This window comes from Zosterops lateralis (genome assembly GCF_965231275.1).
Source record: "Zosterops lateralis genome assembly, chromosome: 14".
NCBI classification, from domain to species: Eukaryota; Metazoa; Chordata; class Aves; order Passeriformes; family Zosteropidae; genus Zosterops; species Zosterops lateralis.
Genome location: NC_139774.1, coordinates 8989231 through 9131955, shown reverse-complemented (window position 1 = coordinate 9131955; position 142725 = coordinate 8989231). Strand labels below are relative to the sequence as shown.

General features: G+C 42.8%; 7 protein-coding genes and 1 long non-coding RNA gene across 13 annotated transcripts; 1 reads left to right on the top strand and 7 right to left on the bottom strand.

Moving 5' to 3' along the window:
• Positions 1 to 24639: 24639 nt before the first annotated feature.
• On the bottom strand, positions 24640 to 49849 carry PCBD2 (pterin-4 alpha-carbinolamine dehydratase 2; the record flags this gene model as incomplete). 2 transcript variants are annotated; one of them, XM_083871700.1, is made up of 4 exons in its annotated part: positions 24640 to 26640; positions 28218 to 28298; positions 46759 to 46890; positions 49766 to 49849. In XM_083871700.1, 4 exons carry the CDS (start codon positions 49847 to 49849, stop codon positions 26545 to 26547), a joined length of 393 nt encoding a protein of 130 aa, XP_083727826.1. In that variant the 3' UTR covers positions 24640 to 26544. The 2 variants fall into 2 exon arrangements, with proteins under 2 accessions (XP_083727826.1, XP_083727827.1); XM_083871701.1 differs by lacking the exon at positions 49766 to 49849 and adding an exon at positions 49685 to 49696.
• Positions 43346 to 46712, bottom strand: LOC310915096. Its single transcript, XR_014591145.1, has 3 exons — positions 45564 to 46712; positions 44782 to 44877; positions 43346 to 44451 (listed from the first exon to the last, which is right to left on the bottom strand). It is a non-coding gene; the product is annotated as an uncharacterized lncRNA (long non-coding RNA).
• Positions 49850 to 51149: 1300 nt separating the features above from the next.
• On the bottom strand, positions 51150 to 54370 carry TXNDC15 (thioredoxin domain containing 15). The gene is made up of 5 exons (XM_083871743.1): positions 54270 to 54370; positions 53710 to 54041; positions 53025 to 53188; positions 52693 to 52823; positions 51150 to 52001 (listed from the first exon to the last, which is right to left on the bottom strand). Exons 1-5 carry the CDS (start codon positions 54319 to 54321, stop codon positions 51805 to 51807), a joined length of 876 nt encoding a protein of 291 aa, XP_083727869.1. The 5' UTR covers positions 54322 to 54370; the 3' UTR covers positions 51150 to 51804.
• Positions 54371 to 58752: 4382 nt separating this feature from the next.
• Positions 58753 to 69612, bottom strand: LOC310915117 (UPF0461 protein C5orf24 homolog). Of its 2 annotated transcripts, XM_083871745.1 has the most exons (3): positions 69487 to 69612; positions 61664 to 62093; positions 58753 to 59749 (listed from the first exon to the last, which is right to left on the bottom strand). In XM_083871745.1, the coding sequence occupies exons 2-3, from the start codon at positions 62088 to 62090 to the stop codon at positions 59709 to 59711; spliced, it is 468 nt and encodes a 155-aa protein (XP_083727871.1). In that variant the 5' UTR covers positions 62091 to 62093; positions 69487 to 69612; the 3' UTR covers positions 58753 to 59708. The 2 variants fall into 2 exon arrangements, with proteins under 2 accessions (XP_083727871.1, XP_083727870.1); XM_083871744.1 differs by having other exon boundaries at positions 58753 to 62093.
• A 4204-nt stretch (positions 69613 to 73816) lies between these two features.
• Positions 73817 to 93417, bottom strand: DDX46 (DEAD-box helicase 46). Of its 2 annotated transcripts, XM_083871958.1 has the most exons (24): positions 93367 to 93417; positions 90936 to 91112; positions 90534 to 90674; positions 89524 to 89641; positions 89192 to 89357; positions 88745 to 88896; positions 88304 to 88417; positions 87511 to 87676; positions 87066 to 87186; positions 86541 to 86716; positions 85998 to 86119; positions 85125 to 85203; positions 83250 to 83332; positions 82260 to 82424; positions 81748 to 81910; positions 80644 to 80837; positions 79985 to 80122; positions 79193 to 79342; positions 78383 to 78580; positions 77589 to 77807; positions 76930 to 77074; positions 76225 to 76298; positions 75693 to 75771; positions 73824 to 74767 (listed from the first exon to the last, which is right to left on the bottom strand). In XM_083871958.1, exons 1-23 carry the CDS (start codon positions 93381 to 93383, stop codon positions 75724 to 75726), a joined length of 3126 nt encoding a protein of 1041 aa, XP_083728084.1. In that variant the 5' UTR covers positions 93384 to 93417; the 3' UTR covers positions 73824 to 74767; positions 75693 to 75723. The 2 variants fall into 2 exon arrangements, with proteins under 2 accessions (XP_083728083.1, XP_083728084.1); XM_083871957.1 differs by having other exon boundaries at positions 73817 to 75771.
• A 140-nt stretch (positions 93418 to 93557) lies between these two features.
• CAMLG (calcium modulating ligand) lies at positions 93558 to 99980 on the bottom strand (the record flags this gene model as incomplete). The annotated part of the gene is made up of 4 exons (XM_083872077.1): positions 93558 to 95552; positions 97286 to 97351; positions 98260 to 98711; positions 99818 to 99980. 4 exons carry the CDS (start codon positions 99978 to 99980, stop codon positions 95361 to 95363), a joined length of 873 nt encoding a protein of 290 aa, XP_083728203.1. The 3' UTR covers positions 93558 to 95360.
• Positions 99981 to 103796: 3816 nt separating this feature from the next.
• On the bottom strand, positions 103797 to 125126 carry SEC24A (SEC24 homolog A, COPII coat complex component). The gene is made up of 23 exons (XM_083871625.1): positions 125050 to 125126; positions 119655 to 120176; positions 118120 to 118272; positions 115991 to 116068; positions 115506 to 115672; positions 114722 to 114894; positions 113639 to 113741; positions 112846 to 112972; positions 112393 to 112502; positions 111910 to 112022; positions 111138 to 111256; positions 110437 to 110492; positions 109915 to 110121; positions 109497 to 109617; positions 108795 to 108953; positions 108126 to 108299; positions 107931 to 108041; positions 107376 to 107551; positions 106267 to 106404; positions 105496 to 105600; positions 105265 to 105357; positions 104646 to 104749; positions 103797 to 104255 (listed from the first exon to the last, which is right to left on the bottom strand). Exons 1-23 carry the CDS (start codon positions 125096 to 125098, stop codon positions 104141 to 104143), a joined length of 3273 nt encoding a protein of 1090 aa, XP_083727751.1. The 5' UTR covers positions 125099 to 125126; the 3' UTR covers positions 103797 to 104140.
• Positions 125127 to 125329: 203 nt separating this feature from the next.
• On the top strand, positions 125330 to 139155 carry SAR1B (secretion associated Ras related GTPase 1B). 3 transcript variants are annotated; one of them, XM_083871870.1, is made up of 7 exons: positions 125330 to 125493; positions 129877 to 129947; positions 132769 to 132888; positions 133680 to 133745; positions 134292 to 134395; positions 134546 to 134677; positions 136217 to 139155. In XM_083871870.1, exons 2-7 carry the CDS (start codon positions 129893 to 129895, stop codon positions 136331 to 136333), a joined length of 594 nt encoding a protein of 197 aa, XP_083727996.1. In that variant the 5' UTR covers positions 125330 to 125493; positions 129877 to 129892; the 3' UTR covers positions 136334 to 139155. The 3 variants fall into 3 exon arrangements, with proteins under 3 accessions (XP_083727996.1, XP_083727995.1, XP_083727997.1); XM_083871869.1 differs by having other exon boundaries at positions 125454 to 125586; XM_083871871.1 differs by lacking the exon at positions 125330 to 125493 and adding an exon at positions 125568 to 125590.
• The last annotated feature ends 3570 nt before the right edge of the window (positions 139156 to 142725 follow it).

Here is a 142725-nt window from a genome sequence, read left to right as displayed (position 1 = left end):
CTGTCAAACTTCCTTCCTTCCTTCCTTCCTTCCTTCCTTCCTTCCTTCCTTCCTTCCTTCCTTCCTTCCTTCCTTCCTTCCTTCCTTCCTTCCTTCCTTCCTTCCTTCCTTCCTTCCCCCTTACCTAGCTCTACATTTAAAATATTTTTGTTTTTGTAGTGAACCCAGCCAGCCCCTCTTCTGTCCCCATATTCATCCCACAGGTTCACTATGCAGATGCAGCCCATTATGCCTCTCACTCCCAGCTCCACTGGTCAGCCTCCATCCAGCTGCTGGATAAATTTTCTGCTCACCCAGGCAAGACTTGCTCTAACACAACACATCCCACTTCTATTCCTGACATCAAGACCCTTACCCCTGGCTAGGCCACCTAGTCCATGTCACCTGCACAGGCTTTCCCTCCACCATCACACCTTCTCCATCAGTATCAAATTATCCACTCTCTGCAGAGACCCTGTATATCTAATTATGCCAATTATTCTAATTTATCCATCCCCCATGTACCTGTATATCTCTACCCATTTAATTATGTATGTTTATCTCAACTGTCCATCAGTTTACACCATAAAATCCAGCGAGCAGCACATGGGGCCATTTGATCTGGGTGCCCAGTGCACTCTCCCTCATTAGACAAGAGGTAATTCAGTTCCACATAATTTCAGTATTCTCAGTGACCCAGCCTTGTATCACACTGATGGGCACAGGGGTAGAGAAAGCAAGAATGGATATTGTCTGAGTAAATGTCATGTAATCCCACAAATCTCAGAGCAGAAATAACAATCAGTTGTGAACAAGTAGAAGTTTGTTTCTGACATGTTGGAGGGGTCAAGGCTATTATGCCAACAAAAGGAAGGAAATGAATGTTGGGAAGAGGCAGAATAATCCTCCCTTGGTGAAAAGTGTGATTTTCACGGTGTGGGATTTTGTCATCGTACTACCAGGGTAAGACAAGTCATATCAAAGGCTCCCACCTTAGCTCTCCACTCTTTCTTGTAAGTTTTGTTTCCTGCTTTCCTTTGGCACTCACAATCTTTCCCTGACCAGGTGAGTCTAAACCCGTCTGCAGCTCTTGTGAGGAAGTTTCTTTCCAGTAAAATTGGTGTCTTCTTCTTACTCTTAGACATCTTATTTTTTCCTGCTCAGATTCTGGACCCTGACCTTGGTTTAAAAAAAAAAAAAAAAAAAAAAAAAAAAGCCTCACAAGACCAATTTGCATGGCTGGATGGGGGAAAACCTCTGAAGCCCTGAGTTTGGAAGAGTTCAGACCCAGGAATTTGAATTATTACAGGATGCTGAGCCATAGGATTTATTTTTTAACATTTTGCTGTTATTTTATCTACTCTCAATTACTCTCCAAAACTAAACCAGCATAATTTGCTGCCAAAAATATTTGAGATCAGTGAACCATCAGGTGGCAACAACTGACAAAGCAGATTTGGAAGCACATGGAGTTATGCTTCCAAGTGCCATGGAGGGAGCTGAGGACTGGGATGCCCCAGGAGCCTTTCCTGAGTCCTTGCAAGCCACACACGTGGCAGGAACTGGGGGAGTGGAGGGCAGGAGTCGGGAAACTCTTGGGAAAGTGTCATAAATACCTCTCGGTATTCCCTGAGATAGCAGAGCCTGTACATGCACTGCTGGTTGCAATCACCAGCCTCTGTGAGAAATTGTTTGTCTTGGTCTTTGCATTAGGTAAATGCCCAACCCAAAATCACTGATAACAGCAGACACCAAAAAAAAAAAAAAAAAAAAAGGAAAAAAAGAAAGAAAGAAAAAACAACCCAGAGACAAGGTCTCCTTGGGCCCCCAATCAGCAACAAAAAAAGCAGCAACCAGACAGCCATTTAGTGAACATCTCAAAGCTATCTACCGTCTGCTGGAGGGGCTTTAAAGGCATCAGATTTGTGTGTTTGGCTCAAGCCAAGTGAATTGTAGTCTAAAGCTTTTCCTTGAATTCAAGGCTGTGTTTACTGCAGTCAGGGCGAGGGGAAGGAGGCAACCCCAAAGCCCTCCCTCCTCCTCTTCCCCCACCCTGCAAGCCCCAGGCTTGAAACTTGATTTAAAAAAAAAATACAAGATTGAATTTCAGTTTGCAGGATTAGGGAGATGACTTTTAGGGGCTGCTTGTTGGAAAAAAAGGAAAGCAAAGCAGCTGGGAGGGATTAGGCTGAGCTGGCGTCTGCACTTTCAACTGATTCAATTTTGCTCCACAAGACATTGTATCTGAGCCTTTCTGGAGACTATTCAAAGCAAATCATTTTCATTTTACCATTTGGTAAGTGATCAGAGTCTATTTTTAGTGTCTTGGAAGCATCGGGGGTTTTCTCTCTATCCTTTTCTTTTAATTTCTTTTCTTTTTTTTTTTTTTTTCTTTCTTTCTCCACTTTCTTCCACAATTGAGTATCTGCATTTGGGGCATCAAGAACAGGCATGTTTGGAGGGAATGTTTACCACAGCCAGCAGCTTAAATTTATTTTATGCCTCACTTACAGAAGAAAGGGCACCAGAGAGAGAGGTTGGGGCTGGCAGGGCAGTCTAACCACTCTCTCAAAAGAGAGCCCAGATTCTGCATAAGTTTGGGTGTTCTTTGGGTGATTCCTTATGATTTTGGCAGATCCCAGCAGGCTGTGGAGCTGTTAGCAGGGCTTGGGGTCCCTGTGCCCAGGAGCTGCTGAGGGCAGGGGGGGCAAGGGGGGGAAACCGGGATATATTCGAGGGTACAAGCTGATTTTGTCCAGGTAATCCCCACCTCCCACTCCCTCTCCAAGGTTAATTTGACAACTCAGAGGTGTTTTGCAACATCTTTGATACCTCGGTTGCATTTTTTATTGAAAAAGACAGAAATCAGAAAACCTTCTTGAAAATAAGAAAAGGAAGAAAAAGTCTTAGCACTCGGGAGTAAGGCTTTTCCTTTCAGTTTAAATGCATTTTTCCACATTTTGTGGGGTTTTTTTTGATATCACTTTACTGCAAACAAAAGAGTTTGAAGGGTGTTTCCTTCCTTCCTTCCTTCCTTCCTTCCTTCCTTCCTTCCTTCCTTCCTTCCTTCCTTCCTTCCTTCCTTCCTTCCTTCCTTCCTTCCTTCCTTCCTTCCTTCCTTCCTTCCTTCCTTCCTTCTTTTCCTTTTTTTCTCTCTCTCTCTCTGTCTCACTCCTAGAGATGTTTGGTCTGGTACATTGCTTCACGAACTGAAACCCTTCTACAAAAAGGGCACAGGCTGGGTGAGGGTCTCACAGCATCCTCTGCCCTTCCACAAACACAGCAGCTCCCTTAGACTTCGGGAAAGACAAAGGCTTTTGCAAGCAATGGTTAAAAGCCTTTCTCTTTCTGGCCTTGCCACAGATTAATTGTGTGCCTTTAGGGCAAGCTATTTATCATTTTTGCACCTTCTCTTACATAAAATGCTTGTAGCAGAGAACAGAAAATGATAAATGCTGGGGTGTTTTCCACCTCACACTGTATTGCAAAATATCACTTTGCTCCAGGAGCACGAGTGTCTTCTCTGCTCCCTGAAACAGAGATGGCAGATAAACAATGCCATATCAAACACTGCATTTCCAAATCAAAAAATCCAGCCTTTGGACAAGAGTCCTTCAGGATGAGTATTTTTCCTTTTTCTGTTACATTCTCCAGGAGGTTTTTCCTATTAGTGATGTGTGTAAAGCATTTGCTTTGTGTAACAGAGTGTAGACTGCACTCCAGATTAGGTGGGTGAGTTTATCCAGTTTAGTTTGTAAAACAGGGGAAGGCACTGTCCATCCCTGAAGGGCATCCCTGGGCAGTGTGGGGTGGTTTGGAGGGAGGGACAGGAGCCCTTTTGGGAGCACCAGCCCTTTGGGACACACAGGGCCACTCACAATGAGCACTTACACTGCAAGATGCAGCTCAAAAGGATGGAGCAAAACAGCAAGGAGGAATGTAATAAAACACCCCCTCTGTGCAGGGGGGAGAACAGTGTGTGAAGCCCTAAAAGCACCAGATCCAGAAAATAAACTCTGGGTGGAGGCAGGGAAACCATCCCCTGCCATGAGAAGGACCTTCAGGAAGGTTTGGTGAGATGTCTGGGATCAGCTATTCCTTAAAAATGAGGAAAAAGCCTCTCCTGCCTTGTTCTTGCTGTCCTGGGCTGAGCCTGCAGCCTGGCTGGGTGTTTTGGCCACAGCAATCCTCCACCCTGCAGCCAGGCAGTGAGAGCTGAGAGTCACTGTAATAGCAACAGCTCTTTATTCACAAGCTGGAGCAAAAAAGGGATCTGCAAGCAGGGGGAGAAGAGGGGGTGGGGGGCAAAACACAACTGATCTTGTAAAAGAGACCCTTAAAAAATACCATACATGAAGGCCCTTCCTCAAGCTTTTTATTTATCAGTCTGCAGTCAGAAGAGGAGAATGCAATAAGTTTGTGGCACACAGGGAACTGGGGGTAGGAGGGTCTCTTCCAATAAAAAAGAATGGACCTGAACAAAGAAAAAGGTTCTGCTAAACCGATGGTGGCAGATGGCATCAGCCCCACCATGTTCCCTTTCAATTGCGGGAAAATATAGTAAAGCAATTTAATGAAAACGCTTAAATAAGCAAACAGTGCAGTTAATTGAACCCATATGCATTAGGAAGGAAATCTAAAGTATACTGATTCATTAAGTTTTATATAACTGTAAACCCCCAGAACCTAAGACAGAGTAAGAAGCCATGATGAAGTGCCAGCTAGAAGGGGACCTTCTACCCAGCTTCACTTCAATCTGTTTTGTTATGACAAGAACAAGTGGTTTTAACAAGTACACCATAAATCAGGAGTGTGCACTCCAGCCTGGAGTCTTCCAGGTACCAAACTCTGCTGCAAACTCACATTCCTTTTCCTCTGGTAGACTTTTTTTTATTTTCCAAGACAGAAATAACTGGAACTTGGATGCTGCCATCTGCAAAGAAAATAAGCAGGGAAGAGCTGGTCCTTGAGGTCTCTATTATATTTTTTTATTCAAGAAAACTTGGTGTTGCATCTGGATGACACTTCCTGAGACACTTTTAACTGAGGGCTGCATGTCCCTCACACCTGGCTTTGGCAGGTAAAACAAACCCCTTTGTTTGGCAGTGAGTGTGGCTCCCCAGCTGTGACTTTTGGGAAACAGGATAGACAGAAAGCTGGGACTGGAAAGGCAACTGCTATACCCACAATTTAAAAACCCACAGTTTAAAAACCATCCATAAATAAAATCCTGGGGAGAAAGCAGCTCTGGCACCATTGAAGCAAGTTCAAAAGTTCCCTTTGATTACAAGAAGGGCAGAACTTCAGATCAGGAGATCAGGAAACCTCTGGGGATGTTTGGTTCAGGATTTGCCTTGTGTGATTTGGAACTGGAGGTATTGACTCTGTTAGCTGCTTTCACTGAGTTCTCCCTGGATCATGAAACAAGATCCATTCAGTTTTCAGAGAAATCTGGTTTACTGCAAATAAAATCCAGCAAGTGATGATGAATTGATCCCAAGGCACAACTGTGAGCTGAGTTTTGGATTTTTCAGTGATGCTGATTCAAAGTGTCATTGCAGTGAGCAAAGATCTTCATCCTCAGTGATTTGGGTCTGAAATGAAGGTGACCTACAGCCAAGAGAAGGGTGTCAATGTAATTGGAGGGGCATCCAGAGCATTCAGGCTGGTCCAGGAGGTCATCAGTTACCTGTGAAGACACTGAAGCCTTTTCCATCCATATTCACCTGCTGTTTACAACTCAGCAGATGGAGGATGTAACAGGAGAAAAGCTACAAAGGCAAAAACTTGCAAAAATTAACTTTTCATTCATAAAATTGACAATGGAGGCTAAATCATAGTACAGTGCAACTCTTGCTACTCAGGACTAAAAAAATCCCAAACCACTTGAGCACAAAGAAAGCAGATGTCTTTAACAAACACGCAGAACATTATAAAAAAGTTTATTGATTTAAAAAATAACAATTAAAAAGATGATGGATTTTGATGTTGGGTCTTCACAGGGTTATACATTATACAAATATAATGGGGTTTTGTCTCTCTACAGGTGGTGCAGTGGGGATCCCAAGGCATGGGGAGTGATGGGGGCACGGAGGTGCCTGGAGTGACCTCACCCTGACATCCAGAGCACTTTTGGCCACGAGGCAAAATAGATGCAGCCCCAGCCTGAGGGGAAAAGTTCTGCTGGTAGGTGACTACTGCAGCCCCTGTGTGAATTTCCTGGATGTCAGGCACAGTTAATGTCAGGGAGACAGAGGGAGAGCTGAATTGTTGGCCCCAATTCAACAAGGCACTTAAGCACAAGCTTAACTGTAAGTACGTACTTAAGTCCCTCCTTATATAGCAGAACATATGTTAACACCTCGCTGAAGCCTGGGCTAAGTGCATGCTCAAAGTTAAGCGTCTGCTTAAGAGCTTTGTTGAATCAGGACTGTTGTTTACTTCCAACAATTGATGTCTCCTGGAGTATCCACAGTTCTAGTTGCAAACCTCACGCATCTGTTTTCTCTTAAGATTTTTAATAGAGTCATTCTTTAAAAAACACACTTGACAATCTGCAATTGCTGCCTTCAGGAGAGCAGGGAACCAACAAGACAGGAGCATTTCCATAGAGATGCCTCATGCCCTTCATTTTTCCATTTTATTCTAGGGAGTTTAAGGGAAAGCAACAGTGTTACAAAACAATGTGGAGTCACCAACAATAGAAATGATCCGAATTTAACTTGATTACAAAAAAATGTGTTTCCAGTTTTATGAACCATAGAGATTGCTGGAATATAAACTTGTAAGTGACAAATTGCTCATGTAAATGTGTGTCAGGTTAGTATATGTACATGTAAATCGCATAAATATAAAATTGGTCTGATGAATCAAACAGCTTTGTCAGGAAATCTTGAGCTGTCGGACATGGCTTAACTCCACCATCGGGTAGCAGAAGGGAAATTAAGATAATTTTAGGGAAATTAAGACAATTCACAATTTGTGTTGTTTACAGTTATTCCCATTCCCAGGATGATGAGCCCCCAAAGAAATAGTGCTCCCTGTTAAAATGGACTGTAATGAGTCTGGGATGTCAGGATGCTCTCAGGACTCAGGTAAGGCACAGAGCAACGTTTTGTGTCTCTACTCAGCTTTTTTTAAGGTTTCTTTTCTTTTGCCTGGTTGTTGGGCATCCATCCTGTGCTCTGCTCCTCCTTGGGGACAAGGCTGCTCCCTCTGTTTCTCCAGGCAGATGTCCACGTCCCCATTCAGGTCCCAGGGCAGCTCTGGGGACCGGCCGAGGCTCTGCAGTGTCCCCAGAGGGGCGGGTGCCCATCCCGGCTGCAATTTCTCTGCCCGGGGCTGGGCTCTGTCACCAGCTGTCCTGGCCCTGCCAGGCGATTTCCCAGCAATGCTGGAGACTTAGACCACAATAGAAGGAAATCACTAAAGCTGAATTGCTCCAAGTAAGTCCTCAGCAGGGTTTGACTGGTAAATATTTAACAAGGAGAACTCCCTATCCTCTCCTGGTACGTATTAAACTAATACATTTATTTTAACAAGGGAAACGGTTTCCCCAAGCTCCCGCTCAATTTGAGCCCTTGACTTCTACAAAAGCCTCAGTAAGGTTGGCTTCCTGGGGCTCAGTAATTCACTGGGACTAAATGAGAGATGGCTCTGAGCCATGAGCTTGGAGTCTGGAGGCGACAGGACCTCCCCAGGGTTGGGGAGAGCTTGGTACTGGGGTTTCCATTCCCAGCTGCCTTCAGGCTGGTCCAACACCCAGCTCAGGACATCCCTGCCACCACCAGCTTCTGGCCACTTCAGCCATCCTGTGGAGCCAGGTTGGCTGTATCCCATCACAGCTGCCATGTGTTGGAAGCAGGTCTCATGCCAAGTTGTCCCCACAGAAGCTTTGCAAAGCTCCACCAGCACCCATCTCACACTTCCTGGATCCCCAGTCCTTTCTGCTGCCTCTCCCTGTGCTCAGATGGAGCCAGGTGTCATGGCCAAGGGCAGGATGCTGGGAGAGTGAGCAGCTCACATTCCTCGTCCCCCAGCTGGTGAGGCTGAGGGATTATTTCCCCTTGGCTCTGCTCTTCCCTCCATTCCATGGACCAGGGGGGGACTGGCAACCCCCTCAGCAGAAATGCTCTCACTACCAGTGATCCTCTGAGATGCTCAAAGCCATTTCTCCTCAGGAAACCCTGCTGAGCCACCTCCTTATGCTTTGTGACCTAAACAGGACACACTCACAAATGCAGCCCCACACATGGGAGCTTGGTTCTCCACAAGACCTTCCCACAGGACCTGGGGCTCTGTCCCACTGTGGGCTCTAAGTGTCCCTTTGTGCTCCAAGCAGTAAGGTGGTTGCCCAGTGATTGCTTCCTCTGCAAAACACGCCCTGAGCAGCTCACAGGACACATCACTGGTGCCACAGCCCACCCACAGGCACCCACAAACTGCATAGCTGCTTTTCCTGCCATGGCATTGCTGCTCCTGGGGCCCCCAGAGATGGTCCCGTCCCCTGCAGGCACTGGAGGCTCCTGGTGCTATTGCCTGCCATCCCAGCTGGCAGAGCCCAGTGCTGCCCTTGTGGGCTGCAGGCAGGCTCTGAGGCTGCTGGACTCTCTCTAGATCCCTCACTAAGATTTTTTCAGACCTTCCCTCAAAGAAATAAGAATCTCTGAAAGCAACTCCCAACTTTGCATCTTTGCTCCGAGCCATCCCATGATGACTCCAGCACTTCCACTCTGACTCACGGGTAGAGGGCAGGTTTGAACAACTGTGGGTGTCTCTGCCAAGGCAATTATGACTCCTGGCATCACAGCCCAAAACTCTCTGGGAAACTTTCCCTGCTCAGCTTACCCTGGTTGCAGTGTGTGAGATGATGTGTGACATTCCCAGGAGAGATGCAGGCACTTGAGGGGGCAGACTGAAGATGTGAGACCTTGCTGCATAGGGAAGAGCTCTCTGGTTCCATAAACCATCCGCTGCACACTTTGGCATCTCTTCCCATGCCTGATGGGTAAGTAGTGCTGGGAGATCCTTTCAGGTGATGCTGTGAGCATGAAAACATCCAACAAAGCTTGCTGTGGCCTGAGCATCTGACTTCTTTTCTCCTGCCACTATGATCTGACACATTTATCCTTTGTCACCATTAAAATGTGTCTCTAAGTATCCCTTCATCAAATACTCCAGTCTGCCTTCATTTCTTCCCATTATTTAATAAATGCCCCTCTTGAAAAGGGCTGAGGGGAGACAAGGAATGTTTGCAATGTTTACCTTACCCTCACAAGCAAACAGAAAGTCTGTCCCTGATCCTATCCCCACCTGTCCCAGCCCACAGCAGGCAACGAGGTCTCTCCCACTGCCAACAACATCAGTAGGAAAATCCTTTCCACTCTGCTTTTCTGGGACTGTGATTCCAGCAAGCCTTACAGCAGCTTGGCAGTACAGTAAATAAGAAACAGATTTCCAAATGTTTTGATTTACCATCTTTTTCTTTGTAGCATCTAAGCCTGGGGGCTGAGGACCTGACTCCAGAAAGTCTCCATCCAGATCACCAACCTGCACCCAGAGGCAGTGACCCCACAGTGAGGCAGGACCTGGCATGAGCTCATCCTGGCTGGGGAGTATCCCAGAGGAGAGCGTGCCACGCAGAGCAGCAGCTCATCAGGCCAGCAGAAATCCACATGTGTCTGTTCAGAAGTGCCCAGTTCCAGTGCAAAATGGAAAATTGGACAGAAAAGAAGCCTCTGGAGCACATCCCATGCTGAGGGTGGTAAGCCATGAAACATTCACTGCAGTTGCTTCTGTGCTGGTCAGAGATGTTGTGCTGTTCCTCTCACCGTTATCCCCAGCTGCCTTTTCCCCACATGCTCTTTGACACCCGTGGGTATTCTAATGACAGGTCTCAAAGTGCTGGGACTGATCCTCTTCCCATGTCAGCACCAGTCCAAGATAACTTCATTAGCTGGAACAAGCCCTGGTGCTTGGGTGTGCAAGAGGATTCAGGTACTGATCCCTTTTATAACAGAAACCCCATTTTCAGGACTTTTCCTAATCTGCTTTAAACTGGACTCTCCACTTGTTGAGCCAAGGAAGTTCCCACTGAGTTGAAACCCTTCCCTACAATATCCCTTGAGAAGGCTCCAGGTAACATGACTTTATGTATCAGAGTATGATGCTGCCTATGAGTGTCATATCAAATACAGTATCCATCTGAAGATTATCTTTGTGCAGAGTGAGGATAGACTCCACTCATTAGAACAATTTTGGAACAAACTTTGAGCCCTTTCTCAAGTAAAATCTCTGTGGGATGTGGTTATGTTGCAGAATAAAGACAGTTTTCCCTGTCTGATTCACCCAGGTTGTGACTAAGCCCATGAAGCATTCCTCAGCCCATGTGTTATTCACAGATCTTTCATCCAACACCTTCCGCCAGCACAGGAAAAATCCATACTGCAACCTAATGATGGCAGAGGGAAACCTCCTCTCTGCCCTTGTCTCATTCTCACGTAACTACATTGCTCAGGCTCTACAGCCTTGGGGAAATAAGCCATGACACCTCAAGAAAGTCCTCTGGAGAAGACCAGTCACTGGGCTGCATATAAAGCCTCCAAATTTTATCCTCATAAATTAATTTTTCTCTTTTGAATGCAGTATTTCACACATTGCAGATTTGGGTTTTGACTACATCAGAGTCAGTTAATGGGCTCAGATTAGTCCTGCCCTGGTTTCAGCCAAAGCCAAAGTGGCAGCAGTAAGTGATGCAGCCTCCAACACCAACATGTCTTTGAGCAGAGTCCTGTTGTCTGCTCTGCAAGGATGACTTGCAAAGTAGGCAGATAAAGTGCTTATGAATTTCATAGTGCTGGCACTCAGATGCCACGGTGCAGGGTAATCCCAGGGATCATGGAGGGAGTATTTTGACGGCAGAGCTTCAAAGCAGTGTCTGGATGCTGCAGGAACTGATGCTGCCGTGGATTTATTTCCCAACCATCATTTTCTCTACTATTTTCCTAGCTACTACAGCCCTTGTTTTAATCTCAGGTGTCAAAGCAGGGCAAAGTGGATCAGAGGCAGTCAGTGCTGTGGCTAGAAGAGACAATCCCTGCTTCCTATGCATGTGTGAGCTCAATGCACTGGGAGGGAGGAGCTGGAATTTGTCACCCTCCAAACCAGGCTCACAGGTGCTTCTCATGCTGTTAGCCCTTGTGCAGGCACTTATGAACCTGCCAGAGCCCCAGAGCAGCACCACAGCTCTGTGTGTGGAGGTGCTGCACTGTGGTAGGCACAGGTTGGAAAGCAAAACCAGCGTGGGCAGCTTCTGTGAGCCATCCAAAATCCAGCTATGTGCACATGGAGTATGATCACACACCAATAAATAAAACAACAGAGTTATGGTGGGCAGTGCTCTATACTAAATAGGCAAAGTCCTATTGGGTTATAGGACAGAATCAACATCACCCTGGTGAGTAACTTGGGAAGTAATTAAGAACAGTTTTATAGGTGCCAGATCCTGCTGAGCAATAGACCAGTAAAACTGTGTCTGAGTCTTCTGAGGGATGGATGTGAAGATGGAACACACAGGCCAGGCTCACACTCCAGGTGTGACAGTGCCTGCCCATGCCCACCTCCTCTGACAGCTGGAGAGCTCAGGGCACTTCACATGGGAGCCAGTCACTCTTTCACTCCCATGCTGCACCTTCAGGGCTGGCTCCACCTGCTTTGGAGCCATTTCACACAAGGTACTAACCAAAAATAAAGAGCCAAAAGGATGGACCAAAAGCTTTAAACAGTTCACCTTTGAGACTGCAGTGAAGGAGCAATGCTCCCAGGGTGGGCATGCCCTGTGTCCCTCTGGTCTGATCACCAAACACCTCCAGACTGGGTATCCAAAGATGGGGGTAACCAGGAAGAGCCAGGGATTTCCCCAGATCCAGGCTTTGGATTTTAGCATTTCAGCCTCAGCAGAATGGGCAGGAGGCTCTTTCCAAGATGCCAAAAGGAAACACACCAGTGGGACCCACCAAGCCATTGAGTTCTCACTCCCTGAATCTCACGGCCAGCGCTTGGCTGACCCAGCACCAGGGCCTGGGGAGCCAGCTCATGTTCCCAGACCAAGGCAACATTTTTATCACACCAGTTTAAACCATTAATAACTGTCTGCCCAAACCCTCCCAAGCTTCCAACATTATGTAAATAGAAGTGAATTAAAATTATTTTTTTCCATCATTGTTTGAAATGTGCAATGCTTTTTCTAAACTGCCCCATGAGCAGAAGAGAGAGTGGGGTCTGAAACAGTTCCCTGGCCTCCAGCCAGGTCCCAGCAAGTACTTTATATCTCACTTCAAGACAGTCAGAGCAAGGGTTTAAGAGGCTTTGAACACAAACAGCGTTAGGTTAGTTAAGTCCTGCTTTGACCAGTGGCGAGCAATGGAGACATAAACAGATTTCATTTGAACCAGGTTTAATGTAGCTGGGTTTACAGAGTCCCAGCTGATTCCCACATACATCAGAGGTGGTGTATATGTAGGGTGGCAGCGTGGTCCCAAGGGGAGGGCAGCCATCCGTGTAGGTGCCCCGGCGCCGGCGCTGACCCCCCTGCACCTCTCAACGGTCCCCACCACTCCTTTATCTGCAAAATGGAAAGAGTTGACCTACTTCACAGAGCAAACCTGGAATCAATTAATGTCTAGCCTGCATTTAGGAGAGGCAAAACACTATATAAACATTATGTATCATTTAGCTTCTGAGGAAAAGCCATCGCCTGACAAAAGGGGCCTCTCCTTTCTATTTTATGAAGTCTGGTTCACACTGGTGGAGGCCTCCTTGACTCTTTTGGCCTGGTCCTAATTTTCACCAGCCCAGATTGCAGGAGACTTCAACTCACAAAGTGGATTAATTTCCCTCATTAATAAGTCGGGATGTCCTTGATGATAACCCCCATTTCTAATCTGCCAGCTCAGTGAGTGTCCCCAGGACAAAGCTGAGGCTTTGTCACTCTCTGTTCAGCACCAGCATGGCTGCTGGCTCCTCCCAAGACCAAGGACATTGTTCAGAGAGCTGCTTCTCACCGCCCTGCCTGCCTGAACAAAGGAGTTGAGCAACATCCCAACACACCACTTCTCCCAGCAACCCGTGCCAGTGCCTCTCCACCTTCACAGGGAAGAATTTCCTTCTAATATCTGATGTAAATCTATCCTCCTTAAGCTTAAAGCCATTCCTTCTTGTCCTGTCACTTCATGCCCATGTAACCAGTCTCTCTCCATCTCTCTTGTAGCCACTTTAGGCAGTGGAAGAGGATCTAAGGTCTCCCTGGAGCCTTCTTTTCTCTAGGCTGGACAATCCCAGCTCTTTCAGTCCATTGTCAGCTTAGGGGATTTTACCACTCTCTGCCTTTTAGGTTGCTACTTGTGATGCCTGGCCCCCGTATTTATCTCAAATTACTCACCAATGTCATTGTTGCACTCTCCTGACACTAACACTTTATTTTCACTTAAAAAATACTTCGAGATCTTTTATGACCACTGTCCCTTCACACTGGTTGTTGTCCTGCATTTTCCTGCCCTTGCACACCACTCCTTCAGCCTGTCTGAGCCTTCCTATGAACACAGGAAGGCTCAGGGTTGTTTTCCACACTACACAAAACTTTTTTCTCACCACTAAAATAATGAAAACCAGGATTACCAACAACCCACATCTTGGGGGTGCCAAGCAGGGTGCTGCTGCTTCTGCAGGTGCAGGGCTGCTGGTGAGAGCAGCCCTACATTTTTGGGCACCCAGGGATAGCAGCAGTCCTGGCTCATGGATTCAGGGTGACCCTTGTCACTCACTCAAACACAAATGCTGCAGGAATTGTCCCTGTTCAGTGACAACAGTGGTGTGGCCCAAATAGAGCCAGTGATGCTGATAACTCGGTCATACCCTTTGTAGAGGGATTTGCTAATTTAAATAAGCAAAGGTCCTTTAACCTTGGCATCATTAGCTCTGAAACCTGCAATAACTATTTCTAGGGGTAGTGTTTGCTCCCCCAGTTTGGCTCTGTCCTTAAAGCCAGCACAGGAGCAAACCTGCAATTCACAGAAAATTCCAAACAATACAATTTGTGTCACCCACAGGCCACAGAGCTGGGCTCACCATAGTAAAACAAAATTTAAAAAGGAGGAAAAAAAGTTTAAATAAATAATTGGCAAGAAAAACCACCTGGAGTCTGTACATGCAGAGTTATGTGAGCTGTTTCTGAAGGAGTGAACAGAGTCAGCATGGCTGGGGGAAGATCAGGTACCCCACACCCCACTGATTTTCCATCTCACTGGACCATATGCTGCGGAGATGTCAGAGAAAAGCAGGTTTTCATCTCATCTCTCCACCAAAAGGGTCACATCATGAATAAAAGCACCACATATGTTTCCATCATGTTGGCAAAGTTTTAGGAAGTATCCCTCATAAAACACAAAATGATTACAAATGAGAACATGAAAAACAAATTCAGCAGGAGCTTGTGTCACTGGTTTCTCCCTCACCCTTTTACGAGGAGCTCCTGTTCTCAGCTCTCAGCTGGCTTGGGGAAGGCTTTGGGGTAGAAACAATGCAAATGGCAACCCAGAGCTGGGATCAGAACGGCAGATTTTGGAGAGCAATGCAGACAAGCTCTGAGAGGTTGGTGAGAGGCAGGGACAGCCTCAACACTGGCAGGAAGAGCTCTGCAAAGTGGATGGTCCTACAGACCCACTCTGCCCTGTAGGGGTGCACCAATAAATTTGCTTAGATACTGCTCATGTTGGGGTCTCACTTATTTTATGGCTGGAAGCCATAATATAGGGAAAAGATGATATTTTCTAGAAATTCTGCCCTGTGAGGGTGGTGAGGCACTGGCACAGGTTGCCCAGAGAAGCTGTCAATGTCCCAGCTTGGAAGTGCTCAAGGGCAGGTTGGACAGCACTTGGAGCAGCCTGGTCTGGTGGAAGGTGTCCCTGCCCATGGCAGCAGGGCTGAAACTAGAGGTTCTTTAAGGTTCCTTCCAACCCAAACCATTCTGGGATTCTGTGTTCCTCTGGCAATGCTGAACTCCCACTGATTGTGCAGAATCACAAGGAATGGTCATACAAAACTGAGAAAACCTCACCTGATGTTATACCAGCAATACCATCAAAGGCACAACTTGTGGCTGCCTGATGGTCAGGTCATGGAAGGTGTGAGCCCTTTTGCACAGGAGCAGAGGAGCAGCCCTGAGCCCCCAGCATCCCTGCTGCAAGGCACACACCCCTCTTCCTCCAACACCCAGCCAAGAGAGAGCCAGACCCCCAAATGTACATTCCCCCAAGCACTTTTCTCCATTTGGTCACCCCCACAGTCGTTTCTTGCTCCCTGCCATAGCACAAGAACAGGAGACTGAGCTGGGGGCAAAGTGAAGCTGTGCAGGCAGTCCTGACCTGCTAATCCCCACTGGAGTCATCTGGGTGCCTCAGCCTTCACCATCTCTGGCACATCAGCCTCTGCCACCCCAGTCACCATGCCCAGGCCTCGGGGTGCAGCTCTGTCCTGGCACACCTGGTGCTGCTCACAGCTCTCCTCTTTCCTTCTCCAATTACCCCGAGCTGCGTGGGTGTGTTTGCACTGGAACTGCCAGACGAGGCCGAGCAGGTTGTTCCAAGGTGCTAATCAGCATCAGAGCACAGGAACAAGCTGCTTTGTTCTGAGGTATCACAGCCCATTTCCTTAGTGCAGGGTGGTTTGCTGGCTTGGAGCAGCCGAGGCTGCTGGATCTTAGAAAGAAGGAGCTGGCAGGGAGAGCATTGCAGGCCTGGGCTCTAATCCCAGCCTTGCCACAAGGTTTCCAGGAAAAGGACCTGGGCTGTGATCCCTTCCCAGCCCACAGCTGCTCCAGCTCTCAGTGGTGATGTTCCTCCCTCCATCTGCCCTCAGCACGGGGCCAGAGCTGATGGCTGCACTTCCACCCATTTAGCTCATGGAAAAAAGAGAAGATATCTTGAGAATTCTTTTCATTCATAAAGGTTTATTCATCAATCATTCTGGCTTATTTCAATGAATGTCTGAAGCACAGGTTGTAGGCACAGCTCTGACAGCCACCAAGGGTCACATTCTGCCTAAAAGGAGTTTAACTTTGCATCCTCTTATGATCTGGTGGAGATTTTACTTTGATGACTTCCACAATCTCTCCCAATATGCCAATATGCTCACAATGCTGATGTTGCAACCTGCAGGGAGAGAGAGCTTGGTAAAAAGATCCCCAGATGCTGTGCAGAATGGGAAGGGCCACCTCTAAGACACAGAGAGAACTGCACCCCTGGCAAGCACCCCTCCATCCACCCAGAGAGCAAGGAGCAGTGGAGACATCTCAAGCATTTTAAACTATGAGCCTCCAGACTTTTTAATATCTTTACTTTCTTTAATACCTTTCAAAATAATTTTCTCCCAAAAGATCAAAGGAGGCAACCCAGGAGTGGCTTCACAACATGTGCCACGTGCACACAAAACATTTGAAGAAGTTCCACCCCTGATAAGTGATAGGGAGGAAATAATAGAGAGACTCCTGACAATAACCACAGTCACCTGGAGTTTTGGGTAAAAGGGAACTTTTTGATATCCAGGGAATTTTTTTTTCTGGACTCCAGGCCAGACTGTGGGTTTTTTAAACAATGAGTATCAAACAGTAATCATAGGTTTGAATCACATTAAGGTTAACCCAAGAAATTTAAAACTCAGCAGTCTCTGTTATAGACGAGTAATGGGATCATTGGCTCTCACAATTAGTGGATAAATATTGTGTGTATATTAAGAGAAGTTTTATTGATGTATGGTTATGTTATCGGGGTTTGTTGGGCAGTTGGGAATGAGGAAAGCTTGTTGCTAGGGAGGCACACCGTGACAACACTTGACCTCCAATCAAGTGATTTTGTGCCGTGAGAAAGAACAAGCTCGGGAAGAAAGCACTGTCAGCAAGAAGGGGGTGACACTTGGGGCTGTCACCCCATAGAACCCTCCATTTGCTTCACACCAGCTGCTGCCTGGAAAGGGGGTTGTCTGTGACCCCCATACCCAATGACTTTTGGAGAAGGCAGATGTGCCAGGCAGGGCAGGAGCTCCTGGGTGCTGATGGCAGGAGCTCGTCTCATCCCAAGGGAGCAGCCTGGGGTCTCCCCAGTGCCCACCCAGGCAGGCAGGACCTGCAGCTCTGCAGGGACCCCCCTGCCCTTGTCTGGGACCCAAACCACTGGCCCACTCAATCTAGAACTGAACCAGTGGCTTTCTGGCCCAAAGGCAGGAACACTCTCAAGCAAGTCATCCTGAACTGGTTATTTTTATATTACATTTGCTAAAAGCAAGAATGAGCAGAAGAGCTGGGGGAAGCAGGGAGTCACGTTGCTCTAATCATTTACATTTCAGTGACAGCTTTACTGCATTTATTTCAAGTCAGCTTTGCAAAAGCCCTTTATCAAGCAGTGGAGAGCTCTCCTGCAGAATGTGTTTCAAGTCCATAGTAGCATTTTGGATATATCACATCCCTGGGCTGAGGGAGCTCAGGAAGGAGCATGACCTCCTGTGAGCGCTCACAGAAAGTGAGTCCAGGCCATTCTGGACAGAGCTCTTGGCTTGACATGACCTAAAAGGGTTTCTTTCTAAACTTCCCTTTGAAGTTAAACAAACTCAGACAAATCACAACAAAACTGATGAAGAGCTTTCCCCCACCTTTATGATGCTTTAAGGTCTGTGTGCCATTTGAATACTTTAGCTGCCTATGTGATGAACCTACCAAGGAGGTGTATGGGATCTACAGCACGGATAATTATAAAAGTGAGCAAGGAAAGAAACTTTTCCTCTACTGAAAGTAGTTTATCCACATCCTTCCCTGCTAAAGAACATCTGACATTTGCAGACAGTGCTGACTGCCCACAGCTCACCTGCTCCAGTGTGAGAAGGTTGGTTGCTCATGTTCTGAGAAAAAACTGGAGATAGAACAATATCTCTGCTGCCCTCAGTGCCTGGCTGTTCCTCCCCTGCCATGCAGGATGGGTCAGGATGAGAGACAGGAGTCTGCAATCATCTCTCACCTCTAAACCTACTGAGTTTGGTATGTATGAACTCCTGGAGGAGCCAGCAGAGACCTTTCCTGCCTCCCTGCACACCAAGGTCTCTGGCAGGCACAGCCTGGGACTAGAACAAAAGCCATTCAGCCCCCAAAATCAGGTGACGTTTTTGCCAGGTTATGTCATGACATTGGGCAAGTTTGGGCTGGGACACATGGTCATAAAGAAAAACAGCCACCCAGAGCTGGGGGTGACAGGGGGGCCATAAAACTCTCCCAGCAACTGCAGGCAGGCCAGTGCCTCCCATGCAGGACCATCAGCTCATTTGGGGCTGCCAAGGATTTTCTGCCTGTGTCAGGACCTGCTGCAGAGTCCTATGAGCTCTTATTAAGATAGAGCTTTGTGGTTCACAGCCTGCACAAGCAGTAAGCTACATTGGAATTAATCCCAAACAGATTTTTAAAAAGGAGAAAAGTTGATTCTTTTAGGTTTTCTTCCCCCGCCCCTTTTCTTTTTTCACAGAAAAACCTGGCTTTTTCAAAGTTTATTTTGAAATTGAAATAAGGCTGAGTGGGGCCTGTATTGAAACAGGGATCCCAGCTAACAGAACGTCTCTGTATGGAATACAACAAGGAAATTATTTCCTCAAGGTGGAAATTTATTGCTCCAAGGTGGAAGGCAGAGTGTTTTAAAGAGGTTTTTAATTAATAAAGGGAAACGTGCCAAGAATGTGTTGCATGTTTGAGCTCTCTGCATTAAATACTGCTAACCTTTTGAGGGCTAATTTAGGCTTCAAATAATAAATAACAACACACACAGAGGCATAAACAGCCTCCTGCACCTTCAGCAAAATGCATTTTGATGGCTCTATCACATTTTAAACAAATTTTAGGCAAAGAGGTGTTGTCTCTTGGAGTGCCAAGTAGCTCAGGGCACTTGTCTCCTCAGGTCAGGACACAGAGCCAAGTACCAAGTGCCCATGGAGCTGCAGAACAGCAGTGTGGTAGGGCTTGGCAGGATATTTATAGCATCCCTGGAACAGGAAGGGACTGTGAGACACTAAAGCATTTTTCTGTTTGGCTTTTTTTCCTGCAGTAATGCCATTCTAGGCACTCTCACTGAAAGCCAGGATGCAATTTCCCAGTGGTCCCAGTCCCTTAGGTGTTAAGTCTCACTGACTTCCATCAAAACCTAATCCTGCATGGCCCAGATTTTCAAAGGCATTTAGGCTCTTAAACTTGCAGATTTGTGCTGAGTGGGATTTTTTTCAAAGCACCTCAAGATTTTAAATGTCTCAGGGGGGAATGGTGCCAAGTCTTATCCTACAGGTTTTCTTCCTCATGGTCCCCAGGTAAGGCATCTCCTGGCACTGGTTCCACGAGTTCAAAGTGTGAGGCTCCACCAACACATACACACTTACCCCGATTTAAATTCCTCCCCAGTTTGCCTTGCATCAATTTTCTCTGTCATAGACAGTCAGCCCAAACTGGAGCATCTAATCCCCCATGCCTAAATCATTCATTATTTCATGCACTTCTGCATGTCCTCCCTTCTCCCAGCGACACAGAATAATTAACACATAAAAGTCTGGTGATAAGTGAAGTTTACGATCCAAACTAGAGGAATGAGGGCTCAGAAGTGAACATTATAAGAGCCCTGTGCCCATAAACATCCCACTTCTGGTGGGCTACCCAGCCAATTAATTACAGGCAGAAATTCTGGCTGAGCATTCATTGCCCACATAAGCTCCTTGCTGAAAAATAAACCTCCAGAGTTGTCAGGAGAAAACGAAGTAGGAGATGGTGTGCTGGAGAGAAAAACAGGAATAGACATGGCCTATGTTTTATAGGGGGTTTTTTGTGTGTGTGTGTGTGTGTGTCTACTCCACTGTAGTAAAAAAAGAAAAAGCTTCCTCCTTTAGGGAAAAAGAAACTGCAAGAATACAATGGCCAAGCCATAGGCTTCTAAAAAATCAGGAATTATTAATTTTCACCTTTTCTCATAAGCTATTACAATCATCAGCCCCTCTTGGGCCCAGCGGCCCCTGACACCTGGGTACAGGAGAGTCTCCCCTGGCTCCTGGGTATGGATCCCCCTCTCTGATATGGCTTAACCATTAAGCAGAGCTCCACACTCTGCTCTACTAGAGGACCTTGAGCATGCAGAGGGTCTTTGGTTGTCCCCTCCAGGGTGTGTGTGGTGCTGTCCACAGGTGAGACACACTGGGCAAAGGCAGTGAGGAGCATGATCTGAGGTCACTGAACCCCAGAATGGTTTGGATTGGAAGGGACTTTAAAGACCATGTCATTTCACCCTCTGCCATGGGCAGAGATGTCACCCACTAGATCAGGTTGCTTAGGGCCCCATCCCACCTGGCACTGAACACTTCCAAGAATGGGACAGGCAGAAATTTTCTGGGAAAACTGTGCCAGTGTCTCATCAACTTCAGAGTGAAGAATTCCTTCCTATTTTCTAATCTAAACCACTTGACATTGTCCAGTCCCTTCAGGCCCTTGTCCAAAGTACCCCTCCAGCTCTTTTGTAGCCCCTTTGGGCACCGGATGGGGCTCTCAGACCTTCTCTTCTCCAGGCTGAACAGCCCCAAGACCTTCTCTTCTCCAGGGCTTCTGAACACCCCCAAGACCCTCTCCGACTTTCTCTTCTCCAGGCTGTCCCAGCCTGTCTCCAGAGCAGAGGGGCTCCGTCCCTCCAAGCACCTTCCTGGCCTCCTCTGGACCTGTTCCACCAGGCCCATTTCTCTCCTGTGTTGAGCACCTCAGCGTTAGTCACAGTGCTGCAGGTGAGGTGTCCTGGGAGTGGAGTAGAGGGGAGAGTCCCCTCCCTCGACCTGCTGGCGATGCTGATTTTGAAGCTGTAAGAAGTTGCAGCTGCTCTCTCAGCAGGGGATGTGTACAGCTTCAGCAAAAGCTCATTGGTGTAAACAATGAGACAGCTCTGTTACCTGGAGAGAGGGGGAGATGAGCCCAGACAGCTGCCTGTGGCTGCCAGAGCCTGTAACTGAGCCAACACTTTCACATTAAATGTCCCAAACAACACCTCTCTGCCCACATGGACCGTTTCAAGTGTGAGGCAGCTCACTCTGTCCCAGTCATCATCACAGGTCACTGCCAGTGTGGGAGGGTCCTGCCCACCTGTCCACACTTCATGCACCCCACTGGCCCCTCGAGCCCAGAACGTGCCCCTCACTCCCCTGCAGGGAGCCTGGTCCTGCAGCCAGAGCTCTTGGAAACCTCTGATGCTCGTGACTGGGTTTCTTGACATTAGCCAGGCCTGGCTGCACATTACTGGGATATACAATTAAGGCTCAGAGGTTTGCATACAGTAGCTGGCTTTTGTAAGACAAGGAAATCAAGGAGTGTGACCAAAAGGGATTTTTCAATGTGAAAATTGAGTATTAAAAGGGTGCTTAAGCCAGCTGAGCCAAAACCACAAGGAGGAAAGGGCTGCCTAGTAAAGGAGCAGACAATTGCATTTTAAGAATGGTAAGTATCAAACAGGTGAGGGGATCTGAAGCTGAAATGCATTTCATCCAGACTCTGGCCAGTGCAGGCAATGGCACAGGGGAGGACAGTGAACTGGCAGCCACCCCAAGTGCCCACAGGGGCCAAACCCCCATGCCCTCCATCCATCCCTCCAGGCCATAGCACATGGGAACACACCTTGCAACAACCTCAAGTAAATGATGTATGGATCTAGTAAGAAAATTGGAGGCAACATATCCATCATAGGAAGGATCTGGATGCTCCATATGCCATTTCCACAATAACTCCATGAAACAACTGGGTGCTTCTTAGCTTCCCCAAGTGACTTTGCACAGCTGGGAGGGTGGAACTTGCTGTATTATGTCACCACCTTATGAGGTCACTTCCAGAAGAAACCACATAGGCAATCGCTGGGGTAAATTCCTGGATAGACAAAATTCTGGCATTCGCACAGGCTGATTATTCCTAATTTACTGGCTTTGCATTGCTGAGCAGTTTAGGCACACACCTGCTCCAGTCAGGAGGAGGAAATCAGCCATGGTGATGCTGTGTGGACAGGGGTATCATCCCCCCTGGCATCCCAGGAGAACAGGCTACCTCCATGCCAAGGTGGGAGCAGCCAGGAGTGAGATGCAGAGCCTCCCCCCATCCTGTCACCTGGCTAAAAGCAAAAGCTGCCGAGCACTCCCATGAAGAGCCTTTGAGCTTTAGGGGGTTGTCCTCCCTCCTGCTTTGTGCACCTATCGTGTCTGGAAGCAGTGCAGGACCCCAAGCACAGACCTTTGCTCTCACTGGGACCCTTCCCAAGGCTCCAGCATCCCTGCAGTCCATGTGGACTGGCTGACTCTGACCAGAGAACCTCTGGCAGCCATTCCTGGGCTCTTTCCAGAGTTCACTTGCAAACGAGTTGCCAGTTCCTCACCAAAGAATCCAGCTCTGTGACAGATCTTTATGTAAACATGCCAGTGGGATAGCTCACATCCATGATTGCTCCTTGCCTTGGATCTTTAGGAGAAAGAGCATTAACAATTGCCAAGTTACTCCAGTTAGTCAGCAGCTCTGTGCTGCGAGTCTGGACACTCTGTGAGCACTTGTTCCAGGACACACACAGGATTCCCGAGGTGTAACTTTGAGCCAGCCACAAATATTTGTTACTTGGAGCAAACATTGGTGAAAAATAAAAACTAGTTCATGCAGAAGAACTCATTAACTTCATTTAATTGACAATGCCCTCATTAATCTGAGGCTGAAAGAGCCAGAGGAAATGCACATACCTAGAAGAAGCTGTGGAAAGTGCAAAGCTTTCAAAGTTGTTTTTTGCAGGATTGAAAAGCCCCTGAGAAGAGGAAAAGGCAAAGCAGGGCTGAGGACCTGGCAGGCTACAAGACAGCACAAAGACAGTGCTGGAGCAGGGATGGGGCAAACTCAGGAATTGTGCGCATCATCCAAATCCATGGATGCTGCATCCCTGACCTTGCACTGAACCATAAACCAACCAAAAATTCCAATGAGATCCACCCTGTAGTTTTACTCTGCTGAACTCCCAAGGCTCCAGACAAGGCCAATGAAGAGGCAATGATGACCAGCACAGCAGCCCAGACATGTCCCAGGGGATGCTGTGATCCCTCCAGCCCCATCCTGGAGCCAGGGATGTGTCATGGACATGTTAAAAGTAACCACATCAATCTATCCTTCCAGCCTGGAGAGCTGGCTGGGTGAGGGCATGTCCTCGTCAGCCTTCTCATGTCCAAACTGTCCGAGGTGAGAGAGGTTAATTAAAAGAAACCCCCCCTCTTCTTCAGCCACTCCAGCACCAGTCTGGACAGCCAGGAGGAGGAGGAAGGGCAGGAGGAATGCTGCTGCATCAGGACTGAGCCACAACTTACAAACTTTTGCTTTCTAATGTGTTCCTGCAGAGCTGTGGGACCCCATTCCCAGAGCGCCATAGCACATCTGAGGCCACTCTCATTCCAATATGATTTTTGCAGTTTACTGGACCTGAGCTCCCACTATGGGGAAAGAAAAGGATTATTCTCTGGCCCCGTTTCAGAGCTGGTGCTGTGAAGGTCTGATCTACAGCCTGGCAGGAGCTGAGCAGTGATCCCAGTACACAGCACACTGCAGGCATCTCTCCTGCTCTGCTCTCTCAGCCTCGAGTTTTTGCTTTTTAATTTCCTGTGGCCACAGAGCACCACTGGAGGGTCTCCCAGGGACAGTGTTTCCCATACACATGCTCTAGGTTGGTGGGGGTGACAATAAGTTATATCAGTCTCAGCACAGGGAAGTTGCTGGCAAGAAGGCTGCTTCTGATGGATTATCCAAATATTTCAAGCCATAATCAGCCTTAAAGAAAGAAATATATATATATAGAGAGAGAGAGAAAGGTGACTGCAGGAGCAGCAACACTCTGCCTTGGGGTGCAACTTTGTGGGCTCTTGAGGAGCAGGTACCACACTGCCCCAGAGGACAAGTCAGCACAGCAGAGGAAGCTGCAATTTGGGCACTGCTTGAGCCCTTTCTTTACAGAGCAGCACAGCTCCAGTGATGCCACCACCTAGGAAAGGCCCACGATTTGTACACTGGCTACCTCTGCTCAGAGCAGAGCAAATAATGCTCTTCTCAAAAGGAGCCTTAGGCTGAATTTCCTGGCCCCAAACCAGCACCTACCACTAAATCCTTGCTGTCCAAGTTTGCTGTGAAGTTCCAGCTCAGGGAGACTGTGCATTCCTTCCTCATTGTCTTATTTTTCTTATTTTAACCCCAGAAGTTATCAAGAAATGAGTACAGTATGGCTATATGACTAAAATTAGGGCTAAACAAGCACTGACCATAAAACTAGAAGCATTTCAAAGCTGTCTTTCTCATTCCTGAGTATTTTTGCCTCTTTGCTGGTTAGGATTCTCAACACCCCCAGCACAGCTTTGTACCATAGCCAGACAGTGCAGCTCTCTGAGCTGAATTAGTTGATGGGGATTTTTTTCCTCAGAGTATGTAAATAAATATCAATATTCTAAACCAAAGACCTCCCAGTAACTAAATATTATTTATCTTAAATTTATCTTCAAACTAAACAGCTTTGTCACATATGTACAATAATAAAGAAACAAATTACAAAGGAGGAATTTGATTTTATTGGTTTTATTCAAAGCAAGCCCACACATTATATATCAGTTCTGAATAACAGACTTTTCACAGTTCATTAGAGATGTTGTCAAAACTTTGGGTGAAGCTCATTTCACTTCCCCACCAGTAAGAGGAGACATCACAGCCTGGTTTAGTTTTATTAGCTCTCCACAACAGTGACCATTTCCAAACCATATCAGGGAAATCCTCCACTTCACTGGGGAAAGGCACTTGTGAGAAAAGAACAGCAGAGCACGTAGTCTGAATCTGGGTCTTTTTAGGTATTAACCTGATATCCCAAGCAGGGTTACTGACAATAATCTTGCTTCCTGTGTGTGACCAATTAGCACGTGATGGTGTGTTTGCTAAGGATTTACAAAAAATATCTTTCTCATTTCATCGACACAGTCACTTGGGTGGCAGCTCATGGCATTTCGCATCCCAAAATATCCGAGAGAGAGACCACACACCTCGCACATACCCCCGATATAGATTTTGGCAGTCGTGCATCTCATTTCTCGGTAGCTGGTGGCAGCGCCGCCGGTGTCATCTGAGCAATGCACTCCGGCATTTCGGAGGTGTCAATCTCCCGGAGCGCCGCACCCGGAGCCGCTCGCAGGGCATGACAGAGCACGCTGGGGACACTCCGCAGGGGGACTGCAGGAGGAGAGGCCCTCCTGCAAGCTTTAAGCAGGGTGAAATCTCCCTGCCGGCACAGGAAATCTGTCTCGGAGAGGATCATAGGATAAAAACGAAGACATTCAAACCACGGAAGGAATTATTTTAAACACTGTCAGTGGGATCTACAACTCCTGCAACAACGTTTGCAACGAGTAATTCTAGCTATGAAAAAAAAAAAAAAAGTGGGTGAGCATAGCTTCAGTCAAGCCCAGCTTAGCAAGAATCCTGCTAATGCCACTTTCTTCACCCCCGGCAGCCCCGGCCAGGGCTCCGGGCACTTGGCCAAGCCACCCCCAGCCTGATCCAGCAGGTACTGGAGCTTTACAACACCAACAGTGGCTCAATCCTGCAGGGTGCTGAGCACCGACCTGGCCAAGCACTTAAACACGTGCTTCATTTAAAGGCGTGGGAGCTGGGAGCTCACCGGGACTTTATTGGATTTGTACTAAAGTTTTCAGCAACTCCAAGATCCAGTTCTGTACCTGGGAGTGTCCAAGCCAGCCTGGATGGGGCCTGGAGCACACTGGTCTAGTGGAAGGTGACCCTGCCCACAGCAGGGGGCTGAAATGAGATGAGCTTTAAGGCTCCTTCCAACCCAAACCAGTCTGTGGTTATGTGATTCTATACTCTCAGACAGGGAAAGGCTCTTGAGTAGCAACTCTGGATACAGCTGTTCCTGCCAGTTGAGCTGCAACTCCAAGGACACATCCCCAGCAGCCTGCACTGCTCTCTCCAGTGTCCCTGCACTTGTCACTGGTCACTGGCAGAGATGATGGTACCAAGCCAGAGGGGACTGACCTGCCCAGGCTGCTCTTACACTGTTTGAAGCACAGAGCTGTACAAATCTATAGCAGGGAAGTGGCCAGGCATGGGGGCAGCTCATATGGCAGCTGCCACCAGTCCCTGTGGGCTTGGGGAACATCAACACACATGGTTTTATTGGGCTCCTGGTTTTATCCTATTCTAAAAAATGATTGTTCAAAACTTATTTATTGCTGGTTTATCTTCTACATCCTCCTGCAGAGCCAGCAATGGGAAAGGACAAGCACACACATCCAAAGGGGTCTCAAGACTAAGGTATTGAAGGTCAGAAAAGCTCAGCCACTCCTTTTACAAAATATCTTCCCTCTACAGGTTTTGGAAATCAGGATTACAAGGAAAGAGAGGTCCTATTTAAACACAAAATATAGGTGGACACTGTATTAAAGCTATTTACATCCTGATTAAACTGAGGCAGCAGCTTTGTCAATAAACTGAGCCAGTTTCACATCCCTCTTGGTCAGCCCACCGCAGTCGTGGGAAATCAGAGTGATCTGAACCTGTCACAAAGGAAAGGAAAGAGGTTACAAAGGCATTTTGATCTCTGACACCTAGGCTGAACAGCAGTTCTTTGGAAATGCCCTGTCTCTCCATAGTGAGCTGGTTTTACTCTGTGCTCCTGGCAAGCACCAAGCTGGACCTTCCCTGCTCATGTAAACCAGAAGATGCTGTAGGTGAGGAGGCTTTACAGAGCTTGGAATCTCACCAGATGAGCCCCTTTGCAGAATAACACAGGCTTTGCATTCTTGGGCTTCATCCAAGTAGAGGTGTCTGATTAAATCATTCACTCTTTACATTTAAATTCCATGGATCAGTTTCATGGAGAACCCAGGCTAGTGACCAAGCTGCCAAGAGCTGGGTCAGGGGCTCACATTTGGTTAAGAATCAGCATCCCAAAGGTGAAAAAATTCTTTAAGCTTGCTGCAGATTAATGAAAAAAAACAAAAAAAAAACAAAAAAAAAAAAACAAAAAAAAAAAAAAAAGAAAAAAAAAAGAAAAAAAAAAGGTCTTGGTGACACAGCTGCACCACAGGTCTGTTTAGACTGAGCCAGTTGACAAGTTGGGCATTATTTTGTCTTGCCTTTGACTGAGATTTTGGGATCACTCAAAAGAAAAAAAAAAAAAAAAAAAAAAGAAAAAGAAAAAGAAAAAGAAAAAAAAAAAAGAAAAAGAAAAAAAAAAAAAAAAAAAAAAGACAAATTCTGAATATCCTAGAAATTCAAGAAAATCAGGAGGAGCTGGTGTTCAGGTTTTTTTCCAGTGATCATTTAATGTCCCTTGAACAGGGTGACATGAAGGGCTGATGAGGAAGAGTCTCTGCTGGGAGCTTCAGCTGCAGGGAGAGCTGGGATGTCCTGCGCTGAGGGTGGTGGTCTGAGCTACAGGCTGCTTGTCCACATGTCCTTCCTTTTGGTGTATTTTTAGTGGGATTGCCATATATTCACTAAATGCTACCACAAACAATGTGATACAATGCAATGAGAAGTATTAGAAAATAAAACTGAAGGGAGAGCAATAATTTCTCCCTTCACACAGCACCTTTCATTCGAGGGTTGCAGTAATCCTTGTAACCCTTGTAAATATGAGACCACCATCAGTTAGGTAATATTATAAACAAATTTTATAAGCTGCTATGTTGAGACATAGGAGCCTACAATTTTTAACAAATCAAATCTAAATTGAGACTGCCAGGCTCCCATTTAGGTACCAACAGTCTGCTACCCTACACCGCTGAGTTCCTGACTTGCTGCACAGACAGGAATGAGAGCTGGTGAGTAGTTTTAAAACAGTAATTTATTCAGGTTGGCTAAATAAGAGTTTAAAGGCTTCTGTTTTATTTTTAGATCTCAGCCAGAGAAGTGAAGGCACAGGCCCCAATCATACAGCTGGAAGTAGGTGCCAAGAGCTTCATTCTTGATTCCTCACCACTCCAGATCTCAGCATCTCTTTATAGAGACACTACCCATCCCCTTACCTTGTAGACAAGCTGCAAATAAAGGCAGAGAGAATGGGCTGGTGGTTTGGTATCCCTAACCCCACTGCTGTGTGATTAACTAGGGCTGGTGCACACATTACCTTGCTGTAGACATTAAACCATTCTGGGTGGTGATTCATCTTCTCTGCTTGTAGAGCAACACGTGTCATAAATCCAAAAGCCTAGGGAAAGAGAGAACAAAGAGGAAAATAGTCCACCTGTCAGGATTGGCAGTGGATTGGCAAGATTCACTCCAAAATCTCAAGATTTCAAGATGCCCCAGATGGCTGCACCTTGGGTTTGTGTGTGCTAAAGAGGCATTTGAACTTCTCATGCCACTGGTGCATTTCCCAGTATGGCTGAAATGATCCCCTGCAGATCCTGGTAAAACACCCTGCTCTATGTGACTTAGCCCAGGACTCAGAGCTATTGCATGACAGCAATGTTTTTACCTCTGGCATCACCAAGGATCTTAAATATCCATCCCAAGTCTCCCATCCCCTGCTGCATCTCAGAAATGTGCCATTTCTAATTAAGCACCATGTCACAGTACCACCAACCCTGCTTCCAGAAACACATCCCTCCATTTAACCATTTTGCTATTTATTTAACTGAGAAGAAAAAGGCAGCAGGTGGGCCTGCCCCTCTGCTTTATGAGACATATTTTCCCTTTAAATGAGTTAAAATAGGTTTTCCAATCCTCTGTCCCTACATGCTCCCCCAGGACGCAGGTTTTATCATAGGCTCAAAAGGAAAATAATAGCAGGCCCTTGCCAAAATACTTAGGAGCAAATCACTGCATTATAAAGAAAATTAGAACGTCCATGCAAATCAAGACTGTGATTACACGGCGGGGCCCGACGGGCCTGGGAGCGTGGGCAGGACACAGGCAGCAGCCTTTGTTCATACCAAGCTCCATCCATTGGGTTCAGGACCTGAATTAATATGCAAACCTGGAGGAATATCCACATTACAGTCTGGTTCAGATTATAATACAAGCTACACAAAACCATACCTGATTTAGGTAGGTTTTTAGTGCTAATTTATGGAAGAGAATGCATATAACCCACATTCCACCAAGTGATGGCCATTTCAAACAAACATGTGGTCAATGAATAACATATAATGGTTGATAATAGTTTCAAGTCTTTTTCCCTCTCACAAATTGCAAAAACCTTTAAGGAAAAAAAAGAATTGGTGCCTGGATGAAGAATGACTTTGTTGGTCGCTTTGCCAGTCAAATGAATGCAAACGTTATAATCAGAGAAAATCATTCCAATGAGGTTTGTCATTTGGAAATCACCAAACTGTCAGCAATTAAAAAGCTTTTTTTCTTTGACCTAAGAGCTTTCCAAAATTCAGAAGAATCTAACTTCCCTTGAAGCTCTCGCTCGGTTTAGTTTTACTTTGAGTGAACAATTACTTTTAAAAATTTGCCCATGTTTCAGCAGCATGCTTTGAAGTAGAAAGCTGCGAATTGTGCATCAGATGTTAGCAATGATTTAGAAAAACTTCTCCATTAATAGTGTTGATTTAAATGCTTTTAGAGTGTACGTGATCTTAATAAGAATGCTATTCCCAACACAGAAATTTATACACAGATATATCCTCAAAAGTTTAAAACAGTGATGTATCTGCAACCAAACTGCCTGTACAAAAACAAATAGCAAGGGAAAAAATACAAATAAATTTATAACCCTCCCCCAGCAGATTTGTGCATGCCCTATTGGTGTCTGTTCACCGCAGGAACTCACCCACCCATGTACAGACCCAGGTCACACTGCAAACAGTCACTGATGGTGAGACAATAATCATTGCTCCAACGAAAGCACACAGAGGGAATTACACAGGCAAATTACTCTAAAAAATTAATTTGCTCTGTATACCTTCCTCTGCACTTCAGACAAATCCTCCCCAACAGTAGACCACCAAATCCCCCCCAGTCAGTGCACCAACATGACATCCCAGTGCCCCTTCCCCGCAGTCTCCAGCTGGATAAAACAGACATCAGTCACAAAACTCTTCCTCCTACCTAAGACCGCTCAACTTGAGGCTCTCCAACTCATGAAAGGGATAAATTCCAGCACAGAGGACTCTTCACAGGACACATCCTGCTGCTTGTTGCTCCAGCTTGCCTGCAACTGTCCCAACCAGGGCAATCCAGTGTCACAGTGAAGGACAAAGCATGCCCGCCTTCGTGCATGCCCTGCTCTGCTTGGAGACGTTCTCCCTCATTGCACATTACCCACAGCAACTTACCCCTTGCATTTTAGTTTACTTTAATTACACACTGAATGTATCTCTCACTAAAAAAATGAGCTATGGTTCTGCTGAGCAATTTCACCAACACAATCTCCATTAAGGTCTTAAATACTTCCTTTGCTAATTAAATGAATTGGAACGCTATTGTTTATTAATCACCTTTATATTTGTAGAGCCTTAACCTTTCTTTGGGAAAATACAACTAGCTCTGGAAGGAAAAGATCTTTAGGTTTGATTAGATATGAAAACACTATTACACAAAATCAGTTTGGACATTTCTTCACGTCTTGAAACTTGATCGGTAATTTGGTCTAATTGGTGATCAAGGAAACTATCTTGTGATCAATTAAAGTAATTACCGCATTCCGGCAACACAACCAACCTTAATTTGAGCAGGAGTCTGCACTTCTTCAACTTTAATTAAAAATAATGAAAATTATTATGCAGTCTGCAGTGCAAGATCATTGTCAAGACTGCAGTGATGGGCAGAGTTTATCAGACCATCACACGTTTCTTGATGAAAATGGGACAACCACTTCACTCACGACAGTGAGACCCAACACAGTCTCGACTTTCACTCTGTTAATAACAGGGATCTGCAGTCCCTTGGCCCCAGATGAGAACTTTTTCTGATTTTTACCTCAAAAATAAAAAAACAGGAGAAAGAAAGGTTTTGTGCATTTTCTAGAAGCCATAAAAAAGTATTGAAAGAGACTTATATGAAGTAAGTATTATGAAGTATTCTGGTTTTTTAGTAATAGGCATATTAGACACATTTTTAACCTAACCCTTTTAGGACATTTGGGCTAAAATAGTATCCAGACATTGAGGGAACTCCACATAAGTAGATCACACCACCCAAGGGGTTGCGGAGTGCAGAGTCCCTGCAATTAACCATGAAGAGCAATACAAGCAAGAAGTGAAGCAAGCCTGCATGGACAAGATGCCTTGAGTGCGCTGGTATATCTCATCCCTTCATGTCTTTCAAGATCATGAAAGAAGGAACTGAAAACTGAAACGGTGTTTCAGTCATAATATCACATCTAAAATGTTTCTTAAATACTAGCAGCCCTAACATGTCTCCATGAGATAAAATTAGAAAAACATTAGAAAAACAAGCTAACCTTAAAAAGTGAAAAAAAAAACCCCAAGGTAAACTTTAAAAGAATTCAGCTATCTCATAATGTTTTGTGACTGGTCAAGCTGCTCTTGAAACCGATATAATCCACTATCACAAAATAAGACTTAATGTTACTTTTGTTGCCTGAGAATGGGAAAACCAGGGCCAGACACTTTGCTGTCAGACGTGGGAGGAAAGATGAAATTCCATCCACCCCTCTGCTCCACACACAGCGCCGCGCAGCCCTGGGAGAACCGCGGGATCCCGGAGCTAATCTGCTATTTTTCTTCCTTTCACACTTCTTAAGCAAGGAATCCATTCATCTTAATACTTTTTAAACACGCTGCTTTTGTACAATGCTTGCCAACATTATCTTGATGAGTTATACATCAAAGGCTCGCAGGTCGTTGTGTTGCGCTCATCCATCACCCACCGCAAGTCCCCCGTGATGGATCACCCCGTGCATCTCCAGGAGAAAGCAGCTGACAGCACTTGACTCCAAGTGGAGGTGTTTAAGCGAAACAGCTGAAAGGCTCAACAGTATAACCACGCACACTTTTTATTTGTTTGTTTGTTTTAAAATGAAGTGTGCACTCGGGCTTCTTAAATCCTCTGGATGCCCAGCCAAGGAAAGCACGTGCTGATCACAAGTACATTAAGGTTTCTGCCTCCCATCTGTCATTATAACGCTGGAGGTAGCATTAACCCTGACCTTTTGCAGTGCTAGGGCTACCTGTCTTCCCTTCCCCCACCACCCAGGCTGCATCTGTACCATTTATCAGTGGGAAATTAATAAATTACTCAGGTTACAGTGACACTGCCACACAGGAGATGACTACACCTCACACATTTGCTCTCTCCACTCACCTGAGCAGAAAGTACCCAGGGTACAGCATGTATTCTCCTTAGCAGTTTGACACTCGAAACAATAAAATCAACCATTAAGGTTCACTCCCATACTCCAAAAGCTTTCACATATCCAGCTGACATTACTACCTAACAGTGAGCTACAAGCCAGCAGATAAAAGGAAAAAGCTCTTTAAAGTCAAGATATTGTAAAGATTAGCTGCTAGTCATGAAGGCTCTCACAACATTTTCTCTTGCACTCCCAGGAAAATATTTGATTTGTTTTATTTTGATTCTATTTACTCCATTACTAAATACTTTTATTGTATAAATATGCATAAATCATGTCACAAAGCTACACTCTTTATCTGAAAATGACAACATAGTTAAAACACAAAATAAAGAGGAATCTCACTAGTATGTAGGAAGGTGATGGCAGCACAGAAGGACGTGTATTCATTCCCAAAACCACGTGCCCATATTGGGATTCTTCCCTGTTGGCATCATCAATCTGCCTGAACCATCCTCAGGGACACTGGATCCACACGGTTCTGTGTCTGGATTCATACACAATATAAATTAGGTGAACATCTTCTCATTGCTGCCTCCCTTTTTAACATCCATGAACAGTGGGACAGTAATTAAGAATGCAAATGATCATGCACCAAAACAGAGCTAAACTCAGGTTACTCATGTCCTACATCTCCCTGATGAGGCTTCAAGGCATGGACAAGGCAAATCAGGCATTGTGCCTACAACTGCTTACTCTCTCCATTCCACCCTATCCTGGCATGGGTAGCCAGCAGGGTCTGAAGGTGAACAATACCTGAGGAACCACTGGTAGAAATTTGGTTTTCTCCTCTTTAATAGCCTGAGCAGCAAAATATTGTGAACAGAGGCAACTCTCTCATTCCACAGCATCACTTGTGACTGGAGAAAGCAGTGCTCTTAACTCTGAAGGATACTCATGAGGTGAAAGACACTCTGGCATGGACTGAGATGCCATTTCTGTTTTCATAGCAATATCTGAAACTGTAAAAATCCCCACAGCTCCAATTTCCAACTGAATTGTCAATGCTTTTCTGCGTTTACAATATTATTTGAAAATCCAGAGCTGACCACTCGCATCCCCTATATTTAGCTGCATATATCCTTTACACAAAAGTGCAATGCTGCTTTACACTCTAAAAAAGTTACCTATTTATATTCCTATTGCAGCTGTAAACAGTGCTGTGTCAGATGTGCAGCAGAGAACGTGCAAACCTTTACACCATGTTCTCCAAAGAACGCTGTTTCTGTCTCCCAACACTTGTTTACAATTATGTCAGTGAAGAAACCAGCTTGCCAGCTCTATATCAAACTTTTTTGACAGCAAAAGCACAAACACTGATCTATTCTAAGTAGTTTGCCACTCTGTGTAATCTTGGAAAAGGCATTCTTGCCTTTGATTCTAAAAATGTTTATACTTCGTACATTATGCAAATAGTTTTTATATATTAAGAAATAATGCAAGCAAAGCTCAAGTTAAATTAAATTCTTCAACAATAACCTTGCCAAAGCACTGATTTTCCTATTAAAAAAATTATTCCAATTTGTTGATCTTACATTGGATGAAACATACTGTAACAATCTTCATAATTTATGTCCTGTTGGGACACTATGATTTAAAGTAACATAATACAGACCAGCATCACTGCTAATCTAAACCACCTGACCAGATAAACAACAGTTTCCCCTTCTCTCCTCACTGAGAGTATTTCTGTTTATTGTCATATGATTTACCAATTTGAAGAACGTGGAGAATAAATGGAGGCAGAGCTGGGAGGCACAGCCTTGCCTCGATGGGGACGTTTCTCACACAGGTACCAGCACAGTGTCAAGAGCTGCAGGAGATGACAGAAGGAAATTTCAGGAATGCTGTCCCAGGGAAAGCCCATGCCACTTGTGGCAGAGGGAAGTTTGCACTCACTCAGCACCCTCCAGACCCAGCACAAGACACAACACAGTTCTGACAGTGTTTGAGATGCAGCTCTCCAAAGGGACTGGAGTTCAAAGCTTCATCTTTCCAGCCCAGCCGTGACCTAAGCTGTGACATCACAGAATCAAAGGACAGAATGGTTTGGGCTGGAAGGAACTTTAAACACCATCAATTTGTAATCCCCTGCCAAAGGCAGGAACATCTTCCACTATTCCAAGTTGCTCCAAGCCCCATCCAACCTGGCCTTGAACACTCCAAGGATGGGGCATCCACAGCTTTTCTGGGCAGTCTGTGCCAGGGCCTCACCACCCTCACAGGGAAAAACATTTCTATATCCAATCTAAATCTACCCTCTTTCACCTTAAAACCATAAACAGTCATAAAGCAGATGCAAGTCTTGTTTGCCCCATCTGAGATCCAACCAGTCTGAAAAGCAAATTCAATTATTTTGCTGTGGTCAATGGACATGGATCAGTGCAAGGAAAGGTACTTTGAGGAAGGTGGAGAGCACTTAGCTGCTGCACTTAAATCCTGCTCTTTGCTTTGCTCTCCTCCTCCTCTTAAACTCATTAACTATGTAAAAAACCCTTGTGTGCAACCTGCACAACAAACTTCAACCTGATCTTTTCTAAGCCTGTTTATATCAGGATTTTAACAACTGCTGAATTTAGGCCTTCTTTCTCTTACTGTTAATAATAAAACACAAAACGTTACACATATTACCTGATTTTTCATCACATCTTCGGCAGCCTCCACGCTGAGGATATGATAAGTGATTGCACTTTCCATTATTGGCTTTCATGAACAGAACATAGATAATATTCTTGGTGATTCAATAAACAGACTTTACACCAAAACTAATCATTTGTTCCACCAGAAAGACTTATAGATCTGATGGAGTAGAAGTGAGGGAACATGGAGATGTCTTAAAGGCAGCATAAAAACTTTCTGGAAGTGATAGAAGTTTCCATGCCAATACAACCATATTACAAAATACACTCATTTTTTTCTAGGTAGAGAAATATAATGATAGTTGCCCCTAAGAAGTTCTGCAAAATAAGTAGATACCCAAATCCCAACCACATCTGGAACTAGGTCATGTCATATTTGTAATGTATCATTTCATATCAAAACATTAAAAATAACTGCTTTTATTTTTCCTTTTTTTCCCCCAGGTCTCTCAGCATTTATAAAAATAGACTAATAAACATAATTTTATTTATTAAAAATTGTAGATCTCTAAATTACATTTTCCAGGGAAAAAAGAAGGAAATAATCCCAGGTTTCAAGACTGAACTAGAATATGGAAGAAATTCTTCAGCCACATCATAATCTCAATGCAGCTCTCCACCTCCCAAGCCATTTTTGTGTGCTTTGTGCTAAAAAATGGAATATAAAGGTTGCCCTTAGGACATTTACACCATATAAAATAGCTATTTCAAGAAACATGACATTTTAAAATGAGCTTTTTGCACCCTACCTAAAAACATGAAATAACACAGTGAAGTCCCCATTAACTGAGCACCTGCTAAAGTAATCAGGCACTTAAAATAATAAACTCTCTTGGCTGCACAACTGAAAGAACAATGATATTTTGACTTGTTAAAACTAATGTTTGGTCCAGTAAATTAAACCCCTGGCTGTACTGTAATAAAGCCATCACACAAACCACAATAAAAATAAGGTAGTAACAAGGTGCAAGGAGTCCTCAGTTCAAACCTTCTGAATTCAGGCACCTGAGCCCTCTGCTAAGGCAAAGGGCAATGAATCATCCTCAACAGCACAGTGCCAGCCCATGACACAAAGGTATCATAAACCAGAGCAAATCAGAATAAATTTAAGTGACTGTTCCACTTCTAAAAGTTTCTCAAACCCTCTGACTTTTACAGAGTGCAGATATGGTGTAGAAGAACAGAGAAGTTCATTATCCCATCATGACACATTCTGGATGAAACAGATTTGACTGGAGCAGAACAAAATATTCTGCAATTTTCCCCAATTTTTTTTTTTTTTTTTTACTCATATGCGAAGGAATGATTTCATTCTGTAGACATGAAAGTGAAGTTCACATGCCATCCATGCTGTTGATAACACAGGGATGCTCAGAAAAAATTCTCCTTGGTCTTCTGGCCAAGATTACATATACTATCAGTTTAATATCCAACATCTTCTCTGCTGAGCATCCAAGGGCAATCATACCCTGCCTCTGATAATCCTCTAAATCTCTGCCATTTATGATCCTAAGAACACATCAAAGAGTGGTAAGAAAGGTTTTGCTTTATGATGGATTAAGAGAAGATGTTGGTCTCATGACCATTTCATATTCCACTATCTTGTCGGCTTTTTTGGTTTAGTTTGTTTTTTTTAAGACAAGTTCAGCAATTTGAACATGCAACAGAGAAAACATGATGGAGATGTGAAGAATTTGGATAGGTTTTCCCATCATAGTCTTGGCCAAGCCAGAAGCTAAAAAGATGTACAGATTTGCAATAAAGCAAACTAAGGACCATTTACTGCAGATCCAGTCAGGGAATCATTTCACTCAACTGAATGCTGAAGGCGTCCTACTGTACTGTCAGAACAAGTTTTAATGTTTGGACACCTTTAATAGTAAAACAGTTTAGACAGTACACAGGGGCAGTGAACTCAGGAGACTTGGGCCAGCACTGGGAGGCTCCTAATTTATATTGCACCATAAAATTCAAATTTTGTTTTGCAAACAAGACATTTCAAGTCTAGAAACAACAAATCATTTGGGAAAAAAGAGTAGGACAGATCAAGAATTTTCCCAGACAAGATGGGGCATCCTTCCATCTCTGCACACTTGGGTCCCTTGCCTGGTTTGCCGTGCCCACTGTAACATCTGGGATCTCCAGATCACCTTGACCTGAGCTCCATCTCCTGTCTCTGCTCTTTGGAAGAATGGCTGGAGCAGGTCACAGAGAAAAGGATAAAAGCAGCTACACTAAGCTGTGTTATTAGGACAAGGCTCACCTAACTGCCAACAATTCAGGTACTCAACTGTACTTAACATTAACCACTGTCTTCTGACCCCTTCTTATGCTCCAAGCACATGCCTGGAAGTGATAGAGTATGTTCAATGAGCAATATTTTGAGAAGTTCTATGGGGGTTTTGTTAGTTGGGTTTTTTTTACCAGAACACAAAGGTTTCTCTGGGCAACCCACACTGCTTGTATATTGGTCATCTTGAAACGGAGACAGGCTCAGGAGGGGAGGCAAATAGTAATTCTGAGTCCTCCAGTGAACACCAAATTTCTTTTAGAAATTCATATGAGCACATCACAAAGGGAAACCCTTTGTACAGCTCCTGGGTTTTCTGTTAGATTGGGCATTACAAGACCTGTGCATAAACACAACATTCTGGGCTTGTACAGTTCACAGTATTTTTGCTCACTACAACCACCCAACCATTTTAAAAAAGAGTAAATGTTCCCTCAACCAGAGACACCTTGGACATACCCAGACATATATTTAACTGTCTGTTGTTATTCTCACCCCAGTCCAAGGAAAATCACAGTAGATCATGTAATCAGGACTTTTTCCTCTGATCCTAGGGATAAATAACATTTTCCTTCAAAGCATCCTTAGCAATAAATAAACCCAACAGTGCAGTGCTGACTCAGCACAGGGCTTCCCACTCATCACTGTGTTCCCCCCAGACCCCTCCAGGACATCACGACCAGCTTCGTGTTTGTCCAAAATGACTCTTCATCTCAGCCAAACAAAACTACAGGAATAAAGGGCAAGGGGAAGAGGAAGAAAGGAAGCTCTCCCCCAAAAAAAGCCACACGAAGAGGGTTTGCAGCTTTACAAAAGAGGGCTGAAAAACCTCCACCCGCCTTGCCCTGATAAACGACGGCCCTGCCAGTGGCTTTTCAGAGCAGATGTAACGTTTTAGCCAAACGTGATTGTTTGTGAAAGAAATAATTCTGATCAAAACCCGAAATTGCAGCCAGCAGAAGAGCTGCACTTCGTCACACTAATCCGGCCTGACGGGGAGCGGCGAGCGGAGATTCCTACTGCGAGAGGAGCAGATGCGAAAGGTCAGCGCCGGCCCGCGACTTCAAACCCCTTAACGTGTAAAACAGTGTGCATTAAAGCCTGAACCGGCTCACGGCGGGATTAACGGATGTCCGCTAAGTGGGTTTGATGTGCTTTTGGTGAGTAATGGCTAATTTTGAAATAGGGGCGTTGTAGCTTTATTTTAGTTTATTCTGCCAGCCGGAGTCCATTTTTAATTACAGCTGCAGAGAGTAATATCCCAAAGCGTGTTGCTCCTTTGTGGGAGTATGAGAAAGTGAGAGCTGCTGGTGCTAAAGGCAATTTACAGTTTGAAATCGTAGGCAGGCGTCACTCCAAAAGCAAGGGGATGCAAAAGGTTAAACAACCAGGATTGCGTTTAACCAGCATCATTCCAGAGCCCCCATAAAAATAAATTTTATTGCAAAAAGGAGTTTCAAGAAACCATTTTCCTTAACTGAAAAGATAAAAACATTCATCTGAGTGACTATCTTCTTCAAAAGAGGCAGTCATACTTGTATTTTCCCAAATGAAGCTATTCAACTGAATTCAAACCCACTGAATTTTCCATTCATTTTCCAAAGGTGTTTTATCATGGAAAGTGCCCAAACTGTAGCTAAAATTAGATTGACTTGCTTCAATTTATCTCTTTGAGCACTGTCCAAATGGCTGATAGAACATTATTTGTCCTGTTTAATTGAAACAATCAATCTGTGCAGCCGAAAAAAAAAGAGAAACTTTTCTTTTGCTACAAATCTACAAGACAGTTTGTGAGATCCAATAGGCATTTTGACAAATAATTTCTTTTGCATTTTCAGATCGGTGCATGCAACAAGCATAAGACAAATGCTGTAATAATTTTTACTTGAGTGATAATAAATTCGTCTGTTAAAAAAAGCATTTGTATTGGAGTCAACTGGAGAGCAGCCCAAAGGTCAACTGGGCAGATTTTAAGCAGTGGAGTGCATAAAAGGAGATACAACAGATCTACTGAGGGGGGAAACTCAGCAATTAGAAACACCACACCGCAATAATTATAAACAATAAAATAATGGTTTATTCTAGGGAGAAATATTACTTAGCTCATCAATAAAATGAGTATGCTGAATTACAGTTAAGTCACCAAAAGAAAGAAAAAAACCCCAACAACAACAACAACAACAAAAACCAAAACAAAACTGATGCTACCACAACCAGGATGGGACATTTTGCAGGATGAAGGAGATGAAGGACACATGATGACTTGTGAATCTTCAACTGAAAGAACATTATTTTTATTTAAATATGATTAATATTCTGACATTTTAAATAACCCTGGTGGCCTGACACCACTGGCAGTGCCACAATGAAATTATAATGGTGACATGGGTACTGTAACAGCACTTGTCACAGGCAGGTGAGACACAAGGGTGGTGGCATCTGCACACAAAAACCCTAGGAAAGAGGAGACAGGATATTCAACAGTACAAAGAGGAACCATCACCTGAAGGAGCTACAGGAGAGATGAGGAGGAACTTCTTACAAGGGCATGGAAGTGAGAGAACAAGGGGAAATGGCTTCAAACTGTCAAAGGGCAGGGTTAGACTGGATATTGGAATGAAATTCCTCCCTGTGAGGGTGGGGAGGCCCTGGAACAGGTTGCCCAGAGAAGCTGTGGCTGCCCCATCCCTGGAAGTGTTCAAGGCCAGGCTGGTTGGGGCTTGGAAAAAACTGGGATAGTGGAAGGTGTCTCTGCCCATAGCAGGGGATCAAAATGTGATGAGCTTTGAGATCTCTTCCAATCCAAACCATTCTAGGATTCTATGGGTTTGTACACAGCAGGCCATGATGGCTGTGAGAAGGAAATAAATACCTTAATTCCCAGCTCCCAGCTCCAAGGATTTAATTTCTTCTTAGACACAACCAGATCACACATTTCCACCACTACAAACCTCCAGGCTTTGCATAACTTCTCACCACACACTGGCAATTAACTGGAAGCATCACTGGACACAGGACACGCTGACCAGAGCTCCAGTGTCATCTCCTCCTTCTCCAAGGCCAAGGAAGGAGAATCATAAGGTTCCAAACGGAGCCAACCTCTGATTTCATTTCCCCAGACCCTGCAGTACCTTTGTCCCACGGGCTGTGGCAGTGGTGTGGGCAGGTGGATCATGTCCAGGTCCCACAGCTGTACCCTGACCTGCCGACTCAGAGGCGAGACTCTTATTTACTCAGTCAATCCCAAGAATAAACTCAAGGAAGGTGTGACCATCCAAGAATCATATATTTTTACTGTGCTTTACTCTGAGACACTTGATGCAGTTCATTGACTGTGTTTCAGCCTGCAGGTTAACCTCTGCCAGTCTCAGAAACTTCACTATCAGTTTCTAATAAAAGAAAATGTCAACAGGCAAATATGCCCAAAATTCATTATTTTCAATACAAAGATATTCCCAACTCTGTAAAGCCACTCATAAATAATTCTGATTTATTATATATCGGTTATTGTATTCATAAACGCTAGGAAGTTAGTGAACAACATAACTACCAACAGAAATACTTTCATAACTTTGCAGGTGCACAAATCACAGCATATGGGAGAGGACTCAAAGGATAATGGAAAATGAAGCAGTTTCAGAAAGCCTATATGAAAACCAGCACCTACCTAGCTGGATAAAAAAATAATTTATTTTTAGTCGACAGGCAATCAAATGCAAAACTCTAGCAGAAGGAGCTGGCAGAGCAATACTACATTAAAAATAGCAATTCCCCCCAAAATGTATGAAAATGGGTCCAACTTTCGATTAGCAGAACTGACAGTTGGGCTGAGGCTGCTCAGGCTTTGAGGTTAAACACAACTGACATGGGCTGCACCTGAATCCAATCACTCCCCCGGCTCCGAGAAGATTCACACGCGAGGACTAAATTTGTCACAAATGGGTTGGTTTCCGATCCTCCTGTAGCCAACTTGCTTTATTCTGACCCCCATTTAACAAATCAACTTAATGGGCACTGGGAGTGCTATAAAACTTAACAATGGAGTGACTTTAACTTTTAAAATATAGTTATGAAGCAAAATGTTGGAGAGCTCCTTCAATACTGGAAATCAAATTAAAACTAGACATTTTTTAACAGTCTTGACAGATATAATCCTAGTTACCATGTAAATTTATGGTAAGCTGCTGTGATATTAGCCACAGGTGCTACTTTTAATATATGGCCTGCATCTGGCTGGGAATAAAATATCTCAAGAGGACTGAAAATGACCTCACTATCAGACAATGGAGAAGAAAAAAACCCACAAGACCGCTGTGGCATATAAAAAGCTGGAGATGTGATCCACAACTGAATATTTACCATAAAGTTCATTTTAACTCTGCAGACTGTAAGTTAAAAGATACAATGTTTTCAATACATAAAAGGCATGGACGTATTTCAGACAAACAGCCAAAAGATTAAACACATAAAGTGGCAACAAAATACACTACCTATATGTATAAAACCAAATTTTCCAATCTTTGATGAATTGTAAAAATTGTAAAAAACAAAGCAATGTGTCAGGAGTAGAAAAAGGAAGGACAGACCTAGATTATATTTAAGGCATTGGCACCAAGTACTGCCATTGAAAGAAATCAAGAGTATGCACTGCATATCCTACCAAATTCGTTTGGATGTGTAACTGGGATCATACAAGGATCATCAATTTAAAGGGACAAATCTGAGCATTTCTCCCTACAGCCAAAGGAAAAAAAAAAAATTGGCATCACCAGGAGGGAGAAAAAAAGGCATGAACCATAACATGCTCTGTGTGATTTTTTTCTCCCAGATTCCAACCAAGAGAGACAGCAAATCTGGAAAGGAAATGCAAAGTGAGAATAATAACTTATTTAATACTCCTAGACTTTTTGCACATCTTTAAATATGTTCTCAAAACCCATGACACAAATTGCACTGAGACACATGTGCCTCTACTCTTAGTGCACAGCATTTCCATACCATCCCCTCTACTCAGGTTCATCTTCCACCTCCACCCTCTTGCCCCAAAAGACAAAAAAATGTATCTGAAATAGCTCTAAAACTCTTAGAGCATTTGATTTCCTGTCATTTTAGAAAATGACGTTAGAGGTCTTATGGAGACTTCCTACACGATTTTTTTTTTTTTTTTTTTTAACAAACTTAATTAAAAACTTACCCTATAAAAGAAAGCAGCTGTAAATTCTGAACCTGACCATCAGCAAACTTGCCCACCTTTGTAATTTCCTAACTGCATTTGCTGCCTTGGTGTGATTACCTACGGAAACGCAATCACACAGGCAGTTGCCCCTTAAACCCTCTGGTCAAATCCAACCAAGTTTGACAAGAGACATGAAAGTCTCAGAGCTAAGATGTTCCTGCAAATTCAGGGAAAGTGAGCAGCTGGATACAGGACCCAAACTGAGCACTTGGCATCCTGCACTCACAGCCTTTCGCAGCCCAGGACTGGGCTGGAAATGAATCTTTAAATCAGGCCTGTCCCCTCCTCCAGATCACTGCTCCCAAGGTGAACTGACCTGAAATGCTGGGAGAAGTTACCAGCACGATCTGGAGGCATAAATTAACCTTCTATTTCAATTCCCAATTTTGTTTGAGCAGACTGGAAGCAGAGAGCTTGCTCCAAATGGAAGAAAACCATTTGTTTCAGCAGCACAAAGATGTGAATGGATTGAAAGCATCCCTTCATGATGCTACACCATGGCCTGAAAGCCTCACCAGCCACTCTTCTCTGCAGCCTGGGACAGAGGCCCCAGAGAAGCTCCCTGATGTGGCTGTGAGGTTTGTAGAGGCTCACAGATGCACAGCAGGGATTGGGACTTGCCATGGAGTGCTCCAAGCCCACCTCCTCTCCAAAACCTCACTCACAGCCTGAGGTGCCTGCCAAGGACATGTTCCTTTGGAAAAGTGACTCAACCCAGGGGCTCTGAGCAAGTCGAGGGTCCTGGAGGTAAAAGACTCCAGTCTTAACTCATCACTGCTTATCTGCCACTCCACAGTGGCAAGAGCTCAGGGCAATTGCAAGGCATAAGGAGGAATGGAGGCATTGGTGCCACCAGCACAGCTCTTCTGGAGGCAGCACTCTCCTCTACAGCTGAATTGCATTTTTCCCCCCACCACTGGTGTATTTTATTTTATACAAGATGCAGAACACCAACCCACCAGGAGCCTGCCTCACATAACGGGAACATCCAGCCAGTGCTGTCCAGTCCCCCAGGACTGGTGCTTGGTGGGCATGCACAGCAACAAAACCCCAGGCTGCTTTCCAGCTTATTTCAGAGAATTGTACCACCAAAGTCCATTTTCATGAAAATGTATCTTCAGACTAACAAACACCATCAGTGCTTTTAAATTCTGGGTTACAAACTAATTCCCTGAGCCAGAAGTGTCATTAGCTTGTCAGCCTTACAAAGGCAGCTCACTGCTGATCGCTTTTAACTGAGCTAATCTCAGCCTGAAAGCTTCAGGAATCTAAATAACTCTTCTTGTTTCACAGAAGTTTCATTTCATTCTCATGCTGAAAATAATATACATAAACCAAGCTCATGTCTACACATTTGCACAACTTTATAATAAAAGTTGTGTTTATATTCTTAACATCTGTTGACATACACAGACTTTGTAAACCTGGCATAGATTTTGAAGCCACAGAATTTTCCATGCATCATGAACATTATCTGCAAGAAGCAATAAAAAAAAAGCAATGAATACATTAATCATACCAATATCATCTGCAAAACATAAATTTGAAATACCTTTCATGTCAGCTCAACTTTTTTTTTCTTTTTTTTTTTCTTTTTTCTTTTTTTTTTTTTTTTGGTATGTGTGTATTTTTGGGGGTGATTCTTTTTTCCACACCTGATTTTACGCCATCTGTAAAACAGCAGCAAGGAGATCACTGAGGAAATGACATTTCTCAGTCCTTTGACTTTTACTGAACACTTTCAATCCTGTAACTAGAATATTTATTACATTAAATGAAAGTAGTTGTACCTACAAGATCTATTTTTTCACTGCAGGACTAAATTCTCCCAAAGTACAAGGCAGGTATAGCTCCACTTTTGTAATTTATTTCCTAGGTTGGAGTAAACACAGTATTTACTAACAGTCATTATAAATACAAGCATACATGCATAATTTAATAAAATTAGGCATACATGCATAATTTAAATTTATTTTGAGCTTCAACTTATCGAAAGGCAAATTTCTTAGCTCTAACACCAGCTAAGGATCTAATGCCCTTGGGATCTGCACGTTGAGCCTGCTCCTGGACTACAAGAACAGGAATGATTTCTGCCCTCTGCAACTGCAAGGGGGACACTGCAGTAAATCCATAAAAATCAAATTCTGCCGTTAGATATTCACATCTACACTTGATCCAACCAGAGCTGCCCAGAGCACCCACCTGCATGGCTTTTTCTCCCAGCTGGGGGCAGAAATTCCATTTTGAAGCCAACTCCCAGCCTCTGCTCTCATTTCTGCCTTACATCCATGAAAGAAGCTAAGAATGAAAGACACTGTTCCAATATTTCCCAAACAATTCAAGTGGCAATTTTTTAAAGTACTCTTCCCACAACTACAGGTACTAGAACTATAAACATATAGTTCATTATTTACCAAGAAGCTACTTTAAATATACTCAACTTCCTATACTGGAATGTGCTCCATCCACCTTCAAATCAGGAAGACATATGGATGTCTATCCATGCTGTAAGATAAATCTACACCATAAAAAAGAAATACAACTTTGTAAATTTTTGTCAAAGCAATGCATTTTCCAGATATCTGCTGGTGCAGGACACTGATTTGTCTCCTCACCTATCTGTTGGCAGACAGGGACTGTCTAAATCCATCTGATCAAACTGAGTTACTCATTTACAATGGGCAAACTGCTTTTTAATTAACTTTGGGGGCAACTTCATTTCTAGTTGTGCTGAACCAGCAAAGACTTTGACCATAACCAGGCAGAGGTGCCATTTCATGAATATTAAAAGTCAGAAAATCTCCACTCTTCCAAGGGTCACTTCTATCCCACCTCGTTCCTGGTTGCTCCAGCCCCCAGCTGCCTGCACATCTCACCAAGGCTTCCTGTGAGCTCCCTCTCATGGGCTTCTCCTCTTCACTGCCCTCTGGATGAACTGACTTGGTTCTATTTGCTCTGTATTAACATTCAGGTTAAAAACTTACTCAGGGCTCTGGACATGCTCCTGGACCAGCACTGTCCTGCTAATGAGCTGGATTTTTCTGCATTTGTTTTTTCTTTTGCTTTCTCCCAGCTCACCTCACACACCTTCTCTCTATTGCCTGGGCTTCCTCACTGTAACAACTACTGGAGCAGCAAAAAAGGCCCAGCGTTACAAATCGTTGTTTATCCAGCTCACTGTGGTTTCCTAAAACATCTTGTTCTGGGTTTAGGCACAGCCATATAAATAAACAGCTCACAGCACAGCTCCTGGTCCCTACACACACCAACAAACCCACAGCATCCCCAAACTAGAGCTGGCCGTGTCCCTCTGTAGTGAGGGAAAGAACCAGCTGGGTAAGACCCATCAACCCAACAAACCCCTGGAAATTGCTTCCCTCCCCAGAAAGAGCTCACCCCTTCCTCAGAAATAAAACAGAAAGGAAATCCATGCTCTGGGAACGTGACTTTTCCTGAGCAATGTCATGATTCCTTAGAAGGGAATTTTCAGGGAATGTAGCTGAACAGGGATCTCAACACAAATTCAGTATTTCTAAAGCAAGTTTGTAACTGATGTCTGAGACAAGTTCTTGCCAGTGTGAGATGTGGCTCAGGATCCTGTCTCCAAACAAAAACTCAGTGAGGTAAATAAAAAACAGCACTCTATGCACTCTGTGTGCCAAAGGCTATTACAACTCGATTGAGGATATACTAGAACTCTGTCTTCCTGTTTAGAAGGTGAAACGTTCCTATTTTCCACACCTTACTTGCCAAAAGTTTCTGTTCTTTCTTATATTTACCCATTTTTCTCACGTATTTCCCTGACAAAAATGATCCCCACCGCCCAACAATTATGTATTTCCAGCATTTATTTATGAGTGCTAGTATGAAAAAAAAATATCAGGATCAAATGCTGCTTTGTCTGATTCCACAATACCAGCCTTGACCCTGACCTGAATATTATAATCAAGAAACTGTAATATTAGAACAAATCTACTTATCAACTACAAAATGAAATTAATTTACTCCACCTTATGAGATCAGAATCTGAGAGCAATTCATCAGGGCAAATCCAAGAGGATTTGGCCCCACCAGGATACTCCCAAACTTCTGAATATAAATATTTTCCCATCAGGATCGTATGGAAATGAAAGCAATTACATTTCCTTTATATTAAAAGTGGCATATAACAATCATTACCTGATTAAAATTTTTGAAATTGAACTCCTTGTAGATGGCATCTCTTTCTCCCAGCTCAGACCAGCCTGAAGCTTTGAGATCCAGTAAAACTTGGTTCCTTTCCTCTGTCGTCAACCAGTGAGACTGGGAGGACTATTGAGGGAAAAAAAAATAAAGGCATGGCACAGGTGAGGCTGAGGTTCTCTTTTATACAACAGTAAGAAAACCACACAATGAAATTGTGGTTATGTATTGTGCAAAGGTAAGGATGTGGAAAATTCACTGTGCAGTTTCTTACTGCTTAAATTTCACAGACTGCTTTAATCCAAACCAGCCAAACCCTGCTACTTCTGTTTGGGCAGGTAAGTTCAGCCAAGTGATTTTTGTACAAAACTAGAGAAAAGCAACAGACTCTTTCTCAGGAATGAAGATGGACATCAGCATACCTGTATCCCTGGTCATCTGAATTATCCAGATGCTGTAACATCACATTTAATTTTCAAATGTTCCATTCTGTCTGGTAAGTAAAGGATGATTTACATTATTTGCTAAATGTACAATTGTAAGGCTAAAAGATATCAGGAAATACCTATTTCAAAAGAGAGAAGAAAAACAGGAGATTGCAGTCTAACTACTTTGTACTTTAGTATTTTAAGAAAGTGGGAACAGACTTTTAAGACAGCACACGCTGTGGAGTTCTGCAAGGAACAAAGAGCTTTGTAACTAAATTAAAATTAAAAAATGGCAATACAGACACAATTAAAAAAAAGTTTGACACCACTGCTAGAAGTACTAGATTCTGCAAGGCACCAGTGTTTAAGTATGGCTTACTTGAAGTGAGGAATCTTCCTTACAGGAATCCTCCTGATGCCTCTGGGAGCACAGACATGACAGATTAACACTCTGCTTAAATATCTGAATCATGGGCTGAACCACACACAAGGTCAGAGCCAGACACAGAGGAACATTCTGTGGGGCCTTTGGAAGAGGTTTAATACCTTTTCTAAAAGCAGGGACTAAGAGCACGAGCCCTTCCTCAGACAACACATTCTGAGAGATGGGTCTCAGTCTCTCATGACAAATGCAATGCCTTAGTGGGAAGAACCTTTCTCCCCAGCACAGCTGCATTCGGATGGGTTTAGTCTTTATTTTAGCAGCTGGGCTAGCTTTGTGAGACCCTCCAGAAAGGCAGTTCTGGCCCAGAGGTTCGCTCAGACACGGGAGGGCAGGGACGACCTGCCGCAGCTCAGCAGTTTCACCTTTGCCAGGCGGGGCTCCAGCGGGAGCCCCGGGGCCACCAGATGGGGCTGTGAGCCTGAGCAGAGCCGGAATTAACGCAATTAATGCGACCTGAGCAAGGCCTTGAGATACACGAGGGCCAAGGAGCACCATTTTCAGCAATAACACAGGATAAAAAGCCCCAAATGGAGTGAATCAATCTAACAGCAATACTGCTGCTGTTTGTGTTTAGGGGGATACAGAGCTGTAACAAGAGATGGGTTTTACAGGTGCCAAACTGAACTAATTTAGGCTGTTTACACTTCAAACACAACGTTGGGCTTGCAAGAACACAAATTTCAGATTGTCACTGCTATAACTGCAGTCATAGGCATAAATTTCTTACATTCTTCTTTTCTTAAGCACATACAAAAATCACCAAAGCTAAAGGTTGTCATGAAATGTACTGTTTTATCTGGCACAAGATGAAATTAGCCTGCAAATGCACAAAAAATAATGAGGGTGGGTGGTGTTTTTTTTGAGATAGCAAAGTCCAGGACTACAACCAGGACACAACACAAAGTCCACCCCTCCAGCTGGCACAGAGATGTCCTGGGCCAGCTCTGGGGACACTGCGGTGCCCTGCTGACACCCCTCTGATGAGACAATGCTGTGACTTGAAACTCCATCACAGAGTTTTTAATAGGAATGTGGAGTCTGATGGTGAACACTGAGCAGGTTTTGCATTGTGGAGGCCACATCCCAAGTCGGCCCCTTGACACATCACGACATTCAAAAATATAGTAGAAAGCAGCAAGGAAGAAGATAAAGTGGGGGATTCCAGTTGTGTTTCCACACTCAGAGCCCTCAGCGGCTCCTCACAGGCACGGCCAGAGCCCCAGAGGAGCAGAAGGGGCACGGGAGGCCAATGCTGACCTGACCCACACTCAGGGCACAGGGGCTCTTGGTGCTGGGGCTGCCAGAGCGATCGATAATGTTTGTTCCGAGTTAGCTCAGGCAAAATAGCCATTAAGTACAAAAAAAAAGAAATTAGAATTCTCATGCCTGAGGGGTGAGGGTTGAACCCTGCACGTGCTGTTCATTATCAGCTTCGTGTAAAATAAAATAATCAGCCGTGAGGTGAAATGGGAGGGGGACATAGGGAGGCTACAGAATGATTTGAGTTGGAAGGGATCTTAAAGCCCATCCTGTTCCACCCCTGCTATGGGGCAGGTTCCACTGCCAAGCTCCAGCTCACTCCATGCCCCATCAGCCTGGACCAGCACTCCCAAGGGATGGGGCAGCCACGGCTCCTCTGAGCAGCCACTGCCAGGGCCTCTCCACTCCTACGGGGAAGAGTTTCTTCCCCATATCCCATCTAACCTTCTGTCAGCGTGAGGCCATTGCCCCTCACCCTTCTCCCTCCACGCCCTTCCACAAAATCCTCTCCAGCTGCCCCTGTCTGTTCAAGTACTGAACGGTGGCAACCAGGTCTCCCCGGAGGCTGCTCCAGGCTGAGCTATCCCAATTCCCCCAGTCCCGCGGGAACAGGGCCGGGGACTGATTTGAACCCGCGGCCTGGCCCTGTGGGGCCTTGTAGCGGTGTGGGGTCCCTCCGCCCCGCGCCCTGCCCGGCCCGGCCCCTCACCGTGCCCGCGGGGCTCCCTGCCCGGCCCGGCCCCTCACCGTGCCCGCGGGGCTCCCTGCCCGGCCCGGCCCGGCCCCTCACCATGCCCGCGGGGCTCCCTGCCCGGCCCGGCCCCTCGCCATGCCCGCGGGGCTCCCTGCCCGCCCCGGCCCGGCCCCTCACCATGCCCGCGGGGCTCCCGGCGCCGCCCGCCGCCCGCCGCGCTCCCAGCAGCGCCCGCCGCAGCGCGGCCCCGCCGCCCGGCATGGCCCCTCCGGCCCTGCCCGCCCCGCGGGAGGAGCCGCAGCCCGCGGCCGAACGGGGAGCGCCGGCAGCGGGGGAGAGGGAGCCGGGGAGGAAGGGGAGCTGCTGTCCCCGCCGCGGAACAGGGAGCGCCGGCAGCGGGGAGAGGGAGCCGGGGAGGAAGGGGAGCTGCTGTCCCCCCGCAAGAGCCGCCCGCGGAGGCGGCAGGTACCGGCAAAGCGCCGGGCGGGCAGGGACGAGGAGGCGCAGGCACCTCTGAAACTCCCCGCAGGGAGGTTGGGGTGGGGGGAGAGCGATCTCTCTGCCGTGCCTGCAGTGAGAGGACCAGAACCGGCCCAAAGCTGAGCTGGAGGATTCAGATCCGATATTAGAAAAGCCTTTTCACTGTCGGGGTGGTTGCCCCGGCTGCCCAGGGAGGCGCTGGAGGCACCATCCCTGGAGGGGTTTAAAGGCGCCGGGACCTGGCGCTGGGTGATGTGGGTTTAGGGGTCACAGTGCGGTGCTGGTGGAGGGTTGGACTGGACGGTCTTAAGGTCTCTTCTGACCTTGATGACCCCATGATGTGTGACACCTGCCCGGGAGGAGAGCGGCCCAGGGAGCTGCCCGTGGATTCTGTCGCAGGCAGGTGTCATTTCCACCCCGGGACCGCACTGAAACAGCCCCGTTCTGTTTCCAAACACATCCCTGTTTCTTCAGCGGTGTGGACATGAGCCCCGGGAACAAGCCAGCCCTGGGCCTCTCAAACGAACCAGCCAGGAGAGGCAAGAATGCTCCAATTTATCGTTCACAATCTTTATTAATAACATCCATCCTAGCTTTATCTGCAGTCACAGCGAAGTTTTACCAGCAGGGTTTCCCTTTTGGACACAGATATATACAACCTCTGCTTTCCGGAGGAAAAAACAGAGGCAGCAGAGAAATGCGTGAAGAATTATGTTGCAGGGATTTGAGCTGTGTGTCAAACAGTACGTCTTAAGACTGTCTTTGTTATATCTTAGTTTAATTTGCTCTCTGAAGCACCCCATCAGGGTACTCTGGCAAGCCTCCACCATGAGAAATCCTATGCAATCACATAATCCAAACCCCACAAAACATACAGTCCATACCTTATCCAAAGCCCTCCATACTAATCATAACTAAAAAAACCCATAAATTCTTTATGTAGCCTCAAGTGGAGAGTGTAGAACTAGAAAACATGGTATTAGAAATTTAAATAAACATCAAGACTGGTTTTGCTAATTTAGGCAGGTGAGCTGTGGTTCAGAAATTGCATGTTATTTCTGAAAGAAAGCAACTTAAAAGGTTATACTAGAAACCTGATTTATTTTTTTAAAAAGGACAATTAATACAATTTCATCCAACAGTAATGTGGTAAATAAGTTGTGTACACACACAGAAATAGTGAGGTGAGCTTCAGAAGTGACTCTAAATCTCAGGAAGAACTGCTACTAAATCAAAACTCAGCGCAAAATGAATGAGAAAACCAGCACTGAACCCCAGTGCCAGAGGTGGGAACAGCCACATCCATGGGAGTGAAAAATAATTTAAAACATCTTGATAGTTCACTTTATAGACAGTCAAACTAATGTACCAACACCTCCCTTCACCAGTGTTTTCCTTGCAGTTCCACACAGAGACCAATGTGCTGTAAAAATCCTCCTTGATCTACAAATTAGAACTGTGCCACTAATTACATCAAAGTCCATTAAAAAGAAGTCGGTCAGAGCAGCTTAATAAATACTTTAGTTCATGTTTTTTCATACTTGTTCATTTACCACTGTAATCGCCACAAATATGCTCATTACAGATTCAGCAGCTGACAAATAAAGCCAATTTTTAGTCATTATTATAAATTACAAACAACAAATTCAACAGTTCATTCTTAGGTACTTCTAGTCCGTAGAAATGCCCACTTTACCAATAAGTGGAAAATTCTGTCCCTGTTTGAACATCCGAGGTTATTCCTGATGCTCGTGCTCCTGTCCCGGGATGAGCCAGCGGATGCTCTCGGTGCGGACGGTGGCGTACATGACAAACCCAGCCAGGAAGAGCACGGAGAACAGGAGCAGCCAGTCTATGCCCTTGGTCAGAACGCTGGGCAGGGGCCCTTCCCAGTCTGCCTCTGTCACAGCCACATCACCTTGAGCTTCTATCCCTAAAAAACAAAACACCTGGTCAACATCATAATCGCTAAATACAGAGAAGCTGGTGCTGTCTCTTGTTCCTGCTCTCCAGCTAAGCCTCAAACACAGGTAGACTTAAAATTTTGGTGAGATGGCCCTTGTACACAAACATATACTCACAATGTGGTTTACTTACATTAAAAACTTAGTGATTTTTATGTGTATTTGCATAACAGGAGAAGGCTTGTTCTGTCCTCCCACAGTACAGTCTTGGATAAATTGGGGGGGGGGGGGGGGAGGGGGTTCAGTGCATGGAAATTTAAGTTAGAGTGTTTTTTCAGGAATCTCAGTTTTGTGCATTTCTGGAAATGCAGATCCACACAGCACTTCAGTGTGGATTGGAAGAGAGCTAGTTGGGTGGCAAAGAGAGTTTGGGCAGGAAATCTTTGGGCAGGAAGATGGGCTCCATCCTTCTGGTAGCCTCTCTAGCTAAACCCCACTGCTCCCCCTGCTCTGTGACAGCAGCCCAAGGAGCTGAGTTTCTGCTCTCAGCACAGGCTGAAATCCAGCTCACAGCAACAACTGATTAAGTGAACCTCTGCTGGGTCCTCTCAGGGTCTTTATGACATTCATTTTAAAGAACACACAGGGACAAGAAAGCTAACTTTGGATCTTAAAGCCAGCCCATTCTTCCCACTGACAAACCAGGGCTGTTTTACATACCTGTCTGGTTAAAGATGAAGTCTTTCAGGGTTTCCAGCGTTCTGTCTGTATGATTAAATCTAGCCATAGGTTTAGCACCTTGGAAAAGAAGGATATTTGGTACAGCCACAGTTCCAAATCTAGTTGACAAACTATATAAAGAAAAAACAAAGCATGAAGGAAATTAAATCTTCTGGAGGAAGAAATAAAGACAGTCACAATACTGAAACCATCAGTTTCACTAAATATGTAGTTTCACTACATATTGTAGGAAAAAAAAAAGTCACTCCTATTTTTAAAGCCCACAGCTAACAGAAATAAACTGCAGCTGGAGCATAGGGAGTGTGAGTTACCTGCTGTGCTGGGATGCATCCAGTGCCAGGAAGCGAAGAGTTGGAAATGCTCGGGGCAAAGAGTTAAAATGAGGGGCCAGGCTGGCAGAAAATCGGCACCACGGTGTGTAGAACAGGACCAATGTACAGTCACTGCTGTTTGGGTTCAGGAACTCCATCAGGTCCTTAGAGAACGCACAAGAACAAACATGGATAATTACATATTTAACAGGGTTAAATTCTGTGTAGGGATGCAGCATTCAGCAATCAATTAGATACTTGGTAATACTGATCAAGCAGCCACACCTTTTAAGACAGGTGGAGAATTGTATATAACCTTTTTTAAAGGTTGTTTTAAAAGTTTATTACTTAAAAATATACATACACATAAGTGTTACAAGAAATGAGCTGCACTAACTGCCATTAATGATTTCCAAGAGAAACACCAGTCTGCAGAGCAGGAAAGCTGCACTGCCCTGCAGGCACAGAGATAACACACACAGGCACATGAAACAAGCCATAACTCCAATTATTCCTGCTCAGAATGGCCCGAAAAGCCTCCTTGCCCAGTCATGGGTTTTTTTCTCGGTAGAACTGAGGACGTTACACACGGAAATTAACTAAGTCAGGCACTGAAAGCTGACGGGGCATCTCCCCCCCACCCTCCCGCGTTCACAGCGACCCCGGGCAGTGACCGGCCCTGTACCTGGGACACGTTCAGGATCTGCAGCGTGAAGCGGTCGATGCCGGTCGTGTTCCTCTCCTCGCAGCTGACCTTGGGGGCCTTGGCGCCGTCGGTGCCGTTGTGCTCCTCGGCGGGCGCGGGCAGCACGGGCTCCAGCAGGGGCTGCTCCCGGGGCTGGGCGGCTCCCGCCGGCCCGCACGCCTCGCCCGGCCCCTCGCAGGCCTCGGCCGGCACCGCCGACAGCAGCACGGGCTGCTCGGGCAGGGCCCCGCCGCCCAGCATCGCGTCCGCCATCTCGGCCGTGCGGTACCGCACCGGCCCGGGGCCGCCCGCGCCGCGCTCCGCCGCCGCCCCTGCGGGGACACAGAGGGACAGAGGGAGGTGTGCGCCCCGCCCGCCCCTGCGGGGACACAGAGGGACAGAGGGAGGTGTGCGCCCCGCCCGCCCCTGCGGGGACACAGAGGGACAGAGGGAGGTGTGCGCCCCGCCCGCCCCTGCGGGGACACAGAGGGACAGAGGGAGGTGTCAGCCCCGCGCCCCGCCCGCCCCGACACCGCGCACCCGGAGCCCCCCGGCCGCACCTGCGGGAAGGGCCGCGCCCAGCCAGGACAGCGCCAGCAGCAGCCGCCACATCTCGGCCCCGGCCCCGGCCCCGGCCCCGGCAGCGCCGCCGCGTCTCCCCGGACAACGGGCGCTTCCTTCCGCCGGATGCCCGGGACACTTCCCCTTCCGCTCCCGGCCGCGTTTCCGCGGGAAGAGCCCTCGGGGAGCGGGGGGGTGGTGGGGCAGGGCTCTGCTGGTGTGAGGTGCAAAGCGGGCGGGTTTAACCGAGTTTTCTCGCGGCCCCGAATTGGGAGTGTTCAGCCTGGAGAGGAGAAGGCTTGGGATGGCCTGATTACGGCCTCCCAGTGCCTGAAGGGAAGTTACAGGAAGGATGGGACAGGACAAGGGAGAACGGTTTAGATCAGGTAGTAGGAAAAAAAATATTTACTGAAATTATTTTAATTAAAAAAAAAAAATACTGTGGGAATGAGGTGCCAGGGAAAAAAATTACTGTGGGGATGGTGAGGCCCTGGCACAGGTTGTCCAGGGAAGCTGTGGCTGCCCCATCCCTGGAAATGTTCAAGGCCAGTTTGGATGGGGCTTGGAGCACCCTGGGATAGTGGAAGGGGTCCCTGCCCATGACAGGAGTGTAGAACAAGATGTTCTTTAAGGTCCCTTCCAACCCAAACCCTCTTACGGCTCTGTGACCCCGCCCCGGGCGGTGTGACCGGAGGCGCTGCCCGGGCCGAGCCCGGGCTGCTGATGCTGCTGGAGGGAGTTCACTGTTGATTTAAATTAGTTCTGGTTGGAAATTCGTAGAAGGAGGCAGGCTGCCGTGACTGAGCAGTGACTGAGGGCCCATAACGCACCCCGAAATCATCCCAAAGCCCGTTTACCAGCCTGCTGCAGCCCCGGGATCTCCTCCCAGCCGCAGCTGCCTGGCGAGGATTTGCCTCCTCCCGCCCTCGTCAGGGCACCACGGTCCCGTTGTGCTGTTTGCACACAAACTCGGCCTTAACCTATGGCAGGCTGGGGTGAGGATAAAACGCGGCAAACTAAAGGTGTATTTTTAAAAGTAAAAAGAAGAGTTCATATCCAGCACCTTATCAAACAGCTCCCAGGCAAAAAGGCAAGATAAATACTCCCATATTCCTTTTTGGATTGTATTTTTCTTGATGCAGAATTAGTTTTTACTTTATTTCAGTTTAATAGTGAAGCCTCAAGACTATTTGGGGCATTTTGAAAATGAACACGTTACTGCAAGCACTGATACCTTTTTTAACAGATTTAAAACTGCCAGCAGTGCACAATGAGATTTTGCCAAAACTCTGCATCTGTCAAAAACTGATAGTTATGACCTACAGAGCATGAACCATGCACACTGGGAAAGGGCAGAAAAACTCAAGTACATGTGTATAAATGAAGATGGGGGTAATTTATTACAGAAATGGGATTTTTTGCTTTGTTTATACTCAGTTGTATTTCTTCAACTGTGTCATTCCTTTACAGCACACATTTTTTCACTTGAAGCTTTTTCTTTCAAAGTCCAATTTGCATTAGCACTAATAATGAGGACATAATAGTCTAAAAATAGAAAACATGAGGTTTGCAGATAGAGGGAAAACATTTAATCAGATCAGCTGATACAGAGCAATGAAAGCAAAGGCACAGAGGGAACTGGTGCAGACTAGCAAAGCACAAGTTGCCCCATTCCCCCTTATCCTTGTTTGAGTTTAGTCAAAATAGCATTTTCAACTTGAAAACAGTTTCTTACTGGGAATTTAATCTTCACAATATCCTTCCTGCCCTAACACAAATCAAAAATGGTACAGATTTTAAGGTGACTGTAAGTAATCCATGTTTAACAGATACAACACGACTAATTCACATGGTACTTTTTGTGCTACTTAAAGAGCTCACCCCAGGGAGGTGCAGAAGCACAGAAGTGCCAGTCCAGCCCCCAAACAAGCCCTGTGCATCACCATACACATAACTGAGGCTATGAAAAGACAGAACCATTTTAAAGACTCCTTGAAGATGTGCAGCTTGTGTAGGTGATACCCCAGTGGTGCTGGCCTGCCAGCATGGATAAATCCTGAACTGGCCCTGTCATCAGAAACCACACTTGGCCTCACAACCAGCACTGAGGAACAGACTCCCTGCAGCTTCCATCCTTCCACTCATCCATGGCAGAGAACACAGCAGCCATGCAAGCAGTCAAGGAACTTCCAACACACCTGAAAAGGCTGTATTCTTGTTTGATACAATTTGTCACTGATGTAATATCTAATACTTAAGGTTTCCTCACAACAAATAAAATAATTCATGTTGGTCATGCAGTCATGTCCAGGAACTGAGATTTTCAGACCAGTACGTAACAGACTCTGTTCTGAACATACCCAGTCATCTTGAAAGCCAAATATTTAGAACTATCAGAAGGGCCAACAAAAAAAAAACCCAACCAACACATCAAATGTCCTTTTCTGGTAGATTCAAAGTCTGCAAAGTAATGGCAATTGACATTTGGAATGTTTCAACTCCAGCTGTATTCAAGGCCTTTCAAAGTTCATGGAAAAGAAAACAAAGGGTGCTGGAGAGCAAGCAGAGGATGCAGGCCTGGGTGTCTGGACTGCAGCTTCTGGTGGGTAGGACTGCCTGTTCTTCCCCAAAATTACTGAAAAACTTCAGTAAAGAGAAAAAAAAAAATGAAGTGTTGAGTGGCAGAATACATTTACCAACACAGATAAATTGGAATATTCCTGGAATACAGGGATAAATATGTATTATTCATCACAGAGTAATGAATGCCCACCATTCCATGTAAACCTTATTTATGAGTACTTTCAAATTGCTTTCCATGTGCAACAGAGGAAAAAGTTAGCAGTTGACTATTTATCCATACAGGGTTTTAGCTCCTTTCCTCCCCATTTCTCCTATTTGAGTGAAAGGACAAGAACAATTAGGTTACTGTCACACTGTTTTCAATTCATAAAAAATCAGCAACATTCCTCTATCTCCTGACACCTTGCAACTCATGGAGTCTTTTTGCCTTAATAGAAATATCGGTAATGTGCCTGTAACAAGCAGGAAATGCTGTAATGCTGTCAACTGGCATCTTCAGCCAGAATTCAAAAGAAATTATAAGAAAACACCGGGAAAAATGGTTGGGTTTTAAAGTATTAACTTTATTAATAAATATACATCCATATGATGATGTAAATACAGATCATGAACACTACTCCATTCCCATACACATAATTGCACACGAGTAGCTCAAGTTCATGGACATAAAACCATACACAGTATCTAATCAGGCTTTTTACAGCAGAGGACAGGGTGCTGATACTAGTTACTTAACAGACTACTGTTACCCCCAAAGTAAACCTGTGGAAAAGCAAATGATGAAAGATTGAAGGAACAGAAAGTGGTTCAAATTTCAGAATACAGATTCTTCTATTTCAAAAAAAAGTCACAAGGAGAAAGGTCTAGTCTCTACTAAAGTCATAAATATATTTAGCGGTGGTAAAATATACGCATTAAAATAGAGAGGAATAAACTTTTTGTAATCAGAAATGAAGTTTGCAGTTCCAAAGTATTTATGATTGTTATCAGCCGTTTTAACTGTCAACTCTAAGGGTAGCATGAAATATTATACTACATATAACAAAGAACAGCAGAGTCACAGCTAATGAAACCATTGCACAAATGACTTCACATTGCTCTGCCTTTTAAAGCTCTTCAAAATGGGGGAGGGAGTTAAATTCTCATCTGAATTACTCGGTGTTCTGTAGTTCCAGGTAATTCTCTTCACAAATACATCATTGACAAGGCTTGGTTTTGTCCTGACTGAACATTAAGATCCTTCAGAGGAAATGAAAATATATTCATTCAGAAGAGAGATCTTTAATGGCTCTAGTTAATTTGATTACTTTAAACTAAATCCAACACATAACGAACATTGCTTTAATGACAAAGCTAAGTGCTGATTTTAAAAATACCATCTTTGATATCAAAGTCAGCTGCTTCTGATGGTATCTGAATTTTTTCTGCCAAAATATGGTGCTAGCATCTTGAATCTGTCCAGTGCAAGACTTTATAGTAGCAAAATTATTTGGTTTTAAAGTTTAAGTAAATTTAATCAGAAAATGAATAGTAGTTACTATATGTATCTTAAACAGTGAACTTTATAGCATCATTAAGGAATAATAGCAAGCTAATACATTTCATTTATGTATAAATAAGACATTAGAAAGTTGATAATTAAAAGAAATTATTAAAACCTAAACTTGACATGTCGGTCTTCTGAACAGTGTTAACACACAACAGTGATCCTAGCTTATGAATAGCTGAATTATGATATATAATATAAAATAAGCAATTTACCTTACAAGTAATGTTTTCATACTATGGGGGGAAAATGCCAGTTTTCCCATTGGTACTAATAAAGTTTAGGCATTAACATGCTGTTTCAGTGTTTCTCATGGAAAGAAAAGTGTTGAAAAAAGCACAATGTATTCTGCAGAGTATACATAGGAAGAAGAGAAGTATTTGAAAATTCCATTTCTAGTCACACTTTTTTTTTTTTTTTTTCCCTCACTGCATGGCACCAGTAAACTCTAGTCAGATATAAAATAAAGCAGAATTAGGAAATGCCAGCAGTGCACTTCTGGTCTCCTTCCTAAATCCAGAGTGCCAGGCAGCACACTGCAGGCTCTCTGAACACTTTTCTATTTGATGCTCATCACTTCACAACTGACAACATTAATTAGTTCTTACTGGGATTATATTTCATCTGATATAATTAATAAACACTGTAATGAACAGAAATTGCTTAGGTGATTTCATTATTTCATCAGCATACTTGAATACAAATTATACTATCAGAACAGCAATACATCTGCATTATCTCCTGACACAGCACAGCACCATTGAGTGGATGCACAAGTGAGGAACGGACAGGAGCAAACAGGATCAACAGGAGGAGGTAAGGAGTGGAGTTTCTCCAAGGTTCAGTGGTGACATGCAACACGTTCCTTGCCAGCGAGGTGTGACACTCCTGCAGTTATACATTCAGCTGAAGAGGACTGCTTGCCCAGCTGAGTTCAGGAAAGAACTTAAAGCAGTCTTCTGTTGAAAAATTATCTGATTAAAAACAGCCAATACAACACAGATCCTGAGGGTGAATGACTCACGTTAGCATTTTGCATGTGTCAGAAGTTGTATCTTCTGAAAGAGACTGCTAAATTTCAGACTTGCGAGTTTGTTGAGGAACAGAACATACAACTGGATTTCAGAGCTTCAGCATGAAGAAACTATTCCTTAGTAGCAATTTAGCTGCCATCAGTTCATCTATGGACTAAGGAGCCATCCAGTATAAGTTGAGGTTCATTGTCTTAGTTGCCAGTGCATACACAGTTCCCCCAAAACAATTCAACACACCTATTGTAAAGTACAGCAAAAGTCCAGCTCAATATGTGTTAGGCATCACTGGAACACCTGAAGGCTTGCTGCTTTTTTCCTGATAAAAAAGGTATGAAACATGACATCTGTTTCTTAAGTTGTCATCACTGAAATCAAGAGGTCTAGTCAAAATGACAGCAGGCCAGAATAGCATTTATGTTAACAAAAATGACCATCATCATTACCCCATTCAGTACAGGCTCAATTAACCCAAATTTTATTATCCCCCAGATCTGCAAACTTTACATATTCCCCCTCCCCAGGTATTTCAATCTACAAATTTATTATAAAGTCATTTTATATGTGAAATGACTTAAATGTAAACTTTCTTCCAGATTTAAAAAAAAAAAAAGTTTTAGTTTCAGTAAAATTAATTTAGAACAAACAATATGCAACACTGAGGACTGATTTTTTTTTTTTTCTTTTTAAGTCTGGATAAAAGTATTTTACACACTCACACTCACACATTCTCCCACACTTAAAAAAAAAATTACCCACACCCAGTTGAAAAATGGAACATTTCTTTTGGGAGGAGAGGAGGTTTTAGTTTGAGTCAAGAAAGGTATTTATAGTTAACCAACAACATTTTTTTCTGGCTTGCATGCATAGATGAATTATTCTATATCTGGGATCTAGCAGTGCAGTAAACTGCATCCTGTTTACATCAGCTATACAGTTTGCTTTTATAAATCATGAAAATGGTGTCCTTTGGTAGATATATAAGCATCCATAACTTAAATATAGTATAAATGTCTAACAATGAAATAACTATTTCCAGGAATATCTGGCAAAACTGAGTCTAAAAATTTGGCAACAGTGTTATTTTAAAAAGTTTAATTTGTAAACATTGTAAGTTATTACTTTAAAAGCTATTAAACTGTCGCCATCTAAGCACAGATTTGAAAGGCAAAAGCCAGCATAGCTATTTACAGACTTAAGAACATACTGTTTAATATTAATCAAGTGCCTAACTAGAATGAACAGTACTTAATTTCTTATAAAATATTTCAAATTTCAAAGAACTATTTGTGGTTTGGTATATGTACTATTAGGCATTTCAAAATTACCTAGCAGAATCCTGTAAGAGTGTAACTAAAAGAACAGCTCTCACCTAAAGGCAAAGTAACTTGTCTTTGTAAGGCCCTGTGAAGCTGTAACACACTGTACAAAAGCTCAGGTTTCTTTAGTATCTTCCAAAATATTTTTGGAGCATTAGATGAAATTCACTTAATGCTACAACTCCAGAAATAAAAGCCACTGGAAATCACTTTAGAAAAAAAGGTTGGGGTTTGTTTTGGTTTTTTCTTTTTTTTTTTTTTTTTTAAGTTTTTAAGTCTATTTTAAGTCTATCTGAGATCTGTAGAAGATCCTGCAGGAGTGGAAAATGTGGCTTGTCACTTTGTTTATCAATTTTTCTTACCAAGTAAAACTTAACTGCCTAAATTGCTTATTGTGGGACAGGCCACATCATGAACCATCAGCCAGCTAATTTCTGTCCTCCTTATTTCAATTATTTAATGCATAGCTAACATCTAGATTTATGAGAAGTTGAACTTAAAACTAGGGACATGGACATTACTTAAGTATCGACACCAAGACATAATGTATCATTTTAGACTTCCTTATAAATTATGATTTAAAACCAACAGAAGCCTCTTTAAACCAAAGCCTTCTTGACATTTTGTAAAAGTTATTAATTGCACCCCTAGGTTATGGCATTATTGGAATAAAATCTAGAAGCTCAGACTTAAGCAAACATAACAAGAAAACTCAAGAAACATGCCCAAAATCAGCATAAAGCAGATTAGTAAGGAGTTACTCGTTCCCTCCCTTCATTCATTAGGCTGTTTGATTTTGCTGCTGGTTTCACCAACAGCATGGACTCCTCTGTTATGCACCATAGGGTAAGGAAAAGCTGCACTGCCACAAGTATAATTTAGATTTGCAAGCCGTGATAGAGCTTTAATGCTACCTGGAGGTCTGCCTGGGCTGACTTTGTATCCTGCTGCTTTAGTTGTACCCAAGGGTCTGCCTGGACTTGTCTTAAATCCAGCTGCTTTGGTGGTCCCCAGGGGTCGGCCTGTGCTGGTCCGGTACCCTGCTGATTTCGTGGTCCCTGACGGCCTCCCACGCTTCCCGGAGCGGTTGAGGTTTTTCTTTTTCTTTAGTTCATCTTTTGTCTCTATATTCCTGCCACTTGTGGTCTGCAAGTGAGGGTCGCTCAAGGCATCTTGTCTCTGGCAGGCAATGGGTTTGTGGCTGACTGCGTGGCTGTACTTGCTCTGCTGTGTGGCGTAGAGGTCGAACTGATCCGCAGCCCTCACATTGTCTTCGTTCAGGCAAGAGCTCTTGCCGGTCCCGCAGAAAGCTGGATTGCTGCTGGCAACAGGGTGCATCATTTTCTACCAAAAACAGGAGAGGGAAATGTGTATCAATATATCATAGTACTGCAGTGTTCCACAAATGAGAAGCTTTCAAAAGCTACCTCTGTTTCATAAAATTAGTCCAAACTACTTTGTCTATTTTTAGTAAACAGAATTGATGTCAGTAAATTACTTTTAAAATTAGTTTTATTAAGCCTTCACTTGAGGTTCTGCACAGTAACCTTTACACATATTTAAAAAGGACAGTTTAAACCACACATTATTCACATAGGTATAATTAGGGAAGAAGTAAGTTAAAAAACTGAACAACAGCATTTCAGCAACCAAGACCTACAATATTTGCTCATCTATGATTCCAAACCTTTCTAACCAAATCTCTCTAGATTTTAGTTGTTCTAGCTCTAAGATTAACTTGTGACTCAGCTCTAAGCCAAAGAAAGATATGTTATAACTCTCTTGGTATAGTAGATACAGGATCCTAAAGATTTTTTTGTTTGCTTAACTGCAGCAAAAGAATAAAGTGCTAATCAGTTTTCTTATTTCATGTCACAATTAACGTCAAAGAAAGAAACACACAAGGCATTTGGCAACACAATGGTGCCATAGTTGGGAAAGCAGAGGGATGAAATGAATTTGTAATGAAGTGCAAGATGCTGGATTGCAGAAATGCCACTGCTGCCCTAGTTAGGAGAGCACGTACAAACTGCCGGCAGGGCCAGCACTGAGACATGTTGATATTGCTGGCACTGCCAACGACTTTGGGAAATAAAGCAATTACATCTTCCATCCAACTATACTGGTTCTACAACTTAAATAGCAGCAAATACTCAAAGTCTAAGATAGTAATATTTAGCCATGCTGAAGACAAAATTAAGCCAATAAATATCTGACCCTTCAGAGTACTTCTATGTCTTACAGCCATGCTTAAGACACCAAAAATGTATTCTCACAGTTAAATTTCACAAGTAGATAAGGTCTGGAAGATTTATTATCCTTTCCCTACAACAGCTCTGGAATATCACCTACAGCAACACAATTTAAACTCTACCATTGATTACTGAATTTATTTGGCAGTTATGAATGCTTCCTGCCAGCCAGAGAAAAAGCACACAGCACAATCTATTTACCCTGGAGTAAATCCCCGTGCTCTTTTCTCCTGATTACAAAGGATACATTCCCTGCTGGAACACTCAATCTACCCTGGCTTGTCAAAGGCACATTACAGTGTGCATTACTCTTGTGCAAATATATGAATATGGGTAATGTCAAACAGTGAAATTATGATAGTAATATAGTTTAAATATTAGATGTTCTAGCAGAGATAATCCAAGTGCTACAATCCTGGTGCATTGCATGGGGTACAGTAGAGCAAAAGTGAAACCACTGTTATTGCAGCTGTTAACATCCAAACAAAACAACTAAGAATAGTTTGCAGGCCTGCCCTTAGCAAAAGACAAAGGAAATAATCTCAGGTCAAGAGACCAGACTTTTCTGTGCAGCAATACAGAAGGAAGCTTAAGGTTTTCTACAATTAGCAGTCAAAAAAATACTACCTTTCTTTAACCCCACTAGAAAAGTGCCTGCAATATCACAAAAAATACCTGAGATTTTTCATGATATGTAATCGCAAACATGAGGGTTCTATAATCTCCTTTTGCTGGGGAGAGAGTAAAGCCCAGCAGCTCTGAAAGGCTGTTCAGCTGTTTGTTGATCCACTAGAGATACTTGGAGTGGTGAGCAGCATTCTTGTCTCAGTACTCTTTTAAACACAGGAATACTGGCTTTGCCCCCAAAAAACTGCTCCAAGCTCAACTTGCACAAAGAAGGATCAGTTGAGCTGCCCAGTATCCAAGGAACACACCAGAGCTGGGAGAAGGCACTGAATAAAAGCAGGGCCTCCTGGTATTTCTCATGAGACCAACCAGGCTCACACTCACTCCTGTGCTATGTTTTTATTCTCTGCTGCTTCTCCTCATTACACTTGGGGGCATTTTTCCATCCATCTTTCCAGAGGAGAACCATTATAAGTACTCCTAGACAGTGAATATATTCTGCTGTAGCTGACAATTGCTGGAGCTTCATCACCATATGTGTGCTTTGTGTCCTCTGCAATACCACTGACTAACACTGACTTCAAACACCAGCCCTGGCTGATGGGACTTTACCTTCCATCTGGCAACAACCAGCACCACTGGAATGGATGAACGAAGCAAGACAGTACAAATCAGTAACTGTTTAAAATTTCTTTCTAGAGGAAGCTTAACAAAACCCCCAATCTCAGTGGAAGACTGCCAATGGGATTTTTTAATGCATTTCCTCCCCCCTCTCTGCACCATTTTTCATCAAACCATGCAAATTTCAAGTAGTAGCCAAGGTTCCTCCTCTATCTTCTTTGATTTAAGACTTTTTTTGAAAGTTTTTAAAAGGAAATCTGTAATCAAGCTTAATTACCCTAACATGGACTCTCCAGCATAATTTTCCTTCATTCACATTACAGTAGGGAATAAAAGAATGTGGAGAGTCTATCTGTAGAGTGGAAGCAGGTTTCTTGGCAGGGAGATATACAGTATAAAAGAGAATTGGTATAAAATGCAAAGCTATGGCAATTTAAAAATTACACTCTAGCTAAATTGTATAGCTAAACACACACAACTTTGTGTGCAATCATTCTTGAATAAAACCCTCCAAAAAGTTTCCAACAAGACAGAACTTTCTCGTTTTAAACCTGTAAAAAGACATGTAAAAATATTTGAGATAGTTTACTTAAATCAGTTTTTAAACTGATTGAACTGACTGGCTCAATTTCTCTGTATTAACAAACAGTTAAGATGAGGCACTGCAACAAGGAAATTAAGTTGTATTTCAAAAAGATTTGCTGGAAGGTGACTGTGGAGGATTTTCTGTACAGATCTTTCAGTGCCTGGTAATTTATATCTATACAAATGCTGGGCAAGGGAGGAGGCACTGGATAAGCTGGCTTTGGGAAGAGAGAGACAGCTTCTCATGTAGCAAAGCACAGAAGTTCCACCACTGTTAGAAAGAAGCAGCACAGTCCAGTTGGGACCCACAAAGCTTTGCTACAGGGGGCTGTCTGGACACAGTCATGATGCCTCCTTGTATCCCTAAAACACAGCTTAACATACAGCTCTAGCTCACAGCTGCTGAGGCTCCTGGCATTGTTATGGTCCATCTCTCTCTCCAGGCTTTCCTCCTGCAGGAAATTCTCATTCATGACCTGTTCACTACACAAAATTGTGATATCAAAGCTACTCCAATCACAAAAACATCCTCTTGGGCTGTGATGTGATGCCATCTTTGGCTTTCAAACATCAAACACCTTGGCTTCCTCATGGGCATGATTTAGCTGCCAGTGTAGATAGGATGAAACCTTTGCTAAGCAGGGAAGTTCACAAGGCCCCCAAAACAGGCACTTGCAGTAGTTACTTTACACCGAATACTGGAGCTGAGAGCCATTATCTGCACTGAGCAGAATAATCAGTCCCAGCACAAGCAGCAGGCAACTGCTCTGCTCTCCCCCACCCCAGCCTGCCTTCTGTGGCCTGGGGAGCACCAGGACAGACCTGACTCAGCAACTGCCTCTGACTTCTGCTAAAACACACCACAGCAAAACTGCACTAAACTCCAAGTCCATCCATATTACAGCTTTTCAAATGATGAATACCAGGAAGGGTAAACTCCTCACACCAACAGGGACAATTCTGCTTTTAATGAGGGTTAGTATACAACACCCACAGGTTTTTATGAGGTTTTTCACCGCTGAGCTTGCAATAGTTTCCACAGTATCGATGGGGCTGTGGGAGGCTGTAGCAGCACATTTTCATCATCATCCAACACATACAAAGTATGTGACTCGCTACTTAACAACACAAGCAGCCCACAAGCATCATTTGTGCAGAGCTCTCTGAAGGTCAGTGCTGCCAGTGAACAGGCCCGGCTCTGTTCAGGATCCCTCATAAAGGACCCTCTATGCTGAGCTCCACGGCTCTGGGGAGTCACAGGGCTCCTTTGCTTTGCAGGGGGGTTAAACAGCAACAGCACCACAAGGAATATTTTCCCTTTCAAGACCACAACAGAAATATGTCAGTTCTGTTCTTCTCTCTTAGGACAGTATGTGTGAGAAATCCTTTCATCACTCACTGAGAAGAATTAATTCTATTAATTTAAATGTATTTCACACGTCCCTTTTATTGTCAGCTCCTTTTCTACACATTAACTCTTGATAAAGTAGGGCTTTACCCAGTTTTTAAAACCCTGTAAAACTGCTTGCTTCCATAAAGATGCATCTTACCTGAAGTATTCACATAAATGTAAATATTTTAAAAATACTGAGTATGAAATTCTATCAGTGGCACAACATACAGTGTAACACCTGAATCTACAATTGAAATCTTATCTACTTGTGAAGCTCGATAACCGGCTTTTCCGCACTGTGCTTATGAAGCCCTTTCCACAGTCGGTGCATAATATGATTTTTCTCACTGTCTGACGCCAGGTAAAATATATTAAAAACTGCCAAAATATAAGAAATAATTTCTTTACAGCAGTGATTTGCTAGAGTTACTACATGACAACATAAGACTGCAAAACAAGAAACAACATAATTTTGGAAACAGTTTCTTTCTCAATTATTCCTAGAAATTAAGAGCTCCCCAAGCAATACAACTTACAAATATGGTCCTTCCCCTGGTGACCCAGAGTAATTTTCTTATATGACAGAAGTTAAGAGAAGAGTTATTTGAAGCTGAAACACCCACCCCCTTCAAACTGCCCTTCCCCAGAGTGGGAGCCTTCCCTCACCAGCATCTGTGCCTCCTGCCCCTGACCAGAGCTGAACCTGGGTTGGTCCCTGTGCCCTCGGGAGTTCAAGTCTTTTGACTCAGACACTCGAGGAGAAACAAAGCTCTCCACAGCCTAAGCACCAGCTTTGTATTACAGACAAAGCTCTACTGCTCTCACAAAGAGTTGATGTTGGCAAGCACCACTAGGCTAAGTGTCAAGTAAACTGAACTTTTAGGGTTCGCTCATTATATGATTCCAAAACCAGGCAAACACGTAATTGTTATGCTTTCTAACCCTAAAAAAACAAATAAGCCATATCCAAGGGCAGAGTTTCACTAGACACTAACAGCAGCAAGGATGTCAGCTGACTTCTTCCCACCTCAAAATTAAGATCATATATGATGATGATGATGATGAACAGGACACCTTGAAAGGCTTAAGACAACTTCAGAAAAATTAAGGAAGATGTCATCAATGATTTAATTACCTGTGTACCTCCAGTCACATTGACACAACTGACAGTTTGGTTTCATAATCAACAGAAACCATTCTGAATCCACCCTTTTTCTGAACGGGACAATCTTGCCTTTTCCTCTTCTCCCACATTCCCACTCCTTCTGCCAACACTAACTATTGTGCAAGACCAGGACAAATCAACACCAGGGATCTGATCCAGGTGAAAACTAATCCAACAAGAAAGCAAAAGTGTGTAGGCATGGGGGCAAGAAAGTAACAGAAACCGACATTTGAATTAGCATAGAGACACTCCCAGGTCAGCCTAAGCCACATCACCCACTGGCTGCCACTGACCCCACTCCCTGGTAACGTTACTTTAAAAAAATAAAAATATCTCAAAAAGATGGTCTTAGTGGACTTCAAAGATCTGGATGATGGGCATGACAAGTACCAAACACAGCACGGGGAATGGAGGCTGGAGAAAAAACCCCAGAGCTGGGGATGGAGCAGCACAGAATGGAGCAGCCATCAGGCCGGACAGACTGGCTTAGGAGAGTACCCTGAAACTGCACCCTCATTATTCTGTGGTTCTGCAATTACCAAACTTCAAGGCAAACCAAATATGCATATGAATGATGGAGCAGGTAGAGTGGATCTTTATAAAGAAAGGATTATTAGAGTTTTTGAATTGTCCATTGACCTCAAGGGCCTATTCCCAAAAAAAAAAGGAGCAGTCCTTGCCATAGCATAGACCAAGGGCTTTGAGGAGCTGGAGATACTTATTCATCTCCGTGGGTGTTCTCGCCCACCCGATCTTCTCCCCAGGGCTGCAGTCTCCAACAATAGCTCCAGAGGTAAGAGGTGCTCATTCATCTCAGTGGGTGTTCTCACCTACCCTCTCCTTTCCCCAGCCTGCTACCACAAAGGCACTTTCAAGCTTAAGAGATGGATCAAGCATCTCCTTCCTGATGTGCATTTTCACAGCGTTTCCCTGTGACAGGACAGTGCAGAAGACTCTGGACACCTGTCCACACACCCAAATCCAGCCACAGCAGGGTCCTTTTGTGAGGCAGCAGAAAGACAAAGTCCACTTGTTGAATCTGTTCAACAATGGCCAATGGAAAAACACGCAGGACCTTTCTTTATTTAAGGCTGCATCTAAAATATGAGGGATACAGGTACAGACACACACGCATGCAGAAAAAATTCTAAGTGAAACTGTGGCATCTGAAGATTGAAATAGAAATAAACCATAATTCAAGAAATATTTTAACAGACTGCCCTTCCTACCCTTTCATTTTACACAAATAAAAACCACATGGATCAAAATAACTGTCGATCTAGGGAGAACTGCACACAAATTTAAGGTGTATTCACTAATTAATTACCCCAGAAGGACTATGCACAAAACTATCCGTAACTGTCCAGGAGAATACACAGCACTGACACGGGTTATGTCAGAACGCAAAGGGGCACAGAGGGGACACGGTGGGGCTCCCCAGGTACCCAGTGTGCAGGTGAGCCAAGGCATCCGCTGCTGAGGTGCGTCGGGAAACACATCCATGGGCTGTAGGCACACATCCGGATGCCCCACGCGAAGGGGAATGTGCTCTAAGCACACAGCCCTGCACACACGCACCGAGCTGCGGGCGCTGACGGCAGGAACAATCCCGGGCCGCAGGCTGGACAGCAGGAGGGCCCAGCCCCGCCGGGAGCGGCCAGGGCCGGCTGAGGGGACAAAGGGGCGGCACGGCTCCCTCGGGCTGGGCCGCGGGCGGGGGGCACCGAGCCGGGAGCGGCCCCGCGTGTCCCGTATCCCGTGTGCCGAGCGGGGGGCGCGGGCAGGGCCCGGCCCTGGGCCCGGGGCAGGGGCAGGAGCACGGCCGGGCGGGGACAGCGGGGCCGCGCCATGGCGCAGCTCCCCTCGCCAGGCCCCGCGGGGCCCAGCACCGCACCCCGGGGCGAGGAGACCGCGGGATCGCCCCCAGCGGCGGGGAGGGAGCGGAGGGGGGAGAGGAGGAGGGAGAGGAGAGGAGAGCCCCGCTGCGCTCCGCTCCGCTCCCCTCCCCCGCCGGCCGCGGCTCCATCTTGCCCGCCCGCCGCCTCCCACCGCGCGGAGCAGGGCCCGGGGCCCGCGGGCCCGACCCGCACTTACCTTGAGAAGCTCGGGGCGGCGGCGGCGGCGGCGGCGGGTGGAGCGGCCGCCTCCCCACACCGCGCCGAGCGGCCGCAGGGAGGGGACGGGCGCAGGGGAGGGAGCGGCGCTGCGGCGGGCGCGGGCGGCGGGGCGAGCGGGGCGCGCTCCCGAGCGGGGCCGCGCCGCGGGGGCGCGCGCGGGGCGGGGCCAGGGAGGCCCCTCCTGCCGCCGGGGGTCGGGGCCGCGCGGCCGCCGCCATTTTGTGGGGCGGGTGGGAAGCGGAGAGGCTGAGGGAGGGCACACACACGTGTCCTCAATGTGTGAGGGGCTGTGTGCGGCCCTGCACATCCCTGGAAGCGGGGAAGGGTTACCGGGGCTTCCATCGCTGCCCTTTGGATGGAGGAGTGTGGAATCTTCTGTGTCAAAAGTACACAGAGAGTCACAGGCTCACGTAGGTTGGAAAAGACCTCTGGGGTCACCGAGCCCAGGGTATGACCAACACCTCACTCGGTGCCACATCCAGCCTTTACTCCATCACCTCCACTCCACCACACGCTGCAGTCCAGTACGGAATAGTCCATCTTCAGGGCTATTAGAAGGATGTATCACATTAGTTCCCTCTCCCTGCCGACTCTGCCATTTCCAGCACGGCTCACACGGGGCTGGGCCCGGCATGGACCATCGGTGTCTCACAGCACCAATGTGTGACTGCTGGTGATTAAATATTTTGCTCTGTTTCATCCATCCGTGTTCTGAAGAGTTCAGTATTGCAGTAGCACCTCTTTATAAACACAACTTCACAGCTGCAAGCAGGACCAGCAACTGCAGGAATTGCAACTTCAACTGTTTCCAAAAACATCCCACAGAAACGTGAATTTTAAGCACATTTCACCATCCAACCTTTTGCCCACTTGGTGGAGGGCTGTGACCAACATATTTTTTAATCCACATTTGTTAATGACCATAAGATTCCTGCCCTTTCATTAGCATCCTTGGTCCAGGGTCTGAATTACCATATTGGTTCCTTAAATGGCTGACACACAAAAGAGCCTGAAAAATATGGTGTACTATTCAGATGAGGTTTTAGAAGATAAAAGCAAAAATGACCAGGAAGCAAGAACCTGCAACTTTCACAAATGGTTAATTCTGCTTTTAAAAATACTTTCCTCTCCTGCTGTTGTTTGAGGAGCAGACTGCTGTACTCCAACACTAAGATATTCCATTTCTACAATACTTGGAGCTCTTGAGGCCGAAAATGGCTGTGAAATATCCTGCCAAGATGATGATTCACATTCTTACCATTTCTTCCTAATGCATGCAGGAATCCTCACTTGTAATATAAGAAAGCAGCAGGGAAAAGCAGCATTTATTTAGCTTAATTTAGCAAATGATTCAGTTTATTTACAAATCTCATCTTTCTGCTGTTCAAATGCCTGTTGGAAATGCTGATGAAAAATGGTTCAATTCAATACCTTCTCGGTGTCCTGTTATTTTTAATATTTTAATCTGGAAGGTGATGAAGTCAGGCTGGGCTCAGCCTCCTGATTTATGCAGAGCAACAGGGCCCAGTGCCCTGGTGTGAAACTGTGCTAATAACAACTGGGATCAAACCCTGATGAACTGCTCTGCCACTGTCTTCTTTTGTCACAGCTCCCAGGGCCTGAGGCACAGGTGATCCTCCAGTTGTGAATCTCCTTTTCTCCCTCTAAAGGACTGACTCATTAGCAGTACCAAATGATTACATTAATTGTCTGTAAGATAAGTGATGCAATGAAATGTTGACCCTTCCCACATCCGAACCACTAAGTGCCATTCTTCTCTCTCACTGAAGAGCTCACTGAAGGATCTACATTTCAAGGAGAGGAAAGGCCTCAAAGCACAAGTTCCTTCTTCTGCCAATACAGGAGCTTCTTGCCAGTCCTGGGCTCCAGAGCATGATGAGCAAATAGGGGGAATTTGGTATGGGAACTGCCACAACCTCCTGGCTACTTAATTGTGAATTATTTGAGCTGGTAATTTCTGCAAATTCACTTCCTTGCTAACATGCACAAGCAGAGGAAATTTTGGTTTTAACAAAAATCCTTAATCTTAACTCTGAGTGTTAACATTTTCCTTGCTTGGCCATTCATTTCAGAAAAGTTGCCACGGGGTATTTATTATTTTGAGAAATGTTTGTGATGATGAACTTCATACTTAGAATGGCCAAAGTATAAAATAACTTAATCATATGTTCACTCTGCAGTAGGTCATTAATAATTTCTTAGCTCACTAGAACTTAGATCTGAGATGTTAATTAATTTACCTCTGCTTATGCTGGTCAGCTTAACAGTCTTGTATCTCTGTTTGACTAAAGAAAAATATTTAAATCTGTTTCAGATGAAAAGTCTCAGAGAAGCAATGTTTGGGTGGCAATCACTCAAACTAATGGTCATTTATTTAAAAACAATTGTTTCCACTGTAGCTAGAACTATGAAAACAAATCTTCCTGCCTAGCATTGTATAAACATTGTACAAAATGTACATTTTGGGACAAATTTGAGTCCAGCTGTGCCCCTTTTATTTTTGCATTTTTAGGTTGCTCTCTGCCTCCACTCCCCCATACAGCCAGCCACAGTTAGCTGGAAGCCAGAATTTATTCTGCAAACGCCCAAGCTCTAAGAACACAAACTTGTTTAAGCTGAGACCATATTTGGAAGAGATCTGGGTCAAGGAAAATAATCAAAGGCAAGTGCATTCCTGGAGCATCACGTGAGGAGGCCGGAGCGTGCACACAGGGGCTGGCACTAATGCCCAGGGACGACCCTCCCTGAGAACCACCTCAGCAGCAAACTGAGCCACGGCCAGGCCCTTGTCAATGAGGTGTTGAGCAGCACATCACCAACAGTATCATGACCATGGCAGAAAGTTAAAAACTAATCCAGGCCAGCTCCACAGGCTCCATCCTCACAGGCACAGGTACCTGCCTGAAACCCTGCCACCACTTTGGCTGAAGTGGCCACCATTTCTTACAACTGTAAACATGCCTGGAGTACTGAAACATCAAAGTATTCTCTCACTCCCTGAAATTCCAGCATTCTTTTTCTTACTTTAGGAAGATCCCAAATCCAGCCCTTGGTGTTTGTTTTATATTCAGCTGCCACAACTGCAGAATTTCATGAAAACTTAACAATTTTTTTTTTCTTCCACTTGTAAGACTTGAGTAGGAAAAGCCCCTACAGATGGTAATTTGAGCCTCTGAATATTTTGTTTAATTAGCAGGCAAATGCATATTAACTAAATTGCAGTGCTTTAATTGTACAAGTAAAATCTCAAGCAGCCAGCACAAGGAACAGCTACAGAACAGGCTGGCTGTGATCTACACTCATTATCTGGGTTTATAGCATAAAGTCAGCATGCAAAATAGGCCTTGAGCTGCCTGTTTTAAACAAAAGGTGGCAACCATGTACCATAGGAGTATAACATTCTGAACTGTGATAACACACATTTTTTATCGCGCTGTGAATTTTTCCCCCCACACAAACTACTGGATTTAGTCTCCCCTGTTTTCCTGGCTAGGACATTAATCCTTCACAGTGGTAGTGGGAGGTTATTGCTGTTTGGATTTGGGGTGGGTCACCTGCACAGAGAATGAGGAGCTGGGCTGGGAGCAGGGATCTCACTCTGCCTTCCCCTCCCTGGTGTGGGCCTGCTGCACAATGACACCACCACATTATGTAACATGCAAGAAAAAGCTCATTCATGATCCAGTGCCAAATACTTTTATCACTTATCCACCCAAAACATCACTGTTCACTCTAGTACTGACAATATAAAACAACCTTGAAGCTGGGAGCATTGTCACCTGGATAGGTAACAGAACAAGCTCTGCTTATGTATATTAAAATAAATCAAAACAAAACCACAGTATCCCTGTGCTCTTCCCACAACTGGCAACATGAATCTGACCAGGGCAGATTGCCTGGAAAGCAGCCAAATCATATTTATGAAGATCCTGTCTATATCCATGGACACACTTGTGAAGAATTACATAGAGCAGTTTTCATTATTGAATTGTATCTTCTCCAAACTTTTATTCTCATCTTGTTTCTAGTGTTTATTTCCCTGTGTATTTGTTAATTGAGAGCTTCTTTTCCCTTGGCTTTTATGCATTTTGCTCTTGTTTTCACATATCCAAACACCTTCACTGTGACTCTCTTAACTGAGTCTGGGCTGTGTTGCATTGTATTTCCAGCACAAAAACTAAAGTACAAACTGCTGTTCACATCACCCATCTCCAAACAGCATGAGGTTAATTGTCACATGAAAAAAACACAGAAGCAGTGCAAATGCATGAAACAGAGGAGCTATTCAGAAAGACAGTTTCTGAAAAATATACATTGAAATTGCTTTTATTTTTGCTGGAATTAAAAAAACATAAGAATATTGACATTGCATTTAAAACCCCCAGGAAGTTAAAGATTACACATTTTTGCATCTCTGAAATCCAATAAAAGTATCTCCATCATGCCTTTTTTAGGATATATCAATGTATGAACATTTTGAACCAAGATTTTTAATGACATGTCCAAACTCTGCAGTGCCCTTCACTAAATATACAAAATGTGTCACTCTTCTGCAAAGAGACACTGTCCAAAAGTTAGACAATTCAACAAAGAATTTCTAGGAAAGACATCAAACCCCAGTTCTTAAGGGAAGAAAAACCAATGCACTTAAATGTAATCACAGAGCTTTAGTTTAGGATTTCTGTTTTAAGTTTTGAGAAGTGTTACTGTGTGTGCTGCTTCTCTTTGCTCTACTCCATGTATTAATACTGGCAAGTACTACCTTAGGAGTGTTCTTACCCAAAAAGTAGACTGTTAAGCTGGTATTGTCATTCCTTTGCTTCTTCCCTGTACTGCAAATAAGGTACACTGACAGGGTAACAGACAGTTGTATGCAAACACAAAGAGTCACTTAAATTACCTCAAGTTTGGAAAGAAAAGTTGTGAATTTATACAGCCATGATGCAGATTGTATGATTTGTCTCCACCAGGGTTAAAGCAGTATATACACAGCTGGTTTAAAATGACACATTTCTTCTCAATGTGTCAGGTAAGAAGAGCTTTCTGTGAAAGTCCTTTTGAAAGTCATCATCTTGAAAGTCTTGCAGCTGCTAGAATGAGACAATTAAATTGCTACTGCCTCGGCTCCAGACAAGCAGACGAGTCCAACGCTTAGGAGTAGAGTCCATCACGAATCCCACTGGTTATGGGGTAAGACCTCAAAAACATCGGTCTTGCCTGTCCCAGTAGTTTATTGACTGCAATGATAGTATTTATGGAATTCATTCATAAATATCACTATACATTTTTACTTAAAGTCATAGCCTAACAGTAATAAAGATGACAATCCTGGGGGAATAATCACATTAAATGTATATATAAGAACACTATAAAAGAGTGACAAAGTTGTATTTCATTACAAAAGAGGTTTCTCCTTTTTTTATGCTAATTCCTTTTTAAACTAAAACAGACTTTCAATCTTATGTCACCAAATGAGGAAAAAAAATCAAATCCTAAAATTCTGATGTTTAGAAAAAAACCAAGAAAACTATTGTCATACTACAAAACATTTCACTTTACAATGACCCCAAAGAGTTATCTATTACCTGAATGATAAAGAAAAATCAGGACATGAGGATAAAATCTTAAAACAAGACCTCGAGTGTTTTTGGAAAAAATTCTCTACTCTGATCAATGCAAGACTCTCTGACCTTAGGGGGACGTTTGTACAGGGAATGAATGTGTGTGGAACCAGCCAGAGAGATGCTATGGATCAGGAGAAAAATCCTGCTTTTATTTTGATGTATTTTATTTTATAATTTTTCCAGTATAAACTGATGTGTGAACCATTTCAACAATATGAAGCAGGTACATTCTAACAATTTCCAACACAAATCCCAACACTTTCATTTACTTAACAGTATACTGTCTGTCAAAAAAATTAATATTTATTTCATATTCTTTATGATGAAAAGTATATAAACCGCACTTTTAAATTAAATCATGTTCCGCCAAAACTGGTCTGCTTTAAGACTGATAACTTTAGTGGAGAGAATTAAGATGGTTCAGCAAGTATCAATTTTCTGTTAAAAAAATGTCCGCAAGATGAAATAAAAAAATTTCTTAATTTACAATAAGCAGTGTAAACAGCAAAAACAACAGAAGCCACAAAGTTTCACGCACCAGCTGCTGGCAGACAGATAACTCCAAATGCTCATAGAACTTTGTATCTTCCTTTGTTGGTTGGTTGGTAAGAATTTTGCTGCAAATAAAGAAGAGGATAATCACAGTTAAAAGCGAAGATGGATAAATGAATTGCAATAAAACCCCACTAGGTTATTAGCTGGGTATGTTGTAAAGCTACAGCAAACCAGATCTCTCAACATATAAAATACCAAATGAGGGGGATAATTCTCCTCTTCCCTGCCTGATGGTATTGAAGTTAGGAAATTTATTGGGACCCAACTCTTTGAGGGGTCTTCATTTAAAAAGCTCTGTCAATGTGTCATCTCCATCTGCTGGCTGATAGCAGCCGTGTTCTGGCTGATTAACCAGTGCCATGGATTTTCAGGCTGTTCAATAAAACAGTGTTTTTGAGATCTATAGGTCCCAGTCCCTGATATTAATAAAACCTTATGCCAGAGCATCAACATTTGCTGAAGTCTATCTCATACAGCAAATATTATTCCCTTTACATTCTGGATATTGCACTCACCAATCTGATGAGCTCCTCTTTTATAAGTCGTGTAATTTCTGCCTTTGCTTTCTGTACAGCCAGTTCGTTGGCACCTGAAGATAAAAATATGTATTATAATCCTAAACGCTTTCTGTATATGAAGCCTACAGAATAAACACTGCTGTCTACTTTCAGAAGCACAGTAAAATTTGCTGAACATCCTCAGCTATTTGGTGAAGAAGACTCTATTGCTCAGAATGCCAAAGCTTGACTGTGTTCTCTTTTAAGGAAGATACTCCAGTCATAAATTATATTGTTCAGGAATATGCAGGATTAGAGGTTTCTTGAGAAAAATTCAACCATCAAGACATTTGCCAAGTTTTTGCTGTAGTAGTTGATGCAATTTCTTATGCCTTTAACAGCCTAAACAGAATTCTGTTTTCTTCCTTATTTCACACTGGCACAGACCTCTTTGTGCTAATTCTTCTTCTTCTGTTCTTTTCCTCTCCTCCAAACTGATTTCATACATTAGGTGTTGTTCTGTGGCAGGTGAGGAGAAGCCTCTCTGTGATCCCCATGGATCATTTGGTAAGTGTATGAAGATTAACAAGTGTTTACAGTAATTGCAGAGTCACTGCAGTGAGTCTATAACTCAAGTGTCCAAACACTGACTACAAAAATTCCACGTCTAATTACAAAACCAGACTCATAGCTTTCAAACATTTATAAAAGAAGAATACATACTTTCTATAGCCAAATAAATCTTTCTTTCTCCTTCCTTGGGTTCTTTGCCTGGAGGGAAGTAAGTTCCCCTGATTGTAATGGCAGCTTCAGAATATTCACTGATTCTCTGCAGCGCTTCTTTGGAGGTAACTTTCCATCTGGCAGTCTGCAAGGTGAAGGATGTGAGAGGATCAACAAGGTGAAAGGCACCACACAAAATGACAATCCACTGGTTCTGCCAGTGTGCACAGAACCTCAAAGATAAATACAGGGAATTTGTACTTGATAGTGTGAAATATAAATCCTCAAAATAACACATGAGGTAGATCAGAGCAGCAACATTCTGAATGGCAGAAATACTCAGGTACTAAAAGAAGGGCAAAGAGCTCTATCAGTCATGACAGTAAAGCTTTTCCAAAAAACACCAGTCAGAGATCTGAGTATTAGAGAAGTGGGTAGAGGATGAAGAGATTTTTGTCTGATACTTTTTTTCTGATACTCTCTGGAACAATTCCAAAGCATTGCATTTATATAACCTGAGAAGTAATCACAGTTCATATAGTAATTTCAATTAGGTATGATCAGAAATTGAGACATAGTATTTTACTGGTGTAAGTATGAGGAGAGGTTTTGTTAAATAATGGTAATTTAAACTTGATTATAGCAAAATGGTTACTTGCCTGTGGGAAGTCATTGATCTCTAATTCTTCTTCGTATCTCTTGAAGGATTCATTCTGTCCTCCATCCTGTTTCTCTTCCTCCTGCTTCTCTATAGGTACATAATTGAGCTTGGCATTGATTTTTTCAGCCAGTTGCTCTGCAATGGTCTTGGCAGACACAGTAGGAGCTTGAATTGTGCCTCCTCTCAGGATAGCATTTGTAGCCTGCTGCATCACATCCTGTAAAAGCACAGGTCCATACTGAGAACACAAAGTAGCCAAAAAAAAGTCCTATATAAACCAGTAAGGGTTTCATTAAAGCTCTCTATGTAAGGTGATTGTCTACATAACAAATACATTCTCCAAACTTCTGCTCTTCCTTCCTTCCTCTCAACAACTCCCTTCACAGCTGGCAAAGAAAAGATCTTAGTGGTCTTTTGTATTTTCAGCTTAAAAATATCTTTGGACATTCCAGAAAAATTAAGCTCAATGTAAACACATTGTACTACAGCTCTTGCTCCAGCAGATAAAGATACTCTGAAACTCTGTCAAAGCAGACAAAATTAATTGTGTAATGTTATCAGTAATGAATTAACTCTTTGCCAGGGCAGACAAAGCATTTATGGTTCTGTAATAAGTCTTATGAACGTATCAGCTCACAAATCCTATGCAAGTGAGCAAGCTCAGCCTAAAAGAGAGAAACAATGCAGTCTGTTACTAGTCTGCAGAAACACTAAATCAAATGGCAGCCACAGAACAAAGAACTGAACAACCTTTATTAAAAAAGAGTAAAATTGGTCTGTAAAGAGCCTAACCTTAAAGTGGAAGGGAACCATGACTTGTGCCTCTGCTCCAAGATTCTTCTGGGCATTGATTCTCAAAGCCAATCTTTTAGCAATTTCCAATTTTTCTGCATTTCCAGCTGATGGTGTAGGAGCATTTGATGTTCCTGGTGCTGCCATGTCTTTTACTCTTTTCTTTGAGTTGAACATGCTTTCAATTTGTTCATCAATCTAGAGAAAATAAGAATTATATGATCACTCCATTTACCACTATATAATCTTGTCATCATAAAGAAAGAAACACTAAGGGGCATTTAGTTTACATGTTCTTAAAGAAATCAATCTTGTATATATGGTAGAAGCCTGCTCAAAACTACAGTTGAACAAAAGGATGATCTAATCAGGAAAAAGTCTGAACACAGTGTTTACCTGTAAGGTCACAAAAAGGAATCTATCCAACATCAAGAAAGGAATCTATTAAGATTTTAGAAATAAAAAATGCTATCATGTCTTTAAAACACTTCAAATAAAAATATATTTACAATTGAGGACCATTGTTCTATTTCATTTATGCAAGATTAATACTCCAAATAATTTATGTGACATTTATATAACTACACACATTAAGTGTTGAATACCAGTAAGTCAAAAAGAGACACTGAAGATCTTCCTATAGCTTGATCCTCATAGCTATTTCGCTATATTGGAAGAATACATGCAGTCAGTAACAAAGGTCACAGAAATCCATGCACTCTGCACTGTATTATGCAACCTCTTGGGGAAGAAAATCAAATGTACTGAGAAAATCCATAAGCAACTTAAATCCTATTCCCAAGTGCTTACGTCAACAGCTGTATCTTCATCATCTGAATCTTGCAAGCCAAGAGCTGCTTTTTGTAGCTTCTTTCTTTCGTTAGCCAAAGCCTGTTCTGTTTCATCAAATTTAAAACCTTTGCCAGAGAATCCACTGCTTTTTTTAATCAACTTTCCCTCCTGAAAACAAAAACATGTATTATCACACTTAGAAGTTTCAAATCCTAGTTCTGACAATCATAAAATAATTTTAAGATAATACAAATAATTTTGAGGTTCTTTAAAAAGCAAATCCTAACACATTCATGAAGTGCTTGAAATTTAAAAGCTGCATTTCACAATGAAATGTAATTTAAAAAAACTATGTTATTTCAGCAGAGACAGTACCCTATTGGGATCTTCTGAAAGTATATATTTTAAATGCTTTTCAAATGCAGTTAAAAAACCTCCATTTTTTTATATCAGAAAAACTCCAATGTTACTCTTCTCAGCATGAGAGAGTTCCTCTCTGGTGGAAAGCTTTAGAAATTATCATACAAATTCAGTGAAAGGGCTTCATTATCTTGTATGTAAATTTTGGTAAAAGCCAAAGTGCCCTTTATACCACAGGTACTTATTTCATACCAGGTGACAGTATTTAAATTCTCAAGAAGAGTTCTTTAAATAAAATTCAAGATCCCAATCCTGAGGTCACTGACACACTTAGGCAAGCAGACACGTGTTCCCAAAGAGGTGACCCATGTGTGTACACTGGACAACTGGACACAAGTGCATACACAGGCATTAAACCTGGACCAAGCCCCCTACAGAAGAATTACTTACAGCCTTCTGTTGGTCTTTGAAGTCAGCCCAGAGCTTCTCCAAATCAGGAGGAATTGGATTCCCAGACAATTCCAAAGCCTTAATGATATCACCAGCATAACGTGCCTGATCCTCAGTAATGAATGTATAGGCATACCCCTGGTCAAAATCATTTAAGACAATTAGGAAAAAGCTCTAAAGACACTATCTCTAAATTTATTGAAGCACCTTTGCCCAGATTGTGATCTCTGGTCAATGAAAGTAATCATGACAGCCATGCAATAACTCTTTTTTAGTGGAAGTGTAGAATGAATAATGTGATTTCCCAGGAAGCTGATACAGAGGGCTAAGATAGTAAACACTGAAATCTCTCCTTCCAAACAGTGTTGTCATGATTAAAAATTTGGAAAATTAATATCTTATCAATTTAATAGGGCACATTTCCAACAGTGAAAAACACTCAAACTTTCAGCCACAATTGGGATTTAAAAGAACACTCAGACATCAGAAAAACACCTAAGTTCCAAATTTCAGATTGCTAAAGTTCAGAACATATTAAAAACACTCTTCCCAACAACAACACAAACTACTCCCTCTGTAGCTATCCCTTGGAACAACTTCATCAAACAATAAAGAAGGGAAAATGCCAGTACTGATGAAACCAGAAGGAGTGTACATACTTTATTGCCAGCTCGGCCCGTGCGGCCGGCTCGGTGCACATAGTCCTCGTAATGGTTGGGGCAGCTGTAATTGACCACCAGCATCAGCTGCTTCACATCCAGGCCCCTCGCTGCTACAGACGTGGCCACCAGGAGTTTGCAGGTTCCATTCTTGAAGTCATTAATGATGCTGTCCCTGTCATACTGATCAATACCTGCAAGACAAATCAGTTAATTATAAAGCTCTGCTTTAAGTCATGAGAATTTGTACACGTGTCAAAACACCGCCCAACTTCAAACAACCAAAACCACAAGGAAATGGAGCTTCAATACTTTCACGCTTTTGAAGGCAAAATACATTAGCCAAAATAACCTCTATTATTTAGAATAATTTAGTTTTTCAACTATCAGAAGATATTTTCCCCATATCAAGATCCTCAAAACATTTTTTAATATTATTTTCTATTTTGTACTTCAGCTGAGACCTCATCTGGAGGCTTTGTCTGTTCTCTAAAGGCAACTGAAATTTCAGAAGAACAAGAAGAACAAGAACAAGAATATTTTTCCCTCTTCCATTGCTGCAATCCTAACACTGATTTTGTACTTACTGGTTGTATATAAAATGCTCTAAAAAAATACTCTAAGTTTTAAAATATACTGGGGTGGACAGCATTGTAAAGAGATTTTCCTCCTCTTCCTACTTCCATTCTATTACTGCTTGACAGAAGAAAAGTAAAGCGACAACTGCTGTTAGAGTGGCATCTCAAATAAAAGTATCATGTGATACTCCCCAATGGCACTCACTACTCTACAGTAACAAGTAGTGAGCAATATTCCCTGAGAGGTGTTAACTCTCAGTAACAGTCCTCTTCACACACATAAGATGTGGCATCTGATGACATCTCACAGAGAACACTGAAGAGTAATTACACAAAACTATCACGTCTATTTCAGATTAAGAGACAATTATCCTCCTCAATTACAAAGCAAAACTTGCTTATGAAGAAGTAATACCTGGTACTATACAGGAACTGTGATTTTTAACTACTGGATACCAACATCCTAGTTGGAATAGATAATATAAATAGATAAATAGATAATATAAATCCTTAAATTTGTAATTACCTCCATGAAGAGACAAGCAAGGATAAGAAGCCCTCATTAAATCTTTCAACAACCCATCAGCATGTTCTTGCTTATCTACAAATATGATAACAGATCCTTTCTCCTGATAGTGTCCCAGTAGCTCCAGTAACTTCAAAAACTTGTTCTCCTCTTCTATGACAATCTGGAAAAAGACATACAAAGGCCAAGAAGAGAGAGTATAACTTGTATCTTGAGTCATTATACAAATCCAGAACATATAAAAGTAAAAATGAGGGAGAGGAGATTACTTTTTCAGGCTGTTCCCACAGCTATGGTTAAACTGCTGCTCAGCTTAGTGCTACAAACCAACTTTAAAAATCACACTCGTTTGCAGATAAGGGTATAAATTTATTCTAAATTTATTTTTAATAAGGCCACTAACTTTCTAAAAATAAAAGCTCTGTGGGCATATTGCTTTATATCCAACATTTCTGGGAACAATCTTTTGCAAGCAAATGAGAAGATAAGCAAGGCAGATTTATCACACTCACCACATGCTGCTCCACATCAGAGCAGACAACACTTCTGCCTCCAACCTGCACCTCAATGGGTTTACTGAGGATCCTGCGAGCCAGGGCCTCCATAGCTCTGGGGAAAGTAGCAGAAAACATGACAGTCTGTCGGTCAGGCCTGACGTTGTCTACAATGCGCATAACCTGTGGTGAGAGAACACTCCTGTTAACATCCAAGTGCTGTAACTCCATTTCACACTCATACAAAGCTGTCATCTTTAAAATCAGGTGGTGTCTGCACCTCACAGACTACAAAACAGTCTTGACACATTTCCTCTTGGCACCAAGCTGCTGGCATTGGAAGGCAGGTAAAACTTGCTGGATTCAGAAGGAAAGTGCATGGCAATATGCAATCTGGCAGCAGCGGCAGCTCAGCAAAAATCCTAGGAAATTTATCAGAAACCCTACAGCTCAAGAAACAAACATCCTAGATTTGGAGAACAGTATAGCCCATGACAACTGAAAGAGCCCTGGATGTCCAAAGCTCTTAGGAAGTAATTAGCATCATTTCCAACATTTTGTTCTTATCTCTTGCCAAAAGACATCCAAGACTTTATAAAACAGACTACAACTGTATCAAGGAATTACACAAGGATACAACACGGCCATAAGTATTCAAAATAAGTGTGTAAAACACCCTGTGTATTAGAGAAAAATCTAAACTATGTAGGAATTTATTGAAAGCAAAACATAGAATCACAGAATGGTTTGAGTTGGAAGGGACCTAAGATCATCCAGTTCCAACCCCTTGCCATGGGCAGGGATACCGTCTCCTAGATGTGAGGATAATGTGATAATAATGTGATAATAGATATGAGAGTAGTAGAAATATTAGTCAGCTTAAGCTGCTGTCCATACGCAGCAGGTCCTTTTGAATGCCCACTGGCAGAGTAGTAATAATGCAGTATTGCAAAATCCTTGATGTGAAAACCAGCATCTTTTATCACCATCCCTCACATCATGAATTACCTGAGGCTCAAACCCCATGTCAAACATTCTGTCAGCTTCATCAAGTACAACGTACGTGACTCTACGGAGGTTTGTCACCCGACCTGTGAAAGGAGAGGAAAAAACACATGGGAAACAAAATCAAATGGAAATCTGGTTTCCCTTAGGAATATTTTTTAAAAAATGTTATATAGTCTCACTATTGTCTAACAAAGACATTAATTAATTGTTTAAAAAATTCACTAAATGTGAATTTTAATGTTCACACTTTAGTCACACATACATTCTGGGAAATGTGTAAGTATGCACAAGGCCCTTTTAGTTTGTCAAACTCTTCTCTTGCATACCATCATAGGGCCAGAAGAACCTGTAAAATTCAGAAAACTGCCCTCGCCAAAACACATCATAAAACTAAGACTGAGCTGAAGCAAGGAGCCACATCAGCCAGTATCTGACAGCGGCACCTAGAAAAGAACATATTAGAGATTACAGCGCATGTGTGGAAGGCAAAGCCCAGTGCTAACTGCTGCAGCCTCAGAAAATTCCTTTATACACAATCTGTAATGCTTCCTTGGAACTAAGAATAACTATTTGAGGATAACCATACTAGTTCTAGATCACTGCTATTAATAGGCATAAAACAGAGTAAGCAGTCTTTTCAAAATGAATATATAAAGATTAAAACCTACCCAGTAACACTACTGAATTTAAAATCAAGAACCACCCCAAACTCTGGGACAGGTTGAAATAAGCAAGTTGTGCTTCTGTGAACATTTTGAAATTATCATGGACAGGATAACTAGCACCCTTCCCAAACACTGAAGAGATTCCCTTTCATGAGAAGGATTTAACTCAAGGATTTTAGAATCATACTCTCAAACAATATAAACACATCCAGTTCCACACCACTGTGGAGTGACACTGCCAAATACTCTCTGAATGGAACAGATTTGCCACATTTTCTACAACTATCACTCAGATTTGTGCCTATCAAAATACAGAAGAATTTGGTCCTCTCAGCTTCAGCAAATTGTAGCTGAATCCTCAAATTATTTAAGACATTACGCGCTGCATTTCTTAATATATGGAATTCATACTTAAGGAACAAAGCAAGTATTCCTTATGTCTATGTATCTATTTAACATCTCAACACTTTCATCCCCAAATAATAACTTTGTAAAATTACTTGGGAACAGCATTAATGTACCTACCTTTGACGATTTAAGTCTTGGAAGCCCAGTTCTATATGTCTTGAAGGTACTTTTTTCACAGAAGTTAAATAATGTCAACAGTTTAGTAGAGGTTTTGATGTGGAATAATTTAATAATAAAACTTTATCTAATAAGCATGCAATGGTTACACTAGGACAAAACCTCTTAAAGCTGCAGTGGCTCAGTTTAATCAATCTGAATACCTGATATAAGGTCAGTTCTTTTACTTCTGAGCAGGTATTTAGGGAGGGCTTCTTTGACTGGTTTTTAAAGCCAACAGATAAAGGCAGAGTCAGATGCTCTTGCAAAGCAGGGAACTGCTGAGCTACTCTAACATGGATAACAGATCAATGGGCAGACAAAGTAAGCAACTGGTACATAACCTTTATCTAAATGACTCCAAGTTAAAAATTTTGGACCAGCACATTTCAAGTTTAGCAATGATAAACATTCTCGAAAACTCTTCAAGAATGTTGTATTTCCTGTCCTCCCCAAAAAAGTCAAATTAATATATGCTTAAACCTATTATTAGTGCTATATATTCTCAATAGCTATATAGTGCAGCCTGAAGAGATATAAGAAAATTCCATAAGACCATTTATCAAAATACATGATCTTTTGAATTTGTTAGAATTACACAACAAATGTAAAAAAAAATCTCCAAAGGAAAAGGTTTTCTACTCACCATTGTTAGCTGCTAACATGTCAATCATACGTCCAGGTGTGCAAACAATAATTTCAGCACCTCTTTTGAGTTCAGCTATCTGATTTCAAAACACAGTAAACAATCTGTTAGTTTTTGCTTTGTGATTTCTTTCAGGTTTTCTTAAACACATATCACCTTCCAAAACCAAAAACCACCTACACTGTAATACAGCTGTTCTACTAATGTGAATTATGTAAAGATTTTAATTAGCAATTTCTTCAAGTCTTTGGAAAACTCTGCTTCCAAAAAGAGTAACCCCTGACAGTCTGAGCTACCACACCTGAAAAATAAGTAGCTTTAATGAGGATATGACTTCAATACAGTTAAGAGCCTGTAAGAAATGTCAGCGTTACATCAGTGATAGTAGACACACCATGTCCCACCACAGATGGTCACTCCTGTTGTTTCCATAAATGGGTAGGGTGGAGGTGTGGAAAATCTTGAAATTAATCTCTAAGTTACTTCAAGATGCAATATTTGATACTGCAATCAACCAATGTTATGATTTTCTGGCTTTTGTTATCTTAAGGGGAACTCTCAGAAAAACGCAGCTTCTTAGTAACTTTCAAACAATTATATCCTACTAATAATTGAATTTTAATTTAATGCTCGGTACACACATGAAGAGAAACAGTCTGAAATTTTTACAGATTTATCTGAGACTTTCCAGGATCATTTTTTAAGGCAAGTTGCATGTAAAGCTTTCTGCATTACTAGGAAAAAAATCCATAATGAAGACTGTAAACGTATTGGATTAATGGAAAAGAAAAAGCAACTAATTTTGCTATAGAAGAAACATTGACTAAAAAAGTCCAAGCATTCTTTGACAAGACAGGCACGTGTTTTGCATACCTGTTCACTGATTCCTGTTCCTCCATAAACACAGACAACTCGAAGCCCAAGTGTCTTTGAGAATTTCTTGCACTCCTTGGTAATCTGCAAAGCCAACTCACGTGTAGGTGTCATAATGACAGCTGAAAAGCAAAACATTCTTATCATACATAGCAATATAAAAGATGTTGTAATTTCCACAACAGAAATTAATCCTTGTAATGATGTTTACAGCAATTTGCTTCCTGTTTTTAAGAATGTAATTTCAAGGAAAAGATAATTAAAACATTATAAGGAAGGAGTGAAAACTGGTCCAAGTGTAAAAATCAAAGGTCTCCCAGATACACAGACATGGGAGGGCTACTGAAACAACATGAGATGGCACAGTGATCACAAAACAACATTAAAGAGCATGGTTATCTTTAACTAAAAGAAAAAGCTACTTATCAATGGATATTAGTAAGCACTTCTCCCTATAACCAAGTGAACTGAAATCCCATCTAAAGCAAATACTTGAGGTTTTATTTATTGAAATAGTAACTTTGAAAAATAAAATCATTTTACCTATGGGACCTTCTCCTTCTTCTAATGCTCTCTGATCCATAATGTGTCTGAACATAGGCAACAGAAATGCAATAGTTTTTCCACTTCCCGTTTTAGCAATGCCAATCAAATCTCGTCCGTTCATAATTGCTGGGATAGCCTGGGTTTGAATCGGAGTGGGCTTTTCATAGCCATGTCTTAAAAAAAGAAAAGAAAATATTAAGAACAAAATAGAATTTGACAAATGTGAATCATGAAGTTTTGCTCTTTTTTTTTTCATATTTACATATTCGCTGATATACATATCAGTGCCATTCAAAAAACACAGATCAAAATGAACAGCAAAAGCAGGACACAAATGACAGAGAATAGTTAATAACACTAATTCAACACTGAGTGATAAATACTCTGATGACCATACATGTAACATTTACAGACATGAACATGTGGCATTATGCAGCAAAGTATAAGGTCTTTCTCATGGACATAAAAGAGAACACAGCAAGCAAAATCGAGGATGATACAGTTCATAAAGTGTTTGCTTACTTTTTGAGGGCAGTGAGAATCTTCATGGAAATACCACATTGTACCCAGGTTTTTATTGGTTTGGGACAGCCTTTTCCTTTGACTGTAATTCCCTCCAGCTCCAATCTGTACACGTTTACCTCTGAAATAGAATTTACCTTTTAATAGAGTCAAACTTGACACATGTCTACTACCCTGATCAGAAAATTCTTGCTTTGTCCCTTAACATGAAATATTGATTTTATCACTACCAGAAAAATAGCTTTTTGTTTGTTACACATAAACAGGAGTTAGGTTGAAAGGACTCAGGTTAATTTTCCAGCCTCATGTATAATTATAGTAAGTTATCAACAATAAGGATGCAACTGATTTAACACTTTTCTATAGCAAGTTGCTCCAAATGCTTTTTATATTCCAAAGCATTTCCTGTTCCTTAGCACACTGAAGGTGTTCTGGTTGTCTTTACCTTCTTGAGTCATTTTAGCTAGTTCTGGTACTTCAACATAGAAGTTTTTCCTGAAAGGTTCATATTCTATCTTTCCATGATCCACTGGTTCTAGCAGCTTTCTCTGCTTGGTCTGATAGCCAGTCAGGGCAGTCTGAAGATCAACTTCCTCCTCTTCTGAAGAATACTGTAGGGAGATCACAATTTTTGTGTACTCTAGAATTAATGAATTATGAAGGTGTTTGGCTTTTTCATTTATAGTAACACTATGCAGAAGCAAACAGTATTTCTAACTATATTAGACATGAAACTGAAGACATGCTCTCAGTTGTTCAAGGACAAGAGAGTCCCAACTGTTCCTTCCCCTAATTCTTTCATGTTTCTCCCAAACCTTAACTCTCACCATGTTTTGTGTCACTTTCATGACCTACCAATGCCAGCTACCAGCCCTGTCATTTAGAAATAATCACTGCCATACAAAAGAAACAATAAGAGGAAATTAAGAGAAAGCAGGCAGGCAGCAGACTGGTGTCACACTGCAGTCACAGCTCTGATAGATGTCCTCACCTCAGCTTTGAAGGTGCACTACTAATGCTGGAACTGCAGCCACAGAGCATGACCTGGAGTGGCTGAGCTCCAGGGGCTGTAGGGCATTGAGTCTGTGACTCAGACAAGGCTGTCCCTCCACAGCCTCCCGAGCAGCAAAATACCCACACCCTCCACAGCTCTTCAGGCCAAACACCACACACAACCACAGGAAACAAGAACAGGCACTTCGCCTGTTCACAAGAGAAATACAAAGCATTTCCATTACCTCCATTGCATCTTGGTCGTTCTCCATGAGTTCCCCTTTCTTCTTTTCTGTCTCAGCAGATGCCTTTTTGGTTGTCACCACAGTTACCACCTTGGTTACAGTTGGTCCAGTTTTCTATAAAAAAAAGTTTTAAAAAATTGCACTATTGTATTAAACAAAACCCGTCCTGTAAAAATTATACAGAGTATTTGTACTTCTGGATACATTATGCTAAGCATTTTTATTTCCCACTTCCCTCAGTGAAATTTTATCAGAATAATGCTTAATAAACAGTTTCATAAAAACACCAGGAAATGAAAGTTAAAGCAAACATGCATTGAGTGCATATAACTTCTAGCTTTTCTGCACTTTCCCCCATTTCTTCCCAAGCCATTTTTGTTATTAAAACACAAAGTTATCTTTATGTTTTGAAAGCAAATAATCTTTAACAAGTGATTTTACCTTTTCACTCCCACCTCCACCTTTCACACTTCTCATATTGAACTTCTTAACCTCTTCTTTTACTTCTTCCATATAAGCATCTAAAGGATCTAACTCCTCATCTTCAACCTCATTGCCTTCTTTTTCTCCTTCTGCAGTTTCCTCTTCGTCATCTAGTAAGAGTGAAAAAGATGGGGATAAAAGATAGGGAAGTCTTTACATGTGTCAAATTACTGTCCACCTGAATAATTAGAGCCCAGTGTTATTACTATATAATTTTTCTTCATACAAATCTCTCCAGCTGGTTTATCAAAAAATGTATCTTAAACCATTTGACACCATGACCAGATTTAGGCTTTGTTATTTTATGGTTCACATTCTGAAGAGTAATAAGATGTTTTAAAGATATTGTAATAAAAATATTACGAGGCACAAAAGTATTCTATTATATATGAAGCAGTTAAATACCATCATCATCTTCTAAACTCCATTTTTTCCCCTGTTTCATCTCTTCAATTTCTTTTTTCAGCTCTCCTATGTTCTCCATTGCCTTCTTGCGTTGTTCTTCCCTCCATTTCTCCACTCTTTCTTTTCGTTTTCTCATTTCTTCTTCTAGTTTGTTCTGATCAAAATTCTATGACAAAAACCAAAAAGTGAAAATTAATGTCCAGTGGCTTTAGCCTATGCTTCTTTAAACAAATGTAACTATTGAGTGACCAAGCTGTAGAAGACTGGACATCCACAAATTTCCTGGTTTAAATTATTAATCTTTTATATTTATAAATGTTAGAAGTCTCTACCTCAGTGGCCACAGCATTTGTGGTAGCATCTTTATCCTTCTCTTCCTCTTTGTCATCTTTGTCTTTTTTCTTTTCTTTGGAAACTTCGACACCTTCTGTCTTTTCTTTAGATCTTGATCTGAAAGTTAAGATCGAAGGTTTCTTAGATTATAACAACTTTTCTCAGGGGGAGGATACATATATTCTGGACAGAAACAGAACTATAATCACCCTGTTATGTTTTTGAACACCTCACAAAACACACTACTTCCCAATCTTTCCATGTCATGGAATTACTTCCTCTAACTACCAGTAATGTAGACTCTAACCCAATCCACCAGTTCACATGCTTTTCTCATTTCTTTGCAGACTCATTTTCAGAGCTCTTACAACTGATAGTCCAGTTGTTCTGTGCTTTATTTTCACCTCCTTGAAGCCAGCATTTAGAAAAGAGATAGAACAAATTTCCTGTTTGTGGAATTTCTAGAGAAAGCTGAAGTGATCTAGCATCTTGCCATGGAAATGTGAGCATCCCCCTAAACACAATCTCCTGGCTGACAGACAAACGCCCTTCTCCCTCAGAAAAGCTACTCATGTAATGCAAATGTGAGAGGCAGACACCTGCACTGAATATAAAACCCATTTATCACAGGTTTTATTATCCTTACTTGCTTCAAATTTAAAAGAAAGCATCTAAACCAAATTTGTGCTAGCTTATGATAATAAATATAAAATTCCCTCTAGATAATTTAATATCATAAAGCTTTTTTCTTTGGACTATTCTAATACAAAACATACACTTATTCCCAAAGCCTTTGTGATCCCAGTTTGTCATGATTTCTAGAGTGCCATCACTACTTATGCTGTATACAGACTGTTGTTACCATTTACAGACTCCCCACTCATTTTACAGCAGAGCGTTATTATATGCTGTTTGCAATTATATCTAAAAACCTTATCAAGATATATTTAAAAGACAATGACCTGCAGTAAGCTTTTACACATTTCTAAAGCCAAGAACACAAAAATACCTGTTTTCTGTTTTCCTGTTCTTGCTTGGACTGGAGGATCGAGACCTTCTCCCTCTACTCCTGCTCCTCGAGCGCCTCCTCTCCCGGCTCCGGGATCGTCTTCTCTCTCGGCTCCGCTCCCTCTCTCTGCTCCTTGAACGCCTGACACACAAAATTGTCTTTGCTTAGGACATGCTCAGAATATAACTTCAGTCTTCCACTGAGGAACAGGTTGTAAATGGAACCCACTATCATCAAGACCACTAAGAACTCACAAACTCCAGCACCAGCAAGTCAGAAAGAATTTAGGAGGCGCAGTGAAATCCATCACAGACATCAGCAAAGGAACTAACTGGAGAGGGAGAACATCAATGCTCAGCAGACAGGCACTTTTAGACACTTTGACTGGAGCCGGTGTCGTACCTTTGACGCTTCCTGTCCCGCGAGCGAGACCTCCTCTTGTCCCTGCTGCGCGACCTCTCCCGCCTGCGGTCGCGGCTCCTGGAGCGCCTGTCCTCGCGCTTCCTCTTGTCCGACGGGGAGCGGCTCCTGGAGCGGCTCCCGGAGCGGCCGCGGGACGCAGAGCGCTTCCGGTAATGCCTGCGGGCACGGGCACCGGGGGTCAGCACCAGAGCACGGGCACTTAAAGGGGGTTGTCAGGGGACTGAGCAAGCAAAATAAATTATCCGGATTTCTCAGACTTTTTATATGTCTAAACTTCTGTAATCACCTTGCCAAACTGATTAATATACGTAATAGACACTCTTAATGACACTTAAATCAGATGATTATTTGGTCATGATTTTCTTTTAGTTTTAGAGTACTATTATAAGCACATCATGAGAACACCAGAACATCAAGAACAATTTCGTTTTCAGAAATCCACTAATTTCCATTTTATATATAGGAAAAGCTGAAGGCTCTGAAGCTATCCTAAAATCTGTCAAGCAAATAAAACTGCTCTTTGTTGCTTTTTATACAATCAACGTTTACCCATGTAAGGTAAGCAAACTACACCTCTGCTCAGTGGGAAAGCTGTCAGACTGGAATTAAAGAAACATAAACCCCTGAGGATGTGACTCAGCTGTGGTCAATGCCTTTACCATGCTGACATCAATAGAAATTCTGTAATATCAAACATCACAACAGAAGTGTCAGAAGTCAGCAAAGCCTGAGGGGTGTGTGATGGAGATGGGTGTCTCTGTTCCTCCCCTCATTGATGCTCTTATCCCTACCACAGAGCAGGGCTAGGAATTTTTTAGGAAACTCTTCAGCTGAGTGTAGAAGTCACAGAGGGACCTTGACTGCGACCATTTCCTCTTCCTCCAATCCCAGATATTCGGTTACCATGCCAGAATAATTCCCTTGTTCACCCTCCTGTGGCTCAGGACCCACAGACCCTTTCTCCTAACAAGCCCAGCAGTCATGCTTGAGAAGCAGGAAGAAGCAGAGAAGGCAAGACTTTAAGCCCACCAACTCCTTGTTTTACTTCCATGGTAGTATAAAAATAATTCCGGTCTAAAAATAGCAGTGTATTTGTATTTAGTCTATGTTATGTGGTATATTTTGGCACCACGTGCACCTGGAGTTAGTACAGCAGCATATACCCACATCCTGCCTATCAGCAGCATGAGTGCAAAGAACATCCATCAGCATTGAGACTTTTAGTTTCTTTTCCATCTCCATCACAAAATACCATGGGATCTGCTCTATACTTCCCTCTTTCTAATCCTTTCGTTTTAGAGAACTACTTTCGGTTTTAATTTTTTTTCCTCTATAGTGTGCAGTAAAGCCAAAAAGATGATTTCAGGTTGTAGAAGCCACAGTGTGAGGAACATTTCTTCACACCAACCAACATGCAGCCCCCACCCACCATTCACTCTCACCCTCTTACCATTTCTTCAGTTTTAAAACTTTTTGTATGTTAGAACAGAAAATTAATACAAGAACAAACCCACTTTTAACATTATTTTTAGAGACGCTATTCTGTGACAAGCAACGGAGTCCTGCTGGCTGGAGTGCCAGAACTTGGCTTTCAACTCAGGAGGCTCTAACGGTGCCCTGTACTGCCCACAGCTCATCTGGAGCTAATTCAGGCAGATCTGTGGGAGTCCCCAGCTGTGCACTACATCACTAATTTGAGCCTAAGGTGGCTGTTAAAATTTCGAGTCATCTTTCTCAGCGTAAATTTCCGCTATGGACCTGGGAGCTGTTACATTGTAGTACAATTGCATGTGGGGACTGTCGTGTCAGTTTTAGTGTTGAAATAAGATTAAACTATGAGATAGAGGCATATGCCCGACAGCACTTGCAAATTGTTGGATGGGTTTAAAGCCTGATCGGTGTGAGCAGCTCTGTGTCACCTGGAGCACAGGCTCGGCCCGAGACACACAGCAGAGGCACATTACTGCCGAGCTGGTTACAACCCTAACCAGGTCTTTACATCAGCTGTGAGAGGGCAAAAGATATGTGATCCTGCATAAATACAAAAGGCATAAGCAAAACCATCTAAACCAAGTTAACCCCCCTACGTGGATAATGAAGCCACTTGGGAACAAGCCCGCGAAGGCCGGAGGGGCCCCGGGAGCCGCGAGGCCGGTGCCGGTGAGTCCCGATAATTCGGACACAGAATTGGGCCCCGCGGCCCCCGCCCGCAGCCCCGAGCCCCCGGCCCTGCCCCTCAGGGCCGGCTCCAGGCCCGGGCCCCGCCGCGGCGGCCTCAGCGCAGCGCCGGCCGGGAGAGCCCGCGCCGCCCTCTACCCCCCTCCCGGCCGCCTCACCGCGCCCGAGCGAGCCGCGATCCCCCAGCATGCCGCGATCCCGGGCGGGCGGTGCGGCGGCGCCGCTCCCTCACCTGGACTCGCGGCCCATGGCGGCGGCGCTCCCGCTACACGGCGGCGGCCATTCCGCGCCCGCACGGCCAGAGCCCGGCCCGAGCGCCGCCCCTTCCGGCCCGCGGGCCCCGCCGGCGCCCCCCGGCGGGCGGAGGGCGCAGCGCCGCCCGGGCACACGGACCGGACCCAGCAGCGCCAAAGGAAGCGGGTAACAAACAGGCTTTTAATAGAAAACAATCCGTCTGGCAATAAACATTAAATAGAATTATGTACACCAACAGAGGTAAGGTAAAAACGGAATAAAAGAGGTTGGTTTCTTGGTCAAAGGTCGTTTCTTGATCGCCGTTTCTTCATCGAGTTTTCGTAATTAAGCACAAAGCCCCTCTGGTGCTCTTCCCATGCAAGAGTATTTACCTGATTAAAGTTTTTATGGGGAGGATTAAAAATCCACTGCTTTTTGCAGGTACCGGTATAGGGATTTTTCCAACGTATTTGTATTACATTTGGGCATATAAGTAGAGAATCAGAACATGTAATTTTTGAGCAAACTCATTACTTACATATCTCAACCTTAAATTACTGTAATTTCAATTTTCTGAAATTACTGTCTAATATAAATAAATTTAAAGTTGCTGAATCAATATCTGTGCTAATAGACCTAAGCCAGAATTTTCTGCAGCCCAGCCCCTGAACATCTGTAATACAATACTCACTGTAACATAACCAGTTAAAAAACCCTCATGAAAATGGTCAAATCAAAACATAAGGTTCTTGTATTCAGAGCACAAACATGTGTCTAATTTAAAAGTCAGAAATGTATCACTAAAATTACAGGAGGAAGCTTTAACAGAGAATAATCAGCTGAAAGCTGGGCCATTTAGAGAGATACAATCAAACACATCTGCTCCCTAAAAATATCTCTGCAGGCAAATACCAAGTAAAATGTGTGGTTTACCATGATAAGAATAGGCATCAGCCTATACTACCTGAAAGTCCAGATCTTAAACACAAAACTACAAGCTGAAAACACTACCAAATGTAGCTTCAACAGAGATTTTCAGAGATTATCAGCATTTAAATTGGCTATTTAGAATGACCTTTCCTCTCACTGTGCAAAATTCCTAAGAGATTGAAAACAAAACCCTTTCCCTTGTCAGTTTTACAAACACTAGAGCAAAGATTTGATACTTCAGGTGGGGTGCCAATATGTATAAAATTTCTCATGAGATGAACTGTTAACATAAAAAAGGGTATCAGAAAGCACAGGTGTGAGCTGCACTAGGATTAGGTTGCTGGAAACTCATAAACAGATGTGATGAGTTCTCTTTCTTCTTACTTTTTGATTAATGACCTTTAGAAGCACCAGGACCACCTTCTTGTTGGTTTTGCTTAGCTCTTTTCCACAATAATCATCAAATTAAATTAATTACAATCACAAGTAATGTATAGCAAGCCAGGGATAAGGACAGTGAAGTGGCAAATTTCACCAACATTCTCCAGAAGCAGCTACTTGGTTCAACATTCTGAACTTGAACATTTGAAGAGAATACAGGGATTTCTTTTCTTTAGAGCTTTCTTTTAAAAATGGAAACACCAAAAAACGAGCAGGTCTTGTTAGTTATAGTCATACAGGATACACACATATATAAGGTTCTGTTGAAGGGATTCTCTTCTTGTTCTCACTGAAAAGAACAAAGGCAGCTTTGTAAATGTTTATGAAGGAGGCTGAGAAGGGCATCATCTAACTAAAGCAAATAAATCATCCACTGACACTTGCATCCTAGCCTTCACATTTGTAATACACAGACACAGTATTTAAATAAACTGAACCAACACAACCGGCAGTCGGGGACCCTGCTCTCCCTTTCCCAAAATTACTGGATTCAAGGCCCCTTTCAAGCATTCCAACAGGTAAGAGATTTAATGAAGGTTTAGACCTGCCTGCACAGTCAGATGTTAAAGGAACACAGTCCAGAAAGCTTTAGTGTGGCTACTGTATGGAATTCTACCGCCATCATGGTACTTCAGAGCCAAAAACCAAAGTAAGTTCATGGCAAAAGATAAAAGTAAAGAAATAGACACAAAGGTCTGTGAAAACATCTCCCATTTTGCTGTAGGTGTCCATGGAGCGACTGATCACTTCTGCAGGGATCCCAGACAGGAGAAGAGCAGCAGTCAATACCGTCGTTTTCACCTTCTTCTCACTCTAAAAGGGAAAAAAAAAACCAGTATCACGTTACTTCTAATCCAATTCCGCTTTACATGTCCCCAACTCTGTGCCGATTTCACACGTTCCAAATTCTTTGGTAGAAGCAGCAGGTCTGGATTGATTCTGCCCAGACACACTCCAGGAGTCACAGCACTTATCCTGGACACAGATTCCTGCTGTGATGGATCCACCAGAGCCGAGTGAGAGGCTCCTTAACAGCAGATAAAATTCATCCCGGATATTCTGCCTCCTTCACACAACTGCTCCCAGCAGGCTGAGACGTGAGGCTGGGAAGCTGCTCCTGCATGAGTGGGAACATTCCCAGACATGGGAAATCTGGGTGTAAGGAGCCATCTCTACTGTAAAGTTTGGATTAATCTCATCACACTATCCAGGAGAAAACAGAATCCCAGAATGGTTTGAGTTGGAAAGGACCTTAATGTTCATCTCGTTCCACCCCCCTGCTATGGGCAGAGACATCTTCCACTAGACCAGGTTGCTCAAAACCCCATAAATACTGTTAAGTTTTCTAACAGAAAATTTACAGTTGAAAACCAACTGTTTCTGTTTTAGAAAAACTTAATTTAGCACTTTTATCCTCTGAATTCAGAAATGCTCCAAATCCTTTTGAAAGCTGTTCCATCCTTATGATGAGAAATCCCAAGGATGCAAGTCTGACAGGCAGGAAAAGTGGCTGAAAATTCTAATAATTTGATGATACTTGCTGGGTATTTTAATTTAATCCAATCTAAATTAAGCTTTCAAGAGTATTTCTGTTTTTCATGGGAGAAAAATGAAGGTTAACAAAGGGATTGACCTTACCTAAGGTCTAACTGCAGTAAAAGCAAGTTGTGGAAAGGAACCACCTCTTTGAACTCTGAAACTGAAGAGCTGATTTTAAGTAGACCAGAAACAAGAACAAGATGATGTAGCAGATGAGCTGGTGTAAATCTAAGGCTAATTTTACTGTTTTGTGTTGTGACACATCAGCTTAGAATGACTATTATGATATGATTAGTTTTAACTACAAAACAACTGATTTATTCCGATTTTCTACAAGTAATCTACTATTCCTTTTAAAATGCAAATTTCCTCTTTTAACTACGGATTGAACATCATTCAGTCCCACTCTGCACGACAGACCTGACAAAATCATCAACCTAACAAATGCTCCAGCACAATTACCTGTTGTAAATATATAAAGCAAGTGGTATAGCAAATCTTGCTAATAAGCAGCAAGTTTCACACACAAATAAATGTCTCATTTCAAGCTGCCTTTCAAAGCAATACCAGCAGTGGAATGCAGAGCCCTTAAAACTCAACGTTCTACCTCATTTTTTAGCAAACACTCTCCCAAATTTCATCCAGCTATTACATGCAAAACAGCTACTTAACAAAGCAAGTAATAACCAGACAAGAGCATGGTCTAGAAGAAAAGCAAGTTTCCTGAAGACATGAAAGAACTACCTGGATTTCCTGGTCAGATGCTTTTAATTAGGCTACAGCTACACAAGCTGCTAACCCATGTTTCCACTGCAACTTTAAAAAAGATCCTGGACTAAATCTGGAAAGATTAAAAACTAATATAAACTATTAGCACTGGCCTTTCAACAGTTGAAAACAAGGGAAGAATACTTCAAATGCATTGGTCCTAAAACAATACAATCTAAACAAAAGTTTAAATTGAAAACACTTCAAATTAATCTAATTCGGAAAAAAAAAATAATTACCTTTGGAAAGTACTTGGACAGTCCCATGTAAGCAAGTTGTAGAGTAAGAAATGGTGCAAATATTGACTGAAGGAACAGAAAAGAATATATAAAAATTAACTTGGTCAGAATAGCTAAGAAACACAAAGATTTAATAATTCCTAAGTCATAAAATAAAATTAGTAGGTAAAAATTAATTTGTGGAACAGAGCAATGTTGTTCTTGAACACTACAAATCTAAGTAGACAAGTTACATGTCAAAAATAAGGTTCTGCCCTATATTCTTTGAGCCTAAAGACCGGAAGTGGCAGAAGAGTGCAAAACTGAGCCCAGTGTGTAAAACTAAACCCAGAGATCCAGGAGCTGCAGGGCTGTACCCACCTCACACCTCTGTTGTTCTGGCAGACACTGGGAATACTGAGAAACTAATTTTCCCAAGTTGATAAATGAGTAGGATCTACTACTCTTGGTACAACTATTATTCTAAGAATCACAGAATGGTTTGGGTTGAAAGGGACCTAAAAAGCAATCTCATTCCAAACCCCTTCCATGGGCAGGGATACTTTCCACAAGACCACGCTGCTTCAAGCTCCATCCAACCTGGCCTTGGACACTTCCATCCCCAGATGGGAACTCTATTCTTACTCTATTATTCTTTTGTAGACCCCAAACTAGAGGAGCAGCTGACTCTCATGCTCACCAAGATGGGGAAAAAACTTGCAGGAGACTTAATCTGCCATAGCTATACCAGTGCATGTGCTCCTGAAACACAAGAGACCAAACGTGCTGCTCTCAGTGGTTACACAGTGGCTGTGTTGGTGGCAGATTAATCTCATACAATTCAGCAATTTTTTTAGGTTTTATACAATTTTTGGAAATGTAAAGAGTGCCTGAAGTTCCCAACTTGGTCATTACCGACAGACTTCAGCCCCAGGTATTTCCCAGTAATCTGCACCAACCAGCAAAGCCCCGCAGGACTGTGTCCCTGAACTCACCAGGTACTTGCACACAAAAGCCCTGACCCCGATGGCGAGCAGAGCACACCCCACCAATCTGAAAATGCGGAAAGAGTCAAACTCCTCCGCCGCGTTCCCGTTCTCCTGGCTCGGCTTCTCACTCATCAGCTGGTTCCTCAGCTTCAGAGCCTCGTCAAACCTGGACAGGTACTGCTCCAGGCCGTGCCTGGGGGGCCGTGGGGCAGCCTCGGAGGGCAGCTCTCCCCGGGGACGGTGACGGAGCTCTGTCCCCTCGCTGACCAGCTCTGGGGCTTGACCAAACAAGTCCTTGTCCCCCCTGAGCTCAGCCACGCTGCTGCCGTGGTCGGCCGCGCCCGTCACGTTACACACGGAATCACCAAGCACAATCCGCTTGGACACTGAAGGAATGGGAAGGGAGTTGGATTTGTCTTGCTCGTGCTGAAGCTTTGAGTCTGCGTGACTTTCATCACCTAAGGAAGAGAAATAAAAACACAGAGTTATGCACGCCGGGTGTGTGGAACAACATTTCAATTATACCGGATCAGGATCCTGGAGCTCTGCTTCCCAAAAGAGAAAAGACAGATTTATGATTAAAGGGAGCACTCTTCACAGAGAAGACACAAGACATAAAGATGTGCAATGCAGGTCAGAAGTTGAAGCTGTCAGTCTGCAATGGAGAAATTAAAACACTGAACCTCCTTAAGCAACAGCACAGCATGCACAAGCAGAAAGATCCAAATACGTGGATTGATGTTAAAAAAAAAGATTTGCAGAAATCTGAATGAACCAGAACAACACTTAATACTTGACAAATGAGCAGACAACAGAAGTGCACCTTAGCTTGCTGTCTACTGTCAGAGGTAGGGCAGTGTTAACCTGCTCTTTATCAAACCCACAGACCCATCTTACAGAGAGGGAGGCGATGGCAGAAAACAAAAGCCCAATCAAGAATGCGTCTGATCCTACCAGGGAGCGAGGACTAACACTTCAGGAGTACTTTTCAGTGTTACATCAGACTGATTCATGGCTAATGGACCTCCTTGTAAACCGAAATCTGAGAACTCTTTCCTGACAAGACAGGCCACTTGAAGAATGTACAGAGATATAACTGAGCTACCTTGGATATGGCTCTGCAAGAAAATTCCGCATGCCAACCAGAAACATCTATGTCACTACCCAAATGTGAGATAATTCTGCTATAAAAAGCCAGCTATGAAAAACAGCAGCTACGGACTAAAAACATGGGGGAGGCTCATCGTTTCTTCAACTAAAAAAAAACCTATTTACAGTGAAATGACAGCTTGTACGCTCGCTATCGAGGGACCGTGCCGGGCCCAAGCCCCGACCTCCTGGCGGAACAGGGATTCAATGGGCGGGTCTGGCGGAGCGGGGCAGGTCGTGCTGCTTGAAGCATCCCTACAACTGAGGGGCCGGGGAGGCACCCGCCCTGCCCCTGCGGGAACCGGCCGCTCTGCTCACCGGGGACTGCGGGCAGCGGTCACGGCCGGAGAGGCCGAGGCGTCCCCGCAGCCCCGGAGCCCTCACACGGCCCCGCCGCAACCGTTACGGGGCTCACCCTTGCCCGCCGCGGGCCGGTGGAAGCCCATGATGCGGTTGATCCGCTCCTCCGAGTTCATGAGCAGCTTCCTGCGGCGCAGCTCGGCGCGGCGCTGGGACGCCGAGAGCCCCGCGGGGGGCCCGGGCGGTGTGGGCGCCCCTCCCGCGCCGCCGTCCGCCATCCCCGGCACCGCAGGCCCGGCACCGCGGCCCGCCCCGCCCGGCGCGCAGGCGCGGCACCGCCCACCTCCCTCCAGCCGCCGAAGCGGGCGCCGCCATTTTGCTTAGGGGCAGAAGGACGTCCCTCTCTGACGGCGCGGGGCCCGCACTCAAGATGGTCGCCCCGGCCTCGGAAGTGACGTCACGATCCGGGGGAGAAACGACATGAGGGCGGGAAGGGGCGATGGTGGCCCGAGGGCAGCGGGTGGCGGTGGCACCCCGGGCCGGGCGGGGGCTGTCCCCCGGCACACACAGGGCAGCCGCCCACCCTGGCACTGCGCCCTGAGGAAATAGCGAGAGACAGGCACCTCTCGAGGATGCCTAAGCTAACGGCATTACAGAACAAGGAGCGTATTGACTTCTTTCCATAAGATAGAGTTGGCATAATATTCATCTCTATGTACAGTAGAAGTCCGTTACACCTCTCCTTGTGTGCCGGGTGATGAAACTGCCACATTACCCTTCCCTCACCTGAGGAGGCCCGTGCAAAACACAGCCGGGCCAAAGGACACGGGGGGTTCCATCAGCACCGCGGCCCCGGCCCCGAGCAGCCCCAGCCCCTGGGGCACCGACACAGCGCCGGGAGCGGCCCCCGAGCCCCCCGAGAGCTGCACGGGACAGCGCCGGGACAGTGCCGGGAGCGGCCCCCGAGCCCCCCGAGAGCTGCACGGGACAGCGCCGGGACAGCTGAGCCCCGGCCACAACAGGAGCGGGGGAGTGCAGCAGCAGCACGACAGTGTTACAGGTATTGGGAAAACAGAGCTGACAAGTCCAGTTAATATCTCTACAATATTGAATGAGAGAATTCTGTATTTAAAACCAGTTTAATACAGAAGTCAGAGTAGCAAGCTGATGCATTAACTGGTGTGTGGTGGGCCAGAGGCAGCAGTGACATCTCAAAGAAATTTGTAAGCATTAAGATGGAATGGCTTTTACAAAAAAGCTGCTGAAAAAATGGGATGTTAAATGAAGATACAGGGTTACCTAAAATAAAATTGATCACCATCTTGGAATGCTGCTGAAGGCTAAATTCCAACCATCACTGTCAGCTGGCTCCTGTGACCAACATGGGATTTATCTCAATTGATTAAATACATTATTCTACTTTTATTTAGAAGAAAGGAGTGATGGACTGGCATGAGTTCGTTCAATTAATTTTATTGAGTAGCCAAATCTGATAAATTAGCACAGATAAAATAAGCATTTGCATGTGTTATAAATGACTTTTTACAGGAATAAAACAGTGAAAATTACAAACTGTAAAAAGGAGGACAAGTAAATCCTGTCTCAAATTCAGAAGGGGAGAGATTTATAACTTCATACTGAAGATCAAATCTTTGAGTTCAGAGAACAAAGATTTAATATTACAATATTATACACTACTTTACAAAATTAAATTTACTATAAGGATTACATCCGTAATAGTAAACAGAACCTTAAAATCACATTTAATGGTCCCTTAACTTAACAGCCATTCTGCATTTTTGATTAAATTCCGTTAAGAAATTAATTCTAAATAAAAGTGAATCATTCTAGTTATTGCAACACAGTCTATGTGGACTTAGACTCAAACATATTAATTTAAAAACAATAATGAAAGCAAAGTAAAATGGATGGTAACAATGTTGGCTGAACACTAATGTGTCAAATACAGAAACAGCTTTTAAAAAAAAGTATTCGACTACAAAGAGAGACACAACTCCACCACACATTTACAGTGGCAGAGTTGTCATGCTGAGATCTAAGTACCAGAGCCACTTTTGCCTACTTTTACAGTCCATCTTCAGTGTCCTCCTTTTTCATCTGTCTGTAAAGATGCAATCACAGGTAGTGTGTGTGTTGGTGTTCCCTGTATTGCCATTACAGCAGTACAGTGAACCAGCAGGACTTCCCCACTGCGAGGGAATAAACTGACAAAGTTCAATACAGAGTTTCTTCTCAAGTGAAGAGAACTCCCAGAGGGTTCATCTGACTCATTTATCATGTTTTGCTCTGTAAAACTTAGGGACTCAAATTCAAACTTGCTAACTGCCACGAGGACTGAACATCTTCAGCCATTAGTCTGGTGTACATAAAGCAACGAGGCCATCTCCAGTATTTATGTTTCTTTTAAAAAGGGAAATAGTAGCAAAATACAGTCATAGTAAGAAACAGACTCTGGGTGGGCTATTTGATGCAAAGATGGTTTTCAATTCAACATCTGAGTGAAAACATATCCCAAACCACAAGGTTTAGGGCAGAACCTATGCAAGTGCAGAGGTTCCATTTATGATTTAAATGAAGAGACCCCTTTCCCCCTCTCTGGGAAAAAAAAAAAAAAATCAGACTGTCAAAACTTAAGACACCTCTTCACTATGACTAGAAACTGTGCAATTCTCTGAAAAGCAGTTCAAGTAAATATATTCCTGTTTGCTACAGAGGCAGCAAACAGGGAAGCTTAAATTGGTTCTATAATAATCTTTTCATACTGTTTTAGCCATTGTTCTGAACTTTAGCTTCTTGTGCTCAACAAGAAGAACAATTTCTCCCAAGAACTCCTCCCCTAAAGTAAGGCAACTCCTGACAATCACAGGCAGCTACAGCCTGAAATGGGAGCAAATGTTTACCCAAATGTTGATCCTACTGACATTTGTATCTCCAAATGTCCTAAGCACAGTACATTTGACCACTCACAAGTGTTTTACCTTTCCAAGTTACTTGGCCCAGAAAGTAGGTTCTGCAAGACCTTTAAGTTTACCACTATTAAATAAAAAAAGCAAACCAAGATTTTTCCATATGCAACACTTCCATGGGCAGTGGAATACAGTAACTTAAATACTCTTTACATTGGTAGCTATCAATGACAGCTTAATCTTGAAAACAGAAGAATTATCAATACACTTCTATAAAATAATTTAAATATTTTTTGTATATAAATTTTTACTTCAAGTTCGATGTCAGCTTTGATCTGTATCTCTGGCAGGATCTCAGAGTATCTTTAAAGCTTTTATTTGGTGCACACTGGCCTTGGACCTGGGCTCATTACACAGCTGCAGCAAAAGAACTTTTTGAAAATTTCAGGCATGTCTGCAACCAGATACAAATCTTCAAATGCAATATAATAATTTTGTTCTTGGAAAAATAATTTACGATTTTAATGTCAGGCTATTCAGTGTTGCAGACCAACATTTGGTCTGAAGTGCTGCCAACAAACTTGCTTCAGATACACACCAGATCTGAGGAGTCCAACGTTCACTTAATGTAAACAAGAGCCAAAAGTCTACTGAACATAAACCAAACAAAATCTGAGATAACCTTCCTTGCTCTTCCCCTCCCAAACCATTCATAAATTGAAATTAAAACTATTCCTTTTAGTGAAGAAAAGCAAAGCTTACCATCTACCTAAGTCTACTCTTGCTGCCAACTCAACCAATGACACTTTAAAATCTGTCTCATGTAGGGCCCACTCTTCCCCACTGTTTTTAAAATTAGAATAATGACTTATTAAAAGCTTCAACAAATTCAGCCACCTTATCCAGGTTAAGCTTACCTTTAGTCCTATTAGCCATAATCCAATCCAAGCACTGGATTCTACACTTCACAACCATTTGTTCATTTCACAATGAACACTTCTTTCATTGCTACTTTAAGCATTAAGTTGAACACTGAGATGCTCTGTCTGTAATCACTGGATTCACTTAGAAAGAATTTCCCTGCAAATCATGATCAGTATTGTGAGGTTTTATATCTAGCAGCAAAAAAAAAAAAAAAAAAAAAAAAAAAAGTTACAGAAATATACATTTTGAACAACAAAGAACTCTTTATTTTACAAAATGTATTTCACCTTCTCAGTATTGCCTTTGTAAATGTACTTCATGCTGCAACTACTTACAGTAAAAACACGATATGCAGCAAATTAAAGGTGCTCAACCAGTTCCAACAGTTTGATTTTTTTAAGGTACAATATTACGTAGTTGCACGTTTGATTCTCAGATGTGGTCCTTTATTTGCTTTAGTTCGTTGAAATCACAGTGAGAACTTCTCATCAACTGCCTCAGGCCACAGATTTAATGAAGGTATTACAAGCACAATCATTCTTTACTGCAAAATCTTTCCTTAAAGAAGTAAGCCAAATGCTAGTGTTTCATTTATTCACTTGCTGCTGTATATGAAGGAGGAATTCATAGTATGATAAGGCTGATTCTGTTCTGTCTTCAATCATATTTTGCAGAAAACTTGATTTCAATGGACTCTCATCCCTTAAAAACAAAAATATAAGTGTTTGAGTGGAATAAACATTTGCCATGGGCTACTGTGCATTAATAAAGTTAAAGGTCAAGTGGCAAGACATTTCAAGAGCTTAAGGACATATGAAAAGAGGATCTCAAATAGCCCTTAGTAGTGATTAATCCTAATAAGTGCTCTTACCAGTACTTACTACATTTATCTGACATTGCCTAAAGATTCTTCTGTGACATTTAGTCTTTTGAAATTCTAATTGGAGACAGCTCAAATCTGTAGTCAAATCTGTCAGGTACAGCACACACTATTGTTAAGAATTGCATTAAGAAAGTTCAGTATATGATATCCAGGTATGTATTGTTAACAGGTTGCTGAAGAAGCAAAAAAGACTGTTAAAACCCACTTACTTTATTATATATAGTATAGGAAAGAAAGGTCTCTGTTCTCTCAGCCAAGAAATGAAAGCTCGTGTCCTGATGGATTCTGCAGTTTCAAGTTCTGGGAGATGTGTCTAAAAGCCAAAGGGTTTCATTAATACAAACAAGGTATTTTGAAGAAAAACAGTAAAAGGAACACTTAAACTAGCCCAACTTATTAGGTATAAAGAAAACCCAGACAGATACGTTTTGTGATGTATAGTTTCAGTCTTGTCTTCTTTGAAGGAGCTTGAAACAGTCAAGAGAACTAAACTGCTGTCAGCAATTAGCTGTCAGAGTGGTGATGACTGAGCTGTGATTGATTCCTGTTTTGTTGCAGAAACTACAGGATTTCCCACTAACCCACTGTTGTCACTATTTGCAAGCATTCTTAGTCTGCTCCCACAGGTCTGAGAGACTCAATCATTGTCAGCCTCTTCCCACTGTGTCTTCATGGGAACAAACTCCAAGAGGTAACAAATCATTTCTTTCCTTGGATCTGGATCTATACCACTAGAGGGCTAATATGTGAGCAGTGTATTTTAATTCTCATACAAGTGATATTCTGGCAGCACTGTGTGTGAGACTGATGTGCAGAGCAAGCACATACCATATTCTGTGGTATTGAGCCATAATTTGGGACTCCAAGGACTTGGCTGATGAAGCCCTGCCCACAGTTCTTCCCAATCCACAGGAACATCACCTGAAAGACACCCATCATAACAACATTAATCCAAGCCAAAACACACCTCAGCAGTCTTGTACAGATTTGGGGTTCTCAGAAAGAACACACCAAGTGAACTCGGATACTTTTTAAAATCCCCACCACCACACAACTTACAGAGCCAGCATCCATAAGATAAGCACCATCCCTACTCAGCTTCTCCACTGACAGCTGGAGAAGGGGTGGCTGAGGTATAGTTCTGTCATTGACGTTAAGAGCCCCCTAAAAGAAGGATTAAAACAGTGGTTCACATCTCAATGCAAAAAAGCAGAACAGAACATTAAATAAGAGTAGGATCTATTACACTGAATACTGGAGCTGGACTGTTTTTATGAGATTACTCAAGTCATACTTAAAGTGATAATTTACTTTATTCATTAGTAATTTACTAATAAATCTTAATGTTTTATTTAAAAAGGGTGAACTTGATCCAATGTATCTTAGTTAATTAGTTCTAGAACTGGATATCCAATTTGTTATGCACCAAAGATGTGATTTTTAAAATTGTTCAGGCTTTTACATAAACATTCCCTGTTCTCAAATCTGTTTGATATTTTAAAATAAAGGAAGCTACAAAGGCACAAAACCCACATTATGATGTCTTTATGTATATGTGATTTATAGCACAACATAATGACACAGGGCAAAGGTGAAATAAGTTAGGAAAAAACCTTTCCCATCCATCCATAGCAAAACACAGCTTCTCTCCAGAATTCATCAAACCAGTTCCAAATACCAAATGCATAAATGCAACAAATGGGAGCATATGAAACATTACATTTTAGCTGTGCAGCTTTAATATGGGAAACTTGGAAGACTTTTAACACATTTACTTTTACATCACACAATCTTTGGGATGAAACAGATTATGTAGCAAGGGAGACTCACCTCATCTGTGAGATTATCAACTCTGTACAGACTGGGATGTGTCATGAGCATGAGGTAAACAAGGGGCTGGTTTTTCACCTGACACATGGTGAAGATGCGTTCATCCAAACGTGTGTTTGTCCCAGTTTGAAATGCTTTCTGCAAACAATCAGGCATTTAATTTAATCATTAAAGCAAAGCAAGATAAGCTGAATTTCACACATCTTACTGCTTATTACTAACTTACTTAAGTTTTAGAGATGTACCCTGTTTTCTCATTGTTTTTTTACTTTTCCATAGTTCTCTTCACATATAAATCATACAAGTCTCATCCCCTTTTCTGGATTTCAGAATTAAGCTCGACCTGGTACCACCAATCCTTACTAGTGAGCACTACAGCTGAGATGAAAGCACCCTGAAATATTCTCTAACCTACACCTCAAAAATGCTACTTGATGAAATTTAAAAGAATAAATATTGGAGCTTCAATGTACAGAATCCTAGGTCTGTATTTACAAGAAAGAGATGGCCCTGGCTTGTTGGGACCACAAAAAAGCTATAAATCAAAGTAGGGCTCACTCCTCCCATCTGACCGGATGCTTATCAAGCCTTTCACATGAACAAGCTCAATATTAACATGCTGGTTAATTCCTAATCAAGATGTATAAATCCAAAACTTATTTTTGAACCAAGACACCACTTTGTCCAACACTTAAATGACTTCCAGTATCGGTTCAGGGAAATTCAATTAAAAAATACTTACACTGAGCAAATACTGTAAATGCTATAAACCTCTTGCAAGAACAGCCAGCCAACTCCCTCTCTGCCATGCACCCAGCTCTCTTCTAACCCACACTGAACTGCTGTGTGGATATACATTTCCACAAATGCACAAAACTGAGCATCCTGAGAAAACACTATCAGTACCCTGACACATGCTCTTCACTAGTCAGTGCCTTTATTATTTTGCCCTTCCATTGCTTAAAACATTTATGCTTTTGGTTTTACACACACACGTCTGAATTCCTGCTTTCAAGCTAAATCATTCTCCATCAAAGAACTGTCCTTTTGCTTCAGTCTGACCTGCCAAACACCCATACCGTTGTGCCTGGCTCCCTTTCCCCTCTTACCTGTTTCAAGAGTGCCAGTATATACAGCGGGAAGAGGCGCAGTGAGAAGGGAGCAGTGAGCCCGGGCTGCTGGATGCTCAGCACGGAGGAGCGATAGGCAGCCAGAGAGTCGATCACCGCATTGACCAGGGCGTCCCGGGCATCGCTCAGCGTGGCAGACACAGAGCGGTCCACGGCTGGAAATAGCACAGGGGTCACATGAGAGGGGTTCCCTCCCTCCCTCGGCAGGAATACAGTCACACACATTAACTTCTCTCACTTTGTCATATATGTTGATGCAGCTTAAGCTTTTACTATATGCAAGGGAAGTCAAGTTTCAGAAAAAAGCTGGGGCCCACGATGATGCACCAGACTAAGCCTAAGATTACACAAAGCTCTACTGATCCTTCACCTAAGCCAAGCATTAAAACCAAAACTCCCTTAGGTTTGGGACTTTGAAAGCACTCTCAGAACGAGGGAGAATCTTTTCTTCTAATGTCACCTCCCAGAGGATTATGGCTCAGATCTTTAAGGATACAATCCATGCACATTCAAACAAACTCTTAGCACACTCACCCATATTGGCTAAGAGCCCTGTGATGGCCTGCACATCTGCCCCTAGGAATACATCACTCAGTGTTGTGACAACAGGTAAGCACATAGTGTGGACACGAATTCGTCTTTCACCTGCAAGGAAAGAAAACTGTAACCTCCATACTTGTTTTATGAAGCAACACTACAAATGGCCCTGTTGGCTCAATCTAACCTTACCTTTGCTGGAGGTGTAGAGGAGAGCTGACTGAAAAGAAACAACTTGCATATCTGTAAGACTCTCTTCCACTGACATCTGCACAGCGTATCCCGCATCAGGGTTTACGTTGGGTAATGACAACAAGTCTGTAGATCGTACGAAGAAGTTCCCATGGAAAGTATGAATGGAAAGACCTACAAGATAATGATTCGGTTTGGGTTTTATAGCTGTGAAGTACAGGCACCATATATAGATCTACTGTCAGTGTATATGACTGTACTGGAATGTTCCCTCTCAATGAAATACATTATCTTCAAAAAAGGTAAATACTGCAAAATGACAACTCATCCAAAGAATCCACAAAGCCTAGCAGAAAGTGATAATTAGCAAGGCAAATCAATGTAGAGTAGTAGAAGTATCTAGATTATAAAAATAGTCCCTGGTTGAAATAGCAGTCCAGGAAAATTTCCAGTTTTGACCATTATAAACTGGAACTTAGATGTCAGAAAACACACTGCAAATACAGTCCTAAAATAATTGTCCTATCCCTGGTACTGAATTTTACTTTTCTAATCTTTGACTTTTGGTTTCAAAACAGCTAGAATACCAATGAAAACATTCCCAAAGAGCAGCAAACATCCACTTCCCTCTTCTCTAGCCCCCAAAAATCTAAGAAGATGAATTCAGACCTTTGGTGCATCTTATCCTCATGACAGCCTCAAACCCAATCTTTCTAGTTAAATATCGCTTCAGCTCCTTTTGCAGTTTCTCCACTTGGACAGGGTTGTGTTTATGATGGTAAGATTGGTAGTAGTAGACACTACCTGCAGAATACCTTGATATACAACCTGAAACAAAACCAGTACACATTGGAGAGTGCAGACAGTTGCTGCTGCAGTCTTTAAACTATTAAATTGTTCACACCTGCAATCATTCAGATACAGAGTTACAGACTTGCCTATAGAGACAGATGTAGCACAACTGTATATTCTAGTATGTGATAAGTTTCAGGTGTGAAATAATTTTCGATTGACCTGAAATTGCTATCACTTGAAAGGCTGGTGAAGTAGAAAAAATATAATTAAAATGCTAATAAAACTTGCTCTAAAGGCAATGACACTGATGGTTAAAAGAAGGAAGAAAGTATTTCTGCTACTTATATCAGCAGCACAAGAATCTCAACTCACTAAGGGAGGCATGAAAGTAAGTAGGTTAAATCAGGACTGAAAGATTACATTCTATTCACTTTCACTACTCAGCAAGGACAAGTTTGTATCTTGACACACTAGGCTAATTCAAATCAGGTTCATCTACTAAATATTAACATAGATTCTATGCATTTGCTCAAAATACAAGAGTTCCATGTCCCCAAACAGCTTTATATGTCTTACCTAGAGAAGCCAAATCAGAATATTGTCCACTAAGGAGAAATAAATCCACTGCAACCTGTTGCCCTGAGCAGTCCAAGGCCAACTTCTTGTAAAAATCAGTTGATGGTGTCAGATGTATATCCTGTTAACACAGTGGAATATTACAAAATACAAAGAAAATTCCAATTGATTCATACATTTATTGCCTGTTTTAAGGGACACATAATCAATTCTCCATCATTGATTAAAAATATTTTATTTTAAAAAACCCAGATAATTAATTTATGTTTATATTGCTTGGGTTTTCTTTGGGTTTTTTTCTGCTACTTCAACAAAGGAGCAAGACAAGCACAAAATTAACCTAGAAGAGGAAATCACAGAACCACCTCCATGCACAGAACAGGGTTGTTGGTACTCTCAACCCTTTTGCTTTCCTGACCTTTGCTGTTGATCTTTGGTTTGGCTCTTCTCGTGACTTTAGTGCTCCCATTCCCAGAGATGGGAGCTGTGTCTGGAAGACAGTGATTCTACCTCCAGTGGGGGACATCAGCTTAAAGGCAGCCTGTAATGCAGGCCCCAGGGCACTGTGAGTTTCCAGGGACTTGGTAAACATCTGTGGCAATGTCTTCAACAGATCTTGAATTAGCTACAAGTGAGAAAACAGTATTAGATCTATGAGTCTTCATGGTTTTCTACTTTATGTAGAGCTGATCACTGAACACAACCAAGTATTAACACTTCCAATATTAAGGTAGTAAAGAGGAAGTCCCAGAAAAATTGAATTACGGCCTTGTTTCAGGTTGGCAAGAATTTACAGTGACATAGATAAAAGACCTTTTTTTTTGCTCAAACCTTGCATTTGAGCAGCAGGTGTTAATGAGCATTAATTAATCAGAAAATTACCAAACATATCCCCAATTATGTAAATGTTTTTAGTTATGTAAGAGTCTTTGCTTCTTACCTCTTTATTTTCATTTAAATTTACTAATAAGTTTTCTGGCATTGGTATAAATACATCTGAAAGGGAAAAAAAATATTTGAGTTATCTTTTAAAAACACATCAAGCTTTCCCTGACTTTATTTGCCAACCATCATACTTATTGGAAAAATAATACACAGTATCAGTGTATTAACCCATGCAAACATAATTATGTGGACTTTTTTTTCTCATAAGCATTCCTGTGGCTAGAATCCCACGTTAAGAGTAACAATCAACAGGGCTGAAGGATAATCAAGACTATGAAATAAAATCACATAGCAAATATTTCCAGTGTTCCTTCTACCCTGCCTAATAACATCCAGTGAAAGGTGATTTGAAACAAAAGATAGAAGGACAAGCACTAAGCACCAGCCATAAGAAAATCTATAGAAAGGTATCCAGCATCAGCATATGGGATTTCAAGAGGAATCTAGAGAATTGTACAAATTAGACTACAAGTTAGGAAGGCTGTCTTCATGTTTGAAGTCAAGAGCAGCCACAGCATTGCTCAGACATCAGGGAGATGTCTTCATAAACAAACTCACACATATGGTACTTCTAAAGTCATTACTAGAGAGAACTAATGGTGTGATCTAGAAACTCCCACCAGATACATATTTTTAAAGGCTGTCACAACCAACAGTCATTAATAGGTACTGATCACAAAAATTATTTTTGCATACCTTCAATATCTGAAACTATAAGCATCTGAGGCTGAGAAAGACCTTCCTGAAGACTGTAGAAATGGATTGTGCTGTCAAATGTTATGAAGCCTATTTTTGTTCTAGTGTTCCCAGGAAGCCTGAAAATGAGACATATGGTGTTCAATGAGATGAAATTTCATTTCTGCAGGATTTTTTTTTTTTTTTAACATTCACTGCATCTCTCCATGGTTGTTACCAAGCAGTTAGCTTAACAGCTAGACTCCAAGGGCTTCACTAAGTCATTTTGAAAAGAACAAAAATCACAACAAAGAAGGAGCTCACAGTAGAGTCACCTAGCAGGCAGGTGAAAACCTTTTAAGAATCAGAAGTGGAAGAAAAGAAAGAAATAAACTGCGAAATACCAAGCAGTGTTTATATAAGTTCAAACAATATGCATTTTATAAGAAGTTTATTAGATGTGTGACTCTTTCAGCAAATACTTATCTGAATTTCAGCTTTTAAAAAATAGAGTTCAAAAGATATCATAAACATGATGTTTATATTCTTTTGGGGATTGATGAAGCATATAGGAAAGAGTGAGACTGAAAATTAAGCCTCAAAACTACCTTTTATACTGGTATAGCTGTGATGGGAGAAAGATTACAGCTTTATGGTGCATTTTAACACAACACTGGTTATTGTTTGCCCACACTAGGAAACTTGTCTTCCAAACACAAAGGACAGGCATGCTGGTGTCTATCACAGCTTTAAGCGGAATGAAAATTGGATACTTTAAGAAAAAAGTACTTACGAGTCAAGATTGTCTAACAAGGTCTGGCAGACTGTGTTCAAGTATCCCGTCTCTATTGCATTGTGAGAGACATCAAACACAAAGAGGTACACGGGTGGCTGAGGTGGACGCAGCTGAGCAAAGAAAAGATTACCTTTCATTTTCAAACAGGATTTGCTAGATTTGGTTTATTCATTCCACTGCAAGTTTAAACTAATAAAACAGCACCCAGGTGATACCTAAAATTTCTGAATGCATTTGTCTCTTATTTGATGATACCAGAATTCTAGTTTTTCTCCAAAGATAACTACATATCCTAAACATAAAACAACTTTGACATCATAGATGTTTAGAAGTGAACTCTCTAAAGCTCTCCCCATGAGTTCTCAGATACACTCCTTAAGGCAACAGCTATTCAACTGAACTGGAAAGCATCCTCTGAAACAAAGCTTTCTCTGACTTGCCTCTGAAATAAAGGGAGAGAATAAGTAAATAAAGCCTTACCATGTATTCAGATGGAGCCATAAACTCAATAGTAGCATTCTGGACTTCAGGTCTTTTATGAGGTTCTCCATAAACTCTTGTCACAGGATTATACAGGAATTCTTCAGGAACTATGCAGATAAGTTTATATATTAGTATTTCACACTAGTATTGGCTGTGCTGCATTTTAAAACAAACATATCAACTCTCTTGTGGCTGTTGGGCAACACATGGAGAAGTACACCAGGCAGTGGAGTTCACTTACACTTGTGCAAGGGTAACACAAGTAGTCCCTGAGGGGCTACTTGGGCCCACTGTATTTCTTTAGGGACACCACTGTCACTGGGAAACATTTCTCATGACTCCCCGCATGATGGACAATAATCCCCCCACTGATGTGGCCAACAACACTCCAGTCTCACAGGCCAAGGTGGGAAAGGTTAATTGGAACTTTAAAGCACATTTAAAACTTACCATCATTGACTCTATAGCACAAATTGCATTTCCATCTCCTTTGGTCTAGGAAGCTGACAAAAGGGTTGATGTACGTCCGGCAGGAACGGCATCTCACAATAATACTGGAAGTGACCACTGGCAATTGCTGGAAAGGAAAACCTTCCTGTTTTAAAGCATTCTCTGCAGCTGTTCATCTGTGGTAACAACACCATCTACACTGTGCTGGCTAGTGAGGCAAAGCATCCTTGTTGAAAGGAGGAGTACTTCTGCATCCTCACAGCATCCCTGCAACTCCTTAATACAACAGGTAGGAACTGAGCTCTAACATATTTGACTGGGTAGATTTCCCTTTCCAAGCCTCTAAATTCTTGAATTTTACACTGATGGTTTAAGATCAAGTCCTGCACCCAATACAGATCAAAAAGCAGGGGGAAAAAAAGCCCAAATCTTTGAAAAATCAATTAAACTGAGAAAAAACCCACAATGTTTAAGAGAGACATTGCTAAATTCAAAGTCTTCTGGCTACCTCATGACATCCAAATTCTGTGCTGTCTTTAAGATTTTGGTTTTTTGAGGTTTAGGAGGCTCTCTTTTTTATTAAGAGAAGAGACCTAAAGGTTTAAAAACTACAGGAAAAAATAATTAAGAAAAATGACAACAGTATGTATGGAACAAGGAAATGTCAGTTCCTATGGTAGTTTTTCTGGGCCAAGGTACCTGCCCTTGTTTTATAGTTCATTGTCCATTGTCTGGACTCTCGTAAAGGCATAGTTGATATTTCAGCATGTAAAGTTTTGAATATTTCTCATACCGATAAGTCTTTGAAAGGATGAAGCAGGAGCCCCAAAGGAAGTTTGGCTTTATTCAACAAGGCCTGAGTTTGAGGAATGTTAGTCAGGGTACAGCGGAACAACCTACACGAAGGACAAAGGGTTATTTTCAGAGGCTTTCAAATAAATTATGATTTCAGTAGTACAGTATATTTTTCTAGAGATTTAATAGTGAATTTCCATTGCCAGATGAAAGATCTTCTCCATCTCAGTCAAATAATTTTGTTTCTGTTTGAGCTTAACCCACAGTACATACTTTGAGTTCTTATTTTATACAAATGCTCTTTACACAGAACTGAGTGTCATTTGAGTCACTCAAGTCAAAGTTAAGCCAAACAATATCCAAAGTTGCACCAAATCTTTATATACTAAATGTTATTTTGGAATAAATTAGAATTGGCAATGTTTAAAAGGCAGTTTTAAAAACTTAGTAACTATAAACAATCCCACAATCATATTCTGAGTCTTGAGCACTCAGCAGCTTCCACAAAGTGCAGATGTACGTGGCAGTTTTGCAAATCCTGTTCAGCTTGTTTGCATGAACATCACAAAGACACTGTTATTTTCTTTATCTACCATAAAAATATTTGCAAAGCAGGAGTCCCTGGCTATACATAGTTTGATCAGTCTCCTCAGAGAGAATAATTGATTAACCAACTGCCAGCCTCTTGTTTGAAATTTCATTTACTCCAGTGTTTTAAATTATTACTTTTCAATACAGAGGTCATCCATGTTTCCTCATGCACAATCTTTTGGGTGTACCTCACCTGACTGAATTAACTCCTATTTTATATTTTCTCATCCATATTCACTGCCAGGCATAAAATTTTGGTACTGTACCTATCTATAGCTGCCTTATTAATAAATTTTCCTCATGCTTTCTACAAAGATGATTTTCCCCTCTTCAGTTAAACCCACTTACAGCCTTTATCATAACACAGTGAAGGCCATTTTTAATGTTTTCTACTCATAAAATTAAGAAAACATTTTGTGAAGTTATGTTTGTAAGTAGGAATTTATACTTCTATCTATTTTGATGTATTATAGCAAATGCATAATCTTACTCAGGATTGCAGTTGAGCTTCTGGATGTCTTCATGCAAGTTGGGGACAGGAGCCTTCAAAAGGGTGGTAGGAAGAATATTTCTTTCTTGAAGAAGATTCACAGGTCTTAACCCTTCCTGCTGTAGACTCAGGCCACCCATTGATGCAGTTAAGTGATTAGTGCCTAGGGCAGGCTAGAGTCAAATAAAATTTCACAAATTAGCACCAATTACTTGGATGAAACCCACAGTCCATTTAAAAACACATATATCCCTTTCAGTTTGTTTTGCTCATGTACTAATTGCCATTGTATCAATATGTTTAGAAATTTCAATATGAATAGAAATAAGTCATGAACTTGACTTATGCATGCGACATAACAGAGTAAAAAGTAACAGAAATTGCCTATTAAGCTCTTGAAATACAGAAGCTCAGCTGGTGAAAGCATTGGTCAGTTCACTTTGAAAGTTCAGGGAAAGAAAAACCAAATACTTCAGCTAACAATAACAATGCCACAAGAGAAACATGATAAAAGCAGCTGAAAGTTTCAAAAGAAACATCCTGATGAGATTAGGACTGGAACATTCCTCAAAGAGCTGGCACACAGCTTTTCTAAACTGGTACCAAGGCACAGGCAAAAGCATTAATTGTGGGCTATGTCTGTCCTCTTAAACAAATGGTGCCCAAACAGGGAACAAAAGAAGCAGCATCCTAGGGATGCACAACACCTACCAACCATAATTTTTCTTTCCCCACTAGACCCCCACTAGAGGTAGTACTGAGATAGAAACCAGACAATCTTTACCTGGTGGAAATGTTTTGATCCATCTGCATATTGCAAAGCAGATGCATTCATTCCTGGTGCTCCAGGGGGAGAAGTATGTTGGTAGCCTGGAGGTAAGGCAGGGTAAGAATATCCAACACTTCTATTCACCTTAAGATTCGGGGCTGCAGGAGAATGATGTGGAGTTGCTGAAAGCAGAGTAGACACATACTTAATTGCTGAAGAACTGTATCTTGAGGCATTAGTACAACAGAACTGCCTGTTTAGTTTTAAGTGTAAAAAATACAGCTGCTGTCAACTTTGCAAAGGGCTCTCACCTACTTTACATATCACAGGCAAGGACATGCCAACTGTCAATGCTTCAATTTTCACATTTAGCTTCAAGACAGGCATTGAACCAGGTACATGTTTGTACACAAATGCCTGAACTTCTCTCTTCTATCTTTCCCAGACCCTTAGAAGTTCCATAATAATAACAACAAGCATTTTTACTCTCAAAGCCTTACCCATGAGGCCACCACCTTCAATTGCATCATAGCTGTTTTGCACTACAGACACATCACTGGCAGCAGATCTGGCATCACCTTTAAAGAAAAAACCACAGGAAAAATTTGCACAAGTTACAAAGACGTTTTAATGAGATAACTGCAAAACATATCCTACTTGCATATAAGACAAGCATAGTTTGAATCTACTTTGGTTTTGACCCAGGATGAAACTAAATTAAATATACACTTTGTCCTCTTTCTCACACACATCCCCTGCAGATGTGACCTCAAAAAAGGACATTCATAAAACATCACCATCTTTTTTTTTTTTTTTAAGGAAAACTAAAGTCTGTCGTCCCTGAATTTCTTGCCTTCAAGTGTTTGAGTCTTTGCAGCAGCTTTCTCACGCTGCTTCATGTAAACAATATTGTATTATTAGAATTTATCTGTATGTTTTGCATTCTTGTTCTCTGAGAGAGAACTTGACTGATGGTCATATTGACCAATGGAGTCAGGAGGTTGTAACCTCCTTGGGCCAATCTTGGCCCTCTGTACAAAATGTATATAAGCCTACTGGAGTCAGATAATAAAGAGCTTTCCATGATTCACCAAGCTGCTGCCTGCTGTCCTCTGTGAAAGTCCACTCCCACGTCACAACATGTTGCCCCTCTAAAGGCAGGGGTAACAAAAGTCCCTACACTTCTGGTTGAATAATCTTTTACAACTACTTCAGATCAGGGATTTTCCATAGCTGTCAAGCCAACATGCTGTAAAGGATCAGGGGACACTTCCTCTTCAGCAGAGGAAGTCTCTTTAGGCCAGCTGCAGTCTTCCAAGTAACCTGTAGCTTAGAGTTCCCTGAAGATTTTTTTCCACTAATAATTCACAGAAACATCAAATTTCCTACACTTACAGACGTAGTCCATTGCTGCTCACCAAACAGCAACAGCTCTAACAGAGTCACATACCTGTCAAGACAGAAATTCAATCTAAGATAGGAAAAACCCTGAATCTCAGAGAGTGCTCCCAAAGGACAGTTTTTGGTAAGCCAACTATGTCTAAATATACTAACACAACTATATATTGCTAAGGACAAGTAGGTACTCTATTTTTATTACCATTTTTTATTAAAATCTTCAAAGATGACCCAATAAAAGGAACTTATATTACACACTGAATCTTGCTAGCAGCAGTCCACCTGCTTCAGAGACTAAACATTTTTATCTCTCCAGGACTCTGAAAATGTTGCTCTTCATAATGAAGAAAATATTTTATAAGCAAAAGCTGTTTCTAATGCATTTAATACATTCCCAACTAAGCTAAATCTGAATACACTATTCTCGTGCTCACAGAGCTACCACAGACGAGAAACTGTCAATGTGAACATGCAAGAAACCAACAGCTTTGACAGAAGTATGTAAAAATAAAGCTGCCGACTCGCACATGGCCCCATCTAGCACGGGCACTAAATGCCAAACAACTGGAGTCTGTCTGATACAGAGCCCTGAGGAGCTCTTAAACAATGGCATATTTGTGCAGGGCCCACAGGAGACACAAAGTCAGGTATCTGTCTTCAACAGCTGACACTTCACAGCCTCTAGTAACTTCCTTCACAAAACTAACAAATGCAAGATGTGTGTTTCAGTGATTTTATACACAGACAAATAAGGTACAGCTACATAAACAGCAAGGAATTGCAAGGTCCACATTTTATCTCTCCCTGTAGAATGAACAATACAGGGAGTCATACATGGATTTCTGTCCTCATAGGAGGCAGGGATGCAGAGAAATGAGGAATTCCCTAACACTTTTTTAACACAAAAAAGAAAAAAGCAATGCCAACTACAGGAGACATGACCATGTAAAACAGCACTTGTAATTTTTCAACTGTTAATTTCTGTTAAAACCTATTTCTAATTAAAATGTATTTTCAACTGTTAATTTCTTAGATTTTATTAACATCTGTTTACAAGAATTTTTCTTCTTTCCAGGTCCTTACCTGTTCTTTTCAGATTAAATTTTTAGCCGTATGAGTATCAATTTTACAATTTGAGCCTCTAATCAAACAATGTGCTTGACTTTAAAGGTTGCACATTGCACCAAGTCGCAATGTTTGAATTCAACATAAAGAGCACATTGTTTCTTACCCTCTTGGTTTGCAGCTGATTGTTGCAGAGACTGTGCACTCGGAGGTCCTGCTGGTGCCGGCCGAGGTGGGCCCCCGACTGGTGGGGGTCCTAAAGGTGGCCTTGGAGGGTGGAGTGGAGTTACAGGCTGAGTCACTGGTGGAGGTGCAGCTCCTATAAAGAGATTAACTTTTAGGAGGAATTTAACCCAACTGAAAGAAGTCACAAAAGCACACAGATTGAATTCTAAATATTCCTCTTATTCAGAAAACTGAACAGCATGAGATACATAAATCCTAACATGCGGATCTCAACTTCAGGTTGTTTCTGTCATGCTTTTCTCATTCTGGGTTCCTTTAGCTACTGATCTCTTTCAGCTTGTTCTTGCTATTGTTGGCAAGATTTTCAAGATGTACAGAAAATATCCCAACTCTGTAACCAAGTCTGGAGTGATCATGAAACAAGTTTAATTAATTTTAAAAGTGATCACTGTTATACAAAAAAATACCAGGGAAATGGCTCAGGAGGATTGAATGGATATAAAAATTACTTATTCCAAACACTCGCTCTCATTTCATATGCCACTTTCCAAAATTTCTCTGCATTTTCCTCACTAATTCCAAAGTACTAACTGTTTATTCCAATTAAGTGCCAGAAATAGTTTCATAAATTCTGCGAGCTTAAGACATTTTGAACAGCATAAGAAAATTAGGCAGGCATATAACAAAAAAATAGCATCATAAAAACCTCTAATGAGGCTAAAAGCACTTAACAAGAAAAATTATTTGCTTTTACATGGAAAATATTTCTGTACCTAAGTCTTGTTTGCATGCTTAGTGAGAAAAAAACTAACAACATACAGCAGTTTGGCAAAGAAAAACTTGAGTATTAACTGTGTTTCCATAATAATCACAAGTAGCACAATAGAGCTATTTTGTCTTAGAAAAGCTTTTACCATTGCATATACCAACAGAAAAGCAGCAGGAGCAAAGTCTCCCACTTTTAGAGTACTTTCTGAAGACTGACAATTATTATTAAATGTGAAAATTACACGTTTGAGGGAAGGAAGCATTCCATTGAACTGACCCCTATTTCAACAGCACAGAATGCTTTTCAGTTTTCTTTTCGGGCTGTGCTCCAGTTATTTGCATCAACCTGAGAGGCTATTCAGAAAATTACCTGAATCAAGTAGTTACTGACCATCCTCACTAAACAGAACTAGTTTTCAATGGTGAAGTCCTGGATTGAAACATGCTAATGCTCCAACAGTTACCCCAGGAAATGGTGAAGGTTACAGAAACAGCATCACCCACACACAGCATCCCAAAACAATGGGACAATATTCAGGAGTTACCTGCTCCAGCCAGCTGAAACACTGAACATCAACACAGAACTTTAATTTCTCACCTAAAGAAGGCATCTGGGTATTTGATGGGAGTATCTGCTTTAACAATCTTCCACAAGCAAAACGTCACTGTAGAGTCAGTTCTATACCCATTATTTTAAATGGTCGTTGCAAAATGGACATTGGTAAAATATCAAAAAGTTGTGTTTACCTGGCTTCATGTAGCTGTTCTGCAGCGGAGGAGCCCCCGGAGAAGCAGCATATTGGTAACTCCCTGCAGGGTTTGTACTTCCTGCCAACGAAGACGGTGCCTGAGCTGACCCTGTCCCAGGCACACGAGCCAAATGGCTTGGTTGAGCCCCGAGAGGCTGACTCACAGGAGTCTGGCTGTACTGCCAGTTTGAAAGCACCGGTGGGCTGGCTCCAGGAGGAAAACTCCCAGCAGATGATACAGCAGCTGAGTTCTGTAATGCAGGCGGCAGCACTTGTGGAACAGGACCTGGCTGTTGTACTGGTGACCCAGAGAAAGCTGCCACTGGTGGCCTATTCAGAGTCTGGCCAGGTCCTTGGTAATTGTTTAATTGAGAAACATTCTGAGAGCCACTATAGCCATACTGTCCAGAAGACTGGTGTGGAGGAGCCTTTGCTGGCATCTGATGGGAGTACGATCCTGGAACCGCAGGACTGTATCCCTGGCCATCTGAGGAATGCATCAGCTGATTTTGAACAGGGCCTGGAATGATAAAAAAACCACACTCTTTAGGAAGTCAGTGTTGTGTATCACTTCTGAAAATAAAAGATGTTCCTGTGAATGTCTTTCCTTAGGATTTTATTAGTCTCCAAGCCATTTTTAATTTAAACCATTAGGTGTGACAGAAGTACTACTGCAAGGGACATTAATTCGGCAGTATTTTGCTACTGACACGTCTTTGTTTTGTTTTACAGTAACCTTGAAACCACTAAGCGTTCCAGTACTATCAATGCTCCTGGACTGAAACTCACAGAGGATCCCATCCAATCTTCAGAAACCCCAAAAGCAAGCTGCCACAGCAGAGCACTGTCCCACACCACTGGCAGGAGCACACACGAGCAGACTGAAAGCGGAAGATCCATTGCGTAAGAACTGCGTTTCACACGATGGCTCACACCAGCCTACACGTCAGCTCACCACCACACCACAGCCAAGTGCCACCACAGGTCACCACAGTACTTCTCAAGTGACTGAGTCAATCTATTCAAGTTTCTGCAGTTAATTTTAGTAAGGGAACTATTCATACACATACTGCTGATGTGAGTGGCCAACTGGTCACAAACACAGAGCAAAGGGTAAGTTTATCATAAAATAATTCACCAGTCAGGGAAAAAAAAAACCAACTTGACAGGTGGATGATGTTCATTATGCATTTGTTGGTTGGTATACATGAACTGAGTTTTACTCATTTGAAGAAAAAATTTGAAAAAAAGGTTAGTAACTCTCCAAAGAGTAAACAACACAGGCAAGAATATCATCAGATTCCTGCTTTACAGAGGAACAGGTTGACAGAATCCTATGGGACTTCCAGTACAATAACAGCTCCATCAAGAAAGGTACTACTACAGACTGTTCATACCATTGCCACAAAATGGACATGCTGAAGAGAGAGTATCAATTTTTGAGTGAAATCCTTCTGACCAAAACACACTAGATACTGCAGGCCACAGCCAGCCATGGCTCCTTCACAATTACCAAAACACTTTCCAGTGTTGTATCATTCAGTTCAGCCAGTCACATTGTGGCCCTCCTCATCCCCTAAAAACACAGCTTAGATACTGGAAACATTCCACACACACTGGCAGTGACACACACATTAAAAAAAAAAAGATGGCTGGTTTCCTATTGAAACGTAATGGCTAAATTCTGAAAGGCAAGCAAGTTCACATTTCCAAATTAGAGTAACTCACACATTTCTGACAACAAATTAAGCTAAATGCAGAATACATTGAAATTCTTAGGACAAACACTGATCATTCAGCTAGAAAACCTTAGGCTCTGGGTCACAGTCAGCTGTAAATTCACTGAATATTGCACAGGTCCATGTAACTCCTACAGTGCCAGTGATCTCATCCTCACTGCCTCTTATTTGTGCATAAAAGGTACACACCATATTATTCTCTAACCATTAATTTCAACATGCAATTTATCATTCAGTTAGGAAATCCAGTTATACCCTACAATGCTACTCCTACACATTTGCAATTAATAATTCTCTAAAATCACGGGTGTTTAAAGAAAAAGCTCCAAAAAACAAAAGCGCTTACAGTTATAAGTAACCTTCAAAAACTACCCTGCAGGGTATCAGATGGGTTTCCAACGATCACTTTACAAACCCCACTGGCAATTAAACTTGCTAACTTTAAAAATTATGAATTCTTATCAAACCTTCTGACTGCATCCACACAAACACTGATATAACAACATCATTGTAAACTGTAGGAAAAATACAGAACAAATACAAATTGAATCAATAACTTGATTTTTCACCTTAGGGCATGACTCTCTATCTGAGGCAGAAATCAGAGTATTTGGATTGCTCTCTTATGCACTGTTTTCCCTGCTTGAGGATAAAACAGTGGAAGTGAGGTGATATCAAAAACTGACCTACTTGATATTTTCTATGGCACTTTAGGCAAAAATAAAAATCAAATTCATCACAGAACAATGTTCCAATTTCAATTTTTATTTTTAAAGTCAGAAGCGCAATGAAAAGTCTTGTCATCCTCACGTAATAGTTCATGTTTCCAAGACAAGTTTGCACAAAGCTGCCAAAAAAGCCATAGAAATAGCACTAATGGACAAAACCCCTTTACAAAGAGTTTCACAGTGCACAAAAACTTTTCAGGACTCACTGTTTGGTTGCTGCCAGATACCCATCTTGATCTGACCTCTCTATGAGACCCATCAAAGAGTATCTAGGCTGTCCAGCTTTCCCCAAATGCTGCTGGCTTTCTGTGAAGCCAGAAACAAACAAGGAATTCTGTGTGGACTGAAGAGCTACTTCACCTGCACAGCAGCAAAACAGCCAACACTCAGAGACCACAGAAATGAATTAGTAATAGAAGAAAGGCCACCTATTTAACAGCAAAAGTCTCCTCTACAACAACACAAAGCCATTTAATGTTTCTAAGAGATCAGGAGTAGCACCAGAATATATATATATGAAGGCCACTTGATGGTTTTATAAAATGGTCAGAGTGCTAATGTGGACAGCTAGGATCCAAGTAATACTTTCCACAAAGAATTTCACTGTTCCCTACTCCAAGCCAGTTATCAGCACATTGCTACTGCCAGCCACGAGCTCTCCAAGCTCCAGAGAGATGCAAAGATAAACACTCTGAAAAGTTATATCCAACAGATGCCATGGAATCAGTCACCACCAGTGCCCACTTCATCTGACTCTGACCCATTGGATTCCAAAGCCAGCAGCTCCTAAAGCACCTCATGTTATCAAAGCACCATGCTAAGGTATGAGAAAGTGCCATGCTAAGGTATGAGAAAGTGCCATGCTAAGGTATGAGAAAGTGCCATGCTAAGGTATGAGAAAGCGCCATGCTAAGGTATGAGAAAGCGCCATGCTAAGGTATGAGAAAGCGCCATGCTAAGGTATGAGAAAGTGCCATGCTAAGGTATGAGAAAGTGCCATGCCAAGGTATGACATGATGAGAGCAAAACGTTTCTAAAAGAATTCTTTCTCCTTCTTGTTTACACTCCAGATCTATTAACTGGAAAACAAATTAGACATCTGCAATTAAATGAGTACAGAATACTGGTCGTATTAAAAGACAAACAGAAATGAAGGAGAGGAAGGTTGTTGCCAAGCAACCCAAAGCTCTGTGCTAAACAATTTCCCGGGCAGCACACGGTGCTGCTGTGACAATTTACTGCCTTAGTGGACATGCGAACTCAGGGAGTCACCTGCAAACACTTCAGCAAGCAACAAGTTGCAAGGAAGAGCCGACAGCTATAGAACAATTTGTCATCCTACTGACAGTTTTCTTTCCTCACAGACCACCGTAAGCACCACTATAGCACTCAGTACCCCCAAAACTGTTTTATAAAGCTTTGGTGTTTAGTAAAAAGGTCAAGGATCACAGCACCCTCTCAACAGCTATTTTAAACAATGCTATGAACAGTCCATGCTTGAACAATTTGATTTATTTCAAAGGCCAGCAACCCAAACTTTATCTCTAATACACCGTAAAAACTGTTTCATTTTGTTACCTACTATTTGCATAACACTACATTTCAGTTCTTTATTCTTCACACACCTGACAGCTGAGTAGCCTGAAATTCCTCTTTCTCAACTGCCTCTCCATAACTCCCATTATGTGCTTAATCTGACACTAGGGAAATGAGCAAACATAAAGCAATGCCAGTCTGTAAATCACCCCACTCAGTTACTCCATTAGCTAACATTCCCTTTGTACAGTCTCTGCTCAGACCACAAGTTCTCCAGGACAGAGCCTCTCTCTCCACACTACATTCATACTCTTCCCACTCTCTTGACCCTAGAAGCAACTACACAGTTAATTGCAAATTGTCGTTTTGCTGATGACTTTGAAGAACAGCAATAAACACACTGTGCAGGAGGAGGGGGAAGAAAAATCAAAAGATCTCATTATAACTGAACTGCTTATGATGCAGCACAGCTACTGAAACACACAAGTGTATAATTAAGGAAGCAAGTGCAGAGGATGTGTATGTGAAATCAGGAGACACTTCCATCAGCACAGATTTGCACACATGCAACGAAAACAGACACAGAGACAAGACTGGCCTTGAATTCCTTATTCCTATATTAAAACACTGGCTAGAACGTTCAGTTTCACTTCTAACACTTCGTTTTAAAGAAATACATTTTGAGGGGAAGAAAGCAACCAAGACTTTCAGTTTGCAGCACACAGAACCAGATAATGTCGGCTTTACGAGAATGACAAGATAAGAAAGCCCCGCAGCGCCGCGGGCTGAGCTCAGCGATAACCAGAGTGCCACATGTACAGCCCCGTTCCAAAGGGTCAAACCTGGGCTGTGTCACCCGTGTCACCAGGGGACAGGGACCCACCCGGGCTAAGGGCCGGCCTGGGGCAGCTGGAGCCGAGCGTGTTCCCCCGGCGGCACAGACACGGGCTCTCTGAAAGGCTCTGTCGTTCATACCCACAGACAAATCTACTCTGAGATACTTCTGCCACGAAAATAAATCAGAATGAAGATTTATTTTGCCCAATGAGCCGCTCCGTGTTTTCCTCAGTGACACTTGTGGCAGGGCCCGGTCCGAGAGCCGCTCAGCCCCGCTCCCCCCGCCCCGGGGTCGCACTGGAGTCCGGCTCCGCCGCCGCTCCTCTCCTCCCCAACCCGCTGCCTTCGCCCCGGCCCGCGGTGTCCGGGCTGCCGGTCGGCATCGCCGAGCCCAGCCCCGCGACCCGGGGGTCCCCAGAGCCCCCTCCCCGCGCTCTGCCCGCGGGCACCGGCCTCTGCCCCCGCCGCCCCGGGGCGAAGGGCGGCCTGGGTCCGGGGGAAGCGCCGCGGGGCCCCATCCCGCGCCAAGCGCCGCGGGCCGCCCCGCACTCACCGTTGGTGTAGGGGTGCTGGCCGGCGGGGGCCCCGGCGGGCTGGGCCATGGCGGGGCCGGGTGCGCTCGGAGCCGCCCGTGTGGCGGCGCCGGCCCGGGCGGGGGGGACGGACCCACCGGAACTGCCGGGCGGCGCGCGCAGCCGCACTGCGGACACGTGGCACTTCCGGGAGCGGCGCTGCGGCTTAAGGGGCGGGGCCGGGGGCGGGGCTGGGCGGGCACGCGGAGGGGCGGGGACGAGCGAAGCCGAACCGAACCCAGCCGAGTGACACCGAACCGAGCCGAGCCCAGCCGAGCGCAGCCGAAGGCAACCCAGCCGAGACGACGGCCGCTCATCCGAACGCAGCCGAGCCTGTCCGAACGCAGCCGAGCCCACCCGAGTGCGTGCGTCGCGGGCGCCGGTGCCGGAAGGAGCCGTGGGGGGCGGAGCGGGCGCAGCCGCGGGTGAGTGTCGGTGTCGGTGTCGGTATCGGTGTCGGTATCGGTGTCGGTATCGGTGTCGTGCTGCCCGAGTCCCGGAGCACCTCAGGCTCGGCGGTGGGTGAGCGGGGCGGGCGGTGAGGGCTCTGTTCTCCCCAGCCGGCGGGAAGCCGGGCGATCCCGCAGGGCGCTGGGCCGTTCCCGTGTCCTGCTGGGAGCGGCCTCCGGGCCGCGGCCGGGCCTGCCCGGGGGTCCCTGCGCGCCCCGAGCGGCCGCGGCCTGTGCGGGCCCGCGGGCAGAGCGCCGCCAGGGGCTGGGGGCGGGCGCTCCCCTCCCTTCCCTCCTACCCCTCCTATCCCTCCTGTCGTCTCCCTGTTTTTCCCCCCGGCACAGCCCTGGGGCTGCTCGGGCCGGTCCGTGAGGCTGTCACGGTGCTCTCCGGTCCCCAGCAGCGCCGCCTCGGGGGGTCTGCGATGGTGAGGTGCGTTAGGTCACCCCGTAACCCACAGACGCCCCGCACCTCCCTGGGCAGCCGTCTGCCACCTTGTATCGACCCGGCAATACTTATCTGAAGTATTGTTGTATCTTCAGAAGTTACTGCCTTTAAGCGTTTTGTTCGTAAGTCAGTGAGTGGTGCAGCAGCCCTGCAGTGGGGATGTGCTCTGACAGCTGGGCTTTGTGAGCCGGGGCTGGCCAAACCTCTGCACCAGGGCCCCTTAGGAGCTCCTGTGTTGTAGTGCTGTCTCAAAGATTAGTTGCTGTCTAAAAATGATTAAAACACTTAAAGAAAGTCTATACTGTTTACCTCATTTTCTAACTCTGTCTTTCCTCAGCTTTTAAAATTTGAACATCAGTTGTTCAACTCAGTAGTTTTAAATCAAGGAATAAACTGTGTTGTAGAATCTCAGTCTATCCACTGAGTTTCCTAGGGATTTTGACTTTTTTTGCCTCTGGTAATGTTTTATAATGTTATGGTGATCATGTGTGAAATTATAGCTTTTAAGTGATCATGTTTATTATATCCTGCTTGAAAAGCCTACCCTTAGCAGTAGGCTTTAAGCTGCTGCTGGCAGGTTGTGGTTTCAGGCTGAGCTGTGGCTGAGGGGCAGGTTTGGTGCTCTCAGGCTGGACTGAGATTTCTTCCCTGGCTGTCGCTGGCTGTCCCCACACAGGTGTAGCACAGTTTGTCCCCAGTTCATGCAAGAGCTGTTCACTTGGGTGTCACTGGTTTCTGTTTCCTCATTGCTCCAGAAAGGCATTTAAAACTCTCTTAAAAAGCCTGATATTGTCTCTTGCCTTAACTTCGAGAGGCTTCAGAAGTGAGCGCTGTCCTAAGGTTTGGAAGTGAAATGATGAATTTTTAGCTAGAAAAAAAAATCAAGTTGAGTGTAGAGGGAAAAAAACCTCCTAGTTTTCAGAAGATAAAAGAGGTGTGAGTGAATTTGCTTACTAGTCCATGGTGTCAGCAGCTTTCCCTTCAGGAGGCTGGTTTGGCATTACCAGAGCCACTGCACAGGAATTCCTCATTCTCCACAGTCTCCAGTAAGTGAACCCACGTCCTTGGTCTATGGAGTGGTGGACCTGGCTCCACAGGAGTTACTGGGTATTGCTTTTCTGGTGAAATGACACTGACCAGGCTTGATGGGGACTTTTTCAGTGGTAGACATGTGTCACTGAAGTGATACTGGAAGGTTAACTTTGATATCTTTGTAGTGAAGACACAGTGAGTGGTGATGTCTGTAAAAGTAGTTGGGATCAAGACTGTCTTGGTCCAGCACAGCTTTTCATTCAAAGCTGTTGTCTGCTTCCAGTGGATTATTTTCAAATCAGCCCTTGAAATAGCATTAAAATAGTACCTTTGTCTCCATCATGGCTTGTAAACACTGATTGCTGAGTCTTCATTGTTCTGCTTTTATGAGAGCCTGAGAGTTTGAGTCTGTATACATTCAACAGCCTCAGCTCTTCCCTGAGTTTGCTCTCAGCGTTACAACTCTCTAAACCAAAGCAGAGCCACTCCAGTTTTGTAATGCTTTGATTTGACACAGCTGTGAATTATATAGTTACTTTTCCTGTGTGATAAGAGCAGATTTAATATCTCTATTCAAATATTACCTGTGTACCTTTACAATTAGGTGTGCATTTTTTTCCCATTTTGAAAGTGTTTTCCTTTAACTGCTGCCAGCTGATATGGAGGTTGTTCTGGGAGGATTTGGGTAGCTCTGTTTCCAGCACCACTTTTCTTACGTGATGGAAATTGAACCAATATTAATGCCACTTCAGCTGTGTTTGTAGAGTAATCCTGTTCTCAGGTTAATCTCACCCCTTAAAGGTTTTTCTGTAATGCATGAAGATGGTTTTACTTGATGTTTTTTGTAAGCCTAAGTGTAATAGATGGAACAGGTTAACACAACTGAACACTGAAGTTATTCTCACCTCAGTAATCTGAGCACTTCTCTTACATCACACTATTTGCCCTGATTTACAGGTTATTTGAGTCGATCGTTTCCCTAAGCCCCACAGAGGCTTTTCTCGATTGGTATTTTGCTCAAGCAATAAATAAATCTGCTGACGTGTGTGTTCTGCCATGTTTGCTTATTCTTGACCTTTGATTTTTAGCCATGCAAGAGACAGTTTCAGTCATGATATTGTGTAACTGGGTGTTTATGCACTGACAAGCATATTTTATTTGTATTCTTAAAAATTGTGCCTGTTGCAGCTGCTGTGTTGTTCAGAGTAATGTAGACGTGGTTAAAGGTTTAAGGGTTACTTGTGGCGAAACCAAGACACCTTGTGCTTGGTCATCTGAACAGATTTTGTTCCAGTGCAAGCAAAGGTCATTTAAATATTCACTCCTCTTTCCACATTATCTCTGTATGATGTACCTGTTGCTGTGTAGCAAAGAAACACTGTCATGAGTGTAGTTGCTATGATGGATGCCTGGATTTGAGGCTGGTTCAGACCTGTGTTTTGACTCCTGTGTGCTGTGCTCAGAGCTGCCCTGAAGTCCTTTTGTGATGCCCCAAGGCAGCCCTGCAGTTTCTAAACACGGTGTGGTGAGACCCTGTAGCAGTGTGGCTGCCTCTGCCAGCTGTGTTTAGCAGGGCAGTCCAGTGCCTCCAGGGCAGTCAGACTCCACTGTCCACAGCGGTCAGGCTTTCCAGTAGGAATTATCTGGCTAAAGGCTTCTAAGGATGATGTCCTTTAGTCTCCAAGAGAACTAAAATGCTCACAGTTCACTGTGTCAAACTGGTGCTTTCAGTGTGGTTTAGAGCGCAAGTTTGATGAGGAGCAGCTGAGGGAGCTGGGGAGGCTCACCTGGGAGAAGGGAGGCTTGAGGGGGAAACCTCATCACTCTACAATTCCCTGACAGGTTGTAGCCAGGTCGGGGTTGGTGTTTTCTCTCAGGTGACAAGTGACAAGACAAGAGGAAACAGCTTCAAGTTGTGCCGGTGAAGATTCAGATTAGATATTAGGAAAAATTTCTTCACTGAAAGGGTGGCCAAGCCTGGCACAGGCTGCCCCAGGCAGTGGTGGATTCACCATCTATGGAAGCACTCAAATGTCCTGTGGCTGTGGCCCTTGGGGACTTGGTTTAAGTGCTCAACACGGTGGTGCTGGGCTAACAGTTGGACTCAATGATCTTAGAGGTCTTTTTCAACCTCAATGATTCTGTGATTATCCTCACTTTAGATAATGAGGAAATTCGGATGAAAGCTAGGAAATTAATCGCTCATGGCTACACAGTGAACCTAGTACTGGCTGTCAGCTTGTCCTTCTGTTCTTGAATCTAAGCTGAAGGAATTCAGTGGGAAAATATGAGGGTCTGGTGGGTTTTTTGAAACAAAACTTTTGCATTTAAGGTTTGAATTGTGGCAGCCTGTGCAGGATGATACAGGAGGTCACTGTCTTTGAAGGGTAAACAGACAAGTTCTGTATGGACCAGGATTTATTTAGTATCAAACATCTCTAGGTTCAACTCCACAAGCCTTCTTCACTTCTTACTGCCTCTCCTTTGAGCCCCAGCAGCTCCTGGGGGTGGCTGGAGCACTAAATCTGCACTGATATCCCTCTGGTCCCCTCTCTGAAGTGCCACCTTTTCCCACTTGAAAAGTGTCAATCCTGTTTAAAATCTTCAGTGGATCGTCACATACCTTTAACAAATTGTACTTTGGATGAAATTATTTTTACTTCTTGCAAAGACTGCAGTCCACGCACTGTTTTCCCAAGGGAGGAGAAAGTCTTTGCTCTTGTCACTTAACTGGTCTATGATACAGTTTACTGAAACTAAAATGTTTTTTATTTTCAACACAGGATTTTAAATTACTTTTGTTACCTATAAATATTTTACAATGCTTAATGTGCTGTGCTGACAGAACTTAAATGCATTGTGTTTCCTCTTTATTTCAGACTATAAGATTCAGATATGTTCCTATTTGATTGGATTTACAGTGGTTTCAGTAGCGTATTGCAGTTTTTAGGTAAGTCATTATTGTTTGGGGCTTTTCCTTTCTGCTATTCTTGTGTAAAATACCTGTTCACCTCTGTTATCTTCAAGTAAGACTGCTGGGTAAATAATAATATTTGGTTTGGTGTACATTCAGTAACACTCAAACAAAAGTTTCACTTATCAATACTGAGCATTTAAGTAGTGTGCTCTCCACTCCATCTTACATTAATCCTTCTTGGGAAAAATTACGTTTTATTTCATGATCATAATAGGTTGAACTTTTCTAATCATAATTCATTTAAGATGATGTAATTCAGTTGGCTTTTATGGGTTTTCTCCTGATTTTTCTCTGCTGTAGAGGACTGAGCTCAGTTATTTTAATTCAGTTCTTTTGCACATAAGGATATAGTTTCAGAATCCACATAGGAGGAACTGTCTACAAAAAGTACCAGATATTGAAGCCCTTTCTCACATTCAGCAGCGCATTGTTCTGTGATGTTTTGTTCTGTGCCACAGTAATTAGTGTGAAACTTCACTGGCATCTCAAGAGCCTCAGAAGATTATTCCCTGGCCAAAAAGTCCACAATCCGTATCAGTTCAAGGTGAAAAAAACCCACAACCATGAGGAAAATTAGTGTTGGATACTAAAAAAAGGATCAGAATTTGCAGGTCACATGGGTAAAAGGCACAATTTCCAAGTTCAGAGGATTTTATTGAAGTGATCAAAAAGCATTTGAGACTAAGAAGTCATAGCAAGCTGTGCCACCTACCTTTTATCAGTTGAAAGTTTAAAGTATTGCACTGAATGTCAGACCCTTGGCCTGCTATCAAAATGTTAGCCAGTGAAATTTTAACTAAGTTGACTAATCTTTCTTATCTCCTCTTCCTTAGCTGCACAGTGATTACTGCACACTGGCCTGCTCTTCCATTCCTGTGCAAGCAAAGCTAATTCTGCTGAAAGATAGAGGAGCTTGAAGTAGCTCCCTCTTTTATGTCTCTCTTTTTCTAAAAGAAGCACTTTCTCTTTGCATTCTCAGTTATATATACAGTTGAAGAAGGCAGATCATAACCTTTGGGAAACTCCCCACAGTTCCCTGTGCTGTCCTGTTAGAAGGATAATGGAATAACTTTAGGAAGAACATCTTTGCACAAGGATACTTTTGGAATGCACAAAAATATTTTTTAATTTATATGTATATATAAAATATCAGGTCTTGGTGTAGCCAATGGCCAAAGTATGGCTGCTTCTTAGTCTTGTGTTTCTCTGAAAGACCCTTGGGAAGCTTGAAATGTTTTGGTGAAACCAGCAGCATCTGTCTGGGAAGCAAGGAGTCCTGGATGTGCAGGCTGAGAGTGGCAAAAATATTACTGTTTTCCTATAGGGTAGTAGAGTTTTGTTTAATTCATGAGTGTGAACTGGAGTTTCTCCTGTGGTGTAAGTTACTATATGAAAATGTTTGTCCACTTCTTTCTCTGTAAACATTAACACTTTCTCCTCCACTTTGTAGTTTTAATAGTTAATGGGCATGTGAGAAGTGAGTTTGGGAAGTAAAAGTTGTTGTATTTGAAAGAACTGTGAAGACACTCTACAGGACCTGGAGTAATAAAGATCATTAATGAAATAAGATGAGGAATAGGAGAGAATATTCATTCCTGCAAGTTACAAAATATGTCCAGCTGGAATGTGATCCCTGAGATTAGCTCAAAGGCAGAGGGAGAGGTGAGCAAACAGCAGTGGTGTAAAGGTCTGTGGGGCAGAGGAGCCTCTGTCCCTGGAATGCTGCAGCTGAACATCCCAACACACATGAGAATAGCACATTACAGAAGAGTGGGTTTTTTCAGTCAGAATTGATTTTTTCAGTCAGGATTGATTTTTTGGTTTTTGATTTAATTTATCATAACGTTTTACTTTGAATATCAATGAGTTTGAAGCAATGAAAACTAATTCTGGCAGGGGATACACTATTGACAAGTTGGAAGAGAATTGCCCTTTGATAATTTCCAGTTTATGAAAATATGGTGTTTGTGTTTTAAACGTCTTTCCTCTCCTTCACAGCAACTGTGGCATTTCTGGGGTTACAAGGGAGAAGAAGGGCAGAAGGCATTTTTATAAAGATGGCAACCAATGAAAACAAAATCTTATTCCTATAAGGAAAGCATTGTTACATGGGACAGTGGTGTCAGAAGTGCCCTGACAATGCCATTCAAGATGTAGCCAACAGTTTTCCAGGGGGTATGGATGAAGGTTAATTTTGTCCAAATAATATGTTAACCAATATTAAAGAGTTCATACACAAGTTATGATTATTGATGTTGAACCCAATTTCTCCATATTATTCTAATTGAAGTCTGAATTTTCTTTATGTCTTGGACAAGTGTTTTGCCATAATTGGAGGTAGCTGAACAGAATTCAGGTTCAGGATGGTCTGTGGTCCAGAGCTTGCTGTTACTGCTGTGGTCTGTGCCCACCTCTCCATCACCTGTGAGCAAAACTGACCTTTTGCTGGGGCAGAGTAAACTACACTGGTAGCATTTAGTTCTGCCATGCTTTTCCTAAGATGATACAATGCATTTCCATGTTTGACACATTCACACCAATTGTGTGCCTCTCCTGCTCCTGCCAAGCATCCTGTAAGCTGCATGTTACCTGGTGCAGCAGGCTTGTGGTAAGTGGGAATGTCATTTGTACAGCTTGGATAAAGGGCACTGATAAACATGTGGTAGAGTTTGCCTGCTCTGTATTTTGTACTGTGACTGTAAGACTTTGTTCCTAGGAGCAAAATCATCTCTAGTGCTGGAAGTGAACTCCTGCTGGTTGAATTGATTAATCACTACGTCTTTTTTTGTTTTAGGACTGTACAAGAAATCAGGTAAACTAGTGTTTCTTGGACTGGACAATGCTGGAAAAACTACACTGCTGCACATGCTCAAAGATGACAGACTGGGACAACATGTGCCCACGTTACACCCCAGTAAGTTAATAGTGCTGTTCCTTGGCTAGAAAGCATTTGAAGGATTGCAAGAAAAGCGGGATCTCATTATACATCATAAGACCACCAGTTTAACTGGGGAGACAGAAAGGAATTTTTGGGATTGCGATCCATGGATAGTTCAAATGATCTCAAAAAAACTATGTATGTAGGATAGTTCAGTATGTTATATTTAAAATTAAGAAGTGAATGACAACCAGAACAATGAGGCAGAGAGTTTGTACTATAGAAGCTGCAAGAAATAGGGGCTCGCAATTTTTGGGAACAGCTTCTCTGTATAGTTGGAAAATCAGTGTTTGTGTCTCAGAGGTTGCTGTGCAATTGTTATCCTGGTAACCTTGCAGGAGAAAAAGTTCAACACAGGTTGAAAATGTGGATTGGGGAAGTCCAGTAAGGAGGTGAGAAATTGGGAAAGGATGTGAAGAGGAGAAGCCTTGAACAGTATTGAAAACAAAATGCCAAATGCAAAATCTTTTTGCAAAACAGATGCCAGAGCCAACTGTTGTTTGTGTAATATGTAGGGATAAATAATGTAGGAATACTCTGCTGTTCTTAGCACTGTAGATATTTCACACATACTTTAATGGTTAATAACATTTTGGTGATACATGAAAATGCCACTGATTTTGAGAGAATGTATTACTCTCATTTTCTTCTTGAATAACAAAATACTGGAAAGAACCAAAAGAAAGTAAAATCTATGTGCTAGAAGGCTAGACTTTTCCAAAGCACTGCATAATCTTCACCTAGAACATAATTCTGTGTATTTCCAGCTTCAGAAGAGCTGACAATTGCTGGCATGACTTTCACTACCTTCGATCTGGGTGGACATGCTCAAGGTAAGAGTGTGTGGTGACTTAAGCTCACTGACCTGGGCTGGAGTTTGCCTCCAATCAGAGACACGGCCCTACGGCAGAGACTGACTTCCCGCACTCCTCTGTGACAGCATAAAAAACATTGGCTGCTCTTTTTGCCAATCTCCACCATTTATCACAAATCACAAATATGATTTGGCAAGAGCTGCAGTAGAGGAGAAACTTCTGATTAATACTGTGAGGAGGAGTTCTGTACTTTGAATTCCTTACATTTACCTTCAAACTTATCTTTGTTGACATAAGTCTTGGGGAAGCCAAAACCATTTCCATACATCAGCATTCATGTGAGATAGAACAGTGACAACATTAGAGAGAACAATACTTCTGCTCTGTTATTTCAAGCTTTGTAAAACATGAAATTGCATCCCAAAGACTGGCAGCATAAGCTAAGAACTAAAAAAAATCAAATCAATAAACCCACACACACCTGTTGCTTCTTAATTACCAAAATGCATCGCTCTGTATTTGGGGCTGATTTTCTTTTATTTTTATTTCTTATTTTCCCTGTAGCTCGCAGAGTGTGGAAAAACTACCTGCCTGCAATTAATGGTGTTGTGTTCTTGGTGGACTGTGCAGATCACGAAAGATTGCTTGAATCAAAAGAAGAACTTGATGTAAGTTTAAATAAGCTTTTGAAACTTTGAACTTCTTAAAACTAAGCTCAAATACCCAACAGACTTCTGCTGTCACTTGCAAGTGAGTAGTAGTGATTTGACCTTCTGTATTCTAAATTAATCAATTCTCATTTCTCCATTCCTTTGCAGTCACTAATGACAGATGAAACTATTGCTAATGTGCCTATCCTAATTCTTGGTAACAAGATTGACAGACCTGAAGCCATCAGTGAAGAGAGGTTACGAGAGACATTTGGTCTGTATGGCCAGACAACAGGAAAGGTATTGCACCCTTTTTTGTTGGTGGTGTTCTTTTTCTTTTGGCTTTTTTGTTTTGTTTTGGGGTATTTTTTTCCTGGGTTTTTGTTTGTTTGTTTGTTTGATGAGGTTTTTTGCTTAGGGAGTTAGTTTGCCTTATTTGTATGTTGGCTCTGGTTTGCTCCAGCTATACAAAAGAAATGTTTTTCTAATTTATAAAGTATTTTGTACATAATAACAGTATATAGAATGAATCCCAGAGTCTCTTTGTGTGTGTTAGGTGCATGTCTGCTACAACTTTTTACGTCATATTTAATGCCACGTTTTTTTCAGAGAAAATGTATTTGTGTCTAGAATAATTTTTAGTACTTTAACTTTCTTAAGCACTATTTTTAAACAATTTTCAGAGATAATAGTTATAGAGTGAAATAGAAAACTGAAAAGAATCTTTCAGTAAGTGACTTTTCTCATTTTAAGTGCAAGCTTTAATAATTTTCCACCTAACATATTTATCTAAGCTTAGAGATAGATTTACACCATTGTAAGTTTGTAGGTTGTGGGAAGGAAAAAGTTCCTACTGGCACCCCTAGCAACAAGGCAGATTTTTAATATGGATCTTTGTGATACTTCAACTCCTCTTAATGTAAAGTTAACACAGTGCTCTGCTTGTGAACATTAGAAATGGTGCTCGATGTCCTTGGCCCTTGGAAAGAAACCTCCCTGCAGCTGACGGAGTCGTTCCACTGTGGCTTCCAATCACAGCTTTCATGAGCTGGCCAGCTCTGCCTTGCAATTCCCCTTTGCTTATTCACTCTGAGGTGCCTCCCTTAAAGTTCAGTGCCAGTCAGAGTTTAGGTCAGATCTTTACTTTCTTGTTTGCTGCATTTTGCCCTCTTGTTTTCTGGTCTTTACACTGCCTGTATTTGATGAAGCATGGACACCACTGTGAATCTCCAGTTGAACAGCAGTTTTATTGCACTGTGCTGATCTTGGCAAGCAAGCACCTTGCTTTGGTCAGTCATAAAATTTATAAAAATGAGGATTTTTTTTTATCTGGTTGGAAAACTCTGGCAAACAGAGCAGAGAAGTGTGACTGAACACCAAATATAAGTTGTAAAATTCTCTTTGCATGTTTGCTGTTCCATTGTGGTTTCAGCTACTTTCCCCTCTCCAGTGTGGATGCATGTGAGAGCACACACAGTGGTTTTTCTTGTATACAAGTTACTGAGATTAAGGTCACCTGTTCTGGTCTCTCTGTGGAGGTGTCAGGCCCAGAGAAGTTGGGGATACCCCATTCCTGAAAGTGTTATCATGCCAGTTTAGACAGGGCTTGGAGCAACCTGGTCAACTGGAAGGTGTCCCTGCCCATAGCAGGGGTTTGGAATGAGATTAGCTTTAGATCCCTTTCAACCCAACCCATTCTATGATTTTAGATTAATTTATTTTCCAAAATTCCAGTGTCAAACATGAGTTAAATACAGGCATTCCATAGACGCAAACATCCCTGTGGAATAGATGCTGTTTATGAGTGAGCTGTAAGGGGATGTTTGTGTTTCTCTGCAGGGCAGCACACCACTGAAAGACCTGAATGCCCGGCCCCTGGAGGTGTTCATGTGCAGTGTGCTAAAGAGACAAGGCTACGGGGAGGGGTTCCGCTGGATGGCCCAGTACATCAACTGACCCTGCCAAAATCACTGCAGCACATCCTGGCCCAGCTCTCAGTCTTGTCTGCTCCTTATTTGATCACTCAGTGTACGTAACTTGAATTCATTTGACTGTTCAATTTTAAAAATACACATTTTTAGCTAATTATATCATTGATGCTAAATTGCAAGTGTGAGGATTGCAAAATTATTTCAAGCAAGTTTGTAAGTTTAAATACCACAACCTGTGAGCTTTCTAATCCCGTGCAACATCCTTTTGCAGCTTTTAATTTAATGAGTCTCCAGCACCATTTTTGGTCAGAGCAACTTTCCAGTACAGTATGTTTGAATGCACTTTTTAACAGCTGAAAACGATGAACATGTGAAAAATATTTAATGCTTATGTTAAATTTTTTATGTACTTTTTTGAAACTGGTTTTATAACTTTAGAGTATATAACCATCTTTCAAGGAATAATAAATAATTAGCTGATGGATAATTGCATGATGCCTTACAGTTTTCAATAATATACTTTCTTATGCAACGTCATGCAATAAATTTAAATCCAGTTTTTGGCATCTTTAATGGGAAATGTTTCATTTTAATGTGTCTTAACTAGTGAGGCTGATCTGAATATGTGGGATATTTTCCTGAAACACAAGCAGGCCACAAAATAGTTTCATTGTAGGTTAAAGTAAGGTGGGTTTTTTCAGACTACTAAATTATATTTATTTTAGGATTTTCCATAGTAAAGGAAAAATCTGCTGAGATGCCCTTATAATTACTACAAATACAAGTACTATAAATTAGCCATGCCCAAGTAAATCTTGAACTAATGACAAAAGTGGTCTTAATCTGCTGATCTCTTGAATTAAACCCCTGATGTGACACAAGAAATAGTTTCTTTCTGAAGAAATTAAGAATATCACTGCATTAAATATCCTGTTTCCAATTTCATTCATTTTTGGGTCTGCCAGAAGATTTGCCTGTGAAATTTCTAGGAAAAAAAATGGGTTGCCATTGCTGCTTTTAAAAATTTGCCAGCTCACACCCATTGGCCAGTTTTGCTTTTGATATTTTGAACTGGGACAAGGTTTATTCTTTTACGTAGTTTTGCCCCAAAACCTGGCCAGTGTGGCAGCTGCTGGCTGCCCAGGGCACTTATTTCTGGGGTAAAATTCAGTCCCTCTTTCCAGTTTCTGGCTGCTTTTCCCTGCTTTTGAGTGTTAGTTCCCCAAGGAGAAAGCAGAAGAAAGGGTGTTGCAGCATGTTTTATTGATGCTGGTTGGGAACTGTGGTTGGTGCTTTCTTGTGCTGGGCGCGTTTTACTCCTAATTTGCCAAATGAAGGTGGGGTTTCAGCCCTGGAGTCACCATTTCACTAGGATGGGTTTGAGTTTCACTGTGTAGTTTGTTTTGTCTTTGTACAAATACAAAATACTGCAAGTTGTACTGAATCCCTTTTACTTTGTGTTGTACATCTTCTCCAAAATATTTTAGGCCTTATGTTTCCAATATTCATGGCAGCAAATGTATTTCTGACTGGTTTGATTTCACAAATAACTTTCTCTTGACCTCTGGGCTTGAATATCAGATTTAAAGGCTATAGGCACAAAGCAAATAAATGAGACTTATTCCTTGCCCAAATCTGAACTGGTATGATTGAATATTGATGATCAGTTCCCCACAGTCCTAGAATTGTGCATCTGAATAATTTAGAACATAACTAATATAAATTGTAAATGAAGTTTATTACTGTAGAATCACATGCAAAACATTAAGCCCAGTTTGTGTGTGGTGCAGTTCAGTGTGAGGGCCTTGGATGGCTTTTCCAAATGACCAACATAGAGAATTTTACATTTAAACTTGTGCTCAGCTGTAGAGTGATGTCTCTGCTGCATAAATCCAAACTGGAGGCAAGAAGTGGCCTCTCACCACTGTGTGGACAGTGTGTGTCTTTACTACCTGCAGCCATTATGTAGGGGATATGCCTTTTGTTTTTTTCCCCTAGCTTTTTCTGATGATGGTTACAAGGCAGAGAACCACAGCTAAATCACTAGATGGTGTAAATATTAAAAGTACTACTTGCAGAGTCACATTGTGGTGTTGATGTGAGAGGTTTGGGACTGTGTTGCCTGTGCTAATGGAAATGAAGCTGGAGGTGGAGATGTTCTGCTGCACTTCCACAGGCTGAGCCATTGCATGGGCTTGGAAGGATCCTCTTCACCTGCTCTTCCAACCAACTGTGAACAACAGCACTCAAGAAAGGGGTAATCCTATGAAAAATTAAAAAGGAAGGGAGGTGATGGTGCTTAAAACTGTGTGTTAAGAATAATTCCCAGTGTTATGGAAACACTCTTGATTTCCTGGTTCCTGCTGTGGCATGGTGGCTGAAATGTGATTGTAATAAGGGCATGAAGAAACCTGGACCTTGTGTTATCCACCTGGGTACGTTGTTGGAATAGGTGATCAATGCTCAGTGAAATACATAAATAATCTTGCTCTGTTTCATTTCATTCAGCAGAGGAAGAATCTTTCTTCTGTAGTTTACATTCTGTTGTGCACATGAATGTGAATGATTTTTGTGTGTCTTTGTGTGAAGACTTCATTAATAGACAAATATACAGATGAGAATTTTCCTGGTTCTCATCCTCACCCCTTCCATATCTCCCTGGCCATTTATTTCTATTTTATTCCTATGACTGTGAACAGTCTTGCTTCAAAAACAGTAATGTTCACATTTGGGTCTGACTTATATGAATTTTTTTTTTTTTTGCACTCTTGACTATGCAGATTTTAATTGAACATCACTTTAAAGAATGTGAAAAAAACCCTCATTAATAAAGATGTTATTTATGAATTGTCTCATTTTGTTTTTACATTGCAACAGCTCCTTAAGAGAAATGAATGCAGATTTCTAAGATCCTAATAACTACTTCTGACAGTGGCCTGTGTTTCGTGGCAGTGACCCCAGTTGCTATCATCTCTGGGTTGAATAAGATTTTTTGCTTGGATGTAATTAAAATTGGGGTCTAGTGTGTATTGTATAACTGAGAGGTGATTGCTGTATTTCAGTCTTGGTTTAATACATTTTTTAGCAACAATTATTGGCATTGGAGATGGGAAAGCTCTCCAAGCTTTCTCATTTATCCTCTGCCAGATCAGGATTATTTCTGTGTTCAGGTCCTGACTATGATGTGCCAAAGGTGCCTGTGGCATTCACTGGATTACAATACCTGCCTGCATGGGAGCTTTATTGTGTTTTGATAATTGGATTGGAGCATCAAATAGAACATTTGGGATTCACTTATTTATAATGATGTCAGTTCAGAAAAATGACGGAGGTGGTCTCCAATCCCAGTGAATTCACAGGTCCGCTGGAGGTCAGATTGTTCTTCTCTTGTTTGTCCTGTGAAAGTATTTGGTTGTTACCAACCAAAGCTCAGTGTTTCTGTTGACTACAATGTGCTCACGTTTAGGTCACACTATTGTTTGACTGAGGAGTTACATTTGATCCTCATCCACTGGTGTCAGTGGGGACGTGTAACTTCCTTGCACTTGGACAAACCACTCCTTGCACTGGTGTTTCTGTTCTGAAATGTGAGTGCTCTAAATGTTGAATAGCATAATTTATAAAATAAACTGCAGAAGAAAAGCTAAAGATGGAAGTGTTCTTTAACATGTTGTCAATGCATTTGTTATTATGTTGTCCCATCCTATGCTGGAAATAAAAGTACTGGGAATGGAAAATGAAATTTTGTTTGAAAGTTGAAGGAGTTTTAAACAGGTAGTTCTTGTCAAATTATCAAAATAAGGAAAAAAGTGCTCAGTGAATGGTCTAGGAGTGAGTTTGGGTTTTCTTGGGTGGGTATAGTAGTAGTACTGTCTCATTTTTGCTAACTTCTGTTCATGGGTGTATGGAAAAAATCCTCTATTTGGAAAACTCTTTGAACATAGAAAAGATTGCATTTCCTTTGTTGCAGTTCTAAAATAAGATGGAAAAATATAATCTTAGAGATGACTGAAGCTTCCTTAGAATCCAGCTGCACTCTAGGATTGGCCCTGTGGGTGGGACTATGGAGTGGGGATTGCCTCTGAGTTCAAATTTATCAAACTGAGTGTAGCCCACAGGGGAGTGTGTTAACCTACTGTTAGAGAACTATTTTCCAACCCTAAGCATACATTCTCCTTAGTTTACATTTTTCAAATTATTTTTTATTTGTCTGCTTTTGAATTGCAATTAAAAATTTGGTTAAATAATTTTAAAAATATATCATTTGTTTTTCTTATAACCTTGTTTCTTACTGCACATGTTGCATCATAGTAAGAAATCTTACATATATTTTGGAGCCTTTTATTTCAGGGCCTCAGATCTTTCAATCTGCTACTGCTGCCTCATCATCCTTGTGGGTGGAAGGGCTCTTGTCCTTGTTTTACCTCTGGTGACAGTGATGGCTGGAGGGATTGGGTCATGCTTGGTCTGTGCTGGACAAGAAGAGCTCTCACAGCAGCCTCGAAGGAAAGTGGTGCCTCTAACAGGATGACAGAAGCCTCCCTCACACAGAAGCTACTGGAGATCCTTCACAAGCCTTGTGTAAATTAGTGACACATTGGGTCCTGTCCCTGGTGTTCACAGCACAACAGGCACTCTAAGTGTGTGCCATTCCCTGTGTTACACCCAAAGTTCAGCAGAATACAAGGTAAAAGAACAGCAGAAAAACTTTCAATGGGTACACTACAAAGCTTGGATCTACTTAAACATTCTGCTTGTGCTTTCAGAGCTGTTGTCAGGCACAAGAGAGAAGCAGTAAGAAGTTTACATGTGTTATTTGCCATTATTAGTTTGTGAAGAATGAGGAAAACCCAAGAAGTTAGTCTCTGTGGGTAGCTGAAGTTAACGGAGCTGCTGAGTCTGACTGCAGTGAAGAATGTAATGGATCCTCACACATGTGACTGTGGGATGGGTCTATTTATGTCTCTGTAAACATGAAATTATGAAATGCACACCATGGAGATGGGGCTGGTGACGTCCTTGGCTGGCATGGTCAACTGTAATTTGGCTTGCACCTCTCTGGGAGTACAAAGCAAATTTAAACTTGCTGCAGAACATTGTGCTCCTGGAAGATGTTTAGTGAAAGGGAAGCAGGTTCATGCAATAAAGCAAAGAAACCATCCTCTGTGTTACCAGATAAGAGGGAAAATGCTGTGAGTTGCTGTAATAATATCTTAGACACCTTGTGGGCATAGGAGCACTTCACAAAGACAGCATCTAGAAAAAAAAAACAAAAAAAAAACAAAAAAAAATATTTTTGTCTGTTCCAGATCTGAAATAGATGTGTGGCTGAGACTTGCATCCTTTCTCCAAAATCTAAAGTGCAAATCTCAAGATTGCAAAAGAAGGGGAAAAAAAAAAAAAAAGTGAGAGAAATAGCTGATGGAGACTTTGCTTTTGCACTCATTAGGTGGTACCAGTGGTGACCTGCACAGTACAAGGCTGTGGCTGGGAAGGAGCTGGAGCTACCCTGAGTCCTTGGCTGGAGCCTGCTGGGATCCAGCCCATTGCCAGAGGGAGTGAGTAGGAGGATGGCACTGGGCAGGCACTTGCTGGAGCAAGGAGCAGCCTGTCTGTGCAAGCACCGGAGTCCTGCCAGGTGGGAGGAGACACAAAGCCTCCCCTGGGAACTGGGTGAAAAAGTCATGCAAGGAAGGGAGAGCAAAACTCCATCCAACTTGTTTTTGAACAGGGACAGGGCAGACACAGTTTCTCTGGGCAGCCTGTGCAAGGGCCTCACCACCCTCACAGGTAAGAATTTCTTCCTAATATCCAGTCTAACCCTGCCCTCAGTTTGAAGCCATTCCTCCTTATCCTGTCACTCCATGCCCTTGTCCAAAGTCCTTCTCCAAGTCTCTTGGACCTCCTTTATGTACTGGAAGGGCCTGTAAGGTCGCTCTGGAGCCTTCTTGGCTCCAGAATGAACAATCCCAGCTCTCCCAGCCTTTCTCCAGAGCAGAGATGCTCCAGCTCTCAGAGCATCTTGGTGGCCTCCGCTGGAGTTGCTCCAACAAATGTGTCCTTTTTATTTACTCCATTTCTGATGTTCTCATTTTGCAGAAGAGGCAATCGAACTCCCACCTCATTTTCAGCAAATGCTTGAGCACAGTCCTTTCAGAAACAGATGGTGCCCCTCCACTCACACAAAACATCCCCCAAACTCCTGGAGCAGCATGTGCCTTCATCTCCCTCCTGTGTAATGCAGACTATAGAGCCTGTGTTGTAACACTGCGTCTGACCCCTGTAACCTCTGTTGCTGTATCTCCCAGCCTTGACCTTTAGAAAATCTGTGGGTTTTTTGAGCGGAGTAAAAAATCAGGTGAACTGGAAAGAGCAAGTCTTCTAACCCACAAGCTTTCCACAGTACTGAAAGGTGTC

What these genes read in the sequence shown, in the direction of transcription:
- TXNDC15 (XM_083871743.1), bottom strand. Translation starts at nt 54,321, where the DNA reads ATGTGGCGGCTGCTGCTGGCGCTGTCCTGGCTGGGCGCGGCCCTTCCC. An exon ending in AGATCCTGAACGTGTCCCAG is followed by an intron (nt 53,189 to 53,709) that starts GTACAGGGCCGG and finishes GCGTTCTCTAAG; the next exon opens with GACCTGATGGAGTTCCTGAA. An exon ending in CTTCATCTTTAACCAGACAG is followed by an intron (nt 52,002 to 52,692) that starts GTATGTAAAACA and finishes TTTGTTTTTTAG; the next exon opens with GGATAGAAGCTCAAGGTGAT.
- LOC310915117 (XM_083871744.1), bottom strand. Translation starts at nt 62,090, where the DNA reads ATGATGCACCCTGTTGCCAGCAGCAATCCAGCTTTCTGCGGGACCGGC.
- DDX46 (XM_083871957.1), bottom strand. An exon ending in CGGGCCGAGCTGGCAATAAA is followed by an intron (nt 80,123 to 80,643) that starts GTATGTACACTC and finishes GATTTTGACCAG; the next exon opens with GGGTATGCCTATACATTCAT. An exon ending in ATGAAGATACAGCTGTTGAC is followed by an intron (nt 78,581 to 79,192) that starts GTAAGCACTTGG and finishes TATTTTCTCTAG; the next exon opens with ATTGATGAACAAATTGAAAG.
- SEC24A (XM_083871625.1), bottom strand. Translation starts at nt 125,098, where the DNA reads ATGGCCCAGCCCGCCGGGGCCCCCGCCGGCCAGCACCCCTACACCAAC. An exon ending in TTGTTAGACAATCTTGACTC is followed by an intron (nt 111,257 to 111,909) that starts GTAAGTACTTTT and finishes TCTCATTTTCAG; the next exon opens with GCTTCCTGGGAACACTAGAA. An exon ending in GAGGATAAGATGCACCAAAG is followed by an intron (nt 108,300 to 108,794) that starts GTCTGAATTCAT and finishes ATTATCTTGTAG; the next exon opens with GTCTTTCCATTCATACTTTC.
- SAR1B (XM_083871870.1), top strand. Translation starts at nt 129,893, where the DNA reads ATGTTCCTATTTGATTGGATTTACAGTGGTTTCAGTAGCGTATTGCAG. An exon ending in TAGCGTATTGCAGTTTTTAG is followed by an intron (nt 129,948 to 132,768) that starts GTAAGTCATTAT and finishes TTTTTGTTTTAG; the next exon opens with GACTGTACAAGAAATCAGGT. An exon ending in TGTGCCCACGTTACACCCCA is followed by an intron (nt 132,889 to 133,679) that starts GTAAGTTAATAG and finishes GTGTATTTCCAG; the next exon opens with CTTCAGAAGAGCTGACAATT.